Source organism: Oryctolagus cuniculus, chromosome 3 (assembly GCF_964237555.1).
Source record: "Oryctolagus cuniculus chromosome 3, mOryCun1.1, whole genome shotgun sequence".
Lineage (NCBI taxonomy): Eukaryota > Metazoa > Chordata > Mammalia > Lagomorpha > Leporidae > Oryctolagus > Oryctolagus cuniculus.
Genome location: NC_091434.1, coordinates 22,581,110 through 22,722,474, shown reverse-complemented (window position 1 = coordinate 22,722,474; position 141,365 = coordinate 22,581,110). Strand labels below are relative to the sequence as shown.

At 50.0% G+C, this 141,365-nt stretch overlaps 2 protein-coding genes, 1 long non-coding RNA gene and 1 pseudogene across 3 annotated transcripts; 3 read left to right on the top strand and 1 right to left on the bottom strand.

Annotated features, from left to right (window-relative positions):
- Window positions 1-4,031: 4,031 nt before the first annotated feature.
- Window positions 4,032-4,544, top strand: LOC127491839 (S-adenosylmethionine decarboxylase proenzyme 1-like; annotated as a pseudogene).
- Window positions 4,545-64,195: 59,651 nt separating this feature from the next.
- Window positions 64,196-90,413, top strand: IGFBP2 (insulin like growth factor binding protein 2). Its single transcript, XM_002712467.5, has 4 exons — window positions 64,196-64,712; window positions 85,833-86,062; window positions 87,152-87,292; window positions 89,919-90,413. Exons 1-4 carry the CDS (start codon window positions 64,313-64,315, stop codon window positions 90,069-90,071), a joined length of 924 nt encoding a protein of 307 aa, XP_002712513.1. The 5' UTR covers window positions 64,196-64,312; the 3' UTR covers window positions 90,072-90,413.
- Window positions 90,414-100,071: 9,658 nt separating this feature from the next.
- On the bottom strand, window positions 100,072-120,805 carry IGFBP5 (insulin like growth factor binding protein 5). The gene is made up of 4 exons (XM_002712468.4): window positions 119,644-120,805; window positions 105,993-106,222; window positions 105,385-105,504; window positions 100,072-104,550 (listed from the first exon to the last, which is right to left on the bottom strand). The coding sequence occupies exons 1-4, from the start codon at window positions 119,975-119,977 to the stop codon at window positions 104,419-104,421; spliced, it is 816 nt and encodes a 271-aa protein (XP_002712514.1). The 5' UTR covers window positions 119,978-120,805; the 3' UTR covers window positions 100,072-104,418.
- A 17,440-nt stretch (window positions 120,806-138,245) lies between these two features.
- On the top strand, window positions 138,246-140,106 carry LOC138848933 (uncharacterized). Its single transcript, XR_011387120.1, has 2 exons — window positions 138,246-138,734; window positions 138,823-140,106. It is a non-coding gene; the product is annotated as an uncharacterized lncRNA (long non-coding RNA).
- The last annotated feature ends 1,259 nt before the right edge of the window (window positions 140,107-141,365 follow it).

The following is a 141,365-nucleotide window of genomic DNA, read 5'->3' as shown; positions in this document are numbered from 1 at the left end:
AAGTGAGCCATGGCGCCGGCCAATCAAGGATGATTTCTTTCTTTCTTTCTTTCTTTTTTTTTTTTTTGACAGGCAGAGTGGACAGTGAGAGAGAGAGAGAGGGAGAAAGGTCTTCCTTTTGCCGTTGGTTTACCCTCCAATGGCCGCCGTGGCCAGCGCGCTGCAGCCGGCACACTGCGCTGATCCAAAGGCAGGAGCCAGTGCTTATCCTGGTCTCCCATGGGGTGCATGGGAGACCTCCTCCACTGCACTCCCAGGCCACAGCAGAGAGCTGGCCTGGAAGAGGGACAACTGGGACAGAATCCGGTGCCCCAACTGGGACTAGAACCTGGTGTGCCGGCGCCGCAAGGCAGAGGATTAGCCTATTGAGCTACGGCGCTGGCCAAGGATGATTTCTAAGGCAGGCAGAGGATCTGGACTCATGCAGAAGGCTGTGTGGACTCTGGTGTTACTGCAAGTGTCTGATGAGACAAGATAAATAGGCTGCTTCACTAAAAAGCATCTTCCAAAAGGCTGTTTTTCAGGGACTGTGGTGTGGAAATGAACTTATTCTGAGATTCTTCTCTCGACTTCAGACTGCTGTTTTTTTGTTTTGTTCTTTCCTTCTCACTCTGTCTTTAATAGGACAGAGAGGTTTTGCAACACTCTGAGGTGTTCTGGGAAATGCGTTAAATCAGTGTTGTGCTAACACTTGCTGCTTCACGTTGGATTAACCATCCTGTGTGCAATGTTGATGTTCTCTGATGCGAATGGAATAAATTATCCTACTTCCTTTTCCCTCTTTATTGTTTTGCCAACTTGGATTGACCCTACTTGGAAAAACTGTAGATTGGGCCAAACAAAGGTATTCCTTGGGGTGGGAGGATGGCCCTACAAACTCTGATTCCATATACAGGTTGGTATGTTTCTGTCGTCTCTGATCTCCTGGGTTGTTGCTGACAAATGGAAAATTGGGAAGTGTTTGTCAAAGAAACTCCAATAAGGACACGAGCATAACCTGCCAAGGAATGCGACTGAATTAGCAAAGACCGGCCTGGGGAGAATGAAGAGAAGGGTGGGTACCACACAGCTCACTCCATCACTCACCCAGAAGCTTTTATCTCACTGACCTGTGACAAGAGGACACAGATGGCCAAGGGAGAATTTGTTCTTCCAACAGGGTTTTGTGAGTGATGCCTATGTGACAATCAGTGTACACTGTGTGCTCAGGACAGTGCAGTACCCAGGCACAGTGCCTTCCCTTCCGAATCACTGAAAGGTGCAGGGAAGTATTGATGATGGAGGTGATGTAAGCATGGCAATGGAGAGACCTAAGAGCCAAGGCTTGGAGAGAATCAGAGCAATCGAGGGAAGAAGTTGAAGAAGGGTAAGCTGACAAAGCTATGACTTGCGAGGCCAGCCCTGTGGCGTAGTAGGCTAAGCGTCCACCTGCAGCGCCAGCATCCCATATGGATGCTGGTTCATGTCCTGGCTGCTCCTCTTCTGATCCAGCTCCTTGTTTATGGCCTGGGAAAGCAGTGGAAATTGACCCAAGTGCTTGGGCCCCTGCACCAGTGTGGGTGACCTGGAGGTGGAAACTCCTGGCTCCTGGCTTTGGATCAGCCCAGCTCCTGCCATAGAGACCATTTGGGGAGTGAACCAGTAGATGGAAGACCTTTCTCTCTGTCTCTCCCTCTCTCTGTCTGTAATTCTACCTCTCAAATAAAGGAATAAACTCTTTATTTAAAAAAAAGCTATGACTTGCAATGGAGCAGAACAGAGCAAGTTCCATGGGCATTCAACCTGTATAGTGTCACTAGGTCCACACTCAGAAGAGCCCTGTGCTTAGTTTAATGCTCTACTGGCCATCTGGACATTCGTAATAATCTAATCTTTGAACTTGTATTTTGTAAGTGAAGAAGGATAGTACAATGGAACATGCTTATGTGTAGAAGAGGTATGGGCAATGGGTATGTCCTCAGTTTCTTGCTGTCCCATTCACATAGCATTTAGTATTTCCTGTGAGCTCTGATTTCCAGGGAATGCAACATGCATGGCTATTTAGTGAGACTCAATGAGTACAAGATAAGTATGTTCTGGAAGCTGGTATCTTTGAGTCTTTTTGAACATCAGGATTCCCTACTTCCATTTCCTATCAGCATGACCATAACTGCATATTGGCATGCTAGCCATCCTGAAAGGCCAAGAGTGACATTAAAAAAAAATTTGTTTCAAATGCAGAACTGGAATGAACAAGGAAACTTTCTTAGTCCCATTACTTTTCTGTATTGGTTAACCAAGGATGCTGGAAATGACCACTTAGAAATAAAGGGAGATACAAGTAAACATATAGTTCCTTTCCTTTGAGTCTTAATTCATTAAATTGAAGGTAGAGAGTGTCAGTGGAATCCACACATATCAGAAACATTTGAATTACCTTTGTGCAGCTGCTTTACTCTTCCAATAAGAATGAAATACATGTGCATGCATGCATGAGCTGCAAAATAAAAATTGTGTCATTTCTGAGATTTTGCTTGTGAGTTAATGTTTGCTTGTGAGTTAATATTTTTACTGAAAATTGGCATTTCTGGTAAGACGTTTAGCCTAGTTGTTAATACATCATGTCCCATACCTGAATGCCTGGGTTCCATTCCTGGTTTTGGCTTCTGACTTCAGCTTCCCACCAATGCAGACCCTGGGAGGCAGTGGTGATGGCTCAAGTAGCTGGATTCCTGCCCACCCACTGGGAGACCTGAATTGTGTTTGTGCTTCTGGCTCCTGGCCCTGCCATCCCCTGTCCCCACTGGCCATTGAGTGCATTTGGGGAATGATCCAGTGGACAGAAGCTCTCTCTCTCTCTCTCTCTCAAATGAGAAACACATCATTAAAAAATAAAGTTGGCATTGCACAATATAAACAATAAAATTCAGGCTAATAAGTTAAAGCTTTAATTTTTCCTTTACGTAGGCTGACATTTAATAGCAAATAAAAACAACATGACAGTGGGTATGAAAAGTGGTACAGCCACTTGGGAAGATGGTTTAGAAGATCCTTACAAAGCTAAATAGTCTTAGCAACTGATGTAGATACTTACCCAAAGAAGTAGAAGATTTATGTCCACCCAAAACCTGCACATGAATGTTCATAGCAGGTTTACTCATAATTGTGAAAACAGAGAAGTGGTCAAGATGCCCTTCAACATCCATTTGCAAATGGGTAAGCAAACTGTGGTAAATTCATGCAATGCAATAGCATTCAGCAATAAAAAGAAATGAGTTATGAAGCCATAGAAAGACATGGAGGAATCTTCAAAGCATGTTGCTTACTGAAAGAAGTCAGTCTGCAAAGCCTGTCTCATTATATGACACTGTGGAAAAGACAAAGCTACAGAGTCACTAAAAAGATCAGTGGTTGCCAGGAAGTGGGGAATACAAGAGGTTGGACTGTATCTGCCTCCATTTTCAACAGACTCATATTCAACCTTTATATACGCATGCACACACACACATACACACACATGCACATAAAGACCTGGGAAATTTTTATTAATCTTCCTTTAAAAAAACTTTATCATAAAATTACAGCCAAAAAGGAACCTGAACTTGAGTAACACAGCTGGAAAAATGTGCAGCGGCAACAGCAGTGGAAAAGGTTGAATTTAGTTGATTTTCTGTGGTTGTTGGTGTCCACTAATGACGTAAATGACACAACTTCTCATATAGACTGAGCAGCTGTGGAGGGTCTGTTTTTTCTGCCAGCATCTAGGCAAATCAAGGATGATCACAGGGTCTTCACACCAGTCCAAGATCTGATCTGGGATGTACTTTCGATAGGTGTCCAACGTTCATTCTTCAGTGTGACAAAAACCAACAAGCAGGAAGCCTTTGCTTCTGCTACTCAATGAGAGGAGTGTGTTTGTCTGTAAAAGATGTTTTATTTTGGGAGCACATGGTGCCACTCTCACTGGAGGCACTGGTTCATTGGTGGAAGTTTCCTAAAGGTTACGATGGGTTTGACCCAACTCAAAGCTTCTGTTTTTCTGGAAGAATTTCATGAAGTCTACTCACCAAGGGGACCCACGGTGGAATTTCCAGGAAGAACGTTTCTTAATGCAATTTTTGCAAACAGAGCCTCATATTGTATGGGTTGCTGAATTCTGACTATTGATACCTGAATACTTGGGAATTCTCAGAGTTGGACAGTCAGCCAGATCAAACCCTGGGAATTCTGATGACAGAGTTGTCCCAGTTTTGGGTCAGGTCTGCATAAGAGGCGATATTCCTGCAAGGGATGTCACCCATGACCTGATACTGGGTTTTGTCATCCATGCCATACTGTTCAGTCCTTGTGGCTATTTGATGAATGGAGTGAAATCAGATGGAATTTTTTGGACTACTTGCATCATTCCAGAACCAGAATTTTCTCAAATTAGACCTCCTATGATGACCTTATCAGGAAGGCTGTGGAAATCTTCAGGCCAGAAACAATGGTGACCACATTGTTTGTTCTTCAAATATCACTCATTGATTTCCTCACCCCAGAAGACTGAGGCTGTCACATCTTGATGGCCAGAGTGCAATGTGTAGTGTGATTACAGTTGTGTTTTTGCCAGTGTTGCTAAGAGGTGGTAGCAACAGCCAAGTTGATTAAGAAAAACAAAGGATAATTGCAAAAAGACAACACACAAAGATGTTGGCGGCTGCTTTCTAGATGTTGACTGCAGGGCCCATGCTGTCCGTAACCACCACCTTCTGGTTGTAGAAAGTCTTAGAAGGACTAACACTGGGATCTTGTTGAGCTGCATGCCTTATTGTATCTAAGAGATCTCTTGCATGAGTGCTCTCTTCTGGGTTTCAATACCTTATGCTGTTCTTGCTGTGAACTTGAGATATGTGTAGAAAGAAGGTCTTTTACTTTATGAAAGGTTATAACCTGCATCGAAACCACTCAATGTGACTTGTGTGCAGTGTGATATATCTCCAGGTATTGTGCAATATTCTACACAGACAGAGCTTTTGTCTCCATCAGGTGTTAACCTCAGCTCAACACCCATCTGGGTCTGTTCTATTAAACTGCTTCCAGGATTGTACATCTGCTTACCTCCACTTCCTAGGACACATTTTTCACTAATGTTGAAACCAGTGTCTACTTTACACAGATGTTTTTTGTAGCTGCAATGAAGGGTTTTCTTCTAGGATTTGAGTCTTTTTAAGGAAATAATTCTAATTACTCATTTTGCATATTACATTTTAGCATTATTACTCCCTGAATATTTAATCATTTAATTGATATTACCTCTTCTCAGTGTTGTCCTCCAAGCCCCCAGATAAAGCAAAACATGGTGACACTGGGTATATACTAATCTTTTATCCTTTTGGTCTCTGGGCAATTTAGCCTTCTAATGGCATGGGAGTTTGATCTCCTTTTTTATCGGCATGGTAACTTTTGGAAGATAGTGACAAAAAAATCAACTTCTCCAATGTTGATTAGCAGAGAACACCCTTAGAAAGTTGTAGGCTGAGATTAGGGGGCACTGGCTGAGCTGCATGAAGCCATGTGCTTTCTATGCTTCTCAGTAATTGATATTGGCCTATTGTGCGGCTTTTCTTTTTTTCAAAGATTTGTTTATTTATTTGAAAGGCTGAGTTACAAAAAGGAAGACATATACACACATACAAAAAGAATCTTCCACCCACTTGTTTACTCCCCAAATGGTTTCCATAGCCAGGGTTGGGCCAGGCCAAAGCCAGGAGCCAGGAACTCCATCCAGATCTCCCACATGGATTGCAGTGACCCAAGCACTTGAACCATCTGCTGCTGCTTTCCCAGGCTCATTAGCAGGAAGCTGGATCAGAAGTGGAGCAGCGAGGACTGGAACTGGTGCCCGTATGGGATGCAGGTGTCACAGATGGCAGCCTAAGCTGCTGGACCACAGCTTGGGCCCCAGCACCATGCCTTTTCTAACTTGCCGAACACTAATATAAAATGACCAATGGGGAATGAGGAGAAATACAGGCTTTCAAGAGATGGTGGTATCTTAAAGCTGAATTTGCAAATACTGTGAGATTTAAGCAGCTGAGAGGACAGCTCCCTTGACTAAATTGTGTATTTATTTATTTGAAAGTCAGAGTTACACAGAGAGAGGGGAGAGATCCCCTGGTTCATTCCCCAATTGGCCACAACAGCCAGAGCTGTATTGATCTGAAGCCAGGAGCCAGGAGCTTCCTCTAGGTCTCCCATGAGGGTACAAGGGCCCAAGCCCTTGGGCCATCTTCTACTGCTTTCCCAGGCCATAGCAGAGAGCTGGATCAGAAGTGGAGCAGCCGAGACTCGAACTGGCACCCATATGGGATGCTGGAACTACAGGCAGTGGCTTTACCTGCTGTACCACAGTGCTGGCCCCCACAAAAATATTTTAAGTTTACTAATTTTACTTGAAAGGGGGAAAGAAGGAGTGACAGAGAGAGGGAGAGAGAGAGAAAAAGAGAGAGCCAGTCAGAGATCTCCTACATGTTGGTTCACTCCACAAATGCCCACTACCCCTGGCTAAAGCCAGGAGCTGGGAACTCTACCTCAACTTCCAGTATAAGAAGCAGGGACCCAACTATTAGAGCCCTCACCTTTTCCTCCTAAGGTGTTCATTAGCAGGAGGCTGTAATCTGGAGTGGAGCCAGAGCACGAACCCAAGTGCGCCGAAATGGGATGTGGGCTTCCCAAGTGGAACCTTAACCACTGTGCCAAATGTCTGCCTCCTTCACAATACTTCTTTAATAATTTTAAGATTGTTGCAGGGCTGTTTTGTTCTTTCCATATGTACAAATGAAGCAATGAAGCACCTTTTTTTTTTTAGTGTTTCTAAATGTGAAGTCTACTTGTTTTGAAATCAGATGGTTAGAACACGGTTTTGACTTTTATTTTAAGCACTTCAGTGATTGAAGGTTTCATAAGGGAAGTTTTCAATCAGCCAGGCCTGCCTGATTCCATAATGAGCACAGCTCCTATGTTCTGAGATGCTGTGTTTTGAGGACTAATGCCCCAAGTGATTTTGTTCTGAAACAGTGTCCCAGGAGATTTGATGACATTTGCTGGCTACAGATCTGATATTTCTAATAGCTTTAAGGAGTCTAACGTTGAAAATCTGCACAAATTTGGGTGGGGCAAAGTGTAGAAAATGAAAACTGCATATTGAATAGTATTCCTAATAGGATGGCGGGTTAAGCTGCTGCCTGTGATGCTGGCATCCCATATGGGTGCCGGTTGAGTCAGGCCTGCTCCACTTCCAATCCAGTGCTATGCTAATGTGCCTAGGAAAGCAGCAGAGGATGGTCCAGGTACTTGGGCCCCTGCCATCCACATGGAAAACCCGGATGGAGTTCCTAGCTCTTGACTCTGGCCTTGCCCAGCCTCTGTCATTGCGGCCATTTGAGGAGTAAATCAGCAGATGAAAGATCTCTCTCTCTCTCACTCCCTCTCTTGCTCCCTTCTTGTAACTCTGCCTTGCAAATAAACAAACACATCTTTTAAAAAAAACATTTTAAAAAAGGCCAAAGATGTCTTGATTGTATGCTGCCACAATTGCTCCTGGTGAGTGACTAGGATGCCGATGACATAGAAAGTGACAACCACTCTAAGGTCTCAGGGTGACCCATGGGCAACTTTTCTTTGGCTTGGCCCCCACCCCACTTCTTTGTCAATAGGGAATGGCGTCATCAAGGACCCTCCCACATGGAAGCTTTTCCTCTAGGCACCGCCTGGACGTCAGCTGGCATTTGTCAGAGCTGATGCCCCTCAGGGGCTGAGCTCAACCCCTCCTCTCTGCCCTACCTGCAGCTTGCCTCCCTTCAGAATTTAGGAACCATGATTTCCTGGCAAATGCACAAGAGTTGGAGAGCTACATGTCCTCCCTGAACAGCCACACAGTTGTTGGCACATTCAGAAAAGAGGCTCTAGTACCTGCCCTGACACTCAGTGGGTGACCTTGACCTAGTGGCTTCACCTCTCTGGGACTTACTTATCTGACCTATGTGTAAAAGGGACATGCTGGTGATGGAAGGCACTTTAGGTGATTTTCCAAAAAAGTTTTCAAAGGATCTAAGTAAGAAAAAAAACGTCAGTGGGCTGCTGTGGTTGAAGCTGAGGAGTGAGAGAGCGATAGGGATAACTCTGAGACCCAACACACCCCTTGTTTGTGCTGCTGGGACTCGCTTACGCCCTGGAGCTCCAGAATGTCTGCAGGCATCACTCCAGGGTATCACGGAGTACAGTTTGCAAAGCCCTGCCTCATTCACCGCCCTCATCTTCTAAATCGAAGGGCATAGGGTTTACTCAAGGTCACACTGGTGCAAGGACTTTGTGGTCATGACGGAGTTAGGACGTGGGCCTGCTGACCTCCAGTTCAGTGCTCTTTCCTCCCACCGTTTGCCACAGTCTTGTCGTGACCGCTTTTTGTTTATTGAGTGGGAAACGCCCTGCAAGCCCAAACATGAGCTCTGCCCTCTGGGAAGGGCTACAGCAGCCCACGCAGAAATCATTGTCCCCACCCAGGGCTCCAGGGATAGGACTCTCTCTGGCAGGTTGCTTGCGGTTATAACGAAGTAGGCGAGTCCTTAGGTCACTAGGGCCCCTGATAAAGCTCTGTCAAGGACTGGAAGGCTGAGGTTTTCAAGCAACACTGGCATTTGACCTCCATGCCAGCAGACCCTTAATTTTGTACAGTGTCGCTTTCTAATAGTTTGTCCCTTCATCAGTATTGGTCTTCTCCTTCCAACAAAATGCTCAACTCCATAGAACAGTGTCCCCATGCCTAGTTGGATGCTGACTTAATAATGCTTAGTCATGCTTCTTTGTAGGGCCATTTGGCCTATTTCTGCTCACAAAATGGGAAAAGGAGCAATGTCACAAGAGAGCTCCAGAGGCAGGAAAGGTTAGAACCAATCAGAAAGGGCATGGCACCACTTCAGCCAGCATGGGAAACGTGAGAAGCAATGAGGCTGGCAGGTATACTACAAATAGCAGCTCCCTGTTTGGAACACTTACTGGGCTGCACCCTGTAGAAGCAGGACTTCAGGAATGCTAAAGACAACCTCGAATGGGCCCGTACCTATTTCATTGCACAGACAATGAAGGTGGATGATGCCCAAAGAAGGGAGCTAATCTGGACGAAGCTTCAGAACTATGATTAGAACCCAAAGCCCAAGTTCACAATGTCCATATGGAGATCATCAAGGGAGATATTACTGGGCTGGCGCCATAGCTCACTTGGTTAATCCTCCGCCTGCGGTGCCGGCATCCCATATGAGCGCCGGGTTCTAGTCCCGGTTGCTCCTCTTGCAGTCCAGCTCTCTGCTGTGGCCCGGGAAGGCAGTGGAGGATGGCCCAGGTGCTTGGGCCCTGCACCCGCATGGGAGACCAGGAGGAAGCGCCTGGCTCTTGGCTTTGGATCGGCGCACCACGCCGGCTGTAGTGGCCATTTAGGGGATGAACCAATGGAAGGAAGACCTTTCTCTCTGTCTTTCTCTCACTGTCTAACTCTATCTGTCAAATAAAAAAAAAAAAAAGGAAGATATTACTGGGATCTGAAGGATCCTAGGAGTAACGTAAAAAGCTTATTCTTCATTTTTTTTTATAGTCTTCTTCTGGGTAACCTTCAGCCCACCTTGCGATGTCCCCCTCATGTAGCCTGCCACAGAATTTAGTATACCAAATGACACATCTAGTGTCTATGTAGTCAGCTAGTTTGTGAGCCAGAGGTATTGGCGCAGCTGAGGGAGCTCTAGGGATGAGGTAGTTGGTGCTGGCTGAGATATACACAGCCAGAGATGGGATAGTAAAAACAGAAAATCTGCAAAGTTTATCCAGTGGTCTTTAAATCAGGAATATTGTGATTCTACTGAGCGGGCCCTATAGATGCAGATGTCATGAGCAAAAGCTTTCTTCCAAGGCCACTAGAGCACAAGTGGGTGGTTGCCCAGAGAGGTTATTCCTGGGTCTCAGAGTCTGATAGACCTGGGTTTCATTCCCAGATCCAGACCTGTCACCTAGGATAGCTGAGGCCTTGGGATAAATGACTTAGGCCATTAAGCTGTAGTTTACCATCTGTGTCTTGGGAATAATGATGCTTGCCTCAGAGGGTGCCAAACATTAGATGGGATTCTTGTTGAGTCTTGGCATGGTTTCAGGCATGTTGCAAGCATTTAATAAATAGCTGCTATTATTGTGATTATTATTAGTAGCATCCAGAGGCAGCTTTTCATCTACTTGATACAATTCTTTAGATAGCCAAAGCAACTCATCCTCCCGTGCAGTCACAACTTTCGGGGACTGTCCTCAGATTCAGATTGAATGCACCAGTTAGCTCTTAAAACTTCACACACTTGTACCGTCTGTAGTGTTTGCATATCTGGAGGCCCACTGGATGCCCCTGGTGGAAAGACAATTGTGTAGGCTCTTTTCATGGAAGGCTAGGTGGAGGCTCAGAAGAGAATTTGCTCAGACCCCAGAACCTCTAATCTTCTTAAAAGTGATGGAAGCTAATAGAGAGTAGCTACATTCTTGCTACAGACTTAAACTATTGGAGCTAGACTATTCTATGAGAACTTAGAGATCATCTGGTCTAACCTTTTCTTTTTACAGATCAAGACATTGTATCCTAGAAGGAATGTGGAATTTTGACAAGAACCACAACTTACTCTGTAGTAGGCTGCATGAGGGGGGCATCACAAAGTGGGTTGAAGGTTACCCAGCAGAAGACTATCAAAAATGTTGCAAAGCAGTGAACAGTACAATGGCAGGCTGAGAATGAGACTCAGTGAAGTTTCTGTGGATCTGCTGGCTTCCACTCCAAGATCCCAGCACTTCCTACATTTCTTCCTGGCTACTAAATAACCAGAGGGAGGCAGGCTCCTGCTCTGTTGTTCTTGTGGTTATGGGATTGATTGGCTTGTTGGCCTGCTTATCTCAAAATGAGTAGAGGGTAAGGGACACTTCAGCAGTTAGAACCCTAATATCACAAACATGTTTTAGTTGGAAGGAACCTAAGAGGTGACCTTATCCCATACCATTATACTACGAATATATGCAATACCATTATAGTATGAAAGGGGAGGCAAAGGCTCAGATGGGAGAAGGATCATGTTCATTGTTACCAGGTTCATGGAGACAGAGCTTGGACTTCTTCATCATGTTATGATGTTGCCCTGGACACTTAACAGGTGCTTGTGTATTCTGTAGAAGATGCCAAAGAGCAAAGTTGATGTCAGGTTGGGGAAGTCTCAGAGCCAGTCCTTCCTCTGGTTCAGATGTACAACCAGCAAGCACTGGCACAAAGGAGAGCAACAGGACATCATCAGAGAGAATAGATGTACAGCCAAGCCCTGCTTTGCCATGGGACCATGGGATACATCCATACCTGTGATCTGCATCCTTAGGTGTTCTCATCATTGTGCAACCATTGTAGCATACGTGTTCACAACTCAAATAGCTATGATGTCACGAAGTGATAGACTCTTACAGAGTTCTATCATAGGTGTGTTCCATCCTTGACTAAAACATGGTACATGATTCCTCTCTATATATTCAGTGTTAGATCAAGACTGCTATGTTCAATTCTACCATGACATACCACAAGCTATGTTATCATGAAAATGTATGTGTCCAAATGTTATTCATTGTTAGATGTTTACTTCCTAGAAAGAATTTTATTATGATTTCTTTAATGCCTTTAAAAACAAAAATTCCTCCTTTCTTTGTAATGACTTTATCCTGTTGAAATTGCCTCTGTGAAAGATCTGCAAAGTGCAGCCCTAAGAAGGAGAATAATGTAACTCTTTTTTTATATAACTTTTATAAGTGATTAATTAGAGATAAAAGCATCTGCCAAATACCAGTGCTTTCATTGCTACCAAGCCTGTCCCTCTAGCAAAGATAATCAGTAAGTTTGACTGCTTTCTAAGTCAATGGCAATGGGGCCAGGTGAACCCTCAAATTCACTGTGGCAGAAAATTACCCACCAATTTGTTCAGATGGCAATGTAATAGGAATGGCACCACACTGGGAAGTCATTTCCAGCACCTTTAAAATGGGAGATTGGGTTTCTCTCAAGACAACCCCTCCTTCTCTGATTTCTGCTCTTGGGTTCTCTTATCCACTATGGGAGAAAACATAATACAATCAAGAACCATGTCGAGGTCATTCTCACTGCCCTCCTCTAACCTTCAATGCAGTGGACTGAAGAGGGGCCACCAGTCATTGAACTCCTCTGGAAGTCTTCCTGGCCATTATACTGTTTCCTTTTGTGGGTCCTTAGCAAATATGTTTGAACAATTACATTAAAAACTTCATAAAAGGGAAATTAGGGAAAAAGAGGAAACAGAAAAGGAACCAAGGTAAATTGATTCCTTAACCACAGATCACTCGTGCATGTGTCACTCTTCCACATCTGCAGTTTCTTTTTCTGGATCAGGCTGTTGAGGAAGGTATCTCCCAGACAAGAAAACAAGGGTGACTTTGTCTTCATTGTATCCACACAGGACCCAGCCCCCAAAGTGGAAGAGAACAAATGAGCATAGACATAAGAACATTGCCCATTAAATATAAAAAAGAGGGAAACGTCTGGAAAGTCTGTTCCAGGTAGAGAGAAAAGGAATTAATGGAGGATGGAGGAGAGTCTTGCTATGGAACGATGAACATGCAGCAGGTTATTTATCAGGTATTTCCTAAAACCGACCTTTTCTAAGCTGTTCATTTATCTATTGCTATGCGGCAGACCACTCCAAGGCTTGGTGTCTTAAGCACTGCTGATTAGGTTCCATAGCTCTGCAGCTTCTCTGTGCAGGTCTTTGGTTGGTCTTCCCAGGCTCTCCCAAGCAGCAGCACACAGTGTAAAGGCTGGGTCTCTCTCTTCTCCACATGGTCTTTTATAGTCTCAAGGAGGCCAGAGTGTACCTTTGTACATGACAGTAGCAGTGTTTTGTGACAGGGAAAACAAAACCTGCAAGGTCTACCAAGGACTAGCCCAGAGAATCACACAGTATCCTTTCTGCCACATTCTACTGGTCAAAGCAAATCACAAGGCCTGGTTTAAGGCATGGGAAAGCAGACTCCACCTCTTGATGGAAGCATCTGTCAAGTCACATAGCAAAGGGCAGCATGCACAGGACAGGTCCAATCCAGCAGGGGCCATTATTTTAACAATCAACTGCAGAAGCCAATAGTCAGATGTCAGAATGCTGGAGCCAAAAGAGACCAGAACAGGAACCAAGTTCTCTTGACTTCTCATCCAAGCCCCTTCTCACTGAGCCAATCACCCCCAGCCGGAGTCTCCTGGACACTCCAGTACACAATGGTGTGAGATGTGGCTTCCAGCACCAGCCTAGTCCAATGTGGAGAGCTGCCTCTGGCCTGCATGGATTTGGCTTCCTCCTACCCTTCCCAAAGCTTCCCACACCATTTTTTATTCACATTGTGGACTCAGAACATTCTCTATAAATTTTAACAAGTTGGTGAAGAATTTCTACAGTGGAAACTTTTTTTTTCCTGCAGAAAAATTGGATAAAGCACTTCATCAGAGAGGGACATGATGTCTGGGAGAGCAGCCATTTTTAAAGAGTACAGGAAGTCACGAACAGTCACAGCTGATGCTCTCTGTAGTGTCGCCATATCTGCCTAACTAAATATTGAAATGCCAGGAAAAACTCACTTGCATCACGCTCCAAAAACCAACTTTGCAAATAGTCTCTTAAGATGTGCACATTTTGTGCACTTGAGGCATATAATATATAAATTTGTTTCATCCAGCTCACTCAAATCCTTTACTTAATTCATCAGCATTCTCAAAAACCGTTTCTATAAAGTACTTAACATCGGGTGGGGCAGAGCAAAGATAATCCCCTAGGTCCAGTCCCAACCTTTAGAACAGTGGTTTCAACCAGGAGGGGAGGAGAGGGTGGGTAATTATATCCTCAAGGGGACATTTCTCAATGTCCAAAGCATTTTGGGCTGACGTGACTTGGAGGAGAGGTGCTATTGGCATCTACTGGGTGGAGGCCAGCAATGTTGCCAAACATCCTACAGTGCACAGAGCAGCCCCCCAAACAAAGAATTATCTGGTTCAAATGCCAGAAGTGCTGCTGCTGAGAAACCTTGCTCCCGGAGCCTGTGATTAAGTCAGCAGAACTGGCCTGTTTCATGTTCAATAAAAATGTGATTGCAGAGTCCATGTGCTTAAAAAATATTGAGAGGAAAAGAGGCATGGGAGCATGTCTCCTTCTGGTAGGGGTTAAGTTATGACAAAGTTTAGAAAAGAGATTATTTTCCATAGTGATGCATTCATCACAAGGGAGGGACAACTGAACACATTAGAATATAATTGCCAGGTAAATATTTTTCTGACTCCAACGAGGTATTTTGGGGATTTTACTCAGAGATGGAGAGGTTCGGGTTGGCTATTACTTGTCCTTCCCTTTTCTGTTTCTGATTTGCTGTAGAATCAAGGTTTTTTGTGCCCTCTCCCCATTGCCGATAGGATACTACCCTCTTCTTCCAAAGGGCCTGAATCGACAGGTGGAACAAGACAAGACAGGGTCTGTGTGAGTCAGTTTCTGAAGGCTGTAGTTCTGGAGTCAGGTTCTCTTTTCCCAGAACCTGGCCAGCTGGTGGACAGGCGATCCTATCTCATTGTACAGGCCAAGCAACTCAGGCTTATGGTATTTACATAATCTGACTAACATCACACAACTGGCCAGAATTGAAACCAGGACCTTAAGCCCTATCTTCTCTCTTCTAGACTGGGTCACTTTCTTACTCCCTTCATATGTTGGATAACAGAACTGGATTGGGAGTCGAAAATTACAAATTTTGTGTGACTTCTGGCCAGTACTGTTACCATCTTGAGATCTAGGTTTCTTTTCTGTAAATTGGTCTGGTGTGTCCATGCCCCTCACAATTACCATAATCTTGTTGGACCCAGACCTCTTCCGCTAGGCTCCTGAGAATTCCAATGTCTTCCCTCAATAAGGGTGAGAGATGGCAGCTAAAAGGAGGAGAAAATACCAGCATTGAGAGGATGGGTGGGGAGAAGGGGTGAGGGAAAGCATGGATTGTTGCACAGTGAGTTTTTCCTGGTGTTATTCCTTCAACTTCCTCGTGCCAACATTAAAGAGGCGAAGAGCAGAGATGCACTTCCCTGCAGAAGTGTGATGTTGTTCTCAAACACCTAGGTTAGTGGTGGGTTGAGACAGTCACAGCAGCAATAGCAGAAGGATCGAGTGAGAGAGAATCTAGACAAGGGAGAGTCCAGAGGAGCATCTTCTGGTTGTTTCTTTGGTGCACAGAAGGTGCCATCCGTCCATTCATCCATCAAGACTTTGGAATCCAACTCTGCTCGGAGCACATGTTAGAGAGTTAAAGTTAACTAACGTAAAGTGAATCCCTCACCTCCTGAGGTTTCATAGTGGGTAAGGGTGTGGGTCTGAGCAACAACGTCCCAGGTTTGTCTCTCAGCTCTGCTTCTTCCTTGGGCAAAGTCTAACCTCTCTATGCCTTGATTTCCCTGTCTGTAAAGTTAAAGAAACAAGAGCATCCATATGAAAGGGCTCTCAGAGGACTGAATAAAATAAGTTAGGAAAAGCGCTTAGCCCAGTCCTGGCACAGAATATTACCCATAACTGTTAGCTTTTGCTTTCGCTTTAAGTGATGACATAGATATTTAAATTGGCAATCATTAGCTCTCTGAGGAGCCCTAGTAGATGAGGTTTATGGAAGGCAGCTGAGCATTAGGGCTAGAAACAGACACCAAAGAATACAGCAGAGAAGGTGGCCCCATAAAAGCCATTATATATCATTATACATCAGACATAAGTATGCATATTCCCTTCTACCTGGGCAGAAGCGTGAACATATGGAGAAGTCTCTGTGAAAGGCTCATTTGGACACCCCTAAAGTGTGGGAAGGACTCATCCAAGCCAAGCAGATGGCCTCTGATCTCCACAGCAAGCCTGTGAGGTTTCATCACCTCTACAGCCTTCCTAGGCTGCTGTAACAAAGGGTGGCTTAAAACAACAGAGATTGGCTTTCTCACAGTCCCAGAGGCCAGAGGTCTGAAATCAGCTTCACTGATTTCTTCCAGAATCAAGATGTTGGCAGGTGTATCCGTTTGTCAGGGTTGCCATAACAAAGACCCACAGGCGGAGTGATCTGTTTTCTCACGGTTGCAGAGGCTGCTCCAGGGGTAAGAGCAAGGTGCTTTCCGTGGAGGCCTCCCTCCTCTGCTTGCTGAGAGCTGCCCTCCTGTTGTTCTGTCCTCACACAGTCATTCCCTCTGTCTGTCTACAGCCTTGGTGTTTTCCTCTTCTGGAAGGACACCCGGCGGGTAAAAGCCACTGCCTGCAGTGCCAGCATCCCATATGGGTGCCAGTTCAGGACCCCCTGCTCCACTTCTGACCTCGCTCTCTACTATGGCCTGGGAAAGCAGTGGAAGGTGGCCCAAGGGCTTGTGCCCTTGCACCCTCATGGGAGACCTGGAAGAAGCTCCTGGCTCCTGGCTTCAGATCAGCCCAGCTCCAGCCATTGCAGCCATCTGGGGAGTGAAGCAGCAAATGGAATATCTCTCTCCCTCATAAATAAATAAATCCTTAAAAATGATAATAATAATTCCTTAACACTTCATATTTTTTTAAAAAAAGGACATCAGCCCCAACACAACGACCTCTATTGCCTTTTAAAAGACCTTATCCTCAAACATGATTATATCCTAAGCTACTAGATGTTGGGACTTCAACATATGAATTTCTGGGAGAGGAAAACTTTGATAACAGAACCATTCTCTCTTGCAAGCTTCTAGGAGAGAAACACTCCTCTCCTCTTCCAGACACGGGTGGCCCCTAGCACTCCTTGACTTGTGCACACATCACCTCACTGTCTCCATGGTCACAGTGCTCCCTCCTCCTCTGCTTGGGTAACCTCCTACCTCCCACTTATAAGGATGTTGGTGATGGCACTTGGAACCCACAAGGGTAATCTCCTCATGTCTAGATCCTTAATCATTTCTGCAAAGATCCCTTTTCAAAATAAGGTACATTCGTAAGTTCTAGAGATTAGGATATGGGTATCTTGTGTGGGGGGAATCTTTCAGCCTGCCATTATACTGATAGGAAAATGGAGTCTCTTCAAGGTGAAGCAGCTGCCTAGCATTCTAGAGAGGACAGAGGTAGAGGCAGGTTTCCAAACACAAGGGTTTGGACTCAGTCATCTGCTTCTCCCAGTCCACAGAGCTGCACTGGAGGTGAAAACAGAATGAAAGAAGGTTCCTGCTACGGACAATGTCCTCATCAGGAGGTTCCTTGTTAGAAGGAGGAGGAAGCAGCTCAACAAGGCTGTGGGTGGGAGAACCATACTATGAATTTACTGGGGATGATACCAGAGTCTCACATTGTGGTCAAGCAAGTTCCTAGAAGCAAGGAATGCAGATGCAGAGCAATAGACTTGACGCTGGAAACGTCTCAGGTGCAAAAAGGCCAATGCAGCTGGAAGAAGTGTGTGTGATTCCACCAGGCAGGCATGGCTGGAGCAGAACTCATTCTCTTCGGCAATGAGGCAGTAGGCATGGAAGAACTTGTTGTGTCTTGTTCATAGAGACAAAAGGAAGCAACCAGACATGATGAGAGTGGCAACCCACAGGAGGATTTGGACCTGGGTGGAGGGGGAGAGGGGTTGGGACTCTACAGGTGCCTGTTTGAAGAAGTAAATGCTTGCTATAAGCACAAGAAGCATATAAAGTGGCCAACTCACTCCTGTTTGCAGTGGAATTTTCTTGTTGAAATACTGTGAATGCCACCTTATGGGAAACTCCTTCTTCCTAGGCAAACAGAGAAAATTGATCACTCTAGCCCCAGCACTCATTTGGATATACCCACTGTCCCTATATCTATTTCAGAAGGCAAGGCCATAGCTCTGTTCCTTAGGCCAAGGTAAAGGGCCTGACCCTGTAAATTGCCCCAACCTAGGCAATAGAAAAGGAAATGTGTTCACTGGGTTTGAGTTTGTCTTCCCCACCAGAGACAAGTAACAGTGACATAGACATAATCAGAGGTCATTTCTCTTCCATGGAACAACCTAGACTCATGCAATCCGGAGTAGAAGGCCCAAGTTCCTCTGTCTTGTTGCTATACCATCTGTAGGGTGCTGCTCTTGACCGTGTCCATGCTCCTCACCACCCTCTGCCTTCCCAACTCTCCCCTCTCCAAGTAACTGTTTTTCTCTATGACACTTTTCCCATTTAAGTGTTGAGAGAGGTTTCTGCCTTCCTGCTTGGATGCTGACTGACACAGCCTGTGACCTGGAAGTGATAAGACCTGCAGAGCGAAAATGGACAGATGAACACACAGACACGACCTTTGCAGACGCATCTAGAGACGGGGGACCAGAGAGAGGAGCGCAGGTATCTCACGGCCAAGTGTGAGATGGGGAAATGTCTCCATGTGCTCCCTGTGAGTAGGGAGTTAGAGCTGTGTGAAGCTCAGGGTGCAAGCCTGGTTGGAGGCTGTGTCATGGGCTTCTCAGGGCAGGTGTCAAAGATGGGAGTGAACTCAGGAGGCCAGCAAGGCTGAGCGGGGGTGAGGCAGACAGAGAGATGGAGCACAGCAGACTGTCTGGAAGGAGCAGGAGTTGAAGGGCAGGCAGTGGGAACAGACAGGAAATCCTGTCTGGACACTGGGGAGAGAAGGGGGAAGCAGTCAAGAGAGAGAGGTGAGCAGGGGCTGCAGGGTGGCCGGGGGCGGGGGATCTGCAGATATCCAGGGAAGGCCCACTATGGGCTGATGGGTGGCCCCTCAGATTTCCTATGTGGCAGTCCTAAAATCCAGTGCCTCAAATGTGACAGTGCTTGGAGACAGCATATTTGATGAGGCAGTTCCATCAAGCTGAGCTTCTTAAGGTGACCCTAACCTGACTGTGTTCTTGTAAGAAGAGGAAACTGAGACACAGGGAGAAGGTGGCATCTACCAGCCTAGGGACCAGGCCCTGCTGGCACCTTCATCTGGGACTGCCAGCCCCCGGCACTGTAGGAAAATTAATTCTGTTCTGTACACTACTCAGCCTGGGCTATTTGTTAGAGCTGACTGATTCGGACCCTAATTGTTCAGCACGTGTTAAATCCTTCCTAGAAAACCTGGTGCCTTTTGTCCACACTTTTTTGTTCATTCTCTCTTCTTTCTCTTAAATTCAAAGAGAATTTTTTTTAAAAGATTTGTTTATTTATTTGAAAGTCATAGTTATAGAGAGAGAGGTCTTCCATCCACTGGTTCACTCCCCATTTGGCCTTAGTGGCCGGAGCTGCGCTGATCCCAAGCCAGGAGCCAGGAACTTCTTCAAGGTTTCCCACACAGATGCAGGGGCCCAAGCACTTGGGCCACCTTCTACTGCTTTCCCAGGCCACAGCAGAGACCTGGATCGGAAGTGGAGCAGCCGGGACTCAAACTGGCACCTAAATGGGATGCCGGCACTGCAGGTGGCGGCTTTACCTGCTATGCCACAGTGCTGGCCCCAAATAGAATTTTAAAATTAGTGAACGTATGAAGAATATGGGAAATGCCTGTCCTTGTGCAGAATTAACAACTGTAAAATTTTTTTCCTATTTGTTTCAAGCATTCTGACAAAATAATTAAAGCATGAATCTGGCTAAATCCCCATGGCTCTCGATTCATCCCTCTTTTTTCTCTCCTTGGAGGCAATCACTGGCATGGAATTGATGTGAAACCCTTCAAACCCTCTATCTATGAAACACATTTGGTGCTGGTTTGTGTGGGTTTTAACTTTTTGCAGTCATGATATATATATATAATACATATGTATATATATACATATATAATATATGTGGTGAACTTTGACCCTCTAGCACATCCTAACCTCATATTTAATATTTCCCAGAGCACAGCAAGAAAACCACAGCACAAGAGGTGATGTTAACTGGTCCAAGGACGAGGAGGGAAGGGCATTAAATAACATTAAATGGACCATGACAAAATTACTTCCTGAAGATGAAATCAAAAAAGAAGTCTGGAGGTGCAGGAACTAACCATTAAACACTTGGTAATTTCCCTCTTTAACAAAGAGAAAGTATAGGCTCTAAGCTTTCAGTGAGCAAAACGTATATTTGTGTTCCCATCCATGGTTCCTGGTTCATAATTTCCTCCCTCGGCAGGCCATAGAAATTAGAAGTTCTCTTCGAGGTGGGTGATGGCAATGCTAATTAATCTTCCCCCCACCTTAAGCTGGCTAATGAAGAATTCCTGACCTACTAGGTTTGATAGTGGATCATAAGACCCTTTTCACTCTTCATACCCTGGAGAGAGGAAAGCTGCAGAGAGAGGCCTTGCTCACTGCCCCCCCCAACCAGCCAATTAGCAGTGGACATGCAACCGAGTCTCCATAAAAACCCAAAGGGACTGGACTCACTGGACGGCCAAACATTCGGAGCTTCTGAAGGGTGGTGCACCTGGAGATGGCACAGTCGCTCAGTGCCCCTTCTTGCATACTGTGCCCCCATGCAGCTCTTCATCTGTTTCCTTTGTAATGACCTTTATAGTAAACCAGTAAATGTTTCCTGGAGTCTTGTGAGCCACTTGAGCAAATTAATTGACTCAGGGGAGAGGGTAGCAGAAACCCCAGTTAACAGCTGGTCAGTCAGAAGCACAGGTAAAACACCCTGGCGTATATACTGAGAAAGAAAGGACCGGTGTTGGGGTGCAGTGGGTTAAGCCGCTGCCTGTGACACCAGCATCCTATATCAGAGTGCCTGGTTGCATCCAGCTTCCTGGTAATGCACCCTGGGGGGCAGAACTTGAGTCCCTGCCACCCACGTGGGAGACCCAGAGGGAATTCCTAGCTCCTGGCTTGGACCAGACTTGACTATTGCCACCATTTGGAAAGTGATGTCAACAAATGGAAGATTTTTTTTCCTCTCTCTTTTTGTCTCCCCTCTCCTGTCACTCTGCCTTAAATAAATAGGTAAATAAGTAAATCTTTAAAATGAGATGAGAAAGGGATCATCCTGTAGACTGAGCTCTCACCATGTGCGTTCTGGTGCTGTCTCCAGGAGGATGGTGTCAGAGTTGAAATGACTTGGAGGGCACCTAGCTGGTGTCTGCTGCAGCATTGGCTGCTGGCTTGCTGGTTGCATGAGAAAAACCTCCTGCACACCTGGTCTCAGAAGTGATCCAAGTTAGGAGTAGAAGAAACTGAATTTGAGCTGCTTTTTCCTTCCACACGTGCACACCAAGTGTCCCTTTCATGATTACCTTCTATTTAAGGTAAGCGATATTGGTCTTTCATTTATGATGCTAGAATAAAGCTATCCCATAAAATAAATTTACTTATGTATACAAAAGTAGGCAGATTTTTTAAAGATTTGTTTGAAAGTCCAACATAGAGAGAGAGAGAGGGAGAGACAGAGATCTTCCTGAAAATCTTTCTGGTTCGTTCCCTAGTTGGCTGCAACCTCTGGGGCTGGGCCAGGCCGAAGCCAGGAGCCAGAAGTTTCATCCAGGTCTCCCACATGATGTAGTGGCCCTAACACCTGGACATCTTCTGCTGCTTTTCCCAGGTGCCTTAGCAGGGAGATGGATTGGAAGTGAAGCAACCGGGACACAAACCAGAGCCCATATGGATGCCAGAGTTGCAGGTGGCAGCTTTATCTGCTGTACCACAATACTGGCCTCCAAATTAGGTAGTTTAAAATGAAATTTTAATTTAAAATGAAAAATATTAAGAAAATAATGGCACAGATGGCATGTGAATACGAAAATTAGCAAACAGGGCTCGTGAATAGGATGTGGGGAACACCCATCTATGTCCATGGCCAGACTTTCTTTTTGGTCATTCTGAGGTGCCATCAGTTGTTTTGGCACTGAGGTGCCATCAGTTGTGTTCTGTACATTATTGGTGCAGTCCCACCACAAGAAGAAAGGAGGGTTAGTCTCCTCCTGTGATTGGGAAACTGGCCCGAGGAGTGATGTCGTGGTTGAGCCAATAGTGAGCCATCTGACCCAGGCCTTCTCTTACGTTTAAGCGGGGTCTCATCTCTCGAAGACTTGTCTGTAGAAGGAGGCTTGAAGAGACAGTGTTCTGAGGCATGCAGAGGGCTGTCTGGAAGTCAGAGAAGGCAGGGATGTGAAAGTGCCTGGAGACCTGGGACTGGCTGGCAAGGCCTCCAAGGACACGTGACGAGAGCAGAGAGATCCCTGGATTGGGCAGATGCTCTGCTTGGGAATCTTAAGACTTTTCCTCTGGGCTTGTTAAGTCAAATATGGTGGACAACGGAGTATGCACAGGAGCCTTGGGCCCTCGTCACCTGCTGCGGTGGGTTCTCCTTAGCTAACTCTGCAAATCCTGGCCCCTGGGCCCCCTCTGCCTCCCTCCCCCCACATCGGATGGTGGCTGTCCTTTGCCCAGCATGTTGGTGGGCTACATTCCATTGTAAATATGCCCTGACCTGGGTGCAGGTACAGACAGGGCTGGAGCTGGGCGTCTGCCCCAAGGTGTCTCATGTCAGGCTGACTCTCCCCAGACTTGTAGAGCCACAGCTTGTTCAATGGGCAACTGAGCGCGGACCTCTCACCCAGCTTCAATCCAAGGACTCAGGGCCCTGGGGCACCAAGGCTGTAATCCTTGGGGGGATGGCTTGTCCCAGGGAACAGCGCCCAGACTCCAGGACGTTGTACGTGAGACTTTAGATCATCACAGCTTCCCGCAAAACCCAGTGATGGACCACAGGGACTTCAGGTTAGGAGCCGCTGGGCTTCTGTTCTCTGAAACTCCTTCTAGCATCCCACTGGGCGGGAGGGGGCAAGCAGCTCAAGAAGGCTGGAGGGTGTGCGAGTGACTGAAACGGGAAAGCTCCCAATGAGACTGAAAAGGAAAGCTCAGAGAGATCTCAGAGAAGCCGAATGAAGGCAGACAACTGGTCTAGCTGAGTACCTGGGTTTGATTCCCACCTCCAACTCCTGACTCCAGCTTCCTGCCAGGGCAGAACCTGGCAGGCAGCAGTGATGGCGCAAATAATTGGGTTCCTGCCACCTACAGGGGAAACCTGGATTGAGTTCCTGGCTCCTGGCTTCAGCCAACCCAGCCCCAGTCATTGTTGGCATTTGCGGAGTGGAGTATGGGTGAGACTGGATGAGAACATTCTCTCTCTCTCTCTCTCTCTCTCTCTCTGTCTCTCTCGGGGTGTGTGTGTGTGTGTGTGTGTGTGTGTGTGTGTGTGTCATATAAATAAATACAATTAAAAGGAAAACAAAGAAAAGACAGAGTTAAGAAGGTGGCAGAGAGTGTGAAGGCTATAAAATCTTTCTGGCAGACAATTAAAAGAGGGAAAAAGCAAAGCCAGACAGTCTATACCCAGGGATAAGAATGGATGGGAGAGCAGACAAAAACATTGACAAAGGCTTCAGGGACCATCAGGAAACCGGGGAATTCTTCTAAGAAGAGCTGACTCATGACATGTTTGTGCAACGAGTTCCCTGGGGAGCTTACCTACATTCCACAGCGGGAGTGACAGCCACTAGCCTGGTCGCTGATGGTCCACCGAGAGACTTCTGGGGCCAGCTGGCCAATTCTCTGGAAAGAAAGAGTGGGTAGATGCTGGTTCCAAAGAAAGCAACTCCAGGGCCTTGGGGAGGAGAGCAAAGAGAGAAGGGAACAGAAGTGAGGGAAGCAACAAATGGCACAGCCAGCAACAGTGTTAAATTCAAATGAGGAAGACCCGCAGCAGGGCAGCAGGTGCAGGAAGTGACCAGTGATGGATGCAGTGGGCAGAGGGCAGCAGGGGCAGGGCAGTGAGAGAAGCAGGGGCTTCTGATTGGGTGTTTTTGTGGGAGAAGATGCGAATATGCTACACATTTCATAGCTTAACTGCATGATTTGCACAAAACTAAAAATCCACACAAAACAAGCCCAGATGTTATTCACCAACACCTGGAGTCTCAGCGGGTGGGTGGGGGCCGAATCCGGGGCTGGAATCATTTTGTCCAGAGCACAGGCCCCTTTGACAGTGGGAAGAACCTTTGGAATCAGCCCTGGGTTTAAATCTCCTCTGTCACTCAGAGCACTGGGTTTAAATCTCCTCTGTCACTCAGAGCACTGTGATTGTAGTTATTTAAGCTATTTAAATTACAGTTTCATTATTCATCTGAAGGAGAAAGTAATATTTGTCATGCCTGCGCCTCGGGGTGGTTTCAAGGCTCCTATGGAAAAAATGCGTGCGTAATAGTGCTGTAGGCTGTGAATCACTTCAAATGCCAGACATCATTTTTCTGTTCATTTATTTGTTTATCACCAGCCCAAGTGCTTCCATCATCTCAGCTAAACAAAGTTTCTTCACAAAGTTAAACAAAGTTAAAGGACTATAATAATTCAGTCCACTGTGTCCTTCGTTTTATTACTGTTATCGGGAACGTGGGCTGGAATGGGACTTTATGCAGTTATTCTTTCACGTCTGTCTGCTTTTATCAGGCCATTACTGCTTGAAGTCATTGGTGATGGAGATTCCTCAAGGGCCGTGCTCTGGTCTGAACGGGACTTGGCTCTGTGACTCACGCAGATTTCAGCTCCAAAGATGGGAGTTGGTGTGCGAGGAGAGTGGTGTGCTCAGCAGTAGGCCCCAGGACTGGTTTGTGGGCCACTGGGGACGGCTCTCAGAGGGCAGTTCTCGTGAGAGGGCTGCTCACAAGGGCTGGGGCTGGGCCCAGTTGTTCTCTCTCTGCGTCGGTGTTCACCATGTGATGGTTCCTGCATACATGCTCTACCACCCACCAAACCAGTAGGGTCTGCCTGGTCTTGGACCTTGAACCTTCAAAGTGCGAGCCCAAATGAGCCTCCTCCCTTCATAAATAGGTTTTATCAAGTATTTCAGTTATAGTAATGAAAAGCTGACCAACACAGCCAGCCATCCCACAAGTCACCAGGGGAACGAATGTGACATTCTTTGTCTTGGGGGAGCTCTTAGGCCAGTGAGGGTCTTTTTTTTAAGATTTATTTATTTATCTAAAAGTCAGAGTTAAACAGAGAGAGGAAAGGGAGAGGGAGAGGGAGAGGGAGAGGGAGAGGGAGAGGGAGAGGGAGAGGGAGAGGGAGAGGGAGAGGGAGAGGGAGAGGGAGAGGGAGAGGGAGAGGGAGAGGGAGAGGGAGAGGTCTTCCATCCGATGGCTCACTCCCCAATTGGCTGCAACGGCCGGAGCTACACCGACCTGAAGCCAGGAACCAGGAGCCTCCTCTGGGTCTTCCACGCAGGTGCAGAGGCCCAAGGCTTTGGGCCATCTTCTACTGCTTTCCCAGGCCACAGCAGAGAGCTGGATCGGAAGTGGCCGGGTCTCAAGCTGGTACCTACATGGGATGCTGGCACTTCAGGCCACGGCGTCAACCTGCTGCACCATAGCACCGGCCCTGGCCAGTGACAATAGGAAGGATTCTCCCCATCTAACCTCAGCTGGGTTCTGATTTAATCGTTGCTGATCCAACACAGGTTGTCCCCCTTCTCTAGAGATGAGTTTGACTCCTGCCTGGGCCATTGCTGGCTTTCCTCATTTTAAATTCTCTGAGAGCCTTCAGTTTTCTGCTGAGTGTGTGAGCTAACTCCATCCATAGAGAGAATACTCTGTCTTTCAACGTGTCATGGCTATAGAATATGACATGCTGCCCTTGAGCTGCAAAGCCCTGAAAGTTGCTCCCAAATTACCCAAGACTGCAAATCCCACAGCTCAGACTGTGCCTCCGTGCAGGCTGTGAGAGTCCATCATTACTCTGGGGCTCCTGATCCTCAGGAAAAGAGCATCCACGTTTCTCTGTAGTTCTCGTTTTTGCTTTGAGGTGACTTCCAAAGCCATCATGAAAAATTGAGTCCTAACCATGGATGCGCCCTTTGTTGGCTGATCAGAGCCTGCTGGAAAAGTTCAAGTTCAGCGAGGTGGGGGAGACGGCAGGACATCCTGTAGACAAAGGGATGGAGCATCTGTCTGTGTGGGATGTGGACTCTGTCCCAGGAGAAGATGTCACAGCCCTTCTGCCCGCATTATGTATGGCAGAGTGGAGACAATACTTAGAGCTAGAATTAAGACTGTACGCCCTTAGAAAAAAAGGACCTTCTGGAATATCCCCTAAGCCAGCTCCTCCCCAGTGCATAGCACATCTCACTCATCCCGCACCACACACACACACACACACACACACACACACACAGACATACGCACAGCTTGCTATCATGGGTCTTCTTCCTCCTGTTGTCCCACATCACACACTTTTTCTTCTTTTTTTGAAGCAAACCTCTCCAGCAATTTGTACCTCTTCAAGCATGCTCAGGCCCATCCATACAGCAGTGTGCCCAAAACGCACTTGCCCTGGGTACTGTTCTTTCTCTGTGGACTTTGCCCTCCACTATCTTCTGAGGCAGGAGAATGGCCACTTGTGGCTCCTCTGTGGTCCCAGTTCTGTGTCATTGTCCCACTGCCATCAATTCTTTTCTGTTTTTTATTGTGGTAAACTTCACTTCAGGTTTACCATTTTGCCTATTTTTAAAAGAATTTATTTATTTGTAAAGCACATTGACAGAGAGATAAAAAAGGGAGAGAGATACAGAGAGAGGTAGATGGAGAGAGAGAGCTTCCATCTCCTGGTCACTCCCCAAATGCCTGCAGTATCCAGTGCTGGGCCAAGCTGAAACCAGAAACCAGAAGCCAGGAACTCATCTGGGTCTCCCACATGGGTGGTAGGAAGCCAAGTGCCTGAGCCATCTTCTTCTGCCTCCCAAGTGCATTATTAGGAAGCCAGATGGGAAGTGGAGGTGGGATCCAAGCTCATGCACTCTGATATCCCAAGTGATAGCTTAGCCCAGTGCACCACAATGCCTGCTCCTTGCCTCATTTTTGAAGAGTAATTTATTTATTTAAAAGGCAGAGTTACAGAGAGAGAAAGAGAGAGATCTTTCATCTTCTGGTTCATTCCCCAATAGCCAGGGCTGAACCAGGACAAAACCAGGAACCAGGAGCTTCTTCAGGTCTCCCATGTGGGTAGCAGAGTCCTAAGGGCTTGGGCCATCTTCTGCTGCTTTCCCAGGCACATTAGCAGGGAGCTGGATCAGAAGTGAAACAGCCAGGACTCAAACCAGAACTCATATGGGATGCTGGTGTCACAGGCAGTAGCTTAATTTGCTGTGCCATAATGCTGGCCCCTTCTTGCTTATTTTTTAGAAAGTTTTTATTTATTTATTTTACTTATTTGAAAGGGAGAGAGAGAGAGGGAGAGAGAGAGAGAGATTTCTCATCTATTTCTCATCTGCTGGTGCACTCTCCAAGTGCCCAACAGTCAGAGTTGGACAAAGCTGAAACCAGGGTCTGGGAACTCAATTAGGGTCTCCAACACGAATGGCAGGGACCCAACCACTTGAGCCATTACCAGCTGTGTACTACAGTGTGTGTTAGCAGGAAGCTGGAATTGAAAGAGGAGCCAGGACTCAAACCTAGGCACTCCAGTACTGGGATGTGGGCCTCCCAAGTGGTGTTCTAACTGCTGCATCAAATACTCACCACCATTTTGCCTATTTTTAATTGAGCTGTTTGGAATTTTCTTTTTTTGCTTTATAATATTTATTTTTATTGGAAAGGCAGAGAGAAAAGGAGAGACACAGAAAGACAGACAGACAGAAAGAGTACTTCCATTAGTTGGTTCACTCCCCAAATGCCCACAACATTTAGACCAGTCTAAAACCAGGAGCCAGGAACTCCTTCTGGGTTTCTCACATGGGTGTCAGGAACCCAAGCCCTTAGGCCATCTTCTGCTACTTTCCTAGGTACATTAGCAGGAAGCTGGATTGGAAGCTGAGGACTGAGACATGTGGGTCCCAAGTGGAGGCTTAATCCATGATGCCATGACACCCACTTTATAGCACGTGAGTATTAATCCCTTACCAGATACATGATCTGCTAAAATTTTCTCCCATTCTATGTTGTCTTATTTTGTTTTCTATTGCTACGATGGAATACCTGAGACTGTGTAATTTACAAAGGAACTATGTCAATTTTGGGAGCTGGTGTTTGGCATAGTGGTTAAGACACAGGATGGAATACCCACATCCCATAGCAGAGTGTCTAGGTTCAAGTCCTGACTCTATCCCAAACTCCAGCTTCCTGCTAATGTGCATCCTGAGAGGCGGCAGGTGACAGCCCAAGTACTTGGGTCCCTGATACCCATGTGGGAGACCTAGATTGAGTTCCTGGCTCCTGGCTTAGACCTGGCCCAGCTGTGGCTGTTGTGGTAATTTGGGGGAGTAAACCAATGGACAGAATATTTTTACCTCTCTGTATTTCAAATAAATAAAATCAACAAATAATTTTTTTTATAAAAAGAAGTTTATTTTGGCTTGTGGTTCTGGAGATTGGAAGTCCACGATGGGGTGCACCTGGCCGGGGCCTCATATTGTGTGTTAACAAGGCAGAGAAGCAGAGGAAAGCAGGTACAAGCAGGAGAGTGGCCTTGCTTTATAACCACCCATTCTCACCTCCACTAATCCAGTTCTGTGAGAGAGCATTAACTCCTCTTAATGACTAAATCAATTCTTGACACTATTTAACACCACTCAACCAGTGCTTAACACTACTAAACTGGGAAGAAAATTTCAACATGAATTTCATACTTGAACCGTAGTATGTGGGTTGCCTCTCACTCTCTTGATAGTGTCCTTTGATTCCATAAAGCTTTTAATTTTGGTGAAATCTAGTTTGTGGAGTTTTTCTTTTGTTTCTTGTGTCATATCTAAGAAATCACCATCAAATCCAATATCATGAAGAAGCTCCCCTTTGTGTTCTTCTAAGAGTTGTAAAGGTTTGGCTCTTGCAATTAGATCTTGGATGCATTTTGAGTTAATTTATATATAAGGTATAAGATCAGGGTACAACTTCAGTCTTGTGCTTGTGCATATCCCGTTTGCCCAGCACTGTGTGTCGAAAAGACTGTCTTTCCCCCATCACATGGTCTTAGAGCATTTTAAAAATCAATTTTCTGTATTAAACGCCTCTTCTCTTGCAGCCTTGTCCCCCTCACCTTCTCTGTACTCTCATCACAACACCAACATCAATCCAGTCCCTCGGGTCCTACTTTTGTTAAGAGACACTTCTTGAGAGTCAGGACCCTGTCTGGCTGCTTTTCACTTGAGATGCTGTCAGTGATGCAGGTGGTCCTTGCCCACTCCAGACAATGCTTTCTAAGCAACCAGAACACAGCCTGGGAAGATTCCAGAAAACAAATTGCCATGGTTTTCAGCTTGGGTTGGTGGTGTGCTCACCCTAAGGATGATGCAGAAGCCATAGGCAGGAGGTCCCACCCTCAGCATAGAGACTGAGCTGATAGACAATTTCTGAGCATGGCAGACACGTGATCCCACATGGGCAGTTTCTCACTCTTCCTCATCCCCAAGTAAGAAACCCATAGGGAGCAAACCTTCCATTATATGGGATGTTAAGACAGTGTGGGAACTGATAGAAAAAGGCACATGGGCATCTGAGATCAGGTAAAACAGTGTGGATCACAGACTTTTAGGCTTATTCTCAGAAGTACAGACTTCATCTTTAATATATCTAACCCATCCAATTCCCATTCCATGGGTCCAAACTACTGAAACCAAACATTCCCTCTATATGTCTTCTGTGACTTCCGTATCAACACAGGTTTGTTGAAAGCTGAGTGAACTTCAGCTCACTCCTCCAAATAAACTCCCCCAAATCTAAACAAAAACATTGATTTTCTTTTTTTCAAACCCAGCTTCAAGATGCCCTTCACACCAGAGTGCCCCCACCCTCCAGTGGGAGTACTGAAGCCTCTGCTGCCATGGGAGCGCACCATTCCAGCTACTTCTTAATGCTGCCAGCACTCCAGTCACCCGGCAGGCAGCTGCTCAAGCTCCAACCATGCTCTGATTACCTGCTCCTCTTTACTCTCCCGTTTTCCTCCATCTGTGAGTCAAGTTTCATGATCACCAAGATCTGTCCAAAAGGACAGGAGCTGCAGGCAGTGGTGGCATGGCCCCAGCCACTCCATGTTGATCAAGGCACTTCCCTTCTCTGTTCCTCTCAGCAACTTCATAGTTGAATGAGGGCAGTGGAGCCAATTATTTCCTTTGTCAAGCCCATGGTGGTTTGTCTCTGCAGCCTGCCATGTCTTGTCCAGAGCTCACCATAACCTGCCCATCGCTGGGTCTCCAATGCTCAGAATGTTTCTACCCCTGACTTTCTGCTGTGTCGTTGCTCTGCCCGTACCTGGACTTATCTGATCCTGACTATCTGCAGTCCTCACTGTGACTCTCACATAGTGAAGCGTCTCTAAAATCTGGTTGAGCCCCAAGTTTTGCTTTGTTTATCACAAATTCACATCATGTAATTTGAACGGACTCTCACTGTGGCTAAGGATTCCTTGTATGTAGCCCTGAAGAACCATTATTGTCTATGTCATCTTATCTATTGCAGATATTGTTTGAATCCAAGTTCCCATCTCAAGCAGATGCTCTCAGAGCTGGACTGCTATCTTCTGAGCTTGCACCCTTTGCACACATGGCTTCCAGCTGCCTGCATCTGGCTGCCAGAATCAGCTACACTCAGTCTGCCAGTGGACATGTCACTGTCCACCCATGTGGCCGGCCGGGTATGTCACTTAGAAGCAGCCCTAAACCAATGACTGGCAGGGACTGGTAGATAAATGCCCTGGCCCTCTCCTTTCTGGAAGCATAATTCTGAGATATGTGTTTGATGATAGCTCCCAGAGCTGTCCAGTGGGAGAGCCACCATGGTCACTGGCCTGAGAAGCATCCTTAATAGGTTGCCTTGACTTTCCTCTCTCACCTCTCTGCTCTCTCGCTGTTGCTGCCTGGAATCAACTTCCGAATAAACTACTTGTTCTACATCCTCATCTTAGAGCCTGCCGCTGTGGATGCCCAAAGCAAAACACCTCTTTTTCTCCATCAATCTCCCTCTCTGCCATTAGCCCTATATCCTGTTTTGTGGAGAGAATAAGGCTAACAGGGTTCACATGGAGAGCTGTGTATCCTCTCCCACTTGCTGCTGAATCCGAACCTTAAAACTTTAGAATGTATCCATATATCCATATCCATATATTTCAGCTCCAGAAGGAAAAGGCAGGCATCCCCTGTCTTCCTCCCCTTGGAAATCTTTTCTGCCTTATAGGGTCTTGCTCTCCCACTGTTCCCCTTCCTTTTTTGGGCATCTTTCTTCCTTGTGTCTGCTGACATCTTTCTTTCTGTCTTTAACCTTTTGGGAGAGAAAGATAACTTTTCTTGGACCTGTCCACCTTCCCTTCATGGGGAAGCTTCCTTTGAGGATTGAAAGCACCTCTTCATTTTCATTTCAGTGCTGCCTCCTCTCTCCCCCATCCCACCTCCTTTGTGAAGTGGCTTTAGGCCACTCTGGAAGTGCTACGGTGAGCTCATCTGCAGTGCCTTATTTTCCAGATCCATTGGTCTCTGTTTGTCCTCATCACAGTTTTCTTGACTATTCCATTTGTCACAACGGACTCCTGGTAATACTGAAAAGCCCTATTGTGATCACATTACCCCCTGCTCAAAATTCTTCGAGAGCTCCTACTATTAAAAGGATAGAAAGCATTCTCTTAATTTTTGCATTTTAAGTCCTCCATTAATGGCCTCTGAGTTTCCAGATTATGTTGACAATCCTCTACTATAGGCAATTGATTAACCTCACAATATCCAATAGCCATTCTTACCTCCCAGAATTGCATCAGTCCAAGAGGCTCTGTGTTCTTGTAGAAGCCACTCCCCTTGTCTCCAGCCAGGCCCCTTTCATCCTCATCTATAAAGCCTTTCCCATTTTCTCCTAGTCCTGTTCTTACTTAAACTCTCATGGACATTGGTTACCTTCTCTCCTGTTGCTTCCTTTCCTGTTTCCTTCTTCACCTGTGTGTCCATTCTCTCTAAAGGGACTGTGCTATGGTTTGAATATGGCTTGAAACTCGAGTAGGATTTCAGTCCCCAAAGTCTTAAGTTAGTGATGTCATGAGGGTAGAGACCTCATTCAGCCATGGTATTTAGAGGTAAAGGGGGCTTTGGAAGTAATTAGATTAAATAGCATCATTAGTGTGAAACCTGGTGGCTTTACAGGGAGGGAGATGAGGGAGATCACACACATATATACACTGACATGTATGTTCCCTGTCTCTCACCACATGATTCCCGTCACTACTTCAGGACTCTGCCTCAACCATGAAATGTGGCCATCAAGGGGGGGCCCTCACCAGAGCCTATGTCATGCTGCTTGGAATTACAGCCTCCAAAACTGTGACCCAAATAAATGTCTTTTCTTTACAAAGTCAGCCAGCCTCAGGCATTGCATTATGGTAATGAAAAGCTGACTTACATAAACATGGATTGTGTCTAATGCTAGAGCCTCTTACAAGGTGTTTGATGTGTGTTTGCTGATGTTGCCAAAGATAAGAGACATTGTTTAAGTCAGCTTCAAGGAAGGCATTGCCTGCCCTCCTGCACCTCATCCCCCCCACCAGGATGGAAGACTGCAGAGGTGACTGGCGCACAATTGTCAGTGTGCTTATTGTTGAGGCCACCTTGCTCTTCACTCCTTTGGCATCACAGGCTCCCACTCTGAGTTTATTTCAGCAAAGAGCCTGTTGTTCACGCTTGGGGAAGCCTGAGCCCCAAATTATCTTTGATAGATCAGTGCCCCTAGACCTGAAGAGAGAAAGCAACTTGTCCAAGGTCCCTGGGCTGAAAGGTGACAGAGTCAAGACAGAATCCACATCTCTTACATTCCAATCCATGTGCTTTCTTGCAATTCCACTTGACCCACATCGGAAGAAATGACAGGCTGTATAGTATCTCGGAAAGGGACCACAGCTTTGGTGGCAGCTGGTCTGTCCCTATCTAACTCTTTGACTTTGGGCAAAGCATTTAATTTTTTGAATGCCAATTTCCTTGTGCATGATAGCATCCACCTCTAAGTGCTACTGTGAGCATTAAATCGCATGGCAAATGAAGCATTACATCGGGAGGCACCACAGTGTGTGCTGAAGCACAAGCTTGGCTCTGTAATTTCTTGGTGGCATAGCTTAGGGGATGTTACTTGACTTCTGAGCAGAGGAGCTCACTTTGCCTAGGGACAATATTAGGATAGTAATTGTCCTCTCTTCATAGGAATGAAAGAGATAATGCACACACAGTGCTCAGCCTGGTGCCTGGCGCCAGGTGAGCCTTCTGCTGTTATGGGTGATCCCACCATGGCTGCTGCATGCCAGATTTCCCGAGGATACTCGTTTCCTTCCTTCCTCTGCAATCAAATACTGTAAACATGATAATGGGAACCACACTTTAACTATTAGAGAGACAAATGTTTCCTGGGACTTCAGAACATTTTGAGCAACCACTGTTTCTAATTGCCAGCCCTGTTCTGTTGTTTGTGTTTCTCTCTCACACCAGCCTGTGGACAACCCCAGGGCGGGGTCATATCTATTCATCTTTGCTTTCCCAGCAACCAGGGCTGTATCAAGCACCTAGTAGGTGATGAAAAATGTTTGCTAAATCATTGTCACAAATTGGCTTTTTAGAAGGAAAAATTGGGTGTTGCATGAAAAAGGAAACACAATGTTACTTGAGTATTTACTTGGTGGGATAGAAACAGAAAGAATATGATCCTACAATGCGTTCTCTGTTTGCCAGGTTCTGTCCCGAGAACCTGGTATGTGTTCAGTCCTGGCCACAAATCCTGTAAGATGAGGTGTGTACCAGTATGATCCCTATTTTATGATGAAGAAACTGAGGCACAGAAAGGTTAAGAAACTTGCTGGACTTCAAGTAACTAATGAGAAGCAGGACAAAGATGGGAGTTGGCTGGACTCTAGAGCCTGGTCTCTCAATCACTTTTCTGTGTTCCCCTTTCCCTAGTGATTAAGTTCTAGATCAGCCTCATGAAATCATGAAAATTAGATGCACAATGCCCAGGAACTGTTCACTCCTTCCAAGAAGTTCTGCCTCCTCGCCTAGCTCAGGTCATCCGAGACTGGCACTCGGCAAGCTGGTGAGACATGAGGGATTACTTCTGTCACAAGTGTTTGCAATAATAATAGGGTTTCCCTAAGAAAATATCTTTGCTGGCTAATTAACTGAACTCCCTTCCACCCATACTTCCATCTCTGTACATATGATCCACGCCATCCAACGGCAGTCTTTCGTGTTGGTGTCTGTCTCCCTGATGGCCCAGAAGCGCTACTGGAGCAGAGAGACCTGCTGAGGCTGCCTTAATCTTTCCATTTCCTGTCGTGCCTAGCGCTGTGCTTGCCACAGGACAAGCGTTCCAGAAATAGTTTTGGAATTTTTGAACTAAATTAAATCTTCACAGTGGAGAAACAAGAGTGAAATAGTCCCTGAAAAAGCAGAAAGTAATCCACAACATCAGTGCCAAGGATTTATGAGATTTTACACCTCCTTTTTCTTGAGCTAATATAACATATTCATGGTAGGAAATTGAGAAAATATAGGTAAGCAAAGAGAAAAATATTGACTCCATTGTTAACTTTTTCTTTTTTTAAAAAAAGATTTATGTCTTTATTTGAAATGCAGAGTAATAGAAAGAGAGGGAGAAATACAGATATATAGAGAGAGACCCCAAATGCTCATAACAGCCATGGATAGACTGGTCAAAGCCAGGAGCAAGAAACTCCAATGGGGTCTTCCAGGTGAGTGATAAGAATCCAGGTACTTTGTAGCCATTATCTGCTGCCTCCCAGGCACATGAGCAGGAAGTTGAATTGGAAGCAGAGATAGGACTCTATCCGGGCTTACTCAGATGTGGGTTACAGGAATCCCAAGCTGTGGCTTAACCCTCTGTGCCACAATTCCCATCCCCATGCCTCCATTGTCTGTGTGTTCGCTTATTGCTTCTCTTCCTTTTGCTTTGCCTTTGATCCCTGCTCATCTGACACACAAACAATTTGCATGGCAGTGATATGTACACATGAGCTGCTTTGTGGGCCACTTTTTCTTCTTTGTTTTGTGTAAGTTTTACATTGTACTCACATGTTTGAGGAAGGAATCGTTATTATTGACCTAAATGAAAGATCTCTGCGACTAAGATCCCAGTGGAAAGAATAGGCCATCAAAGAAGGAGGTACCTTTCTCTGAAGGGAGGAGAGAACTTCCATTTTAACTATGACTATGTTTGAATAAGATCGAAGTCAGCAAACTCAAAAGGCTTCCATAGCCTTGGCAACTCATGACTAGAGCCTAGGGAGATTACTGATGCCATAAACAAGAGTGTCAAATTGTTAAGTCAACAACAGGAGTCACTGTGTACTTACTCCTCATGTAGGATCTCTGTCCTAATGTGTTGTCCAATGTGAATTAATGCTATAACTAGTACTGAAACAGTATTTTTCACTTTGTGTTTCTGTGTGGGTGCAAACTGTTGAAATCTTTACTTAATATATACTAAATTGATCTTCTGTATATAAAGAGAATTGAAAATGAATCTTGATGTGAATGGAATGGGAGAGGGAGCAGGAGATGGGAGGGTTGCGGGTGGGAGGGAAGTTATGGGGGGGGGGAAGCCATTGTAATCCATAAACTGTACTTTGGAAAATTATATTTACTAAATAAAAGTGCTTATAATAAAAAAATTTAATGATGACCTTTTAAAATTATTTAAAATTTATTTATTTTCATTTCATTTGAAAGGCAGACACACAGGGAGAGATCTTCCATCCACTGATTTATTCATCAAATGCTCACAACAGCCAAAACTGGGCCAGGCTATGCCAAAACCAAGAGCCTGGAACTCAACCCAGGTCTTCCATATGGACAGCAGGGACCCAAGTACTTGAGCCACCTGCTGCCTCTCAGGGTGCATATTAGCAAGAAATTGGATCAGAGGCAGAGGACGGTCCGGCATTGTGGTATAGCAGGTTAAGCCACTGCCTGCAGTGCCAGCATCGCATATGGGCACCAGTTTGAGTCCCAGCTGTCCCACTTCTGACCCAGCTCCCTGAGAAAGCAGCAAAAGATGACCCAAGTGCTTGGGCCCCTGCTACCCATGTGGGAGACCAGGAAGAAGCTCCTGGCTCTTGGCTTTGGATCAGCCTAGCTCCAGCCGTTGCAGTCATTTGAGGAGTGAACCAGCAGATGGAAGACCTCTCTCTGTCTCACCTTCTGTCTTTCTGCAACTCTGGATTTCAAATAAATAAAATAAATTTTTAAAAAACAAGCAAACAAAGGGTTACCTAATGTTTTGTTACAGCAGTGCACGTGGGCCGTGAATCTGGTGTCTGTATTCCTGGCTTCAGTTCCTCCAACTAAGTGCTACTGATGGTGCCTCATGGCATCTTTGTGAAGTTAAGGCCCCAGTCATCATCGTCATCATCACTGTAAGTGGCAAACTAGGGATATCAAAACTTGACAGTGCCCCACGAGAAGCTGTTGGCCTAACGTGAAGGCCTCCACGGGGGTCTCAGCAGCTTTCCCTGGTGCAGAGCTGGGGTTCTCAAGTGAAGTCTCTCAGTCAGCAGCATCAGCAACTCCTCAGTGTTTATCAGAAATGCATTTCTCAGGCCCACCCCAGGCCTAGGGATCAGACACTGTGGGGTGGTATCTACAAACTGAATCAGCCTCATGGGTGTCTTGGCTTGGCCTGCATGCTGGTTAGAAGTTTTAGATTTGAGTGTCAACACTTCAAATTTCAGAGATTTCATCTAGAATCTGATTTCCAGCTTCTCTGTTGGCTTGGATAGGAGTTAGGACCAGTCCCTATAGACATGACCAGGGACCTTTAGTTTATCACATCCCTACAAATCCCTTCTGTATCATACCTTTCACATTCCACTCATTTGCTCTACTGCCTGGACTTGCACCCCCCAGTACAGAACTGCTTTATCTACAAAAGATGAAGGAGGGAGCAGAAGCCCTGGGGGAGGATGTCTTGGCTGCATGTTGTGACCCAGTCCTAGCTTTGAGTCCTAGCCCTATGGTCTCAAGGGATCTGAGATGGGGAGATCTGCACAGCAGTTGCAGCACCTAAAGGGCCCTGGTCAAGCCAACCCAGCCTGGAACTCCCACGCTGAAACACCTTTCAAGGCTGACTCTGGGTGATGGAGACCATTGCCCTTCTGCCTTGGAGTCTGGGTATGAGGAGCCAGCTGGTAGGCTGCTGCAAAGGGGCTGTCCAGTGACATTTGTTGCAGCAAGAAAGAGTAAATTCAGGGCCATTGCCAAGTACAGGGACCGTGGCACTGAAGTGTTGCAGTGGGGACAGATTGGGCTCACCTCCAGCTACAGCCTGGGCTAGTGGGGCTTGCTGAGCGTCAAGGACAGGAAAGACTGAGAGGAGATGTCAAGGGATTGTGAACTGACCTAGCAGGATTCTGGCGGCCCTGAGGCCTAGGCCCAGGCTGGGGCTGTCAGATACCACCTGAGGGGTGGTGGGGCCTCTGGGACCTGATCAGATTTCTCAGATGCAGCCTGTAGCTAAATGGAGTCGCTTAACAAGGCTGTTTGCTAAAACTAGATTTTACAAGGAAGTGCACTGATGGGCCCAGGAGAAAGTCCAGCAGTCTGGCTAATGTCTGGGAAAGCAAAGAATCTGTCACAGGAACAGCCATTTGGCCTATAGCAGTGCTTCCTAAAGTTTTGGGCCATGATCCCAAGGAAGAAGCACATTTGCATTTCATGTCAGCACATAGTACACCACACTGTGTACACATAAGCGCCAGAATCAAGTTTCACATACTTACCCTTGCTAGGTGTGACACACGAATATTTTCTATCATAGTCTTCCTTTTTTATTTTTAAAGATTTATTGATTTATTTGAAAAGCAGAGTACCAGAGACAGAGAAATATCTTCCATCTGCTGGTTTACTCCCCAAATGCCTGCAATGGCCAGTGCTTGGATAGATGGTAGCCAGGAGCCAGGAACTCCATCTGGGTCTCCCACATGGGTAAGCCAGGGCCCCAAGCACTTGGGCCATTTCCCGCTGCTTTCCCAGGAGCATTAGGCAGGGAGCTGGATAGGAAGCAGAGCAGTTGGGACTTGAACTTGTGCCTGTATGGGATGCTGGCATTGCAGGCCATGCATGGTTCAACCCACTGTGCCACAATGCCCCTATATTCTTCCTTTTTTTTACACGTTTTTTAACACAATAATGATTAAACATGTATAATATTATGTCTACTAAAGTGATTTCACAAGCTACTATTGATTTCTAATCCATAGATTAAAAAGCAACTACCAGAACACAGGTTTTTACATATATGAAGGGTGATTAATAAATAATAACTAATGATAGCAAATAAATTTTTACATGCACTGTTTTATTCAGTCTTACAAATCAATGAGGTGCACTTATTAGTAAAATTTTACGAAGGAAGAAATGGACACATGAAGGATTTGTTTCCAGATGCAACGCCAGCAGCCTGGTGCCAGAGCCATGCTCCAATAGCCGGCCGCTCCTGTGCAGGGCGCCCTGCACAGAGCTGCACACGTCCCTGGAAGCACTAGGCAGAGCTTTGAGCTCGGTGCTCAGGGTTATACACCGTTAGATGCTGTTACCCTGATTGCTGGGACGGCTGTCAGCTGCAACAAGGCAGCAAATAACAGAACAGAGAAGCCCAGACAACCCAGGACCTGGGAGTCACAGAGCTGAGGGCAGAGGCCCCGAGGCTGGCCTTCCCCTGGGACCTGCAGAGCTGGAGGCAGAAGCCGGAGAGGATCCAAGAGCTCTGGCTGACTGAATCTGTTCTTTCCTGTGAAAGTCTCCTGGCAGGGTTATGAGAAGCCCAGACAGATGGACAAAGATTTGTGGTCCCCTCTGGGGATTCTTGAAATCAACATTGTGAGCTCTGGGAAGAGTAGCAGAGGAGTGCCCACTTCCACCCTGCTGGCCCCAGCACCTGGTCCCAGCTGGGCACTCTGTGCTGTAGGCATCCCCCACAGTGCGTCTTCTCCTTGGGGGCTGCCTTGTCACTTCTATGCCCAGCTTTTCTTGCATTTGTCCTGTCCATCTCACATTTCGGTTCATTATGCTTGCATCTACTCTCTCCCCCTCTGCCTGGCACTGCAAGCACCCTGAGAATGCAGAGGGTACTGCAGTATTTACCACCCTCTGTACTCACTGGCTGAGGACAATGCCTCTCTCCTGAGTGGCCACTGAATGGATGGACAAACAGGCACAGGGAGCCCCGCTGCATGACAATGGGAACCAGATCCTCAGCTTCCGGTCTGATGCCTTCCTAGCCTGAGCTCTGTACACAGATGCTGTCTGCAAATGTGTTCTTGCCTCTGCTCCCTTGGCAGCCAGCAGTAGCCCCTTGCCCATGGACCTGGTAGGGGAGAGCAAGGACCTCAGAAGGACTGAGCTGTGCGGTTTTCTTTTCAATCTGGATAAAATGTATTCGTGGCCATCGGGCCGGGAGGGCCTGGCCTTCCAGGGTCATTCAACAGGACTGCAAGTCTACTCCAGGATCGGTCCCTGCCCCTGCACTGCTGAGGGCCCTTTGCCGGCTGGTTTCCAGATAGCTGCATCTGATTGGAGGAACTGGCCGGTGACCAGAGGGCCTCCCAGGAGGAGGGGAGAAGCAGGTCGTTCCTCCCCCACTCCCCCCAACTTCCTGCCTCGTGTCTGCCACAGCAGCTGTCTCTGGTGAGGCCCAGCTCCCTCCCGGAGCCTGCGCCATCCTGGCCCCTCCTGCTGGATGGAGAGTGTGCAGATTAGTAAGACACAGGACACCCGTTAAGCCAGAATCGCAGGCAGAGAATATATTTTTATGTTAATCTTTGATTGAGGTACAGTATGCATATATTTTTACCAGCAAAGGACACAGTGCCACAGTGTTTGCTGCATTCCTTATTCAGTTTTTTTTACTTTTATTAAAATTCGTGAAATCTTACTTATTTTCATTTTATTTGCATTTTATTTGCAAGGCAGAGAGGGAGAGAGAGAGAGAGGTGTCTTCCATTTTTTGGCTCACTCCACAAATGCTTGCAACAACATCCAGGGCTTGGCCAGGCTAAAGCCAGGAGCCAGAAACTCCATGTAGGTTTCTCATGCGAGGCAGGGAAAGTGAGTGGGCTAGCTTCTGCTGGCTCCGGGTGCACAGCAGAAAGCTGGGTCTGAGGCAGAGAGGTGGGGCTGGAAGGAGGAGCTCCAATACGGGAGGCAGGGGTCTCCACACCGTGCCAAGCCCCCGACCCTACTAATTTTTTAAAGGGTAGGAACTGTTATTCATCTGGCATTCCTATTCAACCCTCACTCCACAGCCCTTGCTCCTGGGCTCTGGAAACAGCTCTCTTGCTGTCCCCCAGTCCAGGCACCTCTGTAACCAACTTTCTCCGCGGGCGTTTCTGAATAAAAGCCTTCCAGGGTCCCCCAGCTGTCCGTTTCCCAGGCTGGACCCTGAATGAGGCAACCAAGGAGAAATACTCCCTAGTCACCAAGAGCCCAGATATCCAAGAAGGTGCCTCAGTGACCTGGAAGTGCTCGGTGCAACCTTTCATCCCTGTCACCACCCACCCCTGCTCTGCCATCAGCTCTAGTTCCTTTGTTAAGCCTGAAAGCAAGCCAGGTGCCCGTTCCTTCTCAGGTGCGCCCCACCCACCCGCTGCCCCGGGTCGCAGCTCCCAGTCTCCGCCGGCCCCGGCCCTCGGCCCCTCCCCCTCCTCGCGCTGCTCCCCTCCCCCGCCGGCCGCCCACCTGCCCTCCTTCCCCAGGGCTCCTCCCCTCCCCAGCCCTTCCTGCCGCACGTCTGACACGTCCTCTACGTCGGCCGGCCCTCCTGCCCCTTTCAGACAAGACAAAGGAAAGAAAAGGGTGGCTCTGGTTGCATTCACTACTTTATTAATGAGCGCCTGAACAGAAACAGCTGGCGCGGCGCACATTGCTGCTACGCTGGGTGTTGTCAAAGGAGTCTGATCCCGGCCGTGCAGTTTCAAATGGCCAGCGCGCTCCTTCCTGCACAACGCGCGGGGACCACTCCCTGAACCACGCAAACCAGAAGCACTGGTGCCTCCCGCAGCCCGAAGGCTCGGTGAGCGGTGGGGTCAGCGCCCACTGCGTACTGTGCAACCTCAGGGCCTGAGTAGTGGGGTTGGCACCCAGCATCTAAAAGTGTGCGGCCCCAAGCTGTCCCTCGCCCACGCCCCGACACGTAACAGAGAGGGAGCAATCATTCAGAAACTTCTAGAGCCTTTTGATCTTGCTGCATCTTCCAAGGGCCTGATCCTTATTATTATTATTTTTTATTAATTCATCTGATGACTGTTTTACAACGCCCTGTGATGCACTGGTGGGGGTTGGGGGGAGGAACCAGTCCCTAACGGTGAAAAGCCACACAGCATTGCTTCAGGGACAAGCCCCAGCTCAGTCGGATGGTGAAGAGAGGATGGCCACACAAAAGCAAGGAACTTCAGCTCCCTGAGCCTCAGTCTGTCTTCCGTGCAGTGGGTATACCTACGGCTCCTTCCTTGAGTTCACAGTCAAAGCCGCAAGGAGCGCCTGGCACACAGAGATTCCCCTGAGTGTCAGCTATTAGGGTTTGCAGATACTGCTGACTGGAATCCATAAAGACCACTCACTGTCCGCTGACTCCACCGGGGGCTCCGAGGGCACAGCCACTGTCCCTGCACCCTGTGTGCTCCTTGTGTGGTTGCTGATCCTGAAGCTCCAGGCCCTGTGCCCATTATTCCCAGCCAGGCTCCAGCCCTGGGTCCCAGGCCGCAAGACCAAAGCAGAGGCAAGCCCCATGTGCTGCCTACCCCGCAAGTTTTCCCTAAAAACAGAGGATTTGCAGCAACCGACTACAAAGAGGCCCAGTCCACCTGAGCGGGAAATTTCCTCGATTTTAACCCTCTAAGGATAGTCAGTAACTCTGAAATGCCCCATCTGCTGTTCATCCCTTATTTTAGCTTCGCCAGCCTTTCTCTGCCCATGAAGACCACCCCTCCAGCTCAGCTCATCCAAACACTTATTTTTGCATATTTATATATATATTTTATAATATATTTTATATTTATAATGTATTTTATATATGTTGCTTTTATACAGATGGGATGTTGCCCAATTCGTGAATCATTCGTCAATGCCAACTAGATCTTTGAACTCCATTTGTTGAACTTTTGTTCTTGGACACAAGACAACATTTCTGTCCCACCTTCTTCCTGAATCACAGGACCTTGAAGATGAAGGCTGGAGTTTCTGGGACAACTCCAGAAGCCAGGATGGAGATGAACAAGGGAGCCAAGGGCAGTTGCTGGGATCCGGGACCGAGCTGAGGTTGGGAAAGGTCACAAAAGCAGGCACAGAAGAGGGAGTGAAACGAGGAAGCACAGGCAGCAGAGGGCGGGAAGTAAACGTGGGGCGTGAGCCTGGCAGGTGGGCCCATCTGCTCACTGGCTTCTTTCAAGTGCTGGGCAAGCTGCTTCCTGCTTGTGCTTCCAGAATGCTGAAGATGTTCTCTGCTGTCTGATCCCTGTGTGCACACTTTACCATCTCTCACCCACTGCAGGAAGGGAAGTCCTTGCTGATGAGGGCACTGCTGGGAAGGCAGAGTCTGCACACCTGTCCTGTCTCCAAATGGCACTTTCTTGTGAGGCAGGTGGGTCTCCGGGTTGCACTGCCCCAAGCGGCCCATTCTGTCTCTTGCTTTCCTTTGTATCACTCTGTGGCCAGAAGAGTTCACGTGTACCTTGGAGGCATGTTGGATATGCCTTGTGTATGCTTTTCATTTTAAAGTTTGAATTATTTACCAACATTTTCAAACTGGGAGGGTTCATGTCAAAGTCTAGAGAGCTGGTTTTGAAAATCAGCCACTTGGGCTCCATTGGATCCTCTCTCTTGCCAAGCCACGATTAGTCGGAGCTGAGCATCCCTTCGGGTACCCCATGGGCTCCCTCTCATGCGGTTTCCCCCCCACACCCCATTGGTTGGTTCTCTGCCTATCTAACCGATTTATGTTACCTTTCTGGTGCACATTTGAGTTTGCCAACTACTCTTAGAGTTTGAACTCTCAGAAAGTCCCCATATGATTCTCTTGACGATGGGAACCTGCTCATTTTCATTTTCACCCTATGCTTCATCTTCCACTCCATTCCTCTCCTCCAATCTGAGCCCAGCTGGTCTTAGCATCTCTACAGCATTTCTGAGATACTCAGACCTAACTAGAAGGTCCCAAGCCCTTCAGGACTTTCCTCATGCTGGGTTCCCTACCTCCTCGAAACGTTCTTTGGAGGAATGGCAAATTGAAGGGTTTGCATACACGGAGAGAGCTGGTGGTGTTACGTTCTGATTCTCCGAGTACAGACTGTAGGCCTTTCTTCACTCTCTTCCCACCTCTGTTTTCTCTCCTACATTTGAAGGTCACACTTTCACGGTTTCTCCATGGATATGGCTCAGCTGCTCACTGGCTTCCCTGACCTTGCTCCCTACACTGTGACCTCACGTAAATGCAGTTTGGTTCATGTTATTCTGCTTAACACCTTCAGTGCTGCTTGCTTGTGTTGGCGTGAGAGGGTTCAAGAATCCTAGTAGGACTTACAGCCTACTAAGAACCGGTTCCTTTTTCCTGTTTGCTGCCATTCCTCATCTTCCACTTGACTTCCCAGGAAAACCAAACCATTGTGGTTGCTGCAGCTGCCCAAACCCTAAGAAGTAGCTCAGTTGTAGCTTGGCACTGCACGTGCCTCTACCACTGGTATGGGACTCGTATTTGAGGCCATGTTGATTTTCTCTGTCCTGCATGGCTTGGTATGGAGAAGCCATCTCTCCTAAACAGATGTCACTCTGGCCTCTCACTGTGAGCCGTGAACAAATGCTGGGGAGAATGGCTGCCCACCCAGAGCATATTTATCATAGCCCACCCACACTTAAGTCAAATTATTTGAAATAGGGGCTGGCATTGTGGCATAGTGGGTAAAGCCACTGCCTGCCACTCTGGCATCCCATATGGGTGCCGGTTCTTATCCTGGCTGCTCCACTTTCTTCTTCTTCTTCTTCTTCTCTCTCTCTCTCTCTTTTTTTTTTTTTTTTTTTGACAGGCAGAGTGGACAGTGAGAGAGAGAGAGAGAAAGGTCTTCCTTTTCCGTTGGTTCACCCTCCAATGGCCACTACGGCCGGCACGTTGTGGCTGGCACACCGCGTTAATCCGAAGCCAGGAGCCAGGTGCTTCCTCCTGGTCTCCCATGCGGGTGCAGGGCCCAAGCACTTGGGCCATCCTCCACTGCACTCCCAGGCCACAGCAGAGAGCTGGACAGGAAGAGGAGCTACCAGGACTAGAACCCTGTGTGCCAGGGCCGCAGGCGGAGGATTAGCCTAGTGAGCCGCGGCGCTGGCCATGGCTGCTTCACTTTCAATCCAGTTCCTGCTAATGGCCTGGGGAAAGCAGTCCCAAGTGCTTGGGCCCGTGCCAACCATGTGAGAGACCTGGATGGAGCTCCTGGCTCCTGGCTTCAGCCTGACTCAAATGGAAGATCTCTCTTTCACTCTGTCTCTCCCTCTCTCTCTGTAACTCTTTCCTTTTTTTTTTTTTTTAATTTTTCCTCTTATTGCAAAGATCAATTTATATTCATGGCCAACATTTTTAGAAAGATAAGATAAACCAAATTTTAAAAAAAATTCGAGAAAACCTCTTAAAACCACCATCCAGGATGACAGCTTGTATCTTGGTGTCTTTTTCCCTATGTATGTTTCCATATGAACACAGGCAGTTTGGTTCATGTGTGTTAACAAACACATGAGGGTACTTCCAAAAGTTCATGGAGAAATGGAATTAAAATAATTTTATTTTGGTGCAAAAATATTTTTACAATTTGTGAGTAGCTTTTTCCTAATGTATATTTCCACAAACTTTTTGAAGACCTCAGGTATAAATAAATTTCAAATTTTTTGACACCACGTTATTTCAGTTCAATTTCCCATGAACCTTTGGAAGTACCCTTGGAATGTGATTTATATAATCTCTGGATTCTGACTTTTTTCACTTGACAGTAAGTTGTGAGTAACAAGTCGTCCACAGGGGTGTGTTGGGGGAGGCACCAGCATTGTGGCTGGCCTCTATTGTCAGAGCGTCTGTCGGAGTCCTGCTGCTCCACTTCCCATCCAGCTACCCACTAATGCTCCTGGGAAAGCAGTGGAGGGTGGCACAAGCACCCCAGCCCCTGCCACCCACATAGGAGACCAGGATAGAGTCCCAGGCTCCTGGCTTCAGCCTGGCTCAGCCGTGGCCCTTGAGGCCATCTGGGGAGTGAACCAGTGGATGGAAGATCTCTCTCTGTCTCTCCCTCTCTCTTACAACTTGCCACTGAAATCTCTCTTTCTCCCTCCCTCTCTCTCTCTCCCCCTCAGGAATATATACACATCATCCTTTTATTTCTTTTTAAAAATAAATACATAGTCTTTTTTAAGATTTATTTATTTATTCTGAAAGGCAGTGTAACTCTGACTTTCAAAATAAATAAATCCTTTAAGGGATTATTTGAAGTAAGACTTTCAAGCCCAGCACTGCTATGTGACGTGGAAAGAGAAAATCATATTCTTAGAGAGAGACCCCTGAAGGACCTCACTAGCTAGTAGAGAAGACCGGAGCAGGCCTGGGATTTGTGTTACAGGAGAGGTTGAAGCGGGCAGGAGTCCAGGCTACCAGCTGCCTGGGAAGGTCACATTCAGTGCCTGCTTGGCTTTACAGGAACCTGTGGGCACACCCTTTAGGGGACAGGAGCGAGCTGACTCCAGCCCTCCTTCCATGTCCTCCCAAGGCCATTCAGGAGAGTACCAGGAGTACCCGCTGCTGGAATGCACCCACGCATCTCCCACTGTGGCCCAGAAAGGACCGGAACGCAGTGAGGTGTGGGCAGAGTCGTAAACAGCTCCACTGGCTACACCACACTGTGCTTATCTCTGCAAATATTGACTCTGGAGGATCAAACAAGTGGCCACAAAAACACAATAATATTTTCCTCTAGAGAGAAGGTCCTGTTCCAGATAGCCAGGACCAGGTCGGTGGGGAGGCAGCGGCAGCAGGTGCACCTGCAAGGGGAAGGTCTCCACGCAGAGGGGACCCCCTTGCAATTGTTAGGGCCAGGGACTGAGGATGGGGCTCAGGGGCCCGCAGGTGTTCTGAGGGAGTACCCAGCACCCAGCACCCCATGCACTGGATCAGAGTTTTCTGAGCCAGAGGACCACTCCCACAGATAAGTGCCTTTACTAAAGACCCCACTTCAGATTTGGCACACACGGAGGTGAACATGCTCTTTGGACCACATGTACCAGCAGATACCCCACAGTGATTCTACTCCATCCTTACAAAAGTGACTCCCCCGCCCCGTTTTGCAGATGATGGAAACCGAGGCTCCAGGCGATTTGGTAACTTGCAGAAAATGTTACCATGTGGGTCCCCCAGCAGAGCTGGCATCCGAACCCCCAAAAGGGCTTCCTGCAACGTGTGTGCCGCTTGTCCTGCTTGTTCCAAGCCACGGACTCTTGCATTACAACTCGCATGGCCCTTTACACACTCAGGGTCCAGAGGGCAGGATTCTGGACAAAGAGCAGGGACTGAGGTCATTGGCTTGGCTGAGCTTTGGGATTGTTTACTATTTTGTAAAGACGTGGATGGAAATAGTTATTGATTCTCCATTCTGGCTCCTGGGCAGGAGCCGTAATGTGGAAAATACTGGGCAGATACCGCACACTGCGCTCCAGCCCTGCAGTGTTGTGGGTGCATGGCCAGTGGGATAGTGGTGGGGCATTTACTGTGACTCCTCAAACCTTCCTCTATGCAGGCCCCAGACAATGACACCCTGGAGTCCCCCGGCCACTGATTATCACTAGAGTGTAGCAGCGCCACTACAGACCCTTCTCGGCAGAAGGGAAGACTGTGTCACCGAGGCAGGCTGAGAGGTTCAGGAGACTGAAAGCTCATGGTTTTAATGAAGATAACAGTGGTGGTGGAGGGGATGAGGCAGAATTAGGGATGCACGTGGTTGCATTGCAGCCTGGAGACAAACACAGCAGAAAAGGAGGAAGAGACATTTCCCGGGAGGTGGCAGGTGGAAAGTAAGGCACACTGGGAAGCTCTGCTAAGAGGACTTAGTGCAGCACGGGGCTCCAGGGGCTGGGAGGCCCCAGAGCCACAGAACTGCTGCTTCCTGCGGTTCTGAGGCCCTGACAGCAGTGTCTGGAAAAGCAATTTCTCTGTGCCTCTGTGTTACCCATGGTTGAAACCCAAGGGGAATGGGGAGTTGAGATGTAGGGGAGAGAGAAATGGGTTCCACAACCCATCATAGCCAAGGAGGCAGGGCTCTCCTTTCTAACACCACCTCCAGGAAGCCCTCCCAGCCCATGGTTTTCGGCTGCAGAGATCGGCACGATTCCTCCAGAGGCCCCTGTCTGTGCATTCACGGCTCAGTGGAACTGCAGGCAGGGCTGTAATCCTCTCCAGGCTCTGTTATTTGCGCTTTTCATGTGGGTGTGCATTGTTTCTTTTCATAGCCTGTGCATTTCTCCACTATTTCTGTTGCATCTCCTCTGTCTTCTCGGATGCTCCCGTTCTTTTGAGTAGGTAGAGTTCTCTCTACTTCTGCCTCTGTAGTGACTTACACATTAAAGCAATGCCCAGGCTTGTAAATCTTGGATGAATCTTCTGACCATGTGTTTTAGTAACAATTCCCTCTCTATAGTTAGCTCTTTATACTGTCCGGTGTCCATCATGAGAATGTTGTTGTACCATGAAGGCAGAGCAAGGTTATTAATCACATTTAATAGATGAGGTAGGGGAGCAGACACCTACTCTAGTGGTGAAGATGCCAGCATCCCATATCAGAGTACCTGGGTTCGAATTCTGGGTATGGCTGCTGACTCCAGCTTCCTGCCATGACAGACCCTGGCAGGCAGATGATAGCTCACGTAGTTGGGTCCCTACCTCACACATGGGAGGCCTGGACTGAGTTCCCAGCTGCCAGTGGCAGCATAGCCCATCCCCAGTCATTGCAGGCATCTAGAGAGTGAACCAGTGGATGGGTGCTCTCTCTCACTCTCTTCCTCTTCCTCTCTCTCTCTTTCTCTGCCTTTCAAACGTACATACAAGTGGACTGAGCCTTGGAAGTATAACCTGGCCAAAAGATCAACATACTGTCTACATTTTCTATCAGTTTATGCTACACAAGCTGATTTTATGTGGTATTCCAAGAACCATCTTTTCTTTGACAAGTTATATGTTTTGTTTTCATGTTTAATAGGAAAAATAGTACATTAAACCTGTGGGTTTTTTTAGAGTTGATTTGAACATAAACATTAAAGAAATAGTAATTGGTGCTGGCGCTGTGGTGTAGGGGGTTAAGCCACTGTCTATGGGATGCCAGCATCCTATAGGGGCACCGGTGTGAGTCCTGGATGCTCCACTTCAGATCCAGTTCCCTGCTAATGTGCCTGGGAAAGCAGCAGAAGATGGCCCAAGTGCTTAGGCCCCTGCATCTTTGTGGGAGACCCAAATGAAGCTCATGGCTTCTGGCCTTGGTCTGGCCCAGTCTTGGCTGCTATAGCCATTTAGGAAGTGAACCAGTGAATGGAAGATCCCTCTCTTTCTCTGTAGCTCTGACTTTCAAATAAATTAATGAATCTTTAAAAAAGGAATAGTAATTGAGGCAGCTCAACAGTAAGGCAAACACTAAGAGGATGGCCTGGAACCGCTGATGTTCCGGAAGCACTGCGGAGCATCAGCTCTGCACACACTGGTGCTCAGTCAGTGGTGTTCATGGCCTAACCATGGTCAAGGGGAAGAGAGAGGGTGCCAGTGGAGTGGCCACTGCTTTGGGGCTGACCTTGATGACCTTGAGCGATGAATTTCCTTTCCTCGGGTTGCAGTTCTTTCATTTACAAAGAGAATCGCTGAGGCTGCTCACCTGTGGTCATCCTGGGACTGCTGTGGACACAGCCAGGCAGGAGGCCTGGGGGGAGGCCAGAGAGGAGACAAGGGCACAGGAAATAGAGAAAGCAAGTCCTGGCCCTCACGGAGCCTCCAGTGTTAGTGAGAAGATGGAGGTGGGACACAGAATGAAAGACCCCAACTCTTATCCTGGGAGAGCTTCGAGAGAGGCTCCGTTCCTGGTGTCAGGAGCAATGGACAGGGTTGTGTGAGGTTGGCCTCACCTTCAGGAAGGTGCAGTAAGAATCACTTCCTTCCACAGTGACCATTCCTACTCCTTAAGCTGACCACCTATAATGATTCTCCAAGCTGAGAGTCCTGCTCTTCCCTTAAGGAAAAGCAATTCCCTGTTATGTCTACCCCACCCCCATTCACGGCCATGGCCAAGTTTCCAAATTGGATTATTTCATGATTTCCTCCTGTCACTCAAATCTCCCTCCATCACCCTCACTTGGGCTTGAGCAATGGCAGTGTCACTGACTGGCTGCTGGTTGGAGGAGAGGGACTGGAGTTTAATTACAGAGCCCTGGAGAAACAAGGCCTGCCTGTGAAATTGCAGCGTGCCGTCTATACATCCTTCTCCCAGGCGGGAAAGAGGCGGGGAGGGAGAAGGGGGCAGCTCTGGCTCATTTCTCACCACCACCCAGCAGCAATTTTGTCAGAGATCAAATGTGCCTACACAGAGCCGGTGCCACGGCTCACTAGGCTAATCCTCTGCCTTGCGGCGTCGGCACACTGGGTTCTAGTCCCGGTCGGGGCGCCGGATTCTGTCCCGGTTGCCCCTCTTCCAGGCCAGCTCTCCGCTGTGGCCAGGGAGTGCAGTGGAGGATGGCCCAAGTCCTTGGGCCCTGCACCCGCATGGGAGACCAGGAGAAGCACCTGGCTCCTGCCTTCGGATCAGCATGATGCGTGCCGGCCACGGCGGCCATTGGAGGGTGAACCAATAGCCAAGGAAGACCTTTCTCTCTGTCTCACTGTCCACTCTGCCTGTCAAAAAAACAAAAACAAAAAACAAAAAAACAAAAACAACCAAATAAAAAAACACAAATGTGCCTACACCAACTTCTTGCTTTCCATGACTCTCTGCTGAGGCAAGACATTTCCTGGAAAGGAGGAGTTAGGGCAAAGAGCAAAGCAGGTGGTAGGATTGGGGAAGGGGAGAAGCCTGCATGAGCAGCTGGACACACAAATTCTTTAGCCTGCATTGCAACACATCTCTAGTGGACTTGGCTTTCAGCTGCAGGAGGGGCTCGGTTTGTGCATGTGTAAGTGTGTGTGTGTGTGTGTGTGTGTGTGAATGGTGTGTGAGTGTGAGGCTGGGGACTGGGGGAGGCTGGCTGCAGTGCCTTTGAAGACTGGAAGGCAAGCTGAGCAGTGAGTTTGAGATTTCACATTGCTAGGGCCTTGGAGATGCTGGCTAGGTCGCTTCCCACCCTTTATTTGTTTAGCTTTGCCTGCTTCTCAGTGGCCTCAAAAGGGTGAGGGTGGGGGATATGGGGCCATGAGATAATTGTGGGGCCCTAAGCAAGTTTGCTCAGACAGCATTGTGTGGCTGAGACTGATTGAGCAAGACAGAGAGACAGAGACTCCCCTGGGAAGAAAGGAGGGGATAGAGAAACCAAGTGCAACAATGCTAAAAGTAAACGTACAGGCTGAAAACCAAGAATCTGCTGGGGTCAGAGGGGCTGAAGGTGGCAAGTGAACACAATCTTGTGCCAAGTTGAAGGTCGGGGGGCCTGGGGGGATTTGCTGGGAGGGCAGGGGTGCGGCAGATAGATTTAGGATGAGGATGTCTGCTGGATTGCAGGCACTCCACCCGTCCAGAATAAGATGGGCCTTTTGTGTGTGTGTGTGGTTTTTTTTTTTTTTTTCCTTTCTTTTGCCAGGGCCTGAAAGGTTTATTTAACAATTCCAGATAGAGTATCGCCAAACAGATGTAGGCTTGTTCCTCGAAAGAAAAGCTGCAGCCCAGAGGAGGGGGCAGGCCCAGCTAACGTAGACGGTAGCCTAGTTCAGATCTTTCACAGATGCTGCACCCTGCTTGCAACCTTGTCGGCAAAGTCAGCTCTCTTCTGCTCCGGTTTGCAGTTCTGCCCTGCCTCCTTCTGCTGCCTGCCTTGCCATCTTCCTCCAAGAAGACTCAGAGAGCTCCCTCTCCTGCACAGAGTCCTGTCCCAGATGAACCGGGACGGTGGCCAGGTGGAGATTCGCCTCTCCTGATGCTGGGGAGAACTGGGGACATCCCCCTGGGGGAATCTGGGAGGAAACAGGGACTGGGGCCTGAGACGGAAGTTGTGGGTGTTGGGCCTCTCGTAAAGAATCTGACATTTATGGGGTTGGCCCTTCCGAAAGGCGTGCAGTCATTCCCCCGGGGTTCCACGTAGAGACACCGTTGGACGCAGGCTGGGAAGTGATTCTTTAGGCTCTACGTATGTTCTGGGCATGGAAGCCTTTGAGAGTCTGCTCCCTGGGATTGGGTAGGCCCTAGAGCAGGGGTCAGCAAACTTCATTCTGTGGGCCAGCTCTGGTCTCCATTTGCTCTTGTAAATAAGATTCCTTTGGAACACAGCCATGCTCATTTGTTTGAATATTGTCCTTGGCAGCTTGTGTGTTATAATGGCAGGGTTGAGTCGTTGCAACAGAGACCATACAAAGCCTACAATGTTTCAAATACTTACCACGGGGCTCTTTACAGAAAAAGTTTGCTAGCTCTTAATCTAGAAAGTTCTGGCCCAGGGATGCATTGCTCAACTCTGCTCTCCTTCAGAGGCAATGAACGCCAAGGTCCTGCCCACAAGTCCTTGAGTCCAACAATCTTCCAAAAAGAGAAATTATCCTGTAACATGCTTAGTGTGTAGCCCCTCTACCCAAGGCTCTCGGGTGCTTTCTGTAGAACTGAGAGCCTCAGAGGCTGGGTGAAAGTGGCGCCTTGGAAGGAGACTGGCTCGATTGTTCACACTGGCCCGTCTCTGAGAGTAGCAGCTTTCCCTTGCTCCCCAGGGAATGGCTGGGACTGTGAGAAGCAGGGAGCAGAGGGAGTGGTGCCTGGCTTATACCCAGAGGTTCCCCACCGTGAGGAGGGTATGTTGACAAGGCATTTTAAAGATGGCCTCAACCATATCCTCTGTCCCATGTGGTATCTCTGCACTCCCTTGAATATGTGCTGACCTTGTGGCTATTTGAGCAGCAGAACACGTGCGTGCAAAGGAGTGCTGTAGGACCTCTGGATGCCAGGAGGTTTGCAACTTCCATCTGCTGTCTTGTGCATTCCATCTCGGGACATTCCCTCTTAAAACCCAGACGCCTACTCTGAGAAGTCCAAGCCCTGTGGAGAAGCCATACATTATGCTATGCTTGACCTCTTAGCTAGTAGCTAGCATCAAATGGCAGCCACGTATGCATGCCCAGTCCCCTTGGACATCAGCTCAGTTGTGTGTGGAGATGACTCCAGTCCCAGAAACTGTCTGCTGTAACCATATGGCAGATCCCACAGAGGATCACCTGGCAAAGTCCAATCAACTTACAGAAGGACTTTTGGGGTGATCTGTTGCACAGTGAAAGATAACCAGAGCAAGGGTAGTGGCAGGGTGTGCTGTGAAAGCCAGAGTGGACGACTGTGGCCATTTGGCCAGTTCAGGTGGAGTTCCATGGCTTTGGTCTGCAGGTAAGCTTCCTTGTGGGAAGTTTTGGCTTTTTTCCTTCTGTGCTTTGGTGGTCCCACCTGAGAGGAGAATTGCCACCAACTTTCCAGCTACAAAATACAAGTCATGAAGGGATTATTTTTGTTTTGGAACCTACAGTGTCCCAAGAACTGAGTTCATGGAACCCTCACTCTACCCTCTGAGATAGATGCTATTGTCCACATTAAAGATAAGGAAACAGGGGCTCAGAAAAGTTGGTTGGGTCAATGCCATCCCACAAGCAAGGGCAAAGCTGAAATATAACCACAGATCTATATCATGCATGTTCTGCTTTTAACTGGAAGTCATAGTTCCTAGTGCTGCTAGAAAATGAATCCTACAAAATTCAGTACTTACGATGTCTTAGGCATTTTAAATGCTTAAAAATTAAGTTATTTATATGCTCACAATGTGTAGCACCATTTTATAGATAAAGAGACTGAAGCACATAGAAGTTAAGCAATTTGCCTAACTTTACACAGCTAAATGGTTGCATTAGTTAGTTAGGACAGGTTAGTCTATATCACATTAATAAGCAGGCCTCCGAGACCTCAGGGGCTTAATACAACAAAGGTTTATTTCCTGGCTGGCTTGTGGTATAGCAGGTAAAGCTGCTGTCTGCAGTGCCAGCATTCCATACAGGCGCTGGTTCATGTCCCAGCTGCTTCACTTCTGATCCAGCTCCCTGCTAATGGCCTGGTCCATTAGACTGGTCCAAGTGCTTGGGCCCCTGCTACTAATGTGGGAGATTTGGAAGAAGCTCCTGGCTCTTAGCTTTGGCTTGTTCCACCCCTGGCTTTTGCCACCATCTGGGGAGTGAACCAGCAAATGGAAGATATTTCTCTCTCTCTCTCTCTCTCTCTTCTGCCTCTCTCCCTCTCTCTCTGTAACTCTGATTTTCAACTAAATAAATAAATCTTCAAAAGCCCAAATGTTTATTTCACACACATGACCTATACAAGGCATGCTGGCAGGGTACTCTGTTCTCTCTCCCATGCAGTCCCTCAGGATCCAAGCTGATTGAGACTCATCATACTGTGGCCTCACCATTTAAAACCTTTGGAGGACAGAACCTGGCAGGGGGTAGTCATGCAGGGCTTATTTCATTGCCTCAGCCCAGAAGTAACACATTCCTGGGGTGAATGTTGTGGCATAGTGGGTTAAGGCTGCCTCTTGAGACACCTGCCTCCTGCATGGGAGTGCCTGGGATGGAAATCTGCCTCTGCCTCTGCCTCTGCTTCTGATCCTGCTTCCTGCTAATGACCTGGGAGGAAGAAGATGATGGTTGAAGTACTGCGTCCCTGCCACCCACGTGGGAGACCCAGAAGGAGTTTCTGGCTCCTGGCTTTGGTCTTGCCCAGTCCTGGCTATTGCAAGCATTTGAAGAATGGATGGACGATCTCTCTCTCTCTCTCTCTTTGAAGCTCTGTCTCAAATAAATAAAAAATGAGCAAATAAACATTAAATAAGATCTTTTTTTAGAAAAGTAACATGTACCACTCCACACACAGATCATTGCCAAAAATGAGACTTTGTCCAGGATAGGTATGTAGATCCCCAGGAAAGAAAACAACAACAGGATATGAGTGAATACTAGCCAATTTGTCCCTGTAATTTCAGTCAAGATTTGAGCCTAGATTGAGCGACTTCAGAATTCATATTCTCACCACGCTCAGCTACTTCCCTAAGCCATCCTTGCCTTTATCCAGGGCCCTGGCACTTCTGTTGTAACCCCTCAAGCTTCTGCAGAAATTGAGCCAACTTCGAGAACCCGAGCAATATGCCACAGCATGCTCAAGGCCACACTTGCTGATGTTGGCATCAGAGCTAGATTACAGTTATGTATGCTTGGCTCCCCTGGGCAGCAGAGATGTAAAGTTTTGACACACTAGTTAAGTGATCATGGATCATCTAACCCCTCCAGGCTGCACGCAACACTTAAGACCATTAAATGAAAGAATGCCTGTGCAAAGAGTCTGCGCAGACTTTCTGCTGCTGTTTTTTTCCTTTCTTCTTCTTGTCTCTCTCCTTGACTGCCTGATGCCATGGCTCTGAAATCAGCCACACCTCCAACCTACAGTAGGGAGAAGAAGGTCCGGGTGGCTGATTTCCACGCTTTCTTCCAAGTCTCCGAGGACTGCTGTGCTCTCATGCTTTCTAGTTCTTTCTTGTTACTCTTCAGCACATTAGCCAGGCGCTCTGGACATTCAGTTACCCTATCCCTGCCTTTCTGCATACTAGGAAACAACTCCCAGACCTTCCCCTGAAGTGGATCCCTGGATTCCTCCCTCCTCTGTAAAAGTCTTCCCAGGTTGATTTATTTTAAAATTTACTTATTTATTTATTTGAGAGAGAGAGAGAGAGAATGCAAGAGAGCACTCTCATCCTCTAATTCATTCCCCAAATGCCCATAATGACCCAGACTGAACTGAGCCAAACCTGGGAGCCGGGAACGCAATCTAGGTCTCCTACATTGTTGCAGGGACCAAAAAGTTGGGCCATCATTGCTGCCTCCCAGGATCTACGATAGCAGGAAGTTAGAGTCAGGAGCTGGAGCCGGAAGTCAAACCCAGGTACTCTGGTGTGGGATGTGGGTGTCCTAAGTGGTGTCTTAACCACTGGGCCTAACACACACCCTTCCCGCTTGTCTGGAGACAGGGGCTTGACATTCACTTGATCTTACCCCAAGAAACTCTCAACTTCATGCACCACTGCTGCACAGACGTGGAAACTGAAGCTTGGGGTCTGAGCCTCCAGCCCTTCTTCTTAAGTCCTCTGCCAGCCTCCAGGACTCAGATGCTGACAGCTGACACTGATTCTTTCCTGTGTTCTTCATCTGGTCACTTGAGAGTTATCCAACCTGTCGGCAGCCTCTAAAGGCAGGGACATCTGGAAAGAGGGCTGGTTAAGAGGACGACCAGATGGGGATCAGATCATGTGGCTGCCTTGGCCTTGGAGGCTTGCTCAGAAGATCACCACAACGCCTGCAGCCCTGGCCTTGCACACGTTTCTGTCTTGCTCTTTTCTGCAGTGAGGTCCCTCAGATTCCTGCTATGAGTCTCTAACCAAGGACCTGGGTAAGAAAAGCCAGAGGCCCTCACCCCCATGCATTTTATTTCAAGGATCACCAAGGAGGTGGTGCTTATCTGTGGCCAACAAACTGAGACTGGAGGACACTTTCTCTGCCCAAATAATGCTCTTATCCTTTTTTCCTTTTGTGTCTCTTCCCTTCTTCTTTAAACAATTGAAACTAAAGCGAAATGCCCTCTAATGAAAAAGTGTGCAACCCATGCTCGCAAAGTGGTGCTAAGTGATACTCAAGACATTCAATTATGATACATGGGCATGACATTATATAAAACTTTTTTTTTTTGTTTGACAGGCAGAGTTAGACAGTGAGAGAGAGAGACAGAGAGAAAGGTCTTCCTTTTGTTGGTTTACCCTCAAAATGGCTACTACAGCCGGCGCGCTGCGCCGATCCAAAGCCAGGAGCCAGGTGCTTCCTCCTGGTCTCCCATGTGGGTGCAGGGCCCAAGCACTTGGGCCATCCTCCACTGCCTTCCCGGGCCACATCAGAGAGCTGGACTGGAAGAGAAGCAACCGGGACTGGTACCCGGCACCCCAACCGGGACTAGAACCCGGGGTGCCGGCACTGCAGGCAGAGGATTAGCCAAGTGAGCCGCGGCGCTGGCCTTTATATAACACTTTTAAGATTTCTCCTATTCTCTTGCATAAAAAGATGCCAGGATGGGTGTTTGGACTAGCAGTTAAGACACCTGTATTCCTTAACAGAGTGCCTGAGTTCCCTACCCACCTCTGGCTCCTGACACCAGCTTCTCTCTAACACAGACCCTGGGAGGCAGTGCTGATGCTTCATCTAGTTGGATTTCTGCCACCCACATAGGAGAGTGAGACCGAATTCCCAGAAACTGCCTTCTACTTCATCATAGCTTTGGCTGTCATGGGCATTTGGGGAGTAAATCAGCAGATGGGAATTCTCCCTCTCCCTCTCCCTCTTCTTCTCCCTCTCCCTCTCCCTCTCCCTCTCCCTCTCCCTCTCCCTCTCCCTCTCCCTCTCCCACTCTCTGACAAATAAAAAAAATGCATAGCTTCACTAGGGAATTACATTAGGGAATTACAAAATAAGACCACAATGAGATAAAGTTACAGAACAGGTAAATTGAGAAAAGATGAAAATTTTCAACAGTTGGAAGGATTAGGAGCAAATGGAACCTTCCGGTGTTGTGTATAGCAGATAAATTCCTACATCTTGGCAGAACTTTCTGACTGTGTTGACTAAAGCTAAACACATATATATTCTGTAACCCAGAAATCCCATCTCTGGGTGTAGACCCTAAAGAAATGGGTGCACATTCTCAGTTTTTTCATTGTGTTTACTTTTATGGTTACCATGTGGGGCTGGTGCTGTGCATAGTGGGTAAAGCCACTGTCTGCGGTGCCAGCATCCCATATGGGCACCAGTTCAAATCCTGGCTGCTCCACTTCTGATCCAGCTCCTGGTTGGTGTGCCTGGGAAGGCAGAGGAAGATGGTACCACTGCTTGGTCTCCTGCACCAGTGTGGAAGACCTGGAAGAAGCTCCTGGCTCCTGGCTTCAGATCAGCCCAGCTCTGGCAGTGTTGTGGCCATTTGGGGAGTGAACCAGCAGATGGAAGATCTCTCTCTCTCTCTCTCTCTCTCTCTCTGTCTCTCTGTGTGTGTGTGTGTGTGTGTGTGTCTTTCCTTCTCTCTGTAACTCTTTCAAATACAATAAATCAATCTTTTAAAAAATGCCATGTTGGGACCAGCATTGTGGCATAATTGGTTAAGTCATGGCCTACAATGTCAGCATCCCAAATGGACACAAGTTCAAGTCCCAGAAGCTCCACTTCTCATCCAGCTCCCTGCTAATGGCCTGGGAAAACAGCAGAGGATGGCCCAAGTGCTTGGGCTCCTGCACCCATGTGGGAGACCTGGAAGAAGCTCCTGGCTTCAACCTGGCCCAGCCCCAGCTGTTGTGGCCATTTGGGGAGTGTGTGAATCAGCAGATGGAAGATCTCTCTCTATGTATCTCTGCCTCTCAAAAAAATAAAATAAAATAAATCTTTAAAAAATACCATGCTCTGGGAAGTTTGTGGCAGATGTGTGCATTCTAGTTAACTGGAAACTCTCCACATTACCATGTGCAATAGAATGTCTGAACAAATTGTGATGTAGGCATACCATGGAGCACTACCTACCATTGAAAAGGAATGAACTACAACTACCCACGAGAAAGTGAGTGAATTTCACATTCATAAAACTGAGTGAGTGAAGCCAGAGACAAAAAGATTGCATATTGCAGGTTTTCATCTGTTTAAAATACCAGAATAGACAAAATTCCTCACACTGGTAGAAATGAGGATGTTTGCCTTTCTGGGGGTGGAGGTAATAATGGAAGGTGCATGAAGGGGGCTTCTGTGTGTGTAATTTTTCTCTTTTCAACTAAGTTTATTTATTGTGAGGCAGGGTGGGGAGGGAATACTTCCATATGCTGATTCACCCACCAAATGTCCATAACAGCTGGGACTGGACCAGGACCTGAGCCAGGCGCTGGGAACTCAATCCAGGTCTTCCATGTGGGCAGCAGGAACTTAATTACTTGAGCCCCATTATCACTGCTTCCAGGATCTGCACCGACAGAAAGTGGAGTCCAGAGCTGGAGCTGGGAATTGAACCCAGACACTCTGATGCAGAAAGTGGGCATGTTAACAACTAGGCCAAATGTCCCTTCCCCATGTTCTCTGTCCTGATCTGGGGGCTGGTTATACAGTATGATCAATTTGTGAATATTTATCAAGTCTATGATATGTGCCCCTTTTTGCATGGATATTTCCATAATATGTTTTTCAAAATATTCCCATCCTTCTGATGACTTGGGGAGCAAATCTCGGTTCGGATGTGCCTCATCTCTACTGACTCACCTTTTTGAACAGGGGAGGGGATACCAGGCTCAGAGGTTCCAACAAATGGCAGTCTCTGGCTGGAATCAAAGAACACTGTTTTGTTTTCATTGTGTTTATTTTTATGGTTACCATCTGTATGTGGCCATCCATACTAGATTTCCATTTATGGGAATGATATAGTTTCCTTTAAAAATAGCCTTAAGTGTTTTATATATATATATGTATGTGTATATATATATATATATATAAAGAGCAAGCTGACTCGCATTAAAACATCATATAAATAGTAGAACAGGTGGGTCTTAGTTACGGTAAAGCCATGCGGGTGGAGTTTGTACAAGGTTGTTCAAGTGGAGAAAAGCCGGGATTAGGGGGAAGGGAGCAGACCCGCCTCAGCCTGTCCCCAACTTTGAACCGTACACACTGCTCGGCACAGACAGGCTCTCCAGCCCAAGACACAGCCCTTACAGAGGACTCATGCGAAATTTTGAGCAAAGAATGCTCAAGGAGCAATGGGCAAGGGGATAGAGTAGGAGCAAAGTACCGGGGTTCACTCAATAAACACTGAGCATCTGTGTGCCAGGTACAGTTCTAGGCCCCAGACCTACAATAATGAGCAAAATGGCCATGTCTCAGGGCTGCTGCTAACCAGGCCAGGGCAGTGGTCAAGTCCCTGCACTTTTCTAGGCTCCAGTTGGTTAAGTCAGATGTGTCTCTGAGCGAGGGAGGGCTGCTTCCCTGATGTGCACAAAGACCAACCAATGTGTGAGCCTGGTCTGTGAGAAGAGAAGCTTTATTTGCCTGCCAGCAAAGGAGGCAGGGGCTTCCATCAGGGGTCTGGCGGAAGTTTGTGGGTTCAGGAGAAAGAAATCCACAGAGCCATTTCTGAGTGCATGTGTGGGTCCAGTGAGGAACAGACTGCGAGCAGATATTGTCATCTAGGTCCCTTCATTTCCTAGGGGTGTCTGGTTCTTCTGTTTCCACTTTTAATTTTGTGGGTGTCATGTGTGTGACTCCGGTTTTGGCTGTCCTCTGTAGGTCCCCAACCTCCTCTTTGCACACATGGGGCTCGCATTTAAACACTTCTCCTAAGGAAACAGAAACTTTAACAAATGTAGTCAAAGCTTTATGACCAGAACCTATTGGAAAAACCTGAGGCCAGGAAGCATAGTAGGAAGTGGGGGAGCATAGTAGGAGGCCTTGGGTTTTGGGAGTGTCAAGAGGAGACCTCATTAAGGAGCCAACCATCTGGTTTCAAACCTAGACTCTGTAAAGGTAAAATGAAGTTTAAGTTTGAGGTCTTAGAAATTGCAATCTGGAATCTGAATCTGCATTTTGTAGGGAGGCAGGGAAAGTGGGAGCTTACGTGGGCTGTTGAACACGAGAGCAAGTAGGAGCTATATAACTGGGACACGCAGAAGATAAAGAAATAACGCATACTCTTAGCAATCACGTCTATAAAACAAGAGTCTGAAAACCTCAGTGTCATGTCTGGTCTCTGGGATGCTCCGGGGGCAACCAAAGTTTCTAGGCAGCAGCTTGAGATGTGCCTGAGTCCTACTTCCTTAATGGCCTTCTAACTCCATTTTTAAAAACATTTTAAAATTTAAATAGAGGGAGAGAAACAGAAATAGCGGGTGAGATAATGAGCACTCATCTACTGTTTCATTCTCCCAAATGCCTCTAATGGCCAGGACTGGGCAGGGGCTAGGACTAGGAACCGTGAACACAACACATGTCTCCCAGGTAGGTGACAGGAACCCAGTGACTTCACTATGACCGCTGCCTCCAAGCGTCTGCATTAGCAGGAAGCTGGAGTCAGGAGCCAGAGCCAGGCAGAGAATCCAGGCCCTCGGATGCGGTGCACTGGCGTCTTAACTGCAAGGGTAAGCCCGCTCTCTGAGTCCATTTGTTGTTTTCGTTGTGATTTTGCTTTTATTTCACAGAAGAGCTTCTGAACATGAGCCTCCGTGGCAACAGGGCTTTCTGGAGTGCAACTCAGACTAATGGGGGCTAGGAAAGGATTTAAAAAGATGCAGCTGTTGTCAAGAGGTGTGTGTGTGTGTGTGTGTGTGTGTGTGTGTGTAAGGATGGGTAAAACTGGCTATTAAGTAGGAACTAGGTAAAAAGAATTAGGCTGTGATCTTCAGCCTCATTAGGAAGAGAAATTCATTGTGTATTTTGCATTTATGAGGTCAGCATTACCTGGTCTGCTCATCTCCACAGTTCTTGGCTTCAAGATCAATAATTTAAAAGGAGGTAGAAGGGGAATGATTCTCAAAATACATGAGTAGCTGAATGCATGAATGCACACTTGCCTCTCTTAGCTTCTCGATAGATTCTTCACCACTGGGCATCCCCAGCTCCTGGACACTGCATTGGAGACTCAAAGGGAGTGAGGACCATGCTGGGAATGTTTTTAGATGAAGACAGTGCTTTCTACTCATCTTAAAAATTCTTACCGGGTGCCTACTCAGTGAGCTGCACTGCAGTTTAGACCTGTGCACTGTCCAGTTTGGCAGGCACATGTGGCTATTGAGCATCTTTTTATTTTTTTAAAGTCAGAGTTACACACAGAGAGAAAGAGAGGCAGAGAGAGAGAGAGAGAGAGAGAGGTCTTCCATCCACTGGTACACTCCCCAGATGGCCACAACAGCCAGAGCTGCACCGATCCAAAGCCAGGAGCCAGGAGTTTCTTCCAGGTCTTCCAAGGACTTGGGCCATCTTCTACTGCTCTCCCAGGCCATAGCAGAGAGCTGGATCTGAAGAGGAGCAGTGGGGACTCGAACCAGCTCCCATATGGGATGCTCGCACTGCAGGCGGCAGCTATACCCGCTACGCCACAGCGCTGGCCCTGCTATTGAGCATCTGAATGTTGGTTAAGTTCAAATTAAAATGTGTTAGGGTGCCGGCGTCGCAGCTCAATAGGCTAATCCTCCACCTAGAGGCGCCGGCACACCGGGTTCTAGTCCAGGTCGGGGCGCCGGATCCTGTCCCGGTTGCCCCTCTTCCAGGCCAGCTCTCTGCTGTGGCCCAGGAAGGCAGTGGAGGATGGCCCAAGTGCTTGGGCCCTGCACCCCATAGGAGACCAGGAGAAGCACCTGGCTCCTGGCTTCGGATCAGCGCGGTGCGCCGGCCGCAGCGTGCCAGCCATGGCAGCCATTGGAGGGTGAACCAACGGCAAAAGGAAGACCTTTCTCTCTGTCTCTCTCTCTCACTATCCGCTCTGCCTGTCAAAAAACAAAACAAAACAAAACAAACAAAAAACAAAACAAAACAAAAACGTGCTAGGGCAGGAGCTGTGGCATAGTGGGTAAAGCTGCTGCATGCAGTGCCGGCATCCATATGGGTGCCGGTTCGAGTCCCGGCTGCTCCACTTCCGATCCAGCTCTCTGCTATGGCCTGGGAAAGCAGTAGAAGATGGCCAAAATTCTTGGGCCCCTGCACCCTTGTGGGAGACCCAGAAGAAGCTCCTGGCTCATGGCTTTGTATTGGCATAGCTCCAGCCATTCCGGCCAATTGGAGAATGAACCAGCGGATTGAAGCGCTCTCTCTCTCTCTCTCTGCCTCTCCTCCTCTCTGTATAACTCTGACTTGCAAATAAATAAATAAATAAATCTTTTTTAAAAAAACTAGTTAAAATGTACTATAAGTGTACACATACACATCAGAGCTACAGGATTTGGTGTGAAAAGGGGCTGTTCAATCTTTCAATCACTTTTAATACTGATTATACATTGAAATAATAAAACTTTGGATGGCAGCTATGCTCACCACTATACCACCAGCACTGTTTGGAAATGATAAAATTTTGGATAGATTCGGTTAAATAGATCATTAAAACAGATGCCTACTTTTCCTTTTGCTACATTTTAATGCGGCTACTAGAAAATTTAAAATTGTACACGTGGTTCACATTTGAGCTTCCACTGGATCTGTGTGGGATGGTGTGGTGCCAGGCCCTAGCCCTGCTCTGAAGGAACCTAGCAGGGCACGCCAACAGAAACTTGTTCCCTGGCAGGCTCAGGACACCAGGGCACACTGAAGTGGGGTCACCTGGAGAGTCTCCATGCCCGTGACTTTCTCTGCTGCACTCCAGCGACCTCTGCAAGTCCAGCTCGGTCTCACTTCTCTGCTCAGACATGGATGCTCCATCCCGTGGCATACCAAATCAAGCCAAACCTCCAGAGACGTCAACTGGATTTCCTGCCAGTCTCCCTCTGCTCCGCTGAGCATTCTCCTCTCTGGCTACTGGCGGCTGGCTTTCTGCTCTCCAACCTCCTGTTCCCATGTCTGTGCCCTTGTTTTTGCTGTCCCCTGGTCTTGGGAAGTCATTGCTACCCCTCCTTTGGGCTGGCAGGATTCTAAGCTTCAATCTCAGTCCTGACTCACAGGGAAACTACTGCTGCCCTCTCCCATCCACTCTCCAACTAAAGATTTCTTTTCCTCCAGCTTCTGACAACCAGCTATTTGTCTGTCTTACCAAACTCTTCCCCGTAACTCTTGTACTCATTTCCTGAAGATCTGGAACTTGCCTTTCTGGAGTCACCTAGCTCACCCGCTGGCAGGGCCAGGTGCTCACTTGCTTAAGGAGCTGTCACTCTAACCCTAGCAGGCTCAGAGAGCCAGAGTGGAGGAATCTGTGGGGGAGGGGTGGCGCTGAACTACTGGGCTGGAGGCAGGCTATTGGCCCATCCCTCATCAAGACAATCTCTCTGACAAGTGTTTGTCTTGCAGGGAGATGGGTGATAATTAAGGCTGAGTCCAGGCGGGGTTGATGGGGGCTGGGGCAGCTTGGGTAGACCTCGGGTCAAGCAAACAGAACAATGAAAGGAAGCCACACTTGTCCATTTGCATCATCGGAGGGGGAGCTGTGAAGAGCCCTATCTCAGGGCTGTCTTTCACACCTGCAGCTCTGATCTGACCTCTCCAAGACCCCTGAAGCAGGGTGTGTTGGGATTTGTTCTGTAGCAAGTGCCTGGGGATTTGTAGATGGGGACCCGAGTTGCTAAGGGCTTACTTTTGAGGGGACCAGGGGTAGGGCTTAAGGGAGGGGAATGGAGGAGGTTTTCTCGGTTTCCAGAAATTGCACTTCGAGTTCTCGAGCTCCCTTTGGAGAAACTGCCATGGTCACTAAGAGGGGCTGCTTGGGGCAAGCCCGGTCCAGACAGGTCCGGACTCACGGGACAGCGAGGGCATTGTTCCAAGCCACATGTCAGCAGCGGGCGATACCCAGAGGATGGAGACAGTCGATGCGAACAGACCGAAATCCACCTGAAGATCAAGACCGCCTAATGTCCTTTGTGTGTCCCCAGCAGTTAGCGCAGGGCCGGCCACATGGAAGGCGCGCAAACTAAGTCCTTACAAACTGAACTCAAAGATAGGAGACAAAAGCTCTGCTCCTCTCCCACGCCGATCCTAACCAAACCTGCAAGAGATTCTTATTTGCTAGAAGCCTGTGAGCTCGGGGCGGGGGAAAGAGGGATAGGGGCTTAACAGAGCCCGGGGCTCTTGCAGGGTGGGCGAGGGGGCGTGCACGCACGCATAAGTCCGCAAGCGCTGGGGTGCCGGGGGAGGGCGAGGGGGTGGTCTCCAAAAGGGGGAGGGGAGAGAGCAGGGGGCGGGGAGAAGCAGGCTTTTTAGGACCCGGCTGCGGCAGCCGGGGAGGAGATAGAAGCGGGCTTCCAGGACCGTGCCACCTGCCCGCCCGCTCGCTCGCCGCCGTCGCGATCCCCACCGCCAACATGCTGCCGAGACCGGGCGGCTCTGCACTGCCGCTGCTCCTACCGCCGCCACCGCTGCTGCTGCTGCTGCTGCTGTTGCTGGGCGCTGGCGGCGGCGGCTGCGGCCGCGGGGCGCGCGCCGAGGTGCTGTTCCGCTGCCCGCCCTGCACGCCCGAGCGCCTGGCCGCCTGCGGGCCCCCGCCGACCGAGCCCTGCGCCGAGCTCGTCCGGGAGCCGGGCTGCGGCTGCTGCTCGGTGTGCGCCCGGCTGGAGGGCGAGGCGTGCGGCGTCTACGCTCCGCGCTGCGCCCACGGGCTGCGCTGCTATCCCAACCCCGATACCGAGCTGCCGCTTCGGGCGCTGGTCCACGGCCAGGCCACTTGCCAAAAGTTGCAGGACGCCAGCCCCCAGCAGGTTGCAGGTAACGCGGACTGAGACGAGTAGGGAAACTTTGAGGGCAGCGGGACTGTTGGAAGCGGCGTGCGGCGGAACTCGGGACTGTTTCAGGGCGGGAAGAGAGGAGCCCTTCGCCAGATCTACAGGGAATTGTGTAGATCGTGCCCCCACAAGTCAGACCCGGGGTGGGGGGGGCGGACCGCAGTCAGAGCCTTGGCGGGGATCAATGGGCAGGGGAGAGGCTGCCCCGGGCGGAACGTACCCTGACTTCTGTCGCTGGGGAGGAGGTTGCTGGGCAGACGCGTGAGTAGGACCTTGACGCGTGTTTGGGGCGCAGCTTCAGTCCGCGGCCGCCGACCGAAGAGCCCTGGTGGGATCACTGCTGGGAGACAGACGCTGCTGCAGGTCCCGCGTGCGGAGGGGACACCGGCGTGAGACCCTGGAGCCCTGTGGAGGGACCCTTCCCCCTCCTGGGCTTGTGAAGCGGCGGAGAGAGGACGTGGTGCTTTGCAGCGAGAGTTACTTTTTACAGGGGACCAGAGGGCTCTTGCAACTCTGTTGGATGGAAACGTAAAGGGGTGGGGGTGTTTGAGCGGTGAGGAGGGAACCCCAGCAGCAGCGCCAGGGTAATTTAAGCAGATCCCAGTAAGGGGCAGTGGCGTGGTGCCGCGCGGTGCAGCATTTGGGCCCCAGTTCCGAGGGCGGGAGCAGCCAGGCTGGTTCTAGCGACGGCTCTGGCGTGAGTGCGGCTCCACCCCGCCCCCAGCCCTCCACCCCGCCTCCAGGGAGGCAGCCCTTCTCGGGGCGGGCGGGGTGGGGGGAGGATGGGGAACCTGGGGTTCTTTGTTAAGGGACTTTCTTCCCTCCCAAAAAGTTGTGTGGGGACACGACCAGGTCATTAGGAGCTCACTTTGCCTTCTCTTTTTCTTTCTTTTTATTTAATTACAAATCCTCCTGCCCCCGTGGCCTAGAGGAAGCTGTGATTCTTTTCTTTCCTCTGGGAGACAGCGGTGCGAGGCGTCCACTCGCCGCCGCCGTTGTTTAAAAAGCAAGCGAGCCTGACCAAGTTTTTCAATCTTAAAGAAAGGGGATCAAAAAAAGGAAAACCTTCTTGCTTTTTGCTTCCTTCCTGGAGTTTTTGCACCTCCTCCCCTTCCCCCCAAATGCTATTGTTTTTCCCCCTGTTCCCCTTGAGAATGCAATTAGGGGTCAGAGTTGAAGTCCATTTCTCAGGCACACTTTTGACCTTGAGTACCCAGTCATACGATAGAGCCCTGGGTTCCCTCCCCAGCCTGCATTAGAGTGGACCCCTCCTGCCTGCTTCTCTTAGGAAAACGGAGCCCCCTCGCCTTTCCCGTGGGGTGCCCGGCCCGGGCCCTGCCCACTTCCTCCTGCATCACCGCGGTCCAAGCTCCGTGGAGTTTCTGTGGCTTGTGCGCGAGTTCCAGCCGAACTCCAGCGAATGAAATCTTCCTCGGAGGGAGGACTTTTCACAGAGCCTCTGGGGTTGTGACTTTTTATAAAGTGTGGTGTGCGTTTTCTCCTTCGACGCTTTAGTGCTTTTTTCCACTCTGATTCAGCTCCCTCTGAGCCTGAAAACCAGCTCTCCCTGAAGCAGGTTAGAGTCTCTAGCAGGGACAATTGCTGGAGATTGTCCTCTTCCTGGAGCCTGAAAGGGGAGGAGGGGAAGGGGCAGCCCCAGGACAATGGGGCCAGTTCTTGGGGAGGCTGTCCCTCTGGATTTTCTGCCCAGTTCATGGGACTCCCTGCAGCCAGCTCGCCCCAGCTGCCACCTCAGCTGTCTCCTCCCCATGCCGGGACACCTTCCGCTCTTTTTGTGCTTCTGACGTGGAGGGGGCAGTAGGCAGCGGTGGGCATGTGGTGGGTGGCAGCTGAGTAGGTGTACTGGGGAGAAGGGACCAGCATCCATTGCCAGCTAGGAGCAGGGCTGGGGGAGAGGCACTATGGGAGAAGCCTGGGCTTTCCCCGGTGCAGGCAGGAGAGGGGGCAAGGCTGGGGCAGGCGCTGGATCTCTCTGGAGTGCTGGGGTCGGAGTTGGGGGTGGGGTGCCGACTGCAGAGTGCTGAGTTCCTCTAGGTGAAGTAGGCAGGCATACAGGCATCTCCCATCTCTTCTCCCCCCTCTGAAGAATGAGCCCCACCCCCCCCTGCATTCCTCTTAGAGCAGGTTGCTTTTGAGAATTTTAAACATACCCTCTCATTTCGAGGCAGCAAACCCCAGCAGTTCCGGCTTTGCTGTTAGCTCTTTTGTCTTTGTTCCCAGGATTCAGGGGCTGTGTTGCTGGCTTCCTGGGGATGGCAGGGATGTGGGGGTGGGGGTGGGCACAGCAGCCTGTAGCAGAGGGTAGCAGAAGTGGGTGACGGTGAGCCTGCATCCCTCGAGGGTGATGGGCTGGGACTTGTTGGTTCAGAGAAACTGAGAAGTCAGGCGGGGTGAGAGGGCAGGGGTGGAGAATCCTAGAAGCAAAATGGAAAGGGTTTTCTGAAGTCAGGGTGTGAAAAGTGTGCGGGTGCGTTCAGTGGTGGTGTGGATGCGGGTGCCTGGGAATGTCCGCGTGGGGGTGGGGTAGGGGTGGGCTTGGTTAGGGGGATCAGGCTTGGGCCAGGCCGGGCCCTTTCAGAATTCAGGCTGGGCTGGTTCCCTCAGCATCCCCCAGCCTCCTTCCCTGCCGGGCACAAAGCAGGGGATTATGTCGAGGGGCGGGGCCGCCCAAGTGGCCGTCTGGCCTGCTGCACTTATAAAGGTGCTATAGAAATGTGCATTCAAAGGCCCAGAGCGGACAGGCAGGCCGGCGGCTGGCCCTGGGGGCTCTGCATCTGCAGTTGCTGGGGAGGATAAGGGGGGACAGAGGCGAGCACTGATTTACAGTGGCTCAGCACAGCTCCAGAAAAGGGGCGAGAAAGCAACGGGACTTCTGGCTTGGAGCACTGCTTTGCATCTTGTCTTGCATAAATTTGCATACCGAGTTAAAAGTCGTAAAATAGGCTGAGGAATGAGTGGGACCCACTGTCACTGATGGCGAACACCACTACCTCCCGCCTCCCCCTGCCCTGGACAGAACTCGCTGAACTAGCTCAGCTCAGCAGCTCAGCTCTGCCTGAGTCACCACAGGGCCTTGGGGGGAGATGGGGCAGCTAAGGGCTGCTGTTCTGGGTCCTGCCTCAGGACAGGTGTGATTCCTCGATGGGAGGCGAGGCAGGGTGTGGCTCCCTGCACTCAGGCCTCACAGGTTTGCAACAGCAAGGCTCTCAGTGTTCCTGTCTGCAGCTTTGGGCTGCACTGCCCCTGTGGGCTTGGGTCAGAGGAAGCAGCAGAACTGGGGTCTCGGCCCAGAGTTTTCTTACCCACCTTCCACAGGTGTGACAGCTCCCTTTGTGTAGTCGCACTGACCCAATTCCTTTGATAGGATATTTGAGGGGAAAAAAAAATTCCATGTAACAGGGCTAAAGTATCTTAATGAAAAAAACAAAAACTGGGCTAAGGAATTTCTGATTTAGAGTGGGTGGAAAGAGCAATCCACCTGTTGTGAGTTGATGTGGGTCTATGCACGCACAGGTTCTTGGCCAAACTGGATGATTGAGTTTCCCGGCAGGCAAAGGGAGGAGTGGCTTACATGGCCCTTCCTGTTAGCTTGCGTGCACTGGATAAGGTAAGTATGTGCCTGGAAGGGCAGGTGTATACCTGGAGGTATTCGCATACCTGCCAGGGGGAAGGAAGAAGAGATACAACGTCCACCTTTGGTTGTTTTGTTTCTCCTCTTACATAATGCAGCAATGGATAAAACAAAACATGGGGGAAAAGCTTCCTTTTTTTTCTTTTCTTTTTTTTTTTTTTAAGGGACTCTGCATCCAGGGACTGCATCTGTTCCCAGTTCCTCTTCCCCTAGGCTACCTTCACACCTGGCCCACTGCCGGCCCATCTCCAACAGCTATGGGCTAAGTGGGTGGACAGGGCTCAAAAAAAATGGCATAGAAAATATACTGGCCACAGCCTTGCTCAGAGCTGCCGTGAGAAGGAGGCCATGTGAAAGACTAGAATGTTTGAAAGAACTCGGATCCTCGAATGGGCCTGCAGGGGCAGGGCTTGGAGGGCAGGGACTTGGGTGGGTACAAAGGTGGCAGTTTCTTCCCAGGGAGGTTAGTGCTAGTAGTGTTAGTGCTTCTGCCCAAACCGAAGCATAGCAGAGGGAGATGGCACTCCAGCTCACCCCGGAGCCTGTGATCTGGTTGGCAGATGTGAGGCCCCTTGGCTTCTCCATGCCATCTCTGGCCAGCGTGTTCACGAGATGACAGCAGCTGCCAGGAAATGGGCTGTCCTCTCCCCCCATCTCTCGGCCTTCAATCATGAAATGAATTGTGTGCCTGCTTTGTTTCCTGTCTTCCTTCATCCCTTCGTGGGGAGGGAGGTTTTCCCCTCCATCTTGCAGATGTGAACACGAGGACTCTGTTGCGGGGGGGGGTTTCCTGAGAAGCTAATCTCACCCCCTTCCCTTCTGTGTCCATGGCCAACAAGGTGTTGTGCTGTTGGCAAGCAAAAGCTCTGGACTTGGCCATAAGTTTGGTTCCTGGACACGTGCCCTGTGCTGGTGATGGGTGGGCCGTGGCACATCACTGCCAGACTCTGGTTCTGGGGACTCCCTGGACTCCCGCGAGAGGCCCAGTTCCTGGAGTTTGGAGATTTCAAGATGGTGAGTGACCCAGTGTGTTAGGGGAGACCAAAGGTCACAGGGCAGCCTCTGGAGAAGGGCTGCTGGGCAGCGGGAGATGGGGGAACAGTCTGGCCTTTGCTCTCGGGGTGACCCAGGTCCCAGTGCAGACCTGAGTGGGCAGCAAGGGCTTCCTCACACGCCAGGCTCCCTCTGGGTGAGACAGGGAAGATTTGCCTATTTCACCCTTTCCATGGCCTCTGTGTTAGCACAACTGTGGTACCATGAGGTTCCTGGCACATGCCAGGTTCTTGTTAGCTGCCTGAAACCAGGCCAAACTGGACGCATCGGCCCAGCCACTCATCTCAGGTATCCACAACATCCCGGCCTCCCGAGGCAAGACATGGATTCAGATGGAGCCTGTTTCCTATCTGTAAATCCGAAACTGCTAGTGCTGTCAGCTCCCTCCAGCCATGCCTGCACTGGAGAGATGAACAATTTACGTGGAAAGGCTGAGCCCTTGTCTTTTTGGCAGAGTCCCTTGGTTTCCATGTATTTTCCCAGGAGATGTCCCTGCCTCTCTGACTTAACCTTTGTGGTGCTGGAGTGAGGCTGGCGGTGGACAGCATCATGCAACTATACTTTCAATGCAATGTAAAACCCAGTTGGCAATAAGTAAATGGTTTGTGGTCAGCAGGCTTTTGGATTTTTTAAAAAGATTTATTTATTTATTTGAAAATCAGTGTTACACAGAGAGAGAAGAGGCAGAGAGGGGCAGGGGTCTTCCATCCACTGGTTCACTCCCCCAATTGGCTGCTACGGCCAGAGCTGTACAGATCTGAAGCCAGGAGCCAGGAGCTTCTTCCGGGTCTCCCACACTGGTTCAGGGGCCCAAGAACTTGGGCCATCTTCTGCTGCTTTCCCAGGCCATAGCAGAGAGCTGGATTGGAAGAGGAGCAGCTGGGCCTAGAACCAGTGCCCATATGGGAAGCTGGCACTGCATGTGGTTGCTTTACTTGCTATGCCACAGTAGCAGCCTGATTTTTTTTTTAAATGAATGAGATGGGCAAGGCCCTTTGGGATCCTCATATCCAGGGGCGACCATTCTTGGTACGGAGTTCACACCTCACTCTGTGGTGCCTAGGACAGGGTTGGGAGGGACTGTGGGAGAAGAGATGTCCCCAGAACTTGGACACCTGTTGTTCATGAGCTTGCTGTTCATGAGCAGGTGACAGAGGGCCCAGTCCTGCCTTCACCTGGTCAGCCAACCTAGAGGAGCCAACCTTCCAGCTGCCAGGGACCAGAAGACTGGAGAGGACCCTAGGCCACTTCTGGTGGGGAGGGGGTTTTCTGGATCATAGCCCCCCAGAGGGGATGTATTAGGCCCAGGCGTTGGAATCAAAGGGTCAGACGGCCCTGCCACTTAAATGTCTGTGGTGTGAGTACAAGGTTCTCTGCTGTTAAGTCCAGCAAGGACCCCATGAGGCCCATTCCCTGCTCCAGGAAAATGAGGGCTTCCAAGTCTGCCCCCTCCAAGCCTCGGATGCCAGAAAGTCGAACGTGATCCTGGCTGAGAACTCGGATGTTCTTTCCAAAATAGCGATGTTTTCTTACTACATCATCTCCAGCCTTGAGGTCACTTCCAAGTGGGGGAGTGGACTCCCAGCAGGAACGCTGGCTTGGGGGAGTATTTTCTGAGCAGGCGGGGCCTTCCTAACGCCTGATTGTATCCGTGGCACTCAGAGAAAGCCCTCTGAGTGGCAGCCTGTCCGTGTCCCGCGACCACAACAACAGTGTAAGGCGTCTCATGGGGGCGAGGTCCCGGGAGAGAAGAGAAAGTGACTGCTTAAATGATGGTGAAACATTCACGCATAGGGATGAAGCTCGATATTTGCCTCTGGGAATCAGGGTTGGAAGGTTCTCTTAGGCTCTCTGGGGACTTCATGGTGGGGAGAGGAAACCTGGAAAAGCCCACTCTACGGAGGTGTTGGTTTTCAGGTGGGATAGCGCCCCCATTCCCACTCTGTAAGGTATGGAGGAGATTGGTTCCTGGTGGGGAATGGACCCTTCCTCATGCCCTCTCCTCCTCCTTGGCTGTCCCCACCCCCACCCCGCTGGCCACTCCCGTTCCTTAGCAAAGGCGAGGGAGATCTGGCCTGGCTCAGCCCCTGGGTGTCAGTCAAGACCTTGCTCAGAAAGCTGGCTGCCCCGGAAAGAAATACAGAGTCAACTGCAGTCAGGAATTTTTTTCTCTTTTCTTTTTTGGGGGAGTGGAGCAGGGGCAACTTGGCAGCCCCTGGAGCCCTTCTGGCTGCCAGCCCCACATCTCTTCCTGGCTGGTGGGAGGCAGAGCAAGAGTGAGGACTGGGCAGAGGAGTTGGCTGGAGGGAGGCCCCGGGAGGTTTCTAATTAATGGACTGCTGTAGGTGTGTCCGCCTGTGTTCATTCAAGGAACTGGGCTCACCAAGCCAGGAAGTCGAGGAGGGGTGGGGTTCTGGGCCCCGGAAGGCCTTGGTAAGTTGGGGGTGGAGAGGCAAGAGGAATCTGCTGAGAAAATAGGATACATCCCAGCTGGAAGGATACAGGTTGGACAGTGGAACTGCGGAGAGTCCTTGGCAGTAAGCTAAGGGGGCTTCCATGACAGGTGAGTGATAAAATAACGGTCATTAAACTCGGGTTGTTCTAGACATCATCACCCAGTTCTAGCAAACTGTGTATTTTATTTAGTTTTTGTTCCCGCCCCCAGCTCTGTTTTACCCTTGGGGTTCTCCCCACTTGCCAGATGCAGTAGTCAAGGTGGGGTCAAGGCAAACCCTGCCTGGAATGGAGTCAGGGTCTCTCTTCCATCTACCCTGCATGTGCACAGACACAGCACACTGTAGACTGCTTCTTGGAAAAGCTCCTTTTCCCTAGGACGTAGTAATTACAGCATAACTTTGCAAAAATGTTCCTTTATGCAGCTCTCCAGGAAGTTTCTTTTAGATCTTTTGTCTTCAGTTTTGGCTGAAGGTGCCAAGTTGCCTTTGGAACTTTCTAAAGTGCCTGAGGCCAAGAAAAAAATGAAAATGGCAGTTCCCCTGTGCCCTGTACCCTGCCTCTGTGGCTGTCTGATAGTGCTGGGTAGTGTCTATAGCAACTGCAGCAGGAGGCAGTGTGCCAGGCAGGATGAAGGGGTGGGGCCAGCTGGCATATGACTGATGGCTTCCTTCCCTGGGAAGACGGGTGTCCTGTGGAGATGCAGAAGAAATGAAGCCCTGGAGGTGAATTCTGGTTGGGAGTCTTTCCTTGGGTGATGCCAGCTGACCAAATGCCACTGTGGTTGGTGACCAGCTGTGAAGCAGAACAACCTGGATCTGATTTTGGCTCTGCCGCAGACTACAAGCCTTTGACCTCAAACACTGTGGCTCTTGTGCCAGGTGTGGGAGGAGATAAGAAGTTATCAGTCTCACGTGGTTGCCATACACACCATGTAGCACAGAAAGTCAGATAATCAAGTGTGCGTTCTGACCCTTTTCTTTCTCTGCCTCTGCTGTTCACCAGAGAACAGGAGGATGGCAAATGCCTGGCTAGATGATTTCTGATTGGCCATCCTTTAGAGGGTGTGGCTTATTCAAGGGGGTGTGGCTTACCTGGGCAGCTGCTCTTTGCCATGGAAAGCCTTTGATGAGTCCAGAGTGTGGAGTCAATGGTTGATGGTTTTCCAGTGGGGCAGTCAAGGCCCTTGATGTCATTGTTCCTCACAGTGGTTCTACCAGCAATTGGATGGCCAACCACGGCCCATTTATGCTCCAGAAGTTAGTATTCTCACTTGAGGCTCCGTTTGCCATCTCTGGTTTGGTTTGCTGCCTCTTAAGCCAAGAAAGCATAGCCAGGGGAGGAGACGGATGTGATGCAGTGTTAGATCAGACAAAATCCGTGAACTTGTAGTTGAAGAAAGAGAAAAGCATGGTGACCTATTTAAAGACACTTATTTATATTCAGGACGCTTCTTGTGCTGGTTTGAGAGTGTGGCTGGCAATCTCGGGCATCTTTGCAGGCTTTAGATTTCTTTTTGCATCCTCTGGGTTCAGTTTTGTCAGGCCTGTAGTATCTGAGAGCAGTGCTATGGGATGAAGAGGCTGGCAGAAGGGGAGGGTAGTGGGAGAGAGAGAGGTTGGGAGGATTCCATCTTGTAACTCAGTGGGAGTTGGACTGTGGGTCCATGTCAGTGGAAATGCCTGGAGGGGAAGTAGTTTGAATATGGGTCCCTGGAGAGGCAAATGTCCTTCCTTTCCCAACTCATGCTACTCTTTGTTCACTGCTTTTCTTTATCCACACACTCCCACCCCACCCCACCCCTGGTTCTGCTATGTGGCAAGGAGGGAGGGAGGAAGGAGATAGGAAAAGCAAGATCAAGAATAAATGGAATCAAATTATGTAAGGCAATTGTTGAGATGATCCTTGGAGAGTCATCTCTTCTAACGTCTAAGCTTTGAGTACAGCCATATAAGAAAGAAGTTGCCCTAACACCTAAATCACACATACTCTGGTGCTGAACAGGGCAGAAAAGCGTTTGTAAAAGTTGAATGATGCCTAAGAGGAAGGCAAGTCCATGGAGGTGTTCATGCATCTCATGCAGACCAGTAGGTGACTCTTTAGCTTTCTGATCAAGGCTTCGATAAAGATTTTTTTAAAGATTTAATTTATTTATTTGAAAGTCAGAGTTACACAGAGAGAGAAGGGAGAGTCAGAGAGAACAAGAGAGGTCTTCCATCTGCTGGTTTACTCCCCCGTTGGCCGCAACGGCCGGAGCTATGCCAATCCGAAGCCAGGAGCCAGGAGCCTCCTCCAGGTCTCCCACGCAGGTGCAGGGGCTCAAGGACTCGGGCCATCTTCTACTGCTTTGGGAAATATCTTGATGTGGTCCTTTTATGGTGAATAAAGTCACAGAAGTAAGAGGGTCAACTTTGAGAGGTATCTGCCTCTCTGTTTAGTCTTGGAAAAAGTAAACGCAGGATCCTTCCCCAAAATGTTAATTGAGCACACAGACTGTCTCCCCTCCTGCCCTCTTTATTACAATTAAAAAAATATCTCTGGGAGTTTATGCCTTCAGGAAGCATCCATCCTACAGAAGAGGAAGAAAAAAACATGGACGTGGCTTTTTGCCAATGAATGGACACAGGGTGGGATGCCGTGAAGGATGCTGAGTTAAATTACCACCCAAGTGCTCGGCGTCCCCATGCCTCTTGCCGACTCAGTCAAGTAGATTTGGGTGCTTGGGGCCACACCATCTATTCTCCTTCTCCTTGGAAGGTTCTTCCTAAAATGTACCAGGGGAACTCTGTATAATTGGTCGATTGTTCCTTCTCACGAACCTCTTGGATGGCTTCTATTGTGGGTCTTTCCTGGGTTGGTTCAAGGCTGTTTCCGCTTTGGTCCTTGGCGAGACAGAACAGCTGTCTCTTTTCTACGGGGTCTGACTGGCCGTTGGGCACCTCTGCCATCCTGCACGCTCTGGGCTGCGCCAACATGAGCTTGTCCCTTGGCTTTTCATTCTGCCGCTGAGTCATCTAGATGCCTCCATCGTTCCCATTCTTGATTCTGTGACCCTCTTCCATTTTCTTTGAATCTTTCCTCTGACTCATTTCCTAGTTCTTCATGGCACAGAGCACTGGATGGGAGCCCATGGCCAGGCTCCAGCTGGTGAGTGGATGACCCTGTTAGCATTGCTTGGCCGAGCAAAGTGGCGGTGCAGTCTCCCATGCTGCTGTCATTTCGTCCTCTTCCTGCTAGTGGGGTTGCAGGAGCACTACCGTTCACTGAATGCATGCTTGACAAGGAAGGGGAGAGATAGATGGCATTAGAGGCTTTTTTTTTCTTAAGAAACTTTTTTTTTAATGTAGAAAAGAGGGTAAGTGTTTGACACAGTGGTTATGTGCTGTTTGGGATACCTACACTCCATATCATAGTGCCTAGATTTGAGTCCCAGCTCTGCTCCCAAGTCCAGCTTCTGGCTAATGTGCACTTGTGTATACTCTAGGAAGCAGCAGGTGATAGTTCAAGTAGTGGATCCCTGCCACCCATGTGGGAGATCTGGATTGAGTTCCTGGCTTGCGGCTTCTGCTGTTGTGGGCATTTGGGGAGTGAACCAGAGCCTAGGAGACCTCTGTCTGCTTCTCTACTTTTCAAAAAAATACAGAAAAGTGCTATGAATGGTATAATCACAGAAGTTATTGCCTAGAATTGTAAGTTGTTAGCATTTTGTCTGTTAGGATGCAGTACTTAGTGTTTATCTTAGCCAAAAAGATTTCTGTGCATAAATACGATGGATGACTAGTATGCATATATTTGCATATACTGAATACATCTCAGGTGTAGTTATATATTTAAGATGGTTGACCAGTGCTGTCCAAATTACCTGAAAGTCAATGGAAAATATACAAAGAAGTTTCACTTTTTTATTAACATTTTTGAGACCTACTCACATTTATTGCACAGATGGAAGGTATTCCTTTTAACTGTTGTATTTTATTCCATTGTATTATCCTACTGACTTTATTTACCCATACACTTATTGAAAGACTTTTGAAGTTGCTAATAGGTTTTTTTTTTTTTTTTTTTTTTTTTTTTTTTTTTTGCGACTGCAGAGAATGCTGTAGTGAACATTTCTGTGCGTGTGGCCTTGTGTGCATTTAAAGAGAAGTAAAACTGCTGGGTCAGGCACATTTCCATGGCCCTTTGTTCAGGTTTGCACTGAAATGCACACTGCAGTCACTCAGACCTTCAGCAGCAAGGTCACCTTGCCAGGTTCCCAGATGGCTGCCGTTGAAGCAGAGGAGAGACATGCGCAGCCGTGGGAAGGAGTGAGAAGTGATAGTGCTGTTTGCCATCTCGATAGCAGCTTCTCTGGCCCTTCAAGGACAGCATGGCTGCCAGAGCCCCAGAGGACCTGGGCTGAATTTGAGCATGTTTTTGTTTTCTCCAACTGTCTGCTTCAGCCCTGACCCTCCCCAGGCCTTTGTGATTCCAGGAATGACCTGGTGTTTATGAAGCAGCCCTTCGCAGAGTGCACAGGCAGGGAGGCTCTGAGTAGCTGTGCTGTTTCTGGCTCAGTCAGGGAGCCTGCGATGAGACAGTGGTGTGAGGGCATGCTCTAGAAATCTCCAGGAAGCCAAGCGGGGCCTCTTTGCATGCATCCCAGCATGCATCTGTGTCTGCTTGTGACCCCATGGATCAGTGGGTGGAAAGAGCTCATGGGGCTGGGTCTTTGCCAAGTGTGCGTGTGAGGTCATAGCTCTTAAGAAGAAGAGACTCTTTTCTCCTCTCACCAGGAAGGTCTTCGGGAAACCCAGTAGAAGAGAAATAGACTCACAGGCATGAAGGCCCTGGGAATGCCAGCGCTTGAGGGGCTTGTTTCGCAAGACTCATCTCTGGGACTGGGATCCAGGAATGTCGTTAGCAAGCACCTCAAGTTCAACACCCGGCTGCCAGCTCTCGAATGCCAGGGCTGGTGGTAAAGTCACGGTGGGAAGCTGGGTCCTCTGCCTTTCAGGCCCGTCTACCACCTTCGCACTGCTTGGCCAAGGCTGCAAAAGAAGCAGAGTCCCAACGCAAATTCCAGAAGAGTCAGGGTGGCTCGGCAGGGAGGGGATTCACTGGCTCCTTTTCCTGTTCTGTCCTCTCCTCCAGATTCCTTCACGGTGTGAGGGCGGGGGCAGGTGCCCACTGGGCTTCCCACTCCACTCGCTGAGCTCTACAGCACTCAGCTGGTGATGAGCCTGTGCAGCTGCAGGTGTGCAGGTGGTTCCTGGATGAGTAAGGTCGGTTCTTCCACTTGTGTTATCTTATAACCGGGGGGGACTTGTGGATCTGGAGCATCTAAGAGGGCTGTTTGTAGCCCTTCCCCCTACCACAGGGAGATTCAGAGAGGAGGGGCCACGCAGAGGAGAGGCTGGTCTCCGGCCCCCTGGAAGATTTTTCTCCCAGATTCGGGTGGCATCTGAGGGACAGCTGTCAGATTCTGCTTGGCTGGCTCTGTTGGGGGAAGTGGGGGAAGGAATGGGAAGAGAGACCTGGATGAAGCCGGGTGTTAGCTGGATCCCTGGGATAAGGGCATTGACTAAACGGGGTTGTTTCCTGGGCCATCCTATGCCTCGATGGGCATCTGTGTGAACTGTTCAGAATCCCAACCTGGGCCGTCCTCTGCCTCTGACCTTTGGAGGAAAACCAAAAAAAGGTGGAAGGTGAGGAAAGACATATAAACAGTGTCCTCACCAGAGAGATTAAGGTCCTTAGGTTAAACTTTAGCTAAAACAAACAAATAACAACAACAACAAATAGGACCCCTTTTCCCTCATCCTCCTTTCCTTTGTAACTTTGTGTAACTTTGTGTAAACAAAGTTAAAGCAATTGAAGCAAATCCATTCTTGCCCAAGCATTTCCATCCAGTGGCAGAGAGCCTTGATATTTAGCAACACAGAATTTATACAACCAACAAAATTAAGCTTCAGAGGAAATATGCAAAGAGTATTGCAGAACTCTAACTCATTTTTTCCATGGCTTTTGGCCATTCTGCAGATCAAATGTCATCCAGCCTTCCCCCTACATAGCCGCTCTCCCCATTCTAGAGATCACTCTCACATTTCTTTTGAAGCTTGGCTTTTGCCCATGATGGGAGTTTGATGACAATCATATCGTATCCTGTTTAAATAGGAGCCATTATTTAAGCAGGACTATTAGTCCCATTTTTCAGATTTGAGAATTTAGAACTCGGAATAAAGGATTTGGCCTGAAGTCATGGGTGAATTATAAGGCCAAGCTGGAATCCAGGGCTCTTGACTCCTGGCGTTCTTTGCCCATTCAGGCTTGTTAATGAATTCTCCACTGCTGTGGCTATTCAAGGAGCAGTTGTCTGTGGAAGGGGAGGAAGAGGAGAGTGGTTAGTATTTATTCTTCTGCCCAACACAGTCAAGGTTAAGTGCATTTTGGGAGGAATTAATCAAGAAGGTATGAGTTCTATGCCTAGCCAGGGTGCAACCAGGAAATCAGCTGGCCTTCATTTCTCTGGCCTGCAACTCAAAAGCAGTTCCCGTAGGGCCAGGACTGCTGCTGCCTGTTGAATCCACTGCAGACAGTGATGGGCTCAGGGCTGGATGAGGTCATCTTCATTGTGTCCTCAGCTCTTGCATTTCAAGGTAGCCGTGAGGTAGAAGGAGAAAGCTGGAAAAAGATTAGGATGTCTTTGGAATAAAGGAAAGGAGGAGACCTGCTGAGCTTTGAGGAAGATGTGTGATGGCTTTGGGGAAGGGTCACATCTCCTCACCAGGCCTGGATAAGGCCCAGCGCCACACAATGCCAGCAAGGAGGCGCAGGGGGTTGCTTTTAGCTTCTTGGGGCTTATTTTCCCAAGCATATGTTAAGGTCTCCTGCAGGTCGGGAGTCAAACCAGCTTCCCCATGGAGCCCTGAGGTCAGAACACTGTACTAGGAGAAAAAGAGGCTTCTGAGAGTGAGGACCTGTCGCACACAGGGTTTGGGTTCTTGAGAAGGGTTGTCGGCGCCATGATCAAGGGAAAAAAGGGCCTTGCCAAGGCTAAGTTTAAAAAACTGGTGCTTTAATGCCGGAGGTTGGCAGAGAGCCCCGAGTCTTGGGGGTCTTGGGGTGTCAGCTTCTGGCTGCTTTCCTTGGCTAGATTCGTAACGGTTGCTCAGGGAGCAATGGGGGGGACTCCCCTGTACCCATGATGGAGCACCTCTTATGACAACAAATAGGACATATTTGTCCCTGTAGATCAGATGGTAGCCCTCCAGGGCCTTAGGTGTGCCCATCTGTAAAATGGGACACCTGCCTTATCTACAACTCTCTAAGGTGGAAAGGTATGGCAATACCACTAAGGTAGGCACAGGAGTTCTCCCCTTTACTGAACAGCTCTGAGATTTTGTAAACCCCCCCCTCCCCACCCAGTTCTCTCTGGAAAAGCTTTACCTTCTGTATAAAATCACAAAATCCCCTGTTTCCGTGTTGACCCATTTTTCTTAGTTGCTATGTAGGGGAGACGAGTTAATGCTTAATCCCCAGGAGACGTCTCCGAGGTCCCTGCCAGTGACTTGGGTTGCTGAGAACACTTTTCTTATTGGGACCTCTGCACAGCATACAAAGGGGTTGCTTCATAAATATTATTGTGGAACTAACTCTCTCTTAGGCAGAAAAAAAAACGCAACTTGGTATTTTTGTTCAGAGGGCAAATTCCATCTCTAGCTGGAGTTCTGCATCTGGAATGCTCTCCTGCGGATAGCTCCCGCAGCCCGGAAGAGGACATATGGGAAGGACTTGGTGATGGGACGGTGCCCTTGTCCCAGTGAGGGTGGAGGCTGTGTGCGCGCTTCCCTGGTGGGGAGGAAGCACTAAACGGCCACCCCATGCGCTCCTGCCATGGGTCTGTATTCACGGTACGTGTGCCCAGCATCTCTTGGGTCCTCTTTGGAGGTGGATTCTCTTTGTCCTCTTAACACAAATGAGTCATGGAGGCAAGAGGGCTTAATTAACTTACCCAGGGCTTCACAGCAAAGTGGTAAAGATGGGGTTGGCTCTCAGGCAGTGAGACTTTGGAGTCTGAATTCTCAAACTTCTTTTGCTGGGAATAGTGACAGGGACGGAGGCTTTTCTCAGTCTGCCAACCATTGGGATCTTTCCCTTCCCTGGGCTTCTACTTCGAGGTGTGTAGCTCAGAGCTGGCTGCAAGACTTGGGTCCTGAAGCTGGTCACAGAGACAGAAATGACCGCTCTACTACCTTTAAAAACAGCATGGGGCTGGCGCTGTGGCATAGTAGGTTAAAGCCGCTGCCTGCAGTGCTGGCATCCTATATGAACTCTGGTTCGAGTCCTGGCTGCTCCACTTCTGATCCATCTCTCTGCTATGACCTAGGAAAGCCTAGAAGATGGCCCAAGTGCTTGGGCCCTGCACCTGCGTGGGAGACCCGGAAGAAACTCCTGGCTCCTGGCTTCAAATTGGTCCAGCCCAGGCCATTGCAGCCATTTGGGCAGTGAACCAGCAGATGAAAGACCTTTCTTGCTCTCTCTCTCTCACTTTGTCTGTAACTCTACCTTTCAAATAAATCAATAAATAAAATGTTTTTTTTTTTTTAAACAAAACAAATAAAAACAGCGTGTGCCAGCTAAGCAGGCCTGTGGATTTCCTCATCTTATTGGCAGGCTCATTGGTAGTTGTGAGATCAATAAAGGAATGGAATGAAACATACCCTTGAATCCAGGTGGCCTCCGTGAGGGTGGACAAATGGACCTGCACCTGGGAGAGGTCAGGGCCATCTCTGGACGGGAAGCCAACTCTATCCTCCCCTAGGAAAACTGCCCAGTGTGGGCCCTGCCTTCTGGGACCTGGAGCCAGTTTCATATATGACATTTCATGGGCCCTTCTTCCATCAAACTATGTTAAAGTCATTTTACAGCTGGTTTTATAAATGCAAATATATGAATATTTTGTTATCTTTTTGATCTAACAGCTTGATTTTTTAAAATTTTTAAAATTAACTGATTTTTGAAAGACATAAAGGCAAAGGAAGAGAGAGAAAGAGAGAGAGCTCTCATGTACTGATCCACTCCCCAAATGCCCACAATGGCTAGAATTGGGCTGGGCTGAAGCTGGGAGGCCAGAACTCAGTCCTGGTCCCCCATGTGGCTGGCAGACACCCAGCCACTTGAGCCATCACCTGCTGCCTCCCAGGGTCCACATCAGAAGGAAGCCGGAACTTGAAAGCAGTCACTTCAGGGTGGGACGCTGGCTTCCCGGGTGGCGTCTTAACTGCTACAATAAATGCCTGTCCCTTTTCTATGATTCTAAAGGAGATTCAAACAATGTGTAAGCTCTGGGCACTGTCCCTGCTGTTCCTTTTGGGCAAGTTGACCCTGGCTGGCATCTTCAGCACAAATGCCCCCCCTCTTTCTTCAAATGTGTCTGCAGAGATGCTGGAGGGCCTTTCTCAGAGCAGGAGAGGAGGGCTGACCTCTTGGACTCTTCGCAGGGCTGCTGCTTTGGCCACCGTCTGTGGCACACGTGCCCACTGGGCTTAGGAAAGAAGGGGCAGAGGTTGAAAGTCCTTTGAGCTGCCTTGGGCAGACCCCGGGGGCCCTCTTGGCTGTGGGGTGGAAGGTGGTGGAGAGGTCTTAGACATGGCGAGGGGTGTTACAGTTAGGTCTGCTCTGCATGGGGGTGGGAGTCATTTCAACAATGAGCTGGGAGCTGCTAGGTCCAGGCCTTTGCATAAGGCCTGACTTAAGAACAGTGGTTCTCATCTCAGGGTGGTTTGGCCTCCCAGATGCCACTGGGCAATGCAGGAAGGCAGTTTTCGCCCTGTTTGGGAGGGTGCCTCTGACACACAGTGGCTGGAGGCCAGGGGTGCTGCTCAGCTTCCTACAATGGCCAGCACTGGTCTGGATGTTAGAAGTGCAGAGGTTGGGAGACCTTGACTTTGGAGAATGTTCCAGACCCTGGGTTTCGATGAGTGTGGCCTTCCCAGAAGCTCCAGCATAGGACTACACGTGAGTCACCTTTCACTCCTTAAACCAGAGAACCTGTGATGACAGCCATGGTGGAGAGCAGCTGTCTTAACCCAAGCCTTGGGGCAGGCAGGCAAGCCTCCTCCCTGAAGGGCAGAGTCAGGTGAGCCTCTGAGTGTTACAGGCTCCAACCCACGGAGTGGAAGCTTCTGGAAGTGCTGTAGGTGAGCGTGCTGTGCCAGCAGGACCCCAGGGACCTTGCCTTTTTCTAATTATTTTGTGAACCCTGGAAGTGGCACGGAGGTCTCCAGATGGTTTTCCTGCTGCTGTGGTCAGGGAGAAGCAGAGGGGAAGCCAGGGGCTCGCTCAAGTCCAAAGGGCTTGGGGGAAGGCAAGTTAGAGGCTCCCATTTTGTCTCTCTCATTTGGCTTCCAGGTGGCTGGGAAGGTGGAAGGAAAGACCTTCTGTGGCCCCAAGCAACTGGGAAGGAAGGGACTTTATTTATTCGAAAGACAGAGAGATAGAGATAGAGAGAGGGGGAGATCTTCTATCTACTGATTCACTCTCCAAATGCCTGCAATGGCCAGGGCTGGTTCAGGCTGAAACCAGGAGCTGGAACTCAGTCTGGATCCCCCACACAGGGGGCAGGGCCCCAACCACTTGAGCCATCCCTTGCTGTCTCCCAGAGCCAGCATCAGCAGGAAGCTGGATTCAGAAGCAGACCTGGGGCTCAAACCAGGCATTCCAGGATGGGAGGCAGGTGCCCCAAGCAGCATCTTAACCGCCCTGCCAAATGCTCACCACAGGAAAGGACTTATAGCCACCTGTTCTCCTGTGCTCCCAGTGTCGGCAGGGAGGGTGGGGTAGGGAGCTTGAAACGTCTCACTCGGGTCTACGTGTGGAGAAGCCTATGCAGCAATGGCAACAGGACTGAGAAGGGCTGCGCCTGCCTCTGCTGGGCAGCACCTGCAGGAGGCGTCGAAGTTCAGTTTTAAGGAGGTGGGTGGTTGCTGGCATTGGACCCCTTGGGTCTGTTTTGCAGGTTCATCCACCTCGGAGCTTCCCAGGCCTTTTCCCTTCTGCCTCTGCCCTGTACCTCCAGTGTCTCTGTAGAGGTCACAGGCTGACTGCACAGGTGGTCCCGGTTGCACGATGGTGACCTTGTGCAGACGTAGCATATGGAGGAAATCTGCATGGCAATATAGGGCGATTCGGTGTCCTCTTCTGGGCCCCTGGTAGGCAGCTGAGCAGGGAATGCTGCACCCTTCTCCTGGGGCCCCTGGATCTGCACGCTTCCGGCCTCAGTGAGTGGCGGGGGGGAGGGCGGGGGGCAGATGTGTGAGGAGGGTTTGGCACTGTGGCTGGGTCTGATTAGATGTGGTAGAACAGGTCTCCTGCCCAGCCCAGAGGCAAACTCTAAATCTTCCTGCCCCTGCCCCTGCAGGACTAGAACTTAATCTGCTCTTGCTTCATTTACTGTAAAACCCAGGCTGCTTAGCACCCTCGGGGGAATAGTTGTTGTAGAAAGAAGAATTTCCCAGATTTCAGAAGATTTCTGCATTTCATAAATGGCTCAAGTTTGGTTTTTCTGAAGTTTAATAATTTCAGGTAGAAAAAAATTTCATGCTGGATACTTGGCGTTTTAACCCCACGCTGCACCGAGATCCCAAGGTCACCATCATCAATACAGTTCTTTTTAAATTTTTTTTTAATTTTATTTATTTATTTTTTTGACAGGCAGAGTGGACAGTGAGAGAGAGAGAGACAGAGAGAAAGGTCTTCCTTTTTGCTGTTGGTTCACCCTCCAATGGCTGCTGCGGCCGGTGTATCGCGCTGATCTGAAGCCAGGAGCCAGGTGTTTTTCCTGGTCTCCCATGGGGTGCAGGGCCCAAGCACTTGGGCCATCCTCCACTGCACTCCCAGGCCATAGCAGAGAGCTGTCCTGGAAGAGGGGCAACCGGGACAGAATCCGGCACCCCGACCTGGACTAGAACCCGGTGTGCCGGCGCCGCAAGGCGGAGGATTAACCTATTGAGCCACAGCGCCGTCCATCAATACAGTTCTTGTTTGGGGCTGTGCCATGGTGGCGGTGCTCAGGGCACATGGACCGTGGATGGGTGCAGAGTTGTTTGCTGAGTAGGAAATGGCCCCAGAGTCCCCGTGTCTGCTTGTTTTAGTGTCTTCTTTCCTCTCTGCCCTTTCACACTTCTTGTCACTGTCCCTGTGCACTCCTTCTTGCTCTTTTCATCTTCTTGATTTGATCATGCAGTGGCCTTGGATGCCAGAAACCTGGCTGGAGCAATACTTTGGGGAACTGTCAGGGTTCTTCAGGCATCTTTCAACTTCCAAATGCTCACAGACTTGTTTCCCTTTGGTCCGGTTCCACGTGGCCGAGGTTGCAGATCCCTGAGGCCACTGAAGTCAGGTGGACACAGAATTTCTGGGTTCCTAGTCACATGTACCTACAGCCTACTCCGAATGGTTCTATGCACAGAGAACTCTTAAGTCTAACAGCTCGCAGTTAGGAAGCAGAGGCTCAGAGAAGTTATGTGCAGGGAAACACGACTGAGAGAGAAAGGGACAGAGCTGAGGTTTAACTTCAGTGCTCTGCGAAGACCCCGAGCTGGGCTCTGAAGCAAGGCTGCTGTGGCTACTGAGAGCTCACCAGGTGTCAGGCCCAGGGCGAGGGGTGTGGCACACCTGTTGGATGCTGCTGGCTGCCAGGAAATGCACTGGTCAGAAGATATTGCTGTAGCACCAGTCCCCGGTGCTGTACCTGGCATGGAAGTAATGCTTTCTTCCTTAGCGGTGTATGAACCCCACACAATTCACAACAACCCAGAGAGGGTGTCATAGCTCCTGTCGCACAGGTAAAGGCTGGGCCTTTCCACCTTCTCAGTACCCTGGAGTGTGACCATGGGAGCCCACCACGCTGGGTCTGAATTCCTATGGGACCACCAAGTAACCTCGAATGCTTGTGTAGAAATAGTTTAATGGAACAGGCATTTTAGCCGATTAAGTTAGGGTGCTTGCATCCTTGGTAGCTGGATTTGATACCTGACTCTGGCTGCCTGTTGGTGTGGACCCTGGGAGGGGTGGGCTGGGAGTCTAGGACTCTCTCTGCTCTGCTGTGTCTCCCAGAGGCCAAGGCAGCACTGTTTGATTCCAGAGCTCCCTGGGACTCATCTCCTCGGTTACAGCTCTACCGTGATTCTGTTCCTTTCCCCCTTGATGAAGCTTCGTACCCTGTGTTAAGCTGAAACGATCAAGTGCAGGCAGTTGTAGTTCCCGTCTCCAGGGCTCCGTGTGATAGGGTTGGGGCAGAACTCACAGACGAACTTGGAAGCAAGTAAGAGTCCAAGAGGTGGTACCCTGGCACCCAGGAACAAAGCACTGTGGGAACTCTGCTGTGGGGAAGATTGGCAAGTGAAGAGAGACAGCAGGGGAGAGCTGGAGACGGTGGGGTCTGGGTGACCTTGTGGCTTCCTGCCTCTCACTCCCTCACCTGACTTGTGGTAGCCCAGTGATTTCTGGGGAATGAGTTTTTAAAAACTCACCTAATCTGCACCTTTCATACCAAAAGTGATGAAGAACTTGAACTGAGGGTTAGTGCTCGATGGAGCCCTAGACAGGACTTAATCCCATTCCTTGTTAGGAGCCTCACCAGGTGCATTCAGCCTGTAGGCCTTGTAGGATGGGGGCAGAATGACAGGATGGAAGCACCCTTGTCACTTTTCTGGAGCTCAAGTCCTGGATCCATTACCTGGCAGATCGGTGACCTCGTCAAGTAATTGGCCTCTGTGAGCTAAGAGCACCTCCCTAAGAGGTACTGGGGAGCTGAAGTTGATAATCCACGTGCATTCCTGAGTGTGGGTCTGGGTGGGTGGGCATTGCCATCTTGGGCATTGGTAGGGCTCCAGGGGGTCCTTGGAGAGCCCACGCCCCTGGGGAGCCAGACCTGGAGCTCTTCCTCTCTTGTCTCTGCAGACAACGCCGATGACCACTCTGAAGGCACCCTGGTAGAGAACAACGTGGACGGGACCATGAATGTGTTGGGAGTTGGGGTTGGTGTGGGCCGGAAGGCCCTCAAGACGGGCATGAAGGAGCTGGCCGTGTTCCGAGAGAAGATTGCTGAGCAACACCGGCAACTGGGCAAAGGTGGCAAGCACCACCTCGGTCTGGAGGAGCCCAAGAAGCTGTGGCCGCTGTCTGCTAGGGTCAGTGGGGTCTTGCTCCGTTGGGGTGGGTGGGCATGACAAGGGAGTGTCGTGGAAGCCAGAGGACATCCCCGTGAGAGTGGCTTCCTGTGTCACCTCGACAAAGCCCTCTTCTTTCTAGTGCTGGCATATTCAGTGGCCTTTGGGCCTGTCAGTATGTCTGGCTGTGAAATGGACTAGATATACGGTTGACGGAAGCTCCCTCCTTCTTTTTTTATTTTTTTATTATTATTATTATTTTTTTTTTGACAGGCAGAGTGGACTGTGAGAGAGAGAGAGAGAGAGAGACAGAGAGAAAGGTCTTCCTTTGCCGTTGGTTCACCCTCCAATGGCCGCTGTGGCCGGCGCGCTGTGGCCAGCGCACCGTGCTGATCCGAAGGCAGGAGCCAGGTGCTTCTCCTGGTCTCCCATGGGGTGCAGGACCCAAGCACTTGGGCCATCCTCCACTGCACTCCCTGGCCACAGCAGAGAGCTGGCCTGGAAGAGGGGCAACCGGGACAGAATCCGGCGCCCCGACCTGGACTAGAACCCGGTGTGCCGGCGCCGCAAGGCGGAGGATTAGCCTAGTGAGCTGCGGCGCCGGCCACTCCTTTCTTCTAACACCTACACATTTCTGTCTGTACTTAGGACATAGGTGGACAGCATGCATCCTGGGGAACCTGCTGGAACTTGCTCACTCTTGTTGTGATGTGCTGCCCTCACTGAGCTGCCCATTTCCTTTCTCCTGCTCAACTCTGCTTTCTTGAGCCTTGGGTTTAGGGAAGGGAAGGGAGCTTTGGGCCATGGTTGTCTGTAGGTACCCTGGAGACAACCACCTGCATTCAGTATTCGCCCATGCCGAGCCCATTTTGGCCCATCAAGGCCACCATCACAAACCAAGAATTGAAATCATCCATGTTCCTTTCTTTAGGGGGTAGGTTGAGCAAGGATTGGCCATGATAGGGAGGTCACTGGGCTTTGTGTCCCTGCTCCCAGCTGTGTGGCCATGGGAAAGTCTCTTTCCTTACCTCTCTTTTCTTACCTGGGCTGCATCCAGGCCAGGCTGAGTGGGCCCCTCGTTCTCACTTCCCACATGCTCTGTGCCCGCAGACCCTCTGCCAGCAGGAATTGGACCAAGTTCTAGAGCGGATCTCCACCATGCGCCTTCCTGATGATCGGGGCCCCCTGGAGAATCTCTACGCCTTGCAGATCCCCAACTGTGACAAGCACGGCCTGTACAACCTCAAACAGGTGAGTGTGGCTGCCAGCCCCAGGCCTCGCCCACCTGTGATCCTCCCAGAGCTAAGTGGGAGACTCAGAGGCTGCTGTAACCACAGGTGTGGTGGTGACAGGGAGGGTGGGGCACCCCTCCCTGGCCTCAGGTGGGTCAGAGGCTGACTCTGCTTACCCAGCCACCTGTGAGCAGTGCCGGCAGGTTTGGAGGAGAGCAACTTGTACTGAGCATTGACAGCTAGCAGAGCTGATTCGTGGGCTCAGCCCCAGAGACTGCCCTTTGACAGGTGGAATAGGGACCAGGAGCTTGCATTTCCAACAGCTCCCAGGCGATGAGATGCTGATGGTCCATGGACCACACTCCAGAATCACGGATTTCAGCCATTTACCAAGTAGCCTCTCTAGTTTCCTTTTTCTTTCTTCTTTTACTTTTTAAAGTGATTTATTTTTTTTGGGGCGAGAGAGACATTCTTCTATCTGCTGGCTCACTCTCCAAATGCTCACATGGGGCTGTATGAAGCTGGAGCCAGGAGCCAAGAGTGCAATTCAGGCCTCCTATGTAGGATGCAGGGACCCAGTACTTGAGCCATCACCACTTCCTCCCAGGGCCATATCAGCAGGAAGCTGGGGCCCAGAATGGAACTCCAACATGGGATACCAGTAAGTCAAACGCCTGCTCCTGGTTTTCAGATTACTTCAGGCAAGAGAAAGAAGGATGGAGATATGACATTGAAAACATACCTAAAAAAGAGACTAGTGGGCTGGCTTTGGTGTAGCTGGTAAAGCATCCACCTGCAATACCCACCATTTTTCATGTGGGTACCAGTTTGAGACCCAGTTCCTCCATATCTGATCCAGCTGCCTGTCTCTCCCCATCTCTTGGGAACTCTGACTTTCAAATTGAATAAGGTAAAAAAAAAAAAATGAGACTAGAACAAGATCGTAAGCTCCTTAGAGATAGTTAGCAAGTTGAGTTAGAGCACCCGGGAGCTCCCCTTCCTACCCGTCTCCTTTCTGCCCATGTGCATATGTTAGTGAGCAGTGTGTACGTGCAGGAGCTTAGCCACATGGACTTGGTAATGGTTACAAATCCCTCTGTTGTCCTTTTGCTCAGCTCATCTCCAGCTGCCTCCACCTCACCATCCGTGATCCCAGGAGAAGAGTCTGGGCATTTGGTGTAAGGCAGAGAAGGCGTGGGAGGCAGAAAGGGAGAGCCAGGATGCTCTGTGGCTGACATCCCGATTTCAAGCAGCTTCTCGGCCCTGGCTGCATCCTGGGATCTTCGGGGAGCTCACAGCCATGCAGACGATAGGGTCTTACCCCCAGGGATTTGGGTTGCATGGGACTGGGGTGCTTTGTGGGTGTCCAAATGTTCAAAGGCTGCCTTGTGGATCCTAACAGGCAGAGAGCATTGTTTTAAAGGGTGCACGGATGGTGGAGCCAGGAGAGGAGGCTCAGGGCTCTGCCAATCCCTTGGGGGTCGCACTTCCCCACCTGCACCACATAGGCATCTTACCCTTTTAAGTATTAGTCCAGCTTTGAAAGCTGTTCATTTGTCCCCACACCTTCCAGACGCAAGCCAACCGTTTGGAGCTCAGGAAACATAATATTGTCTCCTAATGAAAGACAGGTTGCCTGCTGCACAGGTGGGGGCCAAAGTGATTTGCAGGAGTTAACCAGATAGCTTGCGGATAAAAACAGAGACCCTGAAACGGGAATGTCTGGGTTTGCGGCTTGGCTCTGCCTCTCACTGAGTGGTGTTGGTGAGTTCCTAACCAATCTGTAAAAGCAGGGCCAATAATGGTACCTAAGTCACCAGGTGATTGAGAGGCTTGCGTGAATACACTCATGTGTGTGAGATAGAAGCTGCCTGGGCAGTGTGAGCCCCGCTTATGCAGTGCCTGGTGCATCTTGGCTTTTGTTCTAGAGACTTCCCAGCTTACGTGACATCTAAACTCCGGGATACTGGGTCCCCCATGGGTGGGGCCCATTGATAGGGGTGGAGGCAGATTCTTCTTACCTTGGAGCGTCCTCTACAGCCCTGTTGATCTGGAGTGATACCAGGGCCAGCGGCATCAGCATCATTCTGTTGGGGCTTGTTAGCCAAGCAGAGTCCCAGGCCCATGCTAGAGAGGAATCAGCATTTCATTTATTTATTTTTTAAGATTAATTTATTTATTTGAGAGGCAGAATTAAGAGAGAGAGAGAGAGAGAGAGGGAGAGACAGAGAGAGGTCTTCCATCTGTTGGTTCACTCCTCAAATAGCCACAATGGCAGGAGTTGGGTGGATCCAAAGCCAGGAGCCAGGAGTTTCTTCTGAGTCTCCCACATGGGTTCAGGGACCCAAGGACTTGGGCTGTCTTTTGCTGCTTTTCCCAGGTGCATTAGCAGGGAGCTGGATCAGAAGTGGAGCAGCTGGGACTCAAACTGGCTCCCACATGTGTTGCCAGCCCTGCAGGCGGAGGCTTAACCCATTGGCCACAGAGCTGGCCCTGCATCAGCATTTTAAGAGGAGTCCTGGGTGCACATTGAGATTTGCCTCCTGCAGTTCCACTCAGCCCTGGGCTGGGCTGATTCGAGGAAGGAGAGCTGGGACCTGCATGTGAGGCCTGTCTTCCACCGTCTCCTCTTCTCTCTTCCACAGTGCAAGATGTCTCTGAACGGGCAGCGTGGCGAGTGCTGGTGTGTGAACCCCAACACTGGGAAGGTGATCGAGGGAGCCCCCACCATCCGTGGAGACCCCCAGTGCCATCTCTTCTACAGTGATCAAGAGGAGGCTCCCGTGGTGGATGCCTAGCGGATGCAGCAATGCACAGCCAGCCGGTGCCTGGCACCCTCTTCCCCCACCCTCTCTCCAAACCCCGGCAGACAGCAGAGAGGGCCTGGGTGGTGGGAGTGGAGGATTTTCCAGAAGCTTTGACACGTGTATTTATATTTGGAAAGAGACCAGCACCGCGCTCGGCACTCCCCCTGCCCCCTCCCCTGCTGGAGATGCCTACACCCTCCCCTCTCGCTTCCCCCTGGGGAGGAAGCGGGGTGTGGTTGAGGGAGCTGGGGTACAGGTTTGGGAGGAGGGAAAGAAATTTTTATTTTTGAACCCCTGTGTCTCTTTTGCTTAAGATTAAAGAGGAAAATTCAAGCATGTGTCTCTTGCCTGAGTCCTTGGGGCCACCGTAGGGGATGCACTCCAGAGGGCTCCTGAGCCTCCTTCTTGGACTCCTGGGAAAGTGGGGAAGATGCATCTCGGCTCCCCATTCGTGATAGAGGGAGAAGAATTTTCTCAGTCCAGACCCGTCCCCAGGAATCTGGCCTTTCCCTGCTTGGGCTCCCGGGGCCAGCGGCCAGGGCGGGGTGGGCTCCTGGCCCCTGAAATGAAGAGAAGCTGTCCTGCTCTGGTCAAGCATTGCAGCTCAGGCCAGGAGGAAGAGCATGGCCTACCATGGATTTGCTTATTCACAAAGCTGTCGCCACTGAGAATAAAGGCTGCACTCTCTGGGTGTTGAAGGGGCAAATAGCCATCTTGCCTGCAGATTGGCCAATGTTACCTGCAGATAAAGGGCTGTGTGTGGGCAGAGGAACGCAGGCTGAGAGATTGCACACACAGACACAGCAGTGTTCAAGGCTCCATTCCTTAAGCAAGGTTCCACAGCCGAACTCCATCACTTGGTTCTGCTGGTCCCAGCCCTCAGTGCTTTGCAGTGGGAGGTGGGGGGGGCAGGCTCAGGCTCAGAAGCTCCTGTGCACCCCCATCCCCTGCTCAGCCCAGAGGTGGATCGTTCTGGACACGGAGCAGGGGCTGCTCCAGTAGTTTCGCCCACTCGCCCTCTGAGCGTCCATCTGTCTAGCAAGTCTGGAGAGGCAGAGGGGCACCGTGGAGTGCGGGTGGGGGGTGCTACTAAGTGTGAGGTGAGCTGTCCCCTGGTACAAGAAAACCAGAGCCCAAGAACAGGCAGATCCCTGCCAGGAAGGAGTATCCTTGGCTACACGGGGGCCAGGCCAGCTGCAATCAGCTGCCCAGAAATGCATTAATTCGATTAATCCTCCTGAATCTGTACAGGAGGCATTAAAGTGAGTTCCATTTTACAGATGGGGCACAAGCTCCCAGATTCTTCAGCCTCACCGCCCAGGGCTGGGGTACCAAGACCTGAGTGTGGTTACTGCTCAGCCCCGAAGTTACACTGCCCCCTGTAGGTGGAGGCAGGAGAAGGTCCGAAGCTCTGGAACCCTGAGATCCACAGTCCCCACATGGGGTCTGAGTTCCTTCCATCCTGCTGATGGGCATTCCTGCCACTCAGCCCTTCTCCCCCACCCCCGTTCCCTCAGCTGCTGTGTAGAGAAGCCGGCATCCAGGCCAGCTGTCCCGGGTGGGGCAATCCAAACCTGCTCTCACGGGAGGCACAGCGGTTCTCAGCCTTAGCTAACATCGGAATCCACTGAAAATAACTGATGCCAGTGTCTCACCCTCGGAGATTCTGATCTAATTAGGGGAAGGGCAGAGCTGGGGCAGGGTAAGGGGAGGAGTCTGGGTAGGGTTCTTTAAAGGTTCCCAGGTTGTTCCGTGGAAGAGTCTGGGACAGCTGAGAAGGCTGGGAGCCTCACCCAGTCTGTTGCTGGGGGGGTTACACCACTTGCTTCCTCTGAGTCAATATCCCTCATCTGTGTAATGGGCATAATTCCAGTCACAGTGGTATCAGTATGACTATGGACGTGAAGGTGCTTTGGAAACAACAGGAGGGTACCAAGGGGGAGGGATTATCGCTGGGGCAGCTGCTGGCCCCAGTGTTGCTGGCTTGCTTAGGTCCTCTCTAAGCATTTTGCAGAGGGCTTCCCTTCCAAGGGTGCCACGGCCTCTGGGCCCATTTGCACGTCCCACATGTAAGCAGCACCTCTACTGTGACTCCAGTTGCAAGGACCTCACTGGATGATGTCACCTGTGGCCCAGATACACTGCTGCTGTTTGCACCCAGTGGCATGTCGAGCAGATCCTCCTGGAACTCGCTGTGCCTTTCACGTTTAAGCCTGGCTATTGCCAGACATCGGACTATAGTGGCACCGTGTGGCGGTTTGGGGAACTGCAGCTGTGTTTACCTCCGGCCTTGGGGAGTCGGCTGCGGCCCTTGGGGAAGGTTATTGGACTTAGGAATTCACCGGCCTGATCCTGGACCACTGGCATGTCACTCCCAGGAAGAGACTTGGGAAGCTTCCTTTAAATACACCTTCTGTGTGATTCTTACATAGGACGGTGACTTCATTTGTACATTTGAAAGTAGGAAGTCCCCCAGTTCAGAAATTATTAAGAATTTCCAGGCAGGGACAGTAGAGCATTAAACCGAGCATAGATCCCGTGTGTCTGCACAAGTCCCAGGCTCTTTCTTAAGCAGCCTGGATTTGGGAAGTTACTGTTCAGTGTGTCTTGGATGCCGGTTACCTACGAGGGGTTGTCAAGAGCATGGGCTTGGGGCAGAATCAGAACTCTGCTACTTGTGTGTGCATTTCTAATCTGCATGAGTCCCATTCACTTCACCTTGACACAGCAGTGTGATTCCAATGTCAGAGGCCTGTGGTGAGGGGAGGAAGCCATCCCTGCCAGCTTGCCAGAACTCCTCAGTGTAGCTTTCTCCCTCCTAGGTGCGGGGGAGGGCATCCTGTGAGTCAGCTTGCATCGCTATAACAAAGCACATGGCCCAGGCTACTTGGGAAGCAGAGAGGTTCCTGGGGCTCACGGTGCTGGGGATTCCAAGTGCAAACGGCAGAGCTCTGTGGCTGCAGGCACATAGAGCAACGGTGAGAGCTTCTGCAGGAGCGAGGAACAGGGAGAGGCTGGGTGGGGCCAGACTCAGGCTCTCATCACAGCCCTCTCCTGAGAACCTCTGGGGGCCTAGCAGGGCTCGCTCTAGAGGACACAGCCCCAGTGACTTGGGGACCTCGTCCAGGTCCCAACACTGCCACCTGGGGGCCAGGGTTCTGATCATAACGGACCCTTGGGGAACACTCCAGCGAACCAGAAACCCAAACCACAGCAGATCCGGGGCTGAAGGCTGCCGTTCCAGCACAGGGAGACAGCTTTGTTGCCTAGAGATGATCGGCAGGTGGAGGGACGTGACAGGCGAGCACCCTCCAGTGGAGGCTGCAGGTGCAGTCAGGCTGAATATCCGTCCAAGTGTGCTGTCAGGGAGACACGTCAGGGCAGGCTGTGGAGGCAGAGTTGTGAGAAGTAGGAATTAGGGGAAGGGAGGGCATGTGTGCACATGTATGTGCATGGGTGTGTGCAGAACAAGGCAAGTGCTTGCCTTTTGAACCAGGGGAACGGGGAGACTGGGTTGGGCCATGCATGTGTGTGAGTGAGTGCATGTGTGAGTGTATGCATGCGTGTGAGTGCATGTGTGAGTGTATGCATGCGTGTGAGTGCATGTGTGAGTGTATGCATGCGTGTGAGTGCATGTGTGAGTGTATGCATGTGTGTGCATGTGTGAGTGTATGCATGAGTGTGTGCATGTGTGTGTGCATGTGTGAGTGTATGCATGTGTGTGTGCATGTGTGAGTGTATGCATGTGTGAGTGCATGTGTGAGTGTATGCATGCGTGTGAGTGCATGTGTGAGTGTATGCATGTGTGTGTGCATGTGTGAGTGTATGCATGTGTGTGTGCATGTGTGAGTGTATGCATGTGTGTGTGCATGTGTGAGTGTATGCATGTGTGTGTGAGTGCATGTGTGAGTGTATGCATGCGTGTGAGTGCATGTGTGAGTGTATGCATGTGTGAGTGTATGCATGCGTGTGTGTGCATGTGTGAGTGTATGCATGTGTGTGTGCATGTGTGAGTGTATGCATGTGTGTGAGTGCATGTGTGTGTGAGTGCATGTGTGAGTGTATGCATGTGTGTGTGCATGTGTGAGTGTATGCATGTGTGTGTGAGTGCATGTGTGAGTGTATGCATGTGTGTGTGCATGTGTGAGTGTATGCATGTGTGTGTGCATGTGTGAGTGTATGCATGTGTGTGTGAGTGCATGTGTGAGTGTATGCATGCGTGTGAGTGCATGTGTGAGTGTATGCATGCGTGTGTGCATGTGTGAGTGTATGCATGCGTGTGTGCATGTGTGAGTGTATGCATGTGTGTGTGCATGTGTGAGTGTATGCATGTGTGTGAGTGCATGTGTGTGTGAGTGCATGTGTGAGTGTATGCATGTGTGTGTGTGCATGTGTGAGTGTATGCATGTGTGTGTGAGTGAATGTGTGAGTGTATGCATGTGTGTGTGCATGTGTGAGTGTATGCATGTGTGTGTGAGTGCATGTGTGAGTGTATGCATGCGTGTGAGTGCATGTGTGAGTGTATGCATGTGTGTGTGCATGTGTGAGTGTATGCATGTGTGTGTGCATGTGTGAGTGTATGCATGTGTGTGTGAGTGCATGTGTGAGTGTATGCATGCGTGTGTGCATGTGTGAGTGTATGCATGTGTGTGTGCATGTGTGAGTGTATGCATGTGTGTGTGTGCATGTGTGAGTGTATGCATGTGTGTGTGCATGTGTGAGTGTATGCATGTGTGTGAGTGCATGTGTGTGTGAGTGCATGTGTGAGTGTATGCATGCGTGTGTGAGTGCATGTGTGAGTGTATGCATGCGTGTGTGTGTGCATGTGTGAGTGTATGCATGTGTGTGAGTGCATGTGTGAGTGTATGCATGCGTGTGTGTGCATGTGTGAGTGTATGCATGTGTGTGTGCATGTGTGAGTGTATGCATGTGTGTGTGCATGTGTGAGTGTATGCATGCGTGTGTGCATGTGTGAGTGTATGCATGCGTGTGTGCATGTGTGAGTGTATGCATGTGTGTGTGAGTGCATGTGTGAGTGTGTGCATGTGTGAGTGTATGCATGTGTGTGTGAGTGCATGTGTGAGTGTATGCATGCGTGTGAGTGCATGTGTGAGTGTATGCATGCGTGTGTGCATGTGTGAGTGTATGCATGCGTGTGTGCATGTGTGAGTGTATGCATGTGTGTGTGCATGTGTGAGTGTATGCATGCGTGTGTGTGCATGTGTGAGTGTATGCATGCGTGTGTGCATGTGTGAGTGTATGCATGCGTGTGAGTGCATGTGTGAGTGTATGCATGTGTGTGCATGTGTGAGTGTATGCATGCGTGTGTGCATGTGTGAGTGTATGCATGAGTGTGTGCATGTGTGAGTGTATGCATGTGTGTGAGTGCATGTGTGAGTGTATGCATGTGTGTGTGAGTGCATGTGTGAGTGTATGCATGCGTGTGTGCATGTGTGAGTGTATGCATGTGTGTGTGAGTGCATGTGTGAGTGTATGCATGCGTGTGTGCATGTGTGAGTGCATGTGTGAGTGTGTGCATGTGTGAGTGTATGCATGTGTGTGTGAGTGCATGTGTGAGTGTATGCATGTGTGTGTGCATGTGTGAGTGTATGCATGTGTGTGTGCATGTGTGAGTGTATGCATGCGTGTGTGTGCATGTGTGAGTGTATGCATGTGTGTGTGCATGTGTGAGTGTATGCATGTGTGTGTGTGTGCATGTGTGAGTGTATGCATGTGTGTGTGAGTGCATGTGTGAGTGTATGCATGTGTGTGTGCATGTGTGAGTGTATGCATGCGTGTGAGTGCATGTGTGAGTGTATGCATGTGTGTGTGAGTGCATGTGTGAGTGTATGCATGCGTGTGAGTGCATGTGTGAGTGTATGCATGCGTGTGTGCATGTGTGAGTGTATGCATGCGTGTGTGCATGTGTGAGTGTATGCATGTGTGTGTGAGTGCATGTGTGAGTGTATGCATGTGTGTGTGCATGTGTGAGTGTATGCATGTGTGTGTGAGTGCATGTGTGAGTGTATGCATGCGTGTGAGTGCATGTGTGAGTGTATGCATGCGTGTGTGCATGTGTGAGTGTATGCATGTGTGTGAGTGCATGTGTGAGTGTATGCATGCGTGTGTGTGCATGTGTGAGTGTATGCATGTGTGTGTGCATGTGTGAGTGTATGCATGCGTGTGTGTGCATGTGTGAGTGTATGCATGTGTGTGTGCATGTGTGAGTGTATGCATGTGTGTGAGTGCATGTGTGAGTGTATGCATGTGTGTGTGCATGTGTGAGTGTATGCATGCGTGTGTGTGCATGTGTGAGTGTATGCATGTGTGTGTGCATGTGTGAGTGTATGCATGTGTGTGAGTGCATGTGTGTGTGAGTGCATGTGTGAGTGTATGCATGCGTGTGTGAGTGCATGTGTGAGTGTATGCATGCGTGTGTGTGTGCATGTGTGAGTGTATGCATGTGTGTGAGTGCATGTGTGAGTGTATGCATGTGTGTGTGTGCATGTGTGAGTGTATGCATGTGTGTGAGTGCATGTGTGAGTGTATGCATGTGTGTTTAGGGGGTTCAGACAGCAGCACGTGCAGAAGCTTTAGTCATGAGGTGCACAATGAGCTTGGAGATGACACGCAGGTGTGTGAAAGGCAGATGCAGGTGGAGGAGCAGCCACGAGAGGAAGCCAGAGGGGAGCCATAAGGAAGGACCTTGGGCATCTTGCTAGGAGATTGACCAAGAGCTAGGTAGCACCACGGGAGGAATTTAGCCAGAGGGTGAGTGGGAGTGGACCTGTGTTTAGAATGTGAACTGTACTTGAGAGGTCTCTCGTGGGGATGAAGTACAGGAGGGGGTGGACGCACATCCTGGCAGGAGGAACTGAGGCCATCGGGTGGGAAATGAGGAGATGCAGAGTGGGACCAGGTCTCTGTGGCGTCTGCAAGTTGCTGCCTCCTTGGCAGTTTGTGGGATGCAGGGGGCAAATGCGAGTCAGGGCTGATGGCTGGGGTCAGGCTTAGCCAACTGGTGGTGGTGCCATTCTCTGAGCTGGTGAATGCAGGAGGAAGAACAGGCGGTGAGCAGGCAGTGAGCAGGATGCAGGGAGAAAGGGAAGGCAGACAAGTGGCTGGGGGAGGCGGTGAAATCCATGTCTACTGTCGTTATTCAATTGTGCTGTGTAAGGTGTAAGATATAATGATGAGAGAGGAACTACCTGCGTGTACAGGATGGGTTTGAGTTGAATTGCTGAAGGATGCTGGGTGGAGGCCACAGCCTACCTCCCCCTCCTCCTCCTCACCGGGGCATCTGGTCCGTCCCTTCCATGCAAAGGAAGTTCACATGCACCCTGCCCAGTCACCAGTGCAGAGGGGTGTGGGCTGGTGCTGGGGAGGGGGCAGCAGGTGGGGAGGGTGGAGGAAGAGGCAGTTCCTCTCTCAGAAGCAGAGGAGAACTGGCACAGGGAAGAAGGAGTGTGACAAGTGCTTTGTTTGTTTAAAGATTTATTTATTTGAAAGGCAGAGTGACAGAGAGACTTGAGAGATAGAAATGGAGTTAGAGGAGAAGGAGAGTGAGAGTGAGAGTGAGAGGGAGAGGGAGAGGGAGAGGGAGAGGGAGAGGGAGCACCTCCATCTGCTACTTCACTCCCCAAATGGCTGCAACAGCAGGAGCTGGGCCAGGCTGAAGCCATGAGCCAGGAACTCCTTCCACATCTCCACATTGGTGCAGGGCCCCAAACACTTGGGCCGTCTTCCACTGCTCTCCCAAGTGCATTAGCAGGATACTAGATGGGAAGCAGAGCAACAGGGACTCGAGCAGGCGCTCCTATGGGATACTGGCGTCACAGGTGGCAGCTTAACCCTCTGCCACAACGCTGGCCGCTGATGAGTGGTTTTGTGGTGAATTCCATAGGGGTGAGGATGAACAGATGAAGGGAGTTTTCATCTGCTGGTCTAGGTTGTCTCTGATAGCGCAAGGTCAAGGGCGTTTGCTAGGCGCAAGGAAAGGAGCAGTGTGCTGTAGACACGAGGGATCACGGGAGGGGTGATCCAATCAGGGACTCTAACTGGTCTCTGGGCAGGGTTTGGAGCCTGCAGAGCCTGGGGCTGCTGTGGGGTGGAGCTCTCCTAGGTACCATATTGGACAGGAGGCAGGGGATTGGGGGAGGGGCTGTAGGGCCCAGTGGAGCAGAAGGCAAGGGTGGGAACAAGGGCTCTGGTCTCCTTATGGAAGGAAGATAAACCAGAGAGGTCTATGGACTGCTAAAGATGGGAGGGGGAGCCAGAAACTCTCACTCTTCACTGGGGAAAATGTTGGCTTTGCAGAGGGGAACTAGAAACTCTCATTCTTCACTGGGGAAAATGTTGACTCTAGCCGTTCTCTGGCTCTGTATCTCTCTTACTGCGATGAGAGTGGGAAATGGGAATTTCGGGTTTGAGTTCCAGAATCCTTTTGGGGCACCAAGGCTGAGAGTGTGGCCTGAGTAGATGGAGGAGAGGGCTGTGGTGGGCAGCAGGTTGAGGCGAGGAGTGGGCGCCCAATGAGTCACAAGCACCCCTAAGGTACCCTGCGAGGTGGTAAGACAAGGGGCGGGGTTAAGAGCCAGGATCCCAACTGGCCTGGGGTGTGAGCAGGGAGCTAGCCCAGGAGGGTTAAAGGGCAGGGAGGAGGAGCCAGGAGTGGAGAGACGTGGTGGTCATGAAGTGGTCATGAGGCTGGGAGTGAGAGAAGCCCCCAGGCAGGAACAAAGCAGAGACTGGTCCTGGGCCACACCTGCTCTGGGCAGTGTGTGGTGACAGCAGCAAGAATAGCTTCTGATGGAGATGCCAGGAGAAAGTCCCTGGTGGTGGCAGCCACGTGCCAGGGCCTTCTCGCGTGCCCTCCTCGGCCCCCAGCTCAAGGCTCCGTGCCCTCCACACCTCTTGGTCATCTTGAGCACTCCCATCTTTACCTCTGCTGCCAGGTGCTGGCTGCAGGTGACCGCAGGGCAGATGCTGAGAAAACACCTGTTCGGAAGCCCTGTGCCCGGGGCCTTTTGGGCTGGACGCATTTCTACCCGAACTTGAGGGAACCTGGTACCATGAGATCTCAGGGAGCAGTCTCAGTGAGCCCAGGAGAACATGAGCCGACGACAGGCGGGCTGAGATGCCCCCAGTGACTGCACTTGCCATGTGACTTGGCCTGAGCTGGGCTCCAGGGTTCCTGATGGCCTCAGCTGCTGAGCTGGGCAGAGTGCAGACACCATCACCTCTGGGAGGCCTCTGTAGGGTGCAGCCAATGGGATGCACAGGGGAGAGCATGGGTGACAAAGGGGTCTGGGAAGGAGGGAGCCACAGGTGATGGAGGCAGAAGGCAGGAGGACATGGTTGAAATGATAGTCGTCATTTCACAACTTTCCTCTTTATTGGGCACAAAAGGGAGTGAGGGTTGGGTGGGGACCAAAAGGGGGGATTTTCTGCTTGGCCGGAAGTTTCCAGGCTCTAAGAGCAGGCAAAGCGATGGAACATTCTAGAACACTCTAGAAATTCCTTAAAGTCTTCTCCAAGGAGAAGCGACTCATCATTCATGTCAGGGTGGGTTAAGGCACTTTTATTTTAATAGCAAAGGCTGAGATGAAAAGACAGGACTAATAGTAACAGTCTCAGCAACAGCTGAGTGCCTACTGTGTGCTGGCTGTCCTAGAGCTTGGCACTCCCTCTCTTGTTTAATCCTCACAAGGGCCCTGTGAAGTTGCTACCCAAGGGGAAGGAAGGCCCAGGGCGGTTAGGGTCACTGGTCTGCGGCGGCTTCTGGATGTGTGGAGAAGGGGGCACTGAGTTCTGCGGGGTGCTTGTCTTCCAGGGTCACCCATTCTCCAATCAAGGGAGAGACCTGGTCCCCAGCCCTGCCCCCACCAGGGTCCTTTCTCCTTCCCCTTGGGTTTGTGGCCTGAGGAGATCCCTGGCGCTCACTCGCCCTCTCCCTATGCACCCTGAGCGCTCAGAGGAAGCCGACGCAGGCTAACTGAATGCATAACTTTATTAAATAAATGCTTTGTCATGACAAAAGACAAAGATCAAGGAGTAACATAAATTATAAGTTGAATAAATAGCATACAGCAATCTTCACTTTTTAATAAAACGTGAGATCCTCTGGGTGTTTTGTTTTTTTGTGGTTTTTTTATTTCCTTAAGTACAAAATGCTAAACAGGAGCTGAGCTCTTCCACGTTCACGTGATAGTTTTCTGCCTTTTGCTTTTTCACAAACTGGTTTCGTTTATTGGCTTATTTTTCCCATCCTTTCACCAGTAAAGATTATGAGCATTTATTGTTGTTTTAAAGTTGAAAACAAAAACAAGTAGAGAGACCAGAGCTATGGTATGCATGTACCTAACACTACAGAGAGCTACAGTAATATGTGCTGTGCTTATTGCTGTCTTAAAGAAAAAAACCAACCGGTAGGCAACTCGGAATCTGAGGGAATCTTGTCTGACAACGGTGCTATCCATGGGAGCTACTGTGTGACGGTGGTGGTGGTGGTGGAGATGGGGCTCAGGCGGTGACCAGGGACCAGAGAAGCGGGGCCAGTGGGTGCAGGGGGGGCTGGAGACCCCTTCCCCTCGGGCCCTCCCCACCCAGAAGGAACAAAGAGGCCAGAGTCTGCCAATGTCTACACTACAGACTCCAGGAGAAAACCAAGAAAGTGTGTTTTTGAAACAAGAAACAAAAACCTACAAGACAAAAGGAGGTGGTGAAACAGTGCAAAAGGATCCTTGCACCTTAGTGGTTTTAAAAAATAAAGACAGTACAACAGACGGTCGGATGGTCACACCCCTGTCCTTGCCCCCACTCTGCTCAAAACTCAGCCTCCTTTCTCCTGGAAGCAACAGCACTTCCTCTCTGAGACCAGTGGGCAGCGTCTCCTTGGCCCTCCCTGTCTGGAGGTCCCATTCTGGCCTGCAGTTCTCTGGGTCTGAGTCCGTGGATAAAGGTGGCAGGGGGAGAGGGAGGGGGTAACCGGCCCACCTTGAGGGGGCTTGGTGGGTGCAGTGGCAGCCGTGGCAGCCCTGTCACTGTGCGTGAGCTGGGGAGGAGGGTGGCTGAGACCCACCTCGATCCGAGAAGGTAAACCCCTCGGGGTTACCATGGAGACCACGAGGCAGTGATGGGAGGATGGGGCGAGGGGGAAAGGTGACCACACAAGGCCTCCTGTGCTCACCTTCCATCCCCGGGTCAGGGCTGAGTGTCCCAGGCCTGTCTGTGTAGGCCTGGCTGTCAGAGAGGTGTTTGAGTCTCCCCCTCCCCAGGTGCCCATCTTTGCCAGCCCAGGTGGGTCAGGGCAGGCTGGGGGAAGGAGGAGCCGTCTTGTCCAGGCCTCCGTCCATTCCTCGTGGTACTAGGGAAGACGGAGGCGTCTTCTCCACTGCTGGAGTGAGGCTTGAGTCAGCAGGGGCAGGGGTGGGCCACACTCAGACCTGGGGCTGCGATAACTGAGGGTGTAAGGCTGTGGGGTGAGCAGAGAGCTGGCCAACAGCAGCCTGGAGCCCAGGAGATCCCTGCTCAGGACCTAGCCTGCTGGCACCGTCCAAACCCTGCCCAGGGTGGAGGGTGACCGTCTCTCGGTGATTTCCTTCCATAGTCTCCCCACCTTGGGCGCAGCCAGTTTTCCCATTCGGGATGCTTAGTTCCATGTGTCCATGCAGGTCCAGTTTCCTCTTGGGCTGGCCAGATGTGCCAACACACCCGTGTGAGCCAGGGAGACTCACAGGTTTGGGATGGCAGGCGTGAACTCTTGAGGACTGGAGAGGCTGTGGGGGCTAAATCAACCCTTCTCCCTACCTGCGGCTGCCAGCAGAGAGCCAGCCTAAGGGGCAGAGACCTTCCACGTCAGGTCAGCAGACAGCGGGGAAGGAGGGAGCCCCTCTCGGGAATCAGGGAGAGGGAGGAGGAGGCAGTCCCTGGCTCAGTCTCTTCTTAGGGGGAGTGGCACCCCAGTATCCACTTAGCAGACCCCAGCTGGATGACTGCTCAAGATCCAAAAGAAGAATGGCAGAAGGAGGAGTAGGGTGCCAAAGGTTGAGGATACTGGCCAACGACATAGCACGGAGTCGGGGTTTGGGGATAGCTGTGTAGAGCGGCAGGGTGCACTGACGTGGGAGGTCAGGTCTTGGCGCTGTCGCTCCCATCAGGCCCTTTGTCTTGCAAAGCTGGACCACCTCTCTTGCCCCCAGCCAGCTGCCCAGGCTAGGGGAGACATCCCTCACATGCTGCAGCCACATGTTTCCCACGCAGTTGCTTCTTCCCTGTCCCTTGTCCATTGCCCCAAGTTCGGTGTTGTAGGGTGGTTTCCTCTGGGTCACGTCATCAAGAGAGAGCTTCATCCACAGCAAGAAACCTCTCTGGCAGTGGCCAAGCCTCCTTTGGGGGGTGGGCCAGCTCAGCCTTCCAGCACAGTGCCAAGGCCACCCATGTGTGGAGGACGAGAGTTTTTCTTGGATCGGAACCCGGCTGTCTGAGGCACCTGCCCCTGGTTGTCCTGGGCCCTTCTTCCATCCTCTGCCTCAGGGAAGAAGCAAGGCTTGGCCAGAACAAATGAGGAGCAGGAAAGATTCCTTGGCCTCAGGTGGCTCATGGTGGTCTGAGGGTGGGCAGTCTGAGCTCAAAGTTTCGCCCCTTCAAAATCTCGACAAGTTCCTGCTGATCCTTATTCCCATGCAGCTTTTAGAGTCCAGGATCCGCCTTGAGATCCTTGCCTTTCTTGGCTCTGTGGCCTGAGTTGAGCTCACTCCTATCTTACAACATGCTCCGCCATTCTCTTCTCTCTTTGAGTCCCAGTGGGCTTGTGCATTAGCGATACCCAGGAATTTCTATCGGCTGTGTCCCTTCCTGCCACCTCTCTGTCCCTCCACGCCATCTACTCTGGCCTCAACAATCAGCTTCCTGTTGCTCTGCACCCACAGCCTTCCCCACCACCTCCCTCTTGGCCATCTCTCCGGTCAGTCTCTCTCCTATTCTGCCAGTGGGGAGACTGAGAGAGAGACCTTTCAAATGCTCTGTCCCCAGGCAAGGACAAGGCCAGGGCAGGACTCATGCTGCAACATGGACCTGCTGGGCTCATTTGGTGCCATGTCCTGAGGTTCAGAGACGATGGCTTCCCAAGGTTCTGAAGACTGGAATGGGATGAGCCAGGGAACAGCAACAAAGGCTGACTTCTACCTGGCTGTTCAACACCATGCCCCAGACAGACCTGGGTTTGCTGCTTGTGGGGAGCCCTGACTAGGGGCAGGGATACTGCGATTATGGGTTGTATTTGGACAATACGGATTTTCTTGGTTTTCCCAGAACGAGGAAGCTTCTCAACGCCCCCATTGGAACTACTTTGAAAAATTAATGCAAAAAGAAAAAAAAAAGGAAGAAACGAAATAAAGATAGGAGATAGATTTACATGCCTATATATGACTATATGGAGCCTTGTAGATGATACAAGCCCACTTGGTTTTCAGTCCATCCTCCTCCACAGAGGGTGCTGTGCTAGTTGTGAATCCAATGCAACGAGGGGCTGAAGCCAGCAGGTCTCTGCAGGTTTTTTTAGTCACCCTGGAAGAACAGGTCTTTCCTGTATCCGGTGTGAACTGACTTCTACATGAATGCAGGGGCAGTGCAAAGGGCACACGGATTTCAGCCTCACGGATCTCGCTTAGGGAGACCTGTTTACCTAAGATCACTCAGCGGTGAAATCGATTACTTTTCGGAGGAATGGAATGCTTTTTTTTTTTTTTTTTTTAAATGAATCTGGGGGAGAGAGAGAGAAGACTCCTCCTAGGGGTTAGAGGGGAGGAGGCACGGGGGTCGGGCCGCCCACGTCTGCAGGCTGGAGGAGGAGACTGATCCGCGAGAGGCGATGACCTCTCTTGTCTTCCTTTCTCTCCCCGACCAATCGGAACGGGGAGAACGCCATCGAAGCCACGCCTTTCGCTGCCCGACCTCCTGCACCCAGCCCTGGCCCAGTGGCCTTTTCTCCTTCCTGCCCACGTGCCTTCTGGTCACTCTGTCTCTCTTCTTCTCTGCCCTACGCTGACGCGTTCCTCCCTTCTCTTCCTCTTGCCCCTCTCCGCTCGTTCAACCTGCCTCAAAAAGAAAATCCTGCCCAAGGAGAGGTCTCCTTAGCTTCTGGCGTCTCCGTTGTTGCCATATTCAAAGTCGAGCCCTTGCGAGAGATTCCGAGGCCCTCAGTTTCCTCAAATAGATACATGTGTATTTCTTTTTCCCTTAAATGAGATGAATGGAGTGGCGTCCTGGGGTGGAGGGAGGCGCTGGCTGGAGTCGGGGCTGGGGGTGGGGGGGCGAGGGGGGACGGGGAGGGGACGCATCACTCAACGTTACTGCTGTCGAAGGCGTGGCACTGAAAATCTCCGTCCGCGTACTCCATGCCTGGCAGCTTCATCCCGTACTTGTCCACGCACCAGCAGATGCCACGTTTGCGGCCGCGGGAAGGCTTGCACTGGGGCGCAGAGCGACAGGCAGTGAGGACGGTTGTACCCGAGGCTCTGTTGCTGCCCATCTTACCCCCCTCCCCGGCCTGACTGATCCCTAGAGAGGGCAGGGGACTCTGGTGTTCCAATTTCAGAAGTGAGCCTGCTTCTGGCTAGAGCCTAAGATCTCTATTTTGTTCTTGTTGTTGGTATCCATTTGGGGTTCTCCAACCTAGAATTCTGTAAGGCTCTCCAAGAGAGGTGCACGCCCTGATAATCATGACTGTGGCAAGAATAATTAATAATAACGGGTACCGTAATTACTTGCCACCTGATAATGGCAAGGATGTAACAGGAGGCAGCACTGTGCTGCATGGTCACGTACCAGAGCTGCTGAACACGGTCTAGTGTCCCAGAGATTAAGCACTCACTTCTCTCAATGCTGTGAGGCAGGGACTGCTCTGCCCATTTTATACCGTGGTCTTGAGGCACAGAGACAAAACGTGCCTGGGGTGAGAGGACATGACTAGGAAGTGGCAGAGCCAAGGTTTACCGTAAGGTGCTCTGGCTCTTAAGCTGCCTTAGATTGGGGGATGCCTTGGAGGCAGCAGCAGCAGCAGCAGCACGTGGGAACTTGTTACACATTGGAGAGCTCAGAGTCCGCCCCAGACCTGGCGCCTAGCCAGCAGCACCTTAACAAGCCCTCCAGGGGACTCTGACACTCTCGGATGTCCAGGGGTCACTGGGTTTTGGGAAACACTAAATCACCAGTGGTAGAAATCTTAGCTATGTGCAAGGTGGCCCTCTCTTGGCAGGTGCCATTTTTGGAGCCTAGGAGCTCGGGAGAGGAGATGACCACATACCTGCTTTCTCTTGTAGAATCCTTTGCGGTCACAGTTGGGCAGGTACACGGCCCGGGGCACCATGCGTGGGCTGGCTTTGAGCTCCTGCAGGGATGCCTCCATGTGTCTGCGGCAGGGGCCCTGTGTGGACAGCAAGGATGAGCACCTGCCATGGCCCAAGTGGACACGGCAGCTGACAGGGCTCAGGGATGAGTTGCCACCCTTGGGTCTTTGCTCCCTATCCCCGTTGTGTGCCCCAAGAGTGTACAAGGATCCACCTGTGGCCAGATGTGGAGCCATGTTTTCCCTTTGGTCCTTCAGACCACCCACCCTCGGCTTTCTATCCTGCTGGGAAAGAAAGTCTGGAGGTGGCTGTCTCTGGATGCTCCAGGAAAGCCTCCAGCTCTGGGGGTGACACACCTAGCAAGTGGCCACTGCACTGGCAGGGACTCTTCCCGCACGAGTGCCACCTCTGTTCCTGCTCTCTCTGTCTCCGACAATTCTCCCGAATCCTAAACTGAGCTCCCAGGCACACAGTTGGTCCCTGGCCAGGCCATCATACTTTCTGCTGCCTCAGCTGGGATGGTCAGGAGGTGGGGGGTGGCAGACGGTAGGGTCCTCAGGCTCACCTGCTCAGATTCCTGTCTCATCTCAGGCGGGGAGACAATCCGGGGGTGGGCAGTGTTCTCAGCTCCACCCACGAACTTGGACTGGGTCAGCTTCTTCCTGCGGTCCTTCTTCACGGCCTCGGCCTTCAGCTCAGAGATGCGAGTGTGCTTGGGCCGGAAGACCTTGGGGGAGTAGGTCTCCTCGGCCATCTCGGAGGTGGTGGGCTCCTCATGCTCGCGGGAGTCTCTCTCTGCAGGGGGAGGGAAAAGGCCTCAAGGTCAGCCTCCCAGGGCGCGGTGAGTAATCAAGGCTACAGTGGACCAGGTCTCTGCTCTCCCAGGAGGAGGGGCCGAAGCTCATTCAGCGGTGGGCAACTTGGCGTGGGGGGCAGGGGAAGAGTGGGCAGGAAGGCTTCTTGGAGGAAGGGACCATGGGCAGAGTCTCTCTGATCCACAGTGGAAGGGTGACAGGAGGGAGAGGGTTCTGGGGGGTAGGAAGGAGGAAGGGTGAGGAAACTGTCCCCTGGAAGGTGTGGGCAGTTTGCTGGCTGGAGTTGGCTAAAGCAGATGGGGTGGTGGCGGGAGGTGGGGTTGAGAGCTGAGATGCTGGGGATCCCAGCGACAGCTAAGATGAGCAGAGGCCGCAGGCTCTCAGAACCACTGGGCTTGCGGATGGATTTGGATCCACGGAACCAAGGTCCTGGGGTCTGGAGCTGAATGGTGGGGAGGGAGGAGGAGCAGGGGACCCAAAGGGCAGGAAGAGGGGAAATGGGAGCCAGGTGAGCTGGATGGACGTAGGAGGCCAGAGGGAGCAGCAGGGGGCAGACAGAATGAGGCCTCGCTCCAGGCCCCTGGAGGCTGGGCCATTACTCAGTCTCAGTCTGAGAGAGGCCGACAGCTGTCTAGGGCGGCGCAAGTTTAAATATAGGAGTGACTTGGTGACAGTCTGTATTTAGCTGACTTATGACCTTTAGAGAACCAGGACTTCGTTCATGTATTTGTAGGTCTGAACTCCACGCCAAGCCCCCTTTTCCCCTGGCCTGTCCAGATTTCCACTAAATTCTCTCGTAGACACCCAGCTCTGGGTCCCTTTCTCTTCTCAGCTCTTCCCCCACACACCCCCAGCCTCACAGACTCAGAGTGGGGAGACCTATGATTGCTTCTCCCACATGGGCAGGATGTGGTCAGGATTCCCCACCATGAGACAGGTGCTGGGGTGGGTGGGTGTGGGTGGTTCTGTCTTCACTGATCTGTTCTCAAATACCCTAAAAAGGAAATGGGGCTTTGAGTGACCCCAAATAAACAGGATGAGGCAACGGGACATCCTATTCCCCATCCATCCCCATATTCCGGGATTCCCGGAAGTGGTGATAGTCCAGCACCCTGGATGGGGAATATGGGTGGAGAGGGGGGTGCAAGGGGAGAGCAGCCACCTAGGAAGACAAAGTCTTTGGTCCCTGGGGCAGGCACGGAGGCTGTTTTTTGAGCTCCCAGCCCAGAGGAAGGTGCAGGGAGCTCTTGCAGATCTGGCCTAACCAGGCCAGGTGGCAAGAAGCCCCCGAGCACCTGCGTCTTTCTTGGCTCAGGATTTGTGAGGTTCAACGAAGGACTCTGGTCTGTAAGACCCTGGCAGGGAAGCTGCTGCCTGGAGGAAGACTCCAGGGGTGTGGAGTGGTGGTGCTGAGCTGATGGGCTTGTCCATGCCCAGGAGATCGGAGGCTATTTCTGGTGGGCAAGATGCTAGGGAGAAGGCGGCAGCAATGTGCTGTGCAGGCTCATCCTGCACAAAGCCCAACACCAGGACCCCAGCCCTCCTCTGCCTCCTCACTCACTCCACCCAGTTGTCTCCTGATGTCCCCCGTGCCTGGTGATTTCTCAATGGGGTGAAGTGCTTGATAGGTAGACTAGGGAGTAAGCTAGTGATGTTTTGGGGTCAAGCTGTATTCTGGGGTTTCAGGACAAAGGTTGCAGGGGGTGGGCAGGTGAGCATGAGCATGGCAGGTTTGGGGGAATCTGAAGATTGCATCATATACCCAGGATGGGGGGAGTGGTGAGAGAGGGAGAGCTGACCCTGGTGAGAAGGGCTGTTGGGCGCTCCTCCCCAAGAGGCTGCACACACTTCACTCAGCCTCTCTGGGCATCAGCAAGCAGGGTAGGAGTCAGGGCAGGAGACGGATGCCCTTGAAATGCTGGGGCCTTGATGGGGTTGGAGAGGCCGGATGGCCAAACCCCTTCCCCAGTGAATACCACAACCAGATGGAGTGCAGGGAGAGGCTTGATTGAGGGCTGGCTGCTGGCCAGGGCAGGGACAGAAGGTGAGCAGCTCCTGCAGTGGGCTGCTCCAGCAGAGCCTGGACAGCCAGCAAAGCTGGGTTCCCAGGCTTGGCCTCTGAGCCCAGGAGGCACCCACTCCTGGAGTCCTGCAACTGACCACTTCGCCTGCACCCACTGAGCCCCAGCGGAAAGAAGTGCATGCACTTGTGTCTCGCTCTTGAAGATCTGGGAAGGGGGTGTCATCCTGCCCACCCCTGGCCCCCAGTCTCTTGGAGGCAGCTCTGTCCCTTTGGTCGGAGGACGTTTTCCTCCAGCTGTCATCTCAGTCCGCTCACATGCCTTGGGCTCGGCAGACTTGGATACACGGGGGCCTTCTTTCAAGCTGCTTCACCTTTTAAGACTTTCTCAAAGATGTGCTATAGGCTGTCCTTGTATTGGGTCACCTTTCCTGGGAGGAGAATGGGGGGCTAACCCACGGTTCCACAAACCTCGGGGCAAATGAGCTTTGGCCCCTCTCAGCCTTTTCATTGGCAGTGGTCAGGTGTTTTCCCCAACACCAGGCCGTGACGATATTGGACAACAAATGTAGATCCTGGTCTCTTCCTTTAAGGACCTCAAAATACTCCTGGCAAACCCTCTCTCCTTCCCCCAGCCTCAGGGGGGTGGGGCCCCTGAGGACAAGGCTCCCTACACCCGAGCCTGCAGCCACCTTGGCTGCTTCTCAAGGACAGGCTCTGATTCTTGCTGTGCCTCCCAGGTTTGGGTGCCACTTAACCCTGTGGGACCTATTCCTCCGTCCATGGAGGAGTCGAGTATCAAAGATACCGATCAGGGTCTTGTGGTCACCTGGAGGCTCCAGAGAGACAGTGGAAACCTGGAGGGGAGCCAGTGCAGAGCCGTGAAGATTAAAGATCTGGAAAGCAAGACGGAGCTGGAAGACCTGAGCCAGCTAGCACTACTCGGCTGCCTGGTGGCTCAAGTCAGAAATAGGCTTTCAGTGTTGGAAGGCTTTGCAGTTTAGGTCAAGCAAAAATAAGGCACAACAAGTACACTGGTACACCTGACCTACTTCATCAAGAGAGAATGGACCGAGGTTGCAGGGGGCACTTAGATGGGACACAGGGACCTGCTTCCTGGCTTCTTTGCCATGCACCTGAGCAGCAACAAAATACAGGGCTCTGGAGCTCTATAGACAAATAGGCCAGCACCTCTAGTGGCCAGTAGATGGCGTGGGAGACTGATGCTCACACAACCTACGCTCTTGTCTGGGGATCCTAAGCAGTTTTAAAATGTGCAATTTATGTGTCTCCTCTTCCTTCTCTGATTCACCACAATCCTTTCCTTGTATTTGGTGGTGGTGGGGGGGCGCTGCAGCACATGCACTGGAAGGGTCAGGGGTGTGCGAAGTGAGGGCGAGAAAGAGCCCATGTGCGGGCAGGGTGGGTGGGACAGCAGATGGAGGGATCGGAGCAGGGGGCAGCATTTAGGGGTGCATCGTGCCCTGCTGTTTCTTTAATCTGCAACTGGAAACTGACCTGGGGGGAAGAGAAACAGGTCCCAGACCCATCACCCACCTCTAGATGCAGAGGGGATTCTACAGAGGAGGGAAATGTGGAATATTGGACTTCCTCCTGAAGAGGAAGAGGCAGGGCCTTTGATGTCCTGTTAATAGCCAGCGACCAAGGAAGGGAGGCCTTTGGGGTGTTTGGGTGGGTTCTGCTCAGGCTTCCGTCCCTGGTCCTGCCAGCAAGCTCTCTAACAGCCCTGGTCCTGCCACAGCGGAGGGGGCCCCGGGCAGCCCCTGCATTCACAGAGTGTTCCCCGTTCCCTCTGAGGCAGCTGTGGGGGCTGTGGGCCTCTCCCCATGGTAACATGAACATGTTCCCGAGGACTGCACTCTTCTGAGTCCCAGCAAACATAGAGAGTGTCTAGGTGGAGGCCCAGCCGCTGTGGACTCTGAAGTGTCTGGGGCAGGGGCAGTAATACACCCAACACAATTGCACAATGCATACAAATTACCCAGACTCAACTGCTTCCTCCAAAGCTGCCCTTGGCTGCTGCTGTCCTCTTGCATTGGCCAGGGGTTTTGGCGGCAGGCGCAGGCGGGCTCTTAAGAGGTGTTTGGGCTTTGATTTGCTTCCTAGTCGCAGTGGTGGACAGATAGAGGGGGATGCTTGCTGCTGTCTGAAATCTGACCGTCCACTCGGGGCCTCCTGATCAGGCCCCAGCACCACGACAGCTGGCCCTGGACTGCGGTTAGTCTCCCACTCCATCTTGACCAACGTAAGGGAAAAATGGGTAGAGCAGCTTGGCTTCAGAAGTGCACGAGATGGAGGTGCACTAGGGATTCATAGCCCTGGAAGAGTGTGGGGCGTGGCCGGGACACTGGGGAAGGTCAGTGCAGCTACACAGTGGCTTTAAAGTGTGACCACCCACGGCAGCAGGGTGCAGGGGGACAGGCAGAAAGCATCACAGGTGAGCCTGGATGCACTGGGCTTGTCTTTGGCCTAGGGCTGTGCTAGCCAGTTCAGCAGCCATGAGCCAATGCGGCTGCTTAACATGAATAAATACTGAATAGAATACAAATTCAGTTCCTCGGTTGCTCCAGCCACAGTGCAGTGCTCCAGAGCTCCATGTGGCCACTGGCTACTGTGCTGGACAGTGTGGATATAGAACACTTTCATCATCACGGAAAGTTCTACTGGACAGAGCTGGCTGGAGGACACTGATCCGTGCCTGGGTAGGGACGAAAATAGCAAAGCCAGGCGCGGTGCTCCGCAGGCCCCCTCCCTGCCTCGCGCTGGCTGGCCTGCTGCTCTTCGCTGCAACACAAGGCCTGGGTGTTGTGGGGGGGAGTGCGGGGGATGAGGGATCAGCTGCTCCCTGTGTGAAAGTGGAAGACAAGTCTTGGTTTCCTGAAGTCTGACTGCTCCCCTGCTGGGATTTGCCAGATGACTCACTTGTACTGTGTGTGTGTGTCTGTGTGTGTTTGCATAAAGGGAAAAAGGCCCAGGGGCTGGCCAGGAGGGACTGTGGCACCTTCCTGGGGGAGCAACAAGGACCCTCTTCTTCCTTGTCCCCTCCCTGGCCAGCATCTGCCTGGCTCCAGGCTCTGGGAAGATGGTTGGCTTTTCCTCTGTGGTCAGGAAGACACGTGCATGTTCTGGGCTCTTTTTAAAAGTGGAATCATGGGCCGGGGAGAAGACAAGTGCTGGTCTCTCCACAAGGACAATGGACCCCAGCAAGCCATCCTAAGGAACAGCTGCGAGAAGCAAGAAGGCCAGGAGGATGAGAGTGGAGTGGGGCAGGCTCCTGCGGGCAGGCCAGGGCAGCCAGGGGCTTCCTTCAGCCTCCCCAGACCCCCTCAGGAAGGGCTTGGGTGCTGCATACTCGTGGCAAGGCTGGCCAAGGCGGGGTTGTCACATCTCTATCCTGGCCAGAGAAATAAGGGCACTCTATAGCACAGAGAGAAAACATTCAGAATCAGGAGCCGGAGCACTCAGCTCCACCAGTGAGGAGACGCATCAAGTGGTGCCACCCCCAACCTCCAGCCGCCCTTCCTGGGAGGAAGATGGGGCTGCTGACTGTGAGGGCCTCTGTAAGCCTTGGTGCAGGTGTACTCTCCTTTGGTTCTGCTTTCTTCTTCCTTTCTCTTTGTTTGGTTGTGGGGAGGATGAAGACAATAACCCCTTCTCCTACCATGAGTGCTCAATGAGTTGATACTAATTAAGTCTCAGCACAGGAGGCTCGGTTGCCTCTCCCCTCCCAATCACCAGCTAAGAACTTGCTTGCAGCCCATCAGATCTGAGGCTCCCGGGGCTCTGCCTTTGTCTCTGGGGAATCTACCCGCCAACCCCAGGTGAGGACGTGGCATGGGTGCACTGGGAACCAGTCTCCACTTAGAGACCTCACCCTGGGAGTTCTTCCCTCTAATCCCTTTGCCTCATGCTGCATTAAGGGCATGAGGTCATCTGCCCTAAAAAGGCAGGAAAGGAGACCCATTCCCCCCCCCCCCCCCCCCCGGCCCCCGCACATGGATGTGGCAGGTGCCCAGCTAGAGACAGAAGGAAAGCTGAGGGCTCACTCACTCACGTCCCACATCCAGGGACCAGAAGGAAAGAAAGGCTCCTTCCCCTTTCTCTCTGTGGCCACACTCCTTGCTTCCTGAGAGGTATTTGGTGATAAATGTGCACCTAGGGAACACGTTGCCCTTCTACACAGCCCCCACGGCGGTCTCTCCAGGAGACCAGGAAGGGGAGCATGCTTGGCAGGAATGCCTATGGCTGCACCTAGGGTTGCTCACCGGAGTGCCCTTTTCGACTTGGCCACATTTCCATTCCTGACCCATCACAGTCGGCTCAGAACCCGCCAGGCAGGCAGAGCCTTTACCGCAAAAGTCTGGCTGACCAGAAGGGGGCAGAAGAGAGCAGACAGAGCTTTCTTCTCTGGCACATCCCAGGACCAACAGCTCTGCAGGGAGTCAGGTCTGTCCACGGAGGCCCAGACTCTTCTTTCGTGACCTTTGGGTGGTGCAAGTGGAGAGTGGAGATGGCGGCTCCCTTCTCAGGGGAGGGAGGGCTCGCTGGGGCCTCTGTGTGGTCCAGTTAGGTGGCCACATGTGGCTACTGCACACTTGAAATGTGGCTAATACAACCAAGGGCATGGATTTTAAATTTTATTCAGTTTTAACTAGTTTAAAAGAACTGCTATCGATTCAGTTATTGGAAAATTCTGAAGTCTACATATGCAGAATGGCCTTGGGCCATGAATTGACTTGTTCTGCTTTAAATCTTTGAAACCTAAATGAAACCTAAATACAGATCCAATATTTCCAATGAGAATTTAGTGTCTGATTCAAGATGTGCTGTTAAGGTAATTAAAATGCACGCTGGATTTCTAAGACTTAATATATCTCATTATAACTTTTATTTTGAGCATGTGTTGAAGTGATTGTGTTAAAATCTATTAATAAAAGCAATTTCACCTGTTTCTTTTTATTTTTTGAAAAGGTGGCTACTTTTAAAAAATTAAAAATTACACACATGGCTTGTCTCACATTTCACCTGGGAGTGTTGCTAGAACGCATCAGAAAGAGTTATCTTATTATGGGCTGGAGGGATGTGACGGCCTTGATGGAACCATCTAGATGGTTCAGAGTAAGTGAAACCCACAGTAAACAGTTCAGCAAGGTCATCTGAGTCCTGGATCTGAGTGCAAATTCAGCCAGGCCTAACTTCAGGATTTGGCAAGGGATGGGGCCCTATCAGATGATTGAGGTTGACACATGAAAAATGAGGAGTGGAGATTTGCTGCCACGATTAAGATGCTGCTTGGGACACCTGCATTCCGCGTCTGAGTGCCTGGGTTCAAGTCCCAGCTCGGGTTCAAGTCCCAGCTCAGCTTCCAGTGCCAGCTTCCTGCTGATGGGCAGCTTGGAGGCAGCAGGTCACTGGTCCCTGCCATCCACACAGGAGAGCTGGACTGAATTCCTGGCTCCTGGCTTGTCTGACTGATGCAGGCATTCGGGAGGGAGAACCAAGAAGGTCTCTCTATTTGTCTGTCTGTCTGTGCTACCTTTCAAATCAATCAATCAACAAACAATCACTTGTTTAAAAATTCAGATAACCTATTTTGTTTCAAACATTCCTAGGGCTCAGCTGACTAGTCTAACCTAGTTGGGAGGAGGGGCTATTCTTTTTTTTCCTTTTTCAGATTTCAGAAAATATTTTTACTTTTAATTGTGACTACTTCAAAAGTTTCATGGAAAATGGAATTAAAAAGTAAGTTTATCTTGGTGCATAAATATTGGAAACCCATGCACAATTTTTTGTAATACACATGATCGACAAATGTGAATTTATACCAATGTGTGTCTTTGAAGACCCTGCATATGCATGGATTTCAGCATTTCTTTGCACCTGGATAACCTCACCTTTTAATTCTATTTCTCACAAGCATTTTGAAGTACCCTTGTGATGTACTGTGCACTTCACAAGAGCTATTAGAGAGCTGTTTGAATGCTCTGGTCACCGAGACATGATAGAGGTATCAGGGAAACAGCTTGTCTTATTTGCCTTCTTAATCATCCCAGAGGTAGGAGCTGTTGCCTTCAGTGTGTATGGAGAGGGCTCCAGCACTCCCTGCAGGCCCACCTCAGGCCCCAGCTGTAACCTGGAAGCCTCTCTCCTCTCCCACTGAGAGATCTGCCGCCCGCCTGCAGGGGGCTCTCTCGCTCTTTTCCTTATCAGTTTTTATGTCCCAGGGTTCTTCCTCTTTCCTCCAGATGCCCATCCCCACCCCAGCTCACCTCAGAGCTCATCACCCTGCATCCCTGTCCCTTGTCAGGCCTGTGCTGTTGGAAGCAGGCCACTTCTGGGCTGGGTTCTCCTTGGAGATGGGGGGCCGCCTGCCCCCATCAGGAGAGCCCCCTGCCACCCAGGAAGTGAGATTTGGTGCCTGAACCTGCAGGGTGGGTGGAACGACATTTCTTCATAGCCCGTCCCTGTCCTCTGTCTCAAACTAAGCCACTGGCGCGAGCTGGCCCTGTCTGCAGGGTTGTGTAGGAAAAGAGCAAATGTGGGTATGAAATAACAGAGTGTTGCATTCTCTGCTGTGATTCCTCCACTCCTCCCCCTGCTGCCCCTAAAAACGGGCACCTCAGAATCACCCTGAGGGTTCCAGCAAAGGGTTCCCTAAAGGGTTTCATCATCACAGACATCACCCCAGAGGGCAGCACTTGCCAATATTTGCCGAAGGCCTTGCTGCTATTCAGACCAGGCCTGGACAAGGGTGCTTGTGGCTGGCAAAGCAGGTAGGAATGGCAGAAAGGAGTGGCAGGAGCTGAGTTCGAGTCCTGCCCCTCACCTGGGACAAGTGACTTCCCAATCTGGGCCTCAGCTTGTCCTCAGTAAAACAAAGGGCCTTGACTGTGATGCTGCCTCTGGGTGCCTCCCAACTCTGGCATTCTCTGGCCAATACCCAATTCCTGGAGAGATGCTTGGACTGGGCTAAGCCAAGTGGTCCTGTGGGAAAGGCCACCTTCTCTGTCACAGAGGTTTCCAGTCTCTCCTCTGGCTTAGTATTTTAAAAAGAAAGAAATGACCTTATAATGGAAATCATGGACAGAAAGGGAGCTGGAAACAAAAGCAGTGTGTGGGGGGTCCTCTTGATCTTGGGGAAGGGTTGTAGAATAAGTCTACCCTGGCTTCCTGGTTTATCTGCTTCCTTATTTCCACAGACATGTCCTCAATCTTATTGCTTTCAGTAATGCTTCCAGATCACAAGTTCAGGATGGTGTCTGGGAATTGCAACTGTGACAACACTGTAGGAAAAGTGCAAAAGTCAAACTAAACAGAACCCTTCCCAGTTACCTCCTTGTCTCCCAATGGAACCCTGGTGCTGCCCTCTCGCCTCTGCCTCGGGGGTCCCTCGGTGCTCACTGTGCTCCTCCAGCTCTGGTTGCAGCCGGTCTGGAGTGTGCTGGTCCCTTTGCCAGAGGTTTGTTTTCCACACAATTAAATAATCTTCAAGTTTCTCAGGCATTACTCAGGTACAAAGGAAAAGCTTCAGACAGAGCCTACCCCCTTCCCTCTAGCTCCTCCCCCTTGCATGAAGGGACGGCGGCTTCTGCAGGGGTGCCTGCTCCCATGCCCTTTGCTGTAACCCTCACGCTGACCTCTGGCTCCCGGGTCAGTCTGGCCCTCCCTCTGCAGCTGTGGGCCCACCTGCCTGCTCAGCCCCGGCCCCAGCCCCAGCCCCAGGACTGACTCACAGCTGCTGCCCCTCAGGGGTTGCCTTCCAGTTGGGGGAGGGTTAGGGAGCCGAGAAAGGGGAAATGGACAGAAAAGGAGCTTGCACATGGCCAGCTACCCTTGTTCTTCCAGTCTGAGCTGACGCAGCAGAAAGAAGGGAAAGAAAAGTCGAGTTAATGCACCATCATCACTGGCCTTCCTAACTCCGTTTTGGTTGGCTACAAGCACAGCCAGTCTCTAAAAGACTTGTTTCAAAGGGAGGGAGTGTGAGTGGGAAAGCAATCTGGCTCCCTCAGTTTTCCATGATCGTGTTCAACCCAGACATAAATTTGGCCAATGAGCCTCAGTCTGGAACTTGCTTCAACATGGCATTTGGACCAGGCTCGCAGATGAACCCAGGGTGATGGGGGCCAAACCCCTCCAAGCGTCAAAGGCTGAATTCCTTTTATTTTAGGGAGGGCAGGTTTCCCTCCTGACTTCTTCCCTAGAGGCATACTTTCTGTCCCTCTTGGTCTCTTCTTTCTCACTGACAGAATGGAAACCCAGAACCCACTGTCCTCTCTGGCTCAAATTTGATGTCTCACCAGCCTGGGGCGGGTGAGTCTACCCGGTGCCGCCCATAAAAGCCACAAGGCCCCCCCACCCCCACCCCAACAACACCCAGTGCAGAGCCCAGGCCTTCCTCCTGTCACTGCAGCTCACTCATATTTATTGAATTTGGTCCAATAAATAACTCCAGGCTCTCGCCCCCTCCAGCCTCACACACACAACTCTCTGTTTCTATATCTATTTCTGCCCCTGAACTGGCTGAAGTAAAATGTAGAGCAGGCAGTGCCAGGCCAGCTCTGAGCACCCTTGCTCTGTGCCGACTCCCTCTACAGTCACCCAGCAACGCGCCCAGCAAAACACCAGGCCAACCCGCCTGCTGGTCTCCCTCCCCAAGTCCTGGCCGGCTGCCACCTTGCTCTCCTCCGCTCTCTGTCTCACTCCAGAAATGCACTTTTGGGGGTTATGTAATATAAACTATCTACAAATACATGATATAGATTTTGGTTAGGTGTGCTGTATAAATCACGTTATAGTCCATGCATATCATGTGTAATATACACATACTGGTATAAAGACCTCGAATCTGCACAGTGTATATTTAATGTATCCTAAACATTCCACTGCTCGGTTTTGGGTGGGAGGGCAGAGGGAGTTGGAGAGCAGGAATCTTGGCTAAAGGACCAAAGGGCATGCTTCCTCTGTCCATTTCCCTCTCTTTAAGAGCTGTCTCCTCCAACTTTTGGGGGACCCACCCAACAACAGCCCTGCAGCAGAATCCTGGAGCGCCCCCTCCTACTCGGCCCTGGCCGCGGGGAGCGCAGCCAACCCGCAACTGCTGCTCGCCAGGCACCTGCCTTGGGCAGGGTGGGGACTTTGAGAAGGGCTGGGGAGGGGGTGGGGAAGGGGAGGGTGCACCTGAATGGGAGTAGAGAATTCTAAAGAGGACCCTCCTAGGGACGAGAGTCGTGCGTTCTCGCGCGTGCGCCCCCAGTGGGTTAGACTGGGACATTGGATGCGTCCACTCTCCCAGTAACTGCGCGCGCGCCTGCGCCCTCAGCACACACCTTCCACACCAGCCACTGGATTGGGCAAACAGAAGCAGGGCCAAGATGCGGCTGAATGATATCTTGCATATTTTCGACGTGACTGGAGCCAGCGCGCTCCCTTCCAAGCCAGGAAATCAATTCATACCTCCCCCACCCTCCCCAGCGCTGAGCCTTTCCAAATCCACATTCCCCCAGCTGAAGGCGGGTGGGGCTGCCTTTGAAAAGTGGATCTTAATAAAAATAACCCCGCAAACCGACCTCTGGTGCTTCCAGTGTCTGCAGTCCCACCTCCCTCCCTCTGTTTTTTTTTTTTTTTTTTTAATATCATCTTGCAATCCGGAGAACGATTGCCTTTTGCGAAGTTGGAGTGCTGGCGCCAGCCATGGGCAACACCTGTAGGGTTTGCGGGCATTGGGACCGAACCCAGGAAAGCTCTCTTGCCTCTTGGCAAGCGCGGAGACTCTGCTCTCCTACAAGACAGCCTCTGTAGTCTGCACTTAAGAAAATTCGTGTTGGGGTGCTTGTGAGTGAAGGAAGGGGAGATGGGCATGTTCCCAGGAAGAAACTACACTAAATAAGCATACTGAACCAATTTTAACTAACCACTTTTGGAGATAACCAGTAACCAAGTTAACATCTCAGAACCCATACTTCTGTGTACAGTTTATTAAACTTTTTTTTTTTTATTTTAGACTTGGTGATTTTCTATAAAGAAACACAGCCCAAGGAGGAGAACTGTTCTGATTGAACAAGTAGCTTTGTCAATCATTTAAGCCCTAAATGCCTGGCGCAGATAACATGGGGGCGGGGCCACCGGGGGCGGGGCCACCGGGGCGGGGCCAGCAAGGGGTGGCCTGGTGCGTGGCCTTTTCTGTCTCCTCCCCCTGAATTTTGTATTCGTAGTTTCCAAGGCCCCTGAAGCGCTCACGCCACACCCCCTTATGATCTGGTTTGAGGGATGGGGGGAGGTGGAGGGTGGGGAATGGAGGGGGGGGGTGGAGGGTGGGAGGTGGGGCAGGATGAGGGGTCGGCGTAGGCTTGGAGATCGCCAACTCTGCATCTCACTCCCACCTTGCCTCGGAGCCTGACGCTCACCTTTCATCCAAGGTAACCTCTGAGCTGGGGAGGGGAAGGAACTGGATCCAGACACAAATACCCCGAACACAACACCAAACCCTTCTGCACGCCCCTCCCTCCAGCCGCAACCCCACCCCAGTGCTCCTAAAACATTCTTTCCCTTGCTGGAAGGAAAAAAAAAATGCATTTTGCAATGTAATATATTTTACCATTTACCACGATCAATCATACCAAGTCAAAAGCAGTGGGTGTGCAAGTGGGAGGGGCACGAGGGCCCCCCCCCAAGACCTTGCTGACCAGTGAAGTGGTGTGCGTGTCTGTGTGCGCGCGTGTCTGTGTGCGTGTCTCTGTGTGTGCGTGCCTGTGCGCGCGCGCGCGCGCGCGCGTCTGCGTATGTAAAGGTTGTCCAGCGGCGCTGGAGTAGGGGACGAGGGGCGGGGTGGGGAGGCGGGAGAGGAGCTGGGAGGCACAAAGGTGGAATTAGCTCAGAAGATGGGAAGCGCCTCTCCAGGTCCGAATTTAAACAGTATTTTCACAAGAGATCCCCCCCACCCCAATTCAGGGTAAAAAAAAAAAAAAAAAAAAAAAAAAAAAAAAAAAAAAAAAAAAAAAACGTGGAAGGGGAGTGTGTGGGGAGGGAGTCGATAATGTAACAGGCATCCTTTCCGACTGCAGATTGGGGTTTAGACTTTGAGATCAGAGCTAGTGGTCGGAAGTGGGGGTGGGGGCAGGGGTCGCGTGGGACCCCAGCAAGTGGCAAGAGAAGGAGCGAAATCTGGGAGCTGCTCACTGGACAGCAGCTTAGGGCGGCAGTACTGGCCAAGGTTCCAATCCCCAGGTACAGTGACCCTCCTCGGCTCCTCCCGGACTGCACCCCAGCCCGAGGCCACTTGCTGCGCGAAGCGTGCGGGCCCAGCGCGTCCCGAGTCCCCCGCCCTGCGCCGCGCAGCTGACTGGCACCCCGAGCGCGCTCACCGATCTTGACTTGCTCGCGGTAGCTCTTTTCGTTGAGGCAAACCCCGCGGCCGTGCAGCAGGGCGTGCAGCGGCTTCTCCTCGTCTTGCCGCGGGAGGCAGCGCAGTCCCTGTGCGCAGCGCTCAGTGTAGACGCCGCAAGACTGCCCCTCGGCCAGGGCGCAAGTCATGCAGCAGCCGCAGCCCGGCTCCTTCACCAGCTCGCAGCCCAGGGGGCTCGGGGGGCACATGGACAGGGCTTTCTCGTCGCAGGGCTCGCAGTGCACGAAGGAGCCCAGGCCCTGGGCCGGCCCAGCGCAGGCGGCCAGGAGCAAGAGGACCGCGGTGAGCACCATCTTCGAGTCTCTCGCTTTCCCTCGGGGCGGGGCAGGAGAGCGAGAGTGCAGGGAGTTAAGGGGGCCAAGAGGGAGCCCGGAGATTTTTTCTTTTAAGTCTGGCAGGTAGAGCAGGTGCCTTCTCCAGACACTTGCAAAATGTAGCGGGGGGTGGAGGGTTGAGGCGGCTGCAAGCGAGTCCCGGTTGCAGGGATTAAAGGCGTGCAACAGGTTTGGAGGGTGGGAGGGGGAGAGCCTCGCCAGGTGCACTCAGGGTGGGCGGAGGGTGGAAAAAGCCCGGAGCCCGAGCGGGTCAGAGCTGTAGGGGAGGTGGGCGGGAGCCACAAAATCGCTAACCCCAAAGCAACCTCCGAAATAATGAGTTCGAAGGCTGTGCAGAAGGGGTTATTCGGGGGGGGGGGTGAGGAGGAGAAAAATGGATTGGTCTTAAAAATTTTTTTTTTGCTTAAAATTTAAAATACACCCCCAGTCCTTTCTAACCTCCAGCTGCGGCGGCGCGCGGCTGCAGCGGAACAGGTAAGAGGAGCTGGCGGCAGCCGAGAGGGTGGGAGAAAATCAAGAAACTAGGCAAAGAAGCAAAAAAAAAAAAAAGAAAAAGAAAAAGAAAAGAAAAATAAATCTAAACCCTAGCACCTCTTTTCTCCCACTCTGTCACCACCTCTTCGAAATTCGCAGGTTCTGCGTGCAGTAGGAGAAGGGTGCAAACGGAGGAGGGCTAATTAAAAGGAGGAAAAAAAAGGGAAGAAAAAGGAAAAAAAAAAAAAAAGGAAAAAGCCCACACCGCTTCGTAGCTCTTTCCTGGCAGAAGTTTCCAAAGAGACTACGGGCTCTGGTGGAGCCGGCGCTTTTAAATAGCCGGCCCCTGGCTGGCAGCCAGTTTGTAGCTGCAATTTGAGCTCCCAACACCCAACCCGGGAGAGGATGCCAAGGAGCTTTGCAGCGCAAACTCACACGGGGTGGGGGTGGGGAGAGGCCTTCGAGACACGCGGGGGCTCCCCTCCGCTCCCTGGACAGCGGCCCCCTCCCCCCGGAATGTAAGAGAGGGGCTTGGGGGGACTGGCTGGGGCTGCAGAGGGCGTGGAGGAGGTGGAGGGGCCAGTGGAAGCCGCAGTTCTTCGGCGGAGCAGGGCGAACACAATGAGAGTGACTCGGTCCCCTCCCTCTTGTCCCCTTAACCGGCCTGGGCGCAGGCTGGAGGCAGAAGCCCTTTTCTTATGAACCCACTGGATGTATACGGTGCCCAATAAATGCTTCCCAAGCTCTGTACAAGGACTTTATGCTGGTGCCTGAGTTACCATGAAAGGTGTGTGTGTGTGTGTGTGTGTGTGTGTGTGTGTTTGGGGACGGGTAGTGTAGGCTGGCCAGGCATGGATGGTGAGCTGAGCTAAAGAGAGGCAAAAAAGAAGAAAAACTGGATTTTCCTCCACCAGAGTCTGAAGAAGGGGATTTGGTGCAGGGGCATTTGTGTGGCTGGGGGCTAGGGCTGGACTGTCTTTAGTCAGAGGCAAGAAGTAGCCACCTGCCTTCAGCCGCAGGGCTGGCCCTGGAAGCTGGGGGAATGTGTGTGTGTGTGGGGGGGTGAGTGTTGCACAGTCTTGTAGGAAGGGACATTCTCACAACAGCATTGTCGGGAGCCCTGAGTGGCAGAACTGACACTTGCTGGAAGAAACCCTGTGACAACTGAAGAACTTGCTGTGTGTTTGTGTGTGGGTTTTCAGAGGGAAGGGGAGCCAGCAGGTGTGGCCCTGGTCCTCTATTTCTCCTGGGCAGCCATGTGACAGAGCAGGACACCTTCTTATAAGAGTGAGGGGTGCCGGCAGGCACATTCCAGAGAGGGGGTTCCTACCAGAGCCCTCACCATGACGTTTAAAACCTCAGTCTATTCTAACACTCTGGGACCGCTGTTTCCTTAGTAAAATGAAAGAAAGCTGGAGTCTTGAAAGAAGGCAGGTGTTCTGTTTAGCTTTTCCTAAAGTCTCTGTGGGTGGGTTATGGGGTTCACAGGCAGGCCAGGGAGAGAGGACCAAGGTCACCATCCCTTTGGGGGAGACCTCGGGGCGAGGCTCTTTACACAGCCCTGGCTCCCTTGAGATGGGCTCTAACTTTGCTTTGGAGAAGGGGCTGTTGCATTTCACAAAGTTTGCCACTAGACTGCACCCTTATCTATGATAAGAATTCTTCCTGGCCGGCTGCCTTGAAGAAAATATTTCTCTTGCTAGTTCGGTTCAGGAGAATCTCGCCTGGTGCTGTTAACACCCCCCAGATCCCGATCTTTTTCTCACTTATCTATTTGCCAAAAGGCACATTTTAAAACAAGCCTGAAGTTTAAAGTGGTGCTTCAGCTCCTGTTGCCAAAGGGGTTTTAGGTGTTGGCTGGGAGAGGGAGACTTCCCGAGTAACGATTTAAAGAAAAAAAAAAGTCACACAAGTCTCCTTGCGACTCAAATGGATACCTGAAAGCTTGGTGAGAAGTGAGGGAGATCAGGGGTCATTTTTTTCTTTTGTGTCAAGTTCAGACTGGCAGAGTGGTGTGTAATGGGGGTTCCAGTTCCTGCTCCTCTTTCTGAACCTCCTTGGTTCAGTCTACTCCAGGTGCACCTGCAGAAGCCAGCTTGGATGGGGAAAGGGTGGTGCTCCTTCTCAAGGAACGTGAGTGGCCTATTTCCAGGCCCTTTGTATTCCAAGAGAGGTGGCCTTCTTCCTGAGGCTCGGATAAAAGAAGAGGGGATGGATGAGGAAAGGAGAAGGAAGGTGCAGAGTGTGGTAGGAGGTGGGTGGGGCCTCCCGCAGAGGTTCCTCTGCTACTGTGTCCTTGCTAGGCAGGCACTCTTTGTCCCAACTTTGAAAGGGACTTATGTGAGGAGGGATTCAGGAATTGGGGCTGCTGGGGTAGGCTCTGGGAGAGGGGCTGAGAGAAGCTTTCTCAGTCACCTGAGATTGTCTAAAGTGGCTTGGTCCAAAGACGGGGAATTGGCTAGATGAGCTTTGCTTCTCATAATCAGAGCATGACAGTGGAAGGGGAGTGTGTTGGTTCTGTTACCACAGTGTAGGGGGAAGTGGGGATGTCCATGATCCTTTCCTGATTCTGTTTATGCTCCCCTTCCATTCTGTTCACAGCCCTCTTTAGAAGATTGCTTTGGAAAACAGCATAGTTTTTCTTCCATGAGTTTGGCTGGGAGGGGCTCATTTATTCCTGGCAGATGCTAATGTCAGAGGCCAGGTACCCTGCCCCAGGACTTCCTTTGCTGTGGACTTGCTTTTGCAGCTGTGAGCTTTCCAACTCTGGCAAAGAGCAGCTTTGACTCCATTCAACTAAGTCTTACTTGGAGAAGTAGGAATCGAGTGTCACCCATTTATGTCTCACTTGCTCAGGGATCACTCTTTTTTTTTTTCTTTAAAAATGAACTGTGTATCAAAACCAAGGTTTAAGAAATGCAACCAAGTGAAAGATCTGTGCAGCCTTTCATAGGTGAGATAGCATTTACAGCTGAAGAGTCCTTGCCTGGGGTCCCTTTCTGTGAGTTCCTAAGTGATTTGCAAGGCAAGGACTATACCAGATAGCATAGTTTGAGGAAGCCAGACTTGAATATGACATAAAGTATTATGGAGCCTTCTGACTAGAGGGGAGAATTGTTGGCTAAGGGTCTTATCTTTATCCTCAGCTCTGCATTGCGCTCATCCTTCTCTCAAACGTGCTTATTTATGCTTTTTATTGCATCCTCAGGACCTCGACTTCAGGTTCTTCCCTGGAGCCAGCACAGATGAGGCGTACTCATGCTGTTCCCTCATCCTGGCCCCAAACTAAGCAACAATGATCTTCCAGAAGCAAAGCCCCCAGTTGTTTAGGTCCCTCCGTACGTGAGGGATGTCTGGGGACACTATGGTCTCTGCAGGAGAGGGACACACAACTACAGGGCTGTTGCAGTGACTGTGCCGAAGGCTAGGTGGCAGAATAGATACATCATTAAAAAGGCTGTCTTCCACAGAGGAAGCCGCAGAACGTGGTAGCCCTGTTCAACAATGGGATCTGGGCGTGGGAGGAGGGACAGATTCTGTGTCACGTATGTGCTGCCCCAGTCTCGGCACCACAGCTGCTTGTGCCTAAACAATGCTCATCCAGCCAGAGGTGCCAGCTCCTCCAAGTCCTACCAGCAGCTACCTTCATGCCTGCTCCCTCTCCTCTGAGAAGAAGGCTGGGTCAGAACTTTGTGACTTTAAGTCTATCAGAATTTCCCTGCTTAAACATTTGACAATGTTAATTATGGTGTATTTCTTTTTTTGTTGTTGTTGTTTTGTTTTTGACAGGCAGTGGACAGTGAGAGAGAGAGACAGAGAGAAAGGTCTTCCTTTTCTGTTGGTTCACCCCACAATGGCCGCTGCGGCCAGCACACCACACTGATCCGAAGCCTTGAGCCAGATGCTTCTCCTGGTCTCCCATGTGGGTGCAGGGTCCAAGGACCTGGGCCATTTCAAACAAAAAGCAGAAGATGACATAACAAGTTATCTTCCACTCACCAGCTGTTTAATGCATGGTAACATTTTGCCCTTGCTGCTAGAGATTTTGTTAGAAAGAAACACAGTGTTACAGGTAACAGTTCACTGGAGGTGCTCCATCCTACCGTCCCTCCTCTCTTCTAAGAGGAAGCCACTCATCAGATGCTATATCCTTTCCCCACAGTGTTTTTCTGGGCCTGGTAGGAGCTTTCTTGCAGGACAGACAGAGCACGTGCTACCCTAGAGTTAATTTTGTCGTGGTGCTGTACTGGCAAGTTAACTAGGGGCTATGTTGACCCCAAGGCTGGCTGTTACAGCATCAAGAGCCAGCTGTGAGTCAGAGTGATTTGTGCCCCATGTGGGCAGTACATAAGTTAATCGTTTTATGGATTGATGTTTAGGAGGCTTTTGGAGCAATTCCAGACAGATGGGGCGGGGGGTGGACAGAGAGGGCTCCATAAATATGGTTTCTGGCTGGAGACCTTTTGTCTTCTTAATCATGGGATCTGGCATGTTCCTGCCCTGGGCAGCTTGGAAGCAGTGCATGAATTTTGGAAAACGACATTAACTAGGGAAAATGATCTGTTGTGACTTAGAAGACAGCAGTTAGTAAGTCCAGATCCAGGAGGTGTTGGCGTGGAGTGGGTAGGGAAGACAAAATCACATGGAATAAGAAGAGACAGAAGAGTGTTACATGGGCTTGGAGGCAGGTTTAATCTGATGCATTTGAGCCCTCACAAGGCCAAATAAAATGCACAGTGTGTGGTTGGCCTTGATGTTTCATCACAGTTAAGCATGGAGAAGTGGGAAGAACAAAGTTGCCACCACTGTTGCATGGGAGCACCTTTGTGTGGAATACCTTGCAGATGTCCTTCTGCTAGGTAGTTTTCTATGGTTCAACAGAAGGCACCTGTAAAACACAGATTTTGTTAGGACAAGACACTTCACTGCCCAGGGATGGCCTGCGGTAGTTGTCACCCACAGGTCCATGTGCTGGGAACTTGATCCCGTCTGTAAATGCCATTGAGGTGGTGAGTGTCTTATGGGACATACTTGCATCTTTAGGAAGGATTCATGGTTTTTGCCTAGGAGTGAGTTAGGTCTCAGGGGTTAGTTTCCCCCTTGTGACACTGAATTCGTTACCTGAGAAGGAGTGTTTACGGAATGAGGTCACCTTTTTGCTTGTTCCCTTTTGTGCGCAACTACTCCCTTTCTACTTCTCCACTAGGTTGCAGTGCAGTTGGAGAGCCCTCATAGATGCCAGAGCTATGCTATTTGGACTTTCTAGTCACCCAAATCATGAGACAAATAAATCTTTTTCCATGTAGTACCCAGTATCAGGTGTTTTGCATCTGATAAGCTCTCTCTCTCTCTCTCTCTCTCTCTGTGTCTCCCTTTCTCTCTCCTCTTTCTCTTTCCCCCTCTCAGAGCGACAGAAACCAGACTTACCCATTGTGAAAATGAATGTGCAGGCTGTGTGAGTGGCATCACTTAGTTGGGGCTCTTGCTGTGCAGCACACAGTCTGTATGGCTGTGTTTGGTAGTGACCCTGGCTGGAGGAGGTGAGCCTGGTTTATACACCACCAGAAAACACTTTTGTCTACCGGAATGGAAAGGTTCAGAGACATGGTTGGATCCATGACTGGGGCTGACGAGATAGACCTGAACCTCTTCAAAGCAGCTGCCTCTGCTGTGTTCTCAGCCTGACCAATCTAGACCCTTGTGCCATTCCTTAGAGAAACAGTGCTTTTCCCTGGCACCTCCACCTTGGCACAAGCTTCCATCAGACAGGAGCACCTTTTCCCTCGTGTTGCCTGGTAAGCTCCCAGTCATTATTAAAGACTCGGCTAGAATCACATCTAGTTTGCAAAGTTTAGCTGCTTCCCTCGTGTGATTTCCTAAGGGCTCCTAGCTGGTGCTCACAGGGTCCTTTGTGTATTCATAGCTCAAATAGGAGAATAATACTGCCTGCACCATAGGGTTGCCTAGGCACTTTATGTAAACCTTGGTAGTGCTTAATCAGTATTACCTGGTGTAGCCCTGTCTTCCCCACTGGGCATAACATACTGAAGGCACAGGGTCTTGTTCACCTTTTTTCTTGTTTCTGCTTTTCCTTCTGTTTCGACCTCTTGGCTATGAGCCCGGGTATAGTTCTTGGTACAGAGGCACTTAATAAATGATTTTTTTGGATGGAAAACATTTACCATCCTCTAATTATTTTGACATCTTCCTAAATCCTAAATGCCAAGGTATATCTCTGTATCATTTTGACTATTGGCAATGTCTGCATTGATATTTTCTGATTTTTTAAAAATGATATGTTTATCTATTTGCAAGTCAGAGTTACACAGAAAGAAGGGAGGGAGGGAGGGAGAGAGAGAGAGAGAGAGAGAGAGAGAGATCTCATCCATTGGTTCACTTTCCAAGTGGCCACAATTGCCAGGGCTGAGCCAGGCTGAAGCCAGGAGCCAGGAGATTCATCTGGGTCTTCCACATGGGTGGAAGAGTCCTAGCACTTGGACCATTGTCTGATGCTTTTCCCAGGCCATTAACAGAGTTGGATTGGAAGTAGAGCAGCCTGGATTTGAATTGGTGCCCATATGGGATGCTGGCATTGCAGGTAGCAGCTTTACCTGCTGCGCCACAATGTTGGCCCCCACATTGATGTTTTGTATTTTGTCCTTTTCTATACTAGTACGGTCAATTCTGTATGTCTCAAATGTGAATAACTTATGGACCTAAAAATAAAAATAAACTATAACAGATCTCTATCGTTGCAGTTAAAATATGTTAATTATAATGCAACCAGCATAAGTACAAACATATTAAAGTATAAGCTTCATATGCTTATCTCATTGTAAAATCCAACAAATATATAAATAACTTAACCAAACCTGCACATCTAGGGATGCAAAAATAAAACATTAATTTAGTGTTTTGGTTGATCTTTGGCTGAAGTTTGGGGGAAAATAAATCACTACTTTTTCTGTGATTGTAGTTTAACTGTTACAGTGCAGTTTTCGAGTTTGGCGTATACATGTCTGATGTTCCATTTAATGATTTAATTGTCCTACTCTACTTTTAAGAAAAAAACTCCAGTGGAGTCATGTCTTACATAGTAGTTTAAAAGTTATTTTGAAATACAAAAGTGGAGCAGAATCAAAATGCTCTATGAAAACACCTTGAATCCTTTGCAAAACAGGATGGCTCTGCAAAACCTTCATTTCTGACCTATGGCACCATGGCACCCAGCCTTCGCTCAGCCCTCATATACTGTCTCGGGATCAATCCCACTTCTGCTCCTCAGCTCATTAGCAAATGACAATGCAAGCAGTGTTTCCCTGATCCCATGCCTTTGAAAACGGAAAACATCTCCTAAATCTAAAGATTAAACCTAAACTACATTTAATATCTGAGACTACTAGCAAAGTCACACCCCCCCCCCCCCCCCCAGCAATACAACTTGTAGAGAATACAAAAAACACTGCTCTGGTCATTTGCTCTCTTTCCCCCCTCTTATTCTGGATGGCTCTCTGCTTGAAGAGTGCATGAGTAGTATTCAGTATTGCTTGCCTAGCTCAGGGTCACATATGTCACCTCCTTAAGAATGCCAAAAATGCAGACACCTGACCATGAACACAGAGTTGTGTTCACAGTTTCACAGACCCCTGAGTTGACTAGAACTTCAAGAAACTTACCTGTAGAGGTCCTAATCAAATCTTGATTTGTTGGAAGGACTGCAAAGTCTTTCAATCTAATTGGGCTGTTAACGGGCTTTTAAACAGACTTAGGAACTGTCCTCTGAGAGTTCCTTTCCAGGCGGGAGGAAGGAATCTGCATGCAGCCGAGTGACAAGACTTGGACAAAAACACACATCTGAGTGGGTGTTGTGATGCACGGGTGCAGCCACACTGCTCGGGATGCCTGCATCCTATACCAGGGTGCCTGGGATCAAATTCTGTCTTTGCTTCTGATCCAGCTTCTGGCAAATGCACCTGGGAGACAACGGTTGATAGCCCAAGTACTTGAGTTTCTGCCAGTATGGGAGACCTGGACGGAATTCCTGTCTCTTGGCTTTGGCCTGGCCCAGCTCTGGTTGTTCTGGGCATTTGGGGAGTAAACCCGTGGATGGAAGATCTCTCTCTCTTTCTCTCTCTTTTTCTCTCTCTATGTATGTATGTCTCCTTCTTTCTGTCATTCTACCTTTCAAATAAATAACTAAATATTTTTAAAACCACATATGAAGTAAACATAAGACATATAAACAGTCTATTTTATTATGGATGATGTGTATGCGGACGGGGGGGATTGGGTATATTGGGGGTTTCACACAGAGCTGTCATGGGGCCAGGAGAGTTGGCTTCTGATATCTTTGTAAATGAGGAAGCAGGAAGTGCTTTATACAACACAAACATCATGACTTACCAGTTCTTTCTGATTTTATAGATGTAGAATTGGAATAAATGCACCAATTTGACTACCAAGCAGGCAGTTAATGGAAGTGTCTTAACCACAAGCCAACCAAAAATGCCAACATCTGTTTGCAGCAAGAATTGAAAGACTGAGTGGATGGAGATATTTACCCAACTGGAACAGGTTGATTTTGGAGGGCAGGGCTCCCTAGGCCATGTACTTTGAATGCCACTCTCTCTCTTTCATAACATTAATAATACTTTTTATTATATATAACATATAAAAATTTACTTCATGCCAGACTTTGTGCAAAGCATTTTATACACATTCTCTCTCCTTTAAAAATTTATTTATTTACTTGAAAGAGTTAGAGAGAAGGAGACACAGAGAAAGAGAGATCATCCATCTGTTGGTTCACTCCCCAAATGGCTGCAATGGCTGGAGCTGGGCTGATCCAAAGCTAGGAGCCAGGAGCTTCATCTGGGACTCCCACATGGGTGCAAGGGCCCAAGCACTTGGGCCATCTTCCACTGCTTTCCCAGATGCATTAATAGAGAGCTGGATCAGAAGTGGTGCAGCTGGGATTCAAACTGGTGCCCATTTGGGTTGCTGGCATTGAAGGCAGAAGCTTAACCCATTAAGCAATAGTTTCTTTTTTTTTTTTTCTAAAAGGACACCAGTCCTCTTGGATTAAGGGTCCACTATACTCCATTATGACTTCATCTTAACTAAGTATATCTGCAGCAGCACTTTTCAAAACAAGGGCACATTCTCAGGTGCTCAGGGCTAGGACTTCATCATGAATTTTGGGAGACACAGTTCAACCCATAATACACTCAAGTGGTTGTTAGAATGATTATAATTCACAATGCCTTCTTTAACCACCTTTACATGGTACATTTATAACCAGATTTTTCAGATCCACACCATTATTTCTGTAGTCTTTCCAGGCCCGATTTAAACCTGGAAAGAAAATGCCTTCAGTTGGGCTGCTCTGTTCTCTGTGGGGTAGCCTGCTGCCTAGAACAGCAACAGGCATTTGGCAGGCATTTGGTGACTGCTTGGGGATAAATGAAGTCTCTTTCTTTCCTGCTCTTCCTTTTCTTTTTTTGATGACTCAATAGTATCCTCAATCCCTTATTATCTTTTCTAGATTGCCAAAGTTTTGAAGGCAAAAGAAAAGAAACCAAACATTTTCATTTCCTTTGTTGATAGCTATTACTTCTGTGCTAACTGACCCGCTCTCCACAGTCAGTTAGACACCCGACCAGATGGTAAAGGGCGGCAGGGGGCAGTGGCTGCGGGCAGAGTTGCCTGTGCTGGAGAGGGCAGGCGTCCACCCTGAGCATCTCCTAAGGCTTGATCTTGGTCAGGCCTGAGTTTGAAGCAAATGATACTTTACTCTGTGAGCCTGGGAGGAAACCAGTGAGGACTATTGTTGGTTCTAAAGGTTAAGAGCCAGATTCTGGCTCAATAGACTAATCCTCCACCTAGCGGCGCCGGCACACAGGGTTCTAGTCCCGGTCAGGGCGCTGGATTCTTTCCCGGTTGCCCCTCTTCCAGGCCAGCTCTCTGCTGTGGCCAGGGAAGGCAGTGGAGGATGGCCCAAGTGCTTGGGCCCTGCACCCCATGGGAGACCAGGAGAAGCACCTGGCTCCTGGCTTCGGATCAGTGCGATGCGCCGGCCGCAGCGCGCTGGCCGCGGCGGCCACTGGAGGGTGAACCAACGGCAAAAGGAAGACCTTTCTCTCTGTCTCTCTCTCTCACTGTCCACTCTGCCTGTCAAAGAAAAAAAAAAAAAGGAGCCAGATTCTAAATGAGGAGTCACCAAGCTGGACAGGTAAAGGGATTTATTTGGTCCCCAGAAAGGTGTGATGCACACCCTCTTCATCTGATGCAATGGGTCCCATGTTCAGAAGGCATCAGTTAAGACACAAATGAGCCGATCACTGGAATCAGATAGTTCCTGGTCTGAAAGTGTGTCAGGGGCCCCATACAACTTGGACTCTGGAAAAAATTGCAATGTGAAATGTGGCGAGAGGATGCTCTGTATTCTAGAGACCTAAAGGTGAGCTGTCAGATGCCAAAGAGCTCTGTTGTGGTCTCTGGATCCAACCCCCCACCTCTCCCCAAAAAGAAGTGGCAAAGAACAATACAATTAATTATAAAAGATCCTATTAATTCCTGACTGGCTGGCATCGCATGTGTACATCTGTATCTATCCATCCACCTACCTATTTTCTCACAGCTGAAGAACCGAGGTTACAGTTGTGCACAGGTCTGGCAAAAACCAGGAAGGGTGCAGGTTGGGTGGAGAATGGGATACACATGAGGGCACATGGGGTGCATAAAGGGGCAGTTGAAATTCACTTTGTGTCTATTGTTAACCTTTGGGGTTGGGAAGGGAGTATCAGCTCACCCTTCCTCAGCCTTCCTTCCTTCCTTCCTTCCTTCCTTCCTTCCTTCCTTCCTTCCTTCCAAGATTTGACTGGTTATCTAATTTGATTAAAAAAAGCTTTTCACTATGGTAAATTCCAAAAAGATGTGAAAATATCCCTCAGGTTTAACAGCCATCACTCCAAAGCCATCTTGACACTTCTATATAGTTCTACTTGCTCCTTCTAGCCTCATTGACTAAGTTGTAAGATATAATGAAAACATGACTCTTTAGCTTCAGGTACAATGTTAGGTTCATGGAGCATATTTCTTTTTATGTATTAAAAATTCACTTAGTTTCTGAGTAATATGTAGGGTAATAGGTGATTTCTCCTTATATTATGGAGGAAGAATTTGGAGACCAATAAAAATATTTGGGGAACATGGGTCAGTGGAGGGTGAATAAATTGCAGTTTCCAGAGTTTGAGATCTGAGAGGATGGGGTAGGAGGTGCAAAGAGAAAGGTAGAGAAAAGGAGGTGGAGAGGGACCATCCAGGTAAAGCAGCTGAGCACAGACGAGGTGGCAGGGTTGGTGGTACAGATCTGGGATCAGTCCCCAAAGCCTGGCAATATTAACTGGTGCAGCCAGAGGGAACATGCAGAGAAGGGCACCTGGATCTGAACTGACCTGGGCAGTGTAAACCACTGCTAGAAAGGAGAAGGAGGGGATATCCAGGGGAACAAAGCAAAGGCAGTCTGAGTCTCTGCTTTTTGAAGCTAGGGACACTTACAAAGAAAGAAGAAAACTATTATTTGAAAGAGCGGTAAGGAGGGAGAGAGTGTTCCCACCTGCTTGTTCACACCCCAGGTGCCTGCAGCATCCAGGATTAGGCTGGGTAAAAGCTGAGAGCCAGGAACTCAATCCAGGTCTTCCATGGGAGTGGCGGGAACCCAATCACTTGAGTTACTACTGCTGCCTTCTGGGGTCTACATTAGCAGGGAGCTAGAGTCATGAGTTGGAGCTGGGACTTGAACCCAGGCACTCTGATATGGGTTGTGAACCTTTTAACCAGTACCTTAATCACTAGGTCAAAAGTCTGCCTCAGTGGGTCTACTTTTGTTGAAGATGTATTATATGTTGGGCACTTGACATGCATCATTTCACTGAATTATCTCTGTAGTCTTACAAGGGAAGTATACTTTTAGCTTCACTTTATGATTGAGGAAACTGAGGCATTGACCGCTTTGGAAAACTAGCCCAAGATCACATGACTACTAAGAGGAGTTGGGCTCTGTGCTTAAGCTGTTTGAGTTGATAGTCTCCACACTTAACCACCATGCTAATCTGCCAGCCAGCCTGGAGCAGCCTGGAGCAGCCAGACTGGTGAAGAACAGTCACTGAGGCTCTGATTCAGAGGGAGTGCAGTGGACTGCTGAGGGTAGAAGTCACACAAGTCACCACACAGAATCATCAGTACAGACCAGTTCATCCAAGAGATTGTCCTTGGCAGAGAGAAGAGAGGTGGGCAGACTGGATTACTGGTTGGGTTGACTAATTTTCGTCAAATTTCCTGGGTTAAGGGATGCCCAGAGAGCTGGTTACACATTATTTATGGGTGTATCTGGAGGGTGTACCTGGAAGACATGAGAATTTGATGCAGTGAACTGACTAAAGAGGATCTGCCCTTACCATTGTCCAATGCATTGGGGGCCCAGATAGAAGAAGATGGAGCAGAAGAGTGGCTGAAATGGCTTTGCTCTGTCTGTGTCTGAGCTGGGCCGTCTGTCTTGTCCTGCCTTTGGGTATTGGAATTCCTGGTTCTTGGGCTTTTGAAGTCTGGGGATGATGTTAATGCTGTCCACTCTCCCCCAGCTTGTGCAGTTCTCAGGCCCTTGGCCTCGGACTAAATTATACTTCTGGATTTCCTGCTTTGAATAATTGTGTGAGCCAACTGCCATTGTAAATCTCTTATCTTCCTGAGTAAGTATGTGTGTGTCTATCCTGATGGCTCCATTTCTCTGGGGAATGCTGACTCCAATGGCCCTAGGAGAAGGCAGAGGGTGGACCTAGGGAGAGAGCTGGAATAGACAGTTTTTGGTGTGGGTGGAGGAGCTCAGAGTCTGGGTAGGCAGGCAACCACCTCCTCTTCCGAGTTTTCCAGATAGGCAGAGAGGTGCTGCAGGGGAGCAGGAGGGGATGAAATGTGTTGGATTTCGTCATAATGAGGGAAGTGAAGACCTAGTCATCATGTCAAGGTACAGAGGGTGGGGTCTGTGAGAAATGAACACCTGGATCTGCTGGGATGGACAAAGTGGGATGGCAGACTCCTGGAACTGCCTAGAAGGGTTTAACCTGGGCACCAGAAAAGCATGCAGTTACATTTTGAACTTCTTCAACAGTGACTCAGGGTGGCCCTGGGGAGGTCAGTGAGGGCAGGTGGAGGCCTGGAAATCTGATAAGAACTGCTCCTTGATGGCTTCCCCCTCCCTCTGCCATCTGTGTGGCTGGAGTGCAGGGTGCGACAGAAGAGAGGTGGTTTGGAAGCAGGAGGCAGGGAACTGACATCCCTACCTTCCCCAACATTCTTTCACTGGTCAGGCAACAGCATAGTGAGCTCAGGTGGCAGGAGGCAGATGTGGGGCTCTCCTCCCAAGAACAAGGGGTGTCCCAGGCCCAGGGCTGGTCACTGAGCATGGCAGAGAGGTGACTGGTGGGGACCCAGTGACCACACATGTCCAAGCCCTTCTTCTACACCTGCTCCTGGGAAGTGTGGGGCATGTTCAGGAGCTCTATGCTCTCAGCCTTGCTGTCTAGTGGGGGAGCTGTCCAGGCTAAGATTTGGTAAGGATTCTAGAGGTTCTTGAGAAGGGAAAAGACACACTCGTATCACCTCCATTTATTTCAACAGTTGAGAGAAGGTGATTTTGTTCCAGGCCAGAGACTGTATGTAAGATCAGACCTAGTTCTTGCTCTGCAGAAGCTTGTAGAGCTGAACTAGGTATAAGACTAGAACCCAGGGAACACAGCACAGGGCAGGTGAGAGTGAGGGGAGACATATGTGTCTCCAGCAGTTCAGTGTTTAGGAAAAGGAATTGAGAACCACACACAAATAATTCCATTTGCATTTTATTTACCTCTGTACCTGAGGGCAGGTGGGTGGGTGGGAGGAAGAGAGAGAGGGAGAGAGAGAGGGAGAGAGAGATCTTCATACACTTGTTCCTTTCCCAACAACGCAATGCCCAACACTTGGTTTTATGAGACTGAGAGTTGGGACCTTAATCCAGGCATGTGGCTGGCTGGGACCCAAGTACTTGAGCCATCACCACAGCCTCCCAGGGTCTACAGTAGCAGGAGGCTGGATTCAGTGCCTAGAGTTGAGACTTGAAGCAAGGTACTCTGATGTGGGATGTTGGCATCTTAATTGGTGACTTAAGCATTAGGCCCAAAGCCTGCCCCTTCCATTAGAATTTTGTGGATGCTTGGGATGTCAAATCTTGCTTCATTACTGTAGTTTTAAGTTTCCTTAAGATTACATCTAGAACTGGATGGGAAAGAGATTTTTCATCACACTTGGGCTTATATTCAATAAGAACAACAAATGCTGAAAGGATATTCTTAGGTGCAAAATTACCTGGTTAAGGAAAAAAAGAGAAAGAAGGAGACCAAAGTACTGAAGGATAGAGGAAAGACAGAGGGTGCCTGGAGAGAGTCTGCAGAGGGGACAGCGCCCTGGGCAGGAGGCTTGGTGGTATCGGAAGAGAATGCTGTGCACAAGTCACTCACCTGCTGGGTGTGCAGCTTCCTGTGTCATCTCTTGTGCACTCTGTATGAAGTCTCTAACCCCTGAGCCTTCAGAGTAGGACTCTAAGATTCATGTTCACATCCTGTGGGGTTTTTGAAGAATCTGGAGTTGTTGTGTGTGTCATGTGTGTGTGTGCAAAAGAAAGAAATGAAAGCGTTGAGTCAGAGCAAATGATTGATTGAGTGAGTGAGTGAGAGATAGAGATAGAGATAGAGAGAGAGAAGAGAGAGAGAGAGAGAGAGAGAGAGAGAGAGAGAGAGAGACAGGAAGACCCTGATTCACTTCCCAAAGGGCTGCATCAGCCAGGGCTGGGCCAGGCTGAAACCAGGAGCCCAGAATTCCATCCTGTTATCCCACATAGGTGGCAAAGGCCCAAGCACTTGAGCCATCTGCAACTTTCCCAGGCGCATTAGCAAGAAGCTGGACTGGAAGTGGAGTAGACGGAATTTAAACCAGCACTCCAATATAGGATGGTGACATCGCAAGCAGCAGCTTAACCCACTGCACAACCGTGCCAGCCTCAGGAATTGTCTCATTTAATCTTCCTCTCAAACTAAGAGGTAAAAGGTCTTCTTATTCTGATTTCCTTTGGAAAATGAGATTTCTTAGGTTTGTGCTAATACAGACCTAACACTTGTGACTATCAAAATTTAGATAATAAAATGAAACAAAATCAAAACTTGAGCTCCATAGCTAGAGGTGACTTCTGTATTTGACAATGCAAATATGGAACATTTGCATAAAACAGGAAGTTCTATTGGACAACATTACTGTAGAGGATAAACAACATGTCCAAGATTACACACAGATGATACATTAATCTTAGGTTCTGAGTCTTGGGCCCAGTGCTGGATCTCATGCTTGCACCCCATCAAGAAAGGATTTAAAAGAGGAGGACATGTTATATTTTCATGATTGTCAAGTTCTGCAGAGTTTCGGGGGAGGCCAGCAGCAAATGCATTCACTGAACGAGGGTGTTAGGGGATTAGCTACACTTTGTGCTATCGGGTACACAAATGGAAGTATGTCTCCTTATTGCAGAGATCGTCACAGTTTTCTGTGAGGGATCAGATCTATCTATTTAGTATAAAGCAGCACAAAGGTTGTGTCCTAAGACAGATACAAGCAACCAACTTGGGGGCTGGAAGACCCACACCCGGGGACATTTCTACAACACACACACACCTTGACAGATGCCCTGTATTTTCTGACCAGTTAGGCACCCATCATCTGACAATCCTAGAGTGTACAGCCAACTCCAGAGAAGATCACACAATTCTGTTATTGCAGGACTGTGCCGCAACATTGGCTGACATCTGGTCAACCCCACGATAATAAAGCCACACAGACTCATAGTGCAAAAGAAGCTGACAGCCCCAGTGAGAAATTGGGTTTTCCAGTTTTAACATCCCAGGGTTATTCAAAGTGTCAGGGAAGTGAGAGGGAGGGAAGATACTTCAGAAGATTGATGAGGAGTGTTTGGGCCTGAGCCTTTTGGGATATACTCCCACCCTGAGGCTGGCCCAGCCCGCCCCATCTCACCCTGGTGCCTTTGAAGTGTGTTACCTGGACAATGAGCTAAGCTGGGCTTGGCAGAACAGGGCAGGAGGCTGTGTGGTCTGGCAGAGAGCAGAGCAGAGGGACAGAGGGACTGAGCTCCAATCTGCGGCTGACTCACAACACCTTCATGCCAGGCAACTGCCCATTCAATGCAGCTCAAACACGAGGAAAAGACCCAAGACAGGATCTCGCTGCAAAGTCCAGATATCTCTCACGGGAACAAAAAAGGCCACTTGCCCTTCTCTCTTTGCTCTATTTATGTGTGTGTGTGTGTGTGAGTGTGTGTGTGTGTTCACACACGCCTGTTTTAACTTTCAGCATTTTTCTTTGTTCCGCTTCCTCTTACTTTCCTTGTGGATCCACTTCGGGCATTGATTTTGGCCTCTGCCTCTGTCCCTGTCGTCAGGTGTAACTGGACAGAGCTGCTAGTGTCTACCTGCTGCCCTGTCTGACTTTCTCTTCCTTCCAGTCCAAGCGAAGTCTGGGTTTCTGCTGTGTATTTCGAGTGTGTGTCTGGGCAGGCCTCTGCCCTTCACCTTGATAATAGAAATGGTGGGGGCTGGGATGAATGACAAGGCTCTTGACCTGGCAAAGGCCTTCCGGGGATCTGGTTCTCTCTGTTGCTACAGCAACGGCAGGGATTTTTTTTTTTATAGGTACATTTGGTACAAGAACAAAGAACAACAGCAAAATTGTTCCTTTAAAGTGAGTACTTCTCTAGGGCCTTGCATTTCATTTTTCACTGCTGCCTGTGCCTTCCCCCGAGCTTCCTCAGACAGACCTCATGTCTTCCACATCTCTAGCATGCATCTTTCCTGTTATTCAGGGAAAAAAGAGTCCGTTTTCTTCCTCCGGTCTTCCTCTCCCTTCCCCTTCTTCCTCACTTAGGGTGATTTGGAGAGTAGATGGCCTTTTCTAGCTCGCATTCCACTTGGCTTCCTTTGCAGAGGAAAGCATTGCTGACTCCATCTGGGAACACACTGCTTAGGCATCACACAGATCAGAGTGGGGCCCGAGTGCCTCCACCAGTTAGCTGAGTGACCTTGGCGGGTTACTGTTTTGACCTGTTTTTTGTTTTGTTTTCTCTTATCTGCAATGCGGACATTTAGCCTTCTGTGCAGGGCTTGTGGGTCTATGAAACAGGCTAATGCGTGACAGTTCTCAGCATATTGTGATATGAGCTTCTAATCTGAAGTCCCAACTCTCATGTTCATTGTGGGTAGTGGAGAGTGTTCACTCTTTTAAAGATGACCTTGGGTTCCCCCTTTGGTGTATTCCTCTTTGCTCTTTGTGACAGGCGCAATGGTGCCTGCCTGTTCTGCCCCTGTTCTCGGGTGGTGGGGCCATGGTTTGTATTCTCCCTGTTCCATCACTGAGACTGGTTCAGGGTAGGACAGCCATGCTGGAGGCTGGGCCATGCAGGCTCTCTCTCTCACAAACGTGAATGAAAGGCACAGAGGGAAGGATTGGTTGGTGGTAACACTGAGAAGTATTAGGAGGCTGAGATACTGAGACAAGGGCAATGAGAACAAATATTCAGAAGCAGGTAAGGAAGATGGAACTCAGCTGAGACAAGGGAGAATGATTATGGATCCAAAAGGCTTTGCCTTTCCTGTTCCAGGGTCTTGTGACACCTGCATTGTGAGTCCACATACCCTGCTGGTACCCTTTCAACAGTCTCTGTCTTCCCTTGAACAAGCTGGAGAGAGGCTCTTTCCTTTGAAGCCAGAAGAGCCTTTACTGGAACATCATCATGGATTTTCTGACTTTGAGAGGTGTTTGGCTGTCATGCACAGCCCCTTTTTTTCCCACCTTGCAGAGTGTTGGGACTGTGTGTCTTTGTGGAACGTCAGCTCTGCAAGAAGCTGCACGACAAGAATTCACTCTCCAGCTTTCATGCTAGACGTCTCTCACTCTTCGCGAGCACCAGCGGCATCAAACGTCTCTCCTCTTGCTGGAGGTTGAACTTTTCTTCCCATTGCTCTTGCCTTGTCCTCTGGGAGCCTGTAGCTTGACCTGGTTTCTCTCTAAATTGACTGAGTTCTAGGAAACCAGAGAGCTTCTTTCCTGCATCCCACACACTCTGAGTTTCTCAAGGGAAGGCTCTTTGGTAAGTAATTTTTGTTTTAAAAGCTTCCAACCATATATTACTCTTGCAAGATGACTGATATTTTGAGTTTGTACCCCATTCTTTTAAGAACCCTTCATATAGGGGCTGGTGCTGTGGTGTAGTAGGTTAAGCATCTGCCTGCGGTGCCTGCTTCCCATATGGACACTGGTTTGAGTCCCAGCTGCTCCTCTTCTGATCCAGCTCCCAGCTGATGGCCTGGGAAAGCAGTGGAAGATGGCCCAAGTGCTTGGAGTCCTGCAACCATGTGAGAGACCTGAAAGAAGTTCCTGGCTCCTGGCTTTGGATCAACCCAGCTCCAGCTGTTGTGGCCATTTGGGGAGTGAACCACCAGATGGAAGACCTCTCTGTATCTGTTGCTCCCTCTCTCTGTCTGCAACTCTGACTCTCAAGTACATAAATAAATCTTCCAAAAAAAAAAAAAACCCATCATACATTCATAGAGATCACCGCTTCGGCTCTCCTGACAATACCTGTCTGGTTTAAGTGACCCCACAGTTTCAGCCTGGAGATGGAGGCTCAGAGGAAGGCTGGCCAGCAGTATATGATGAGGCAACGCAGATTTGGAAACCTGGAGAGGATGTCTCCTTCCCCCACTGCTGGGCTCTCTGCCAAGCTGCCAGCTTCAGACCCAAGCTCTTGGGCAGAACTCATTTCAGAGTGAGTCAGAAACATGAGGGAGTCTTGTTCACACGTGCCTGGCAAGGGCAAAGCCCCAAGGGAGATGTTTCAAGGAGCCCTATCAGGATCTTGGGGATATTTTCTCTCCTCTACTAGGAAAGAGAGACCATCAACGTGAAGGCTGCCCCTACTCCAGCCTGTGTGCATGGAAGGGACTGAAAGATATCCTGGGACACTGTCTCCACGAGCAAGTTTAGTCTCTTTGGAGCATGGGATTGGGAGCCATTCGTAACAGGTCCAAAGCAACCTTCTTCACTTTTATGAACAGATCTGCCAAGACAGCACCCACTAACCTGGACATCTTTGGGATATTACCTTAGAAACCAGAAGGAGGGCTGGTGCTGTGGCATAGCGGGTAAAGCTGCTGTCTGCAGTGTCAGCATCCCATATGGGTGCTGGTTTGAGACCCAGCTGCTCCACTTCTGATCCAGCTCTCTGCTATGGCCTGAGAAGGCAGTAGAAAATGGCCCAAGTCCTTGGGCCCCTGTACCTGCATGGGAGACCCGGAAGAAGCTCCTGGCTCCTGGCTTTGGATCAGCCCAGCTCCGACCATTGCAACCATATGGGGAGTGAAACAGTGGATGGAAGATCTCTCTGCCTGTCTCTGCCTCTGCCTCTCTGTAACTCTGCCTTTCAAATAAATAAATAAATCTTTTTTTAAAGAAACCAGAAAGAGTAATCTAAGCAACTTCTTTAATTATTCTAGCACTTGAGAATTAAAGTTCTTCCATGAGCCAATACGTTCAGGCTTTTCTTAACCCACTTCCTCTCCCAGGACTTCAGTGGAAGGAGAGTCTAGAATGGGTGAGATAATCACCTTCTAGCATGCCAAAGGTCTTGACGTTCAGTGAATTTGAGCACCTCTACGCCCCTATCCTTTGAGTCAACAGCTACATTCCTGAATGAGATCACAAGTAAGACAGAGGATGGAGGGCTTGGAAAAAGCCTGCTACTCCCTGCGTCCTCAGTCCCGGGTAAGTTTCAGATGGTGGTATGAAAGCAGGAGGAATTCACAGTGGATTAAAGTTCGTGCTCCTGGGCAGAGTGTCTACGTGCACCTATGCAGGAGTCCTTCTGCGAGGGACTGAGAGGCAGACGCCGTAGGGCTGGGGAAGCCAGATAAAATCTAAGATATTCTCTTAAGTTCGTATTTCAGATAAACAACAAATAAATTTTAGTATAAATGTGTCCCATGCAAGACTTGAGACCTATTAGAAGCTATTTGCTGTTTGTCTGAAATTCAAATTTAACTGGGTGGCCTGTATTTTTGTTTGTTGATTCTGGCAACTTCCCAGGGGGTGGGCACGGTCCCTGGCGCCTTCCGGTTTGTGTGCAGGTGGTGCACATGTGCATTTTCGTGTGAGCAGCTGGGTACCGGAGCCAGTAGGGAGGTTGTGCATGTAAACTGTGATTTTCAGAGGCCACAGCATCTTGGGCAGAGTTCATTTTAGCACTCTTACTTTTTGCAAATGATTCCACAATTATTAATTTTCTATTTCCAAACATTTCTCAAGTCTTTGAAGATCCTTGGAGAATTCAAAAGTCTTCCCACCCCCATCCCCCAAACTTGACCCATTGATGTTCTTCATTAAATTTCCCTCTAGGTCATTTGGAAGAACGATGCTAGCAGAGTTCTTTTTTTTAATTTATTTTTAAGAAAGCTTTTATTTAATAAATATAAATTTCATAGGTACAGCTTTTGGAATATAGTGGTTCTTCAGCCCATACCTGCCCTCCCACCCCCACTCCTGTCCCACCTCTTACTCCCTCTCCCATCCCATTCTTCATTAAGACTCATTTTAATTATCTTTATATACAGAAGATCAACTCTCTACTAAGTAAAGATTTCAACAGTTTGCACCCACACAGACACACAAAGTATAAAGTACTGTTTGAAGACTAGTTTTACTGTTAATTCTCATAGTACAACTC

Excerpts from the sequence above, each read along its gene's own strand:
- IGFBP2 (XM_002712467.5), top strand. The coding sequence starts at position 64,313 with ATGCTGCCGAGACCGGGCGGCTCTGCACTGCCGCTGCTCCTACCGCCG. Across the intron at positions 86,063-87,151 it reads TGTGGCCGCTGTCTGCTAGG|ACCCTCTGCCAGCAGGAATT; the intron begins GTCAGTGGGGTC and ends CTGTGCCCGCAG. Across the intron at positions 87,293-89,918 it reads GCCTGTACAACCTCAAACAG|TGCAAGATGTCTCTGAACGG; the intron begins GTGAGTGTGGCT and ends TCTCTTCCACAG.
- IGFBP5 (XM_002712468.4), bottom strand. The coding sequence starts at position 119,977 with ATGGTGCTCACCGCGGTCCTCTTGCTCCTGGCCGCCTGCGCTGGGCCG. Across the intron at positions 105,505-105,992 it reads TGAGACAGGAATCTGAGCAG|GGCCCCTGCCGCAGACACAT; the intron begins GTGAGCCTGAGG and ends CTGTCCACACAG. Across the intron at positions 104,551-105,384 it reads GATTCTACAAGAGAAAGCAG|TGCAAGCCTTCCCGCGGCCG; the intron begins GTATGTGGTCAT and ends TCTGCGCCCCAG.